Genomic DNA, 144,179 nt, shown 5'->3' on the forward strand with positions numbered 1-144,179 from the left:
TTTGAGGCGAAGATATGGACAGAAACGAGATTCTAGCGAAGCTTCACAAGCGATTCCCTTCACTTCCTCAGAATGACCTCCTTAGAATCTATAAAGCCCGGTCCGAACGCATGCGATTGCTCATGAGGAATAACATACCTGCTGACATCCGTTGGTTGATCGAGGCTAAAGTACGATTGGCAGGTGAGTTACCTCCAAAATTTATTGCATACATGCCTGGTTGTGGTAAGGAAATTATGCAAGAAAACGACGAGCCCGAAGAATTTCTATTGCTTGTCATAAGTGTGCCAGAATGAGTTGTGATAAAAAACCATGTTCTTTAGGAATGATGTCTAATAACAGAGAAGATAAGATTCAATTCATTAGGGATGGCTTGAATAAGGAGTCATTGGATGATATCATTCTGTCTCTTGAAACGCATCCCAGTGGATATGTACAAAGAGCGATTCTCCAGTTATAGCCATTATTCCAAAAAGAGCATTCACGATATAGTCTCGAGAATCTGACTATAAAGGACCCTGTTTGCCAGTTTATAAGAAAACTGGATGGAAAACCCATCCTCGACCCATAGAGGGAGTTCAAGCCGTTTCTGGACGTAAAACCGGAGGAAGATGTGAGCCACAGTCGCAACAACCTGTAAATATCCTTTTACTTCACTATTATTTTATTTCACTGTTATTTTATCTTTTGCATTATTATCTTTAATAATTTTATTTTATCATTATTTCTTTTTCTTTTTACTATTTCCTTTTTGACTCGCGAGCCATGTGCTTTACACGTTATTAGACAGTGACATGCCACGTCATACACAGTTGTGACCCACTGTCACTAAAATTCTTAAATATGACTTTTTGTTAAGCACTCACAAATTATTTTTGAGAAATATTCCAATCGCAGCTACTCCCAATAGACAATTTAAGAACATTTGTGTACTTTCTGGATTTAACTATGGCAAACATAAAGAGTTCATTGAGGCAGCCATAGATCTTGGCCGAAGCACAGCAGAGAGAAAATTACACTTGGTGTATAGAGGAGGTAACCGAGGGTTATCAAAATTGGTCTCAAAAGCTACTTTTGTCAGAGGAAGCCAAGTATTAGGCATCATCCCAATAGCCCTAAAACCTTTGGGCGGTTTGTCTGACCCACCGACTGGAGAAGAGTTAGTCGTCACAGGTATGCAAGAAAGAATAACTAAAATGCTTAATCATGCTGATGCTTTTATTTTCCTTCCAGGAGATCTTGCAACACTAGAGGCACTTATCACACTAGCATTTTGGCCTCATCTGCACATTCACCAGAAACCCATCGGTTTGTTAAATGTCAATAATTTTTATGATGGCTTTATTGCATTTCTTAACCATGCAATAAAAAACTATTTCGTTCCTTCCAATGCCAAAAAGCTTTTTATTTGTGCTCACACTGCTAATGAGCTACTTGATCTGTTACAAGCTTATAGACCGGAGCTAGACCCCTAGACCTTTGTGTTGGAGCGTCCAAATAATGACGATAACAGTAGCTGTAGTAAGAAGTACAAATTAGATTTAACTCTCCGCCTATAAATATTTTCTTCTGTGTTGCACCACCCAGGTGATGTCTTCTAAACTCTACTTCTTTCCTTTCAAACATTGAGGACAATGTTTCGTTCTGGTTGGGGGGAGGGAATAGTCGACAATTGTGGAATCTTGGTTAAGTTTTTACTAATTTTTTGTTGTAGAAACTAACTGTTGCTAACTTTTTGTATTGAAGATGGCTGAATATGGAATGTAGTGACTCTAGAAACGCATCTTCATTGTTTGAAAAAAAAATTCAAAAAATTCAGACATTTTCTTTTTCTTTATTAAGTTTTGATGTTCATTTTTCTTCTTCTTTTTAATTTCTCCTTTATAAATATACATTTTTAAATATCTGAGTCGAAGATGGCTGAATATGGAGTGTAGTGCCTCTAGAAACGCATCTTCTTAGTTAAAAATTTAAAAAAAACATTTCTTTTTCTATCATTTTAAGTGTAACTTTTCTAATTAATTTTTATGCATCATTTTCACATTTCTGCATACATATTTTCCTTTCATGTTTAGAATAGGTTGGGGGGTAGGATGTTGTTTAAAAAAAAATTGTGTGATTTGTTTTAACATTGGATGACATGATTAATATCAAATTTTAGTATTTGTATTATCTTTGGTCTTCAGTGATGTTACACTATGTTTGCTACTCTACATGTCGATGTCGGAGACAAATATGAGTTGCTTGAAGGAATGAACATATCATAATAAGTACCAAGTGAGTTTTTGAGCCTATCATTTTTCTTGGAGAGTAACCCTTTTGCCCATTTTTTATACAGCTTAGCAGTTTATTATTGTATACACGATCTCTAGATTTCTTTTGAGTTAACCCTTAAAAAAAATTGTAAAAAAAAAAAAGAAAAAAAATGTGTGTTGCTACATATGGAGGCCCATCTAACTAGTACATATGGAAGATTATTTAGAGCCCTAAAAGATGATGGAAAGGCCATCTTTGATCCGTTTGAGCCTTTCTAGCCATCCCTTTTGTGAAATATCCATAGTTAACCCTTTTGAGCCTTAAAAAAAAAACTTTTCTTTGTCAAACTTATCATCTTGACCCACTCAGATTTGGAATATTACCCAATATCTTACAAGTTCCATCACCTATTTATGTTTGAGAAAAATGTAAATAAATATTTGGCATAGTGAAGTTATGCCCAACAAAAGCAAAAAAAAAAATTGTTGTTTCAAAAAAAGAAAAAAGAAAAAAATAATAACAATAATAGGTGAAATCCACACAACTTCCAAAAAAAAAATTCCTCTGCATTTTTCTCAAATATATACTTTATTTTCCTTATTTCCCTTCTTTGTTAACCATGTCCCTAGCCTACGTTACGTCCTAATAAAAGTCCTTCTTGATTTTAGGGAACTATAGTGTGAAGTAGAAGCTAGTTATATGGGCTAAAAAGATGTAGTAATAAAAGTCCTTCTTGATTTTAGGGAACTATAGTGTGAAGTAGAAGCTAGTTATATGGGCTAAAAAGATGTAGTGGTGCATAAAAAAAATAAATAAATTGGGTTTACTAGCATTTTTATTTGACTTGAGATCGTATTATTTCTAAGCTGAGGGCATATTTCTTTCATCTTGGTGAGAGCATGTGATATCATTTTTTTATTATTTTCTCTCAATTACCATTCATTGGAGTGACTATTTTTATTTGGTTTAATTTCTTTGTCAGAGTGTCACTACTTCCAGTGAGATTTTGGGGTTTAACATGTCATTCTTGAAGGTAGCTATGACAAAGTCTACTAGGCTGATTCATGTGGATGGTTGATGTGGGTGTGATGTTTCTTTAGACTGGAGATAATGCTTATACTTTCATTTGATTACTATCATTAGTCTGATTGAATAAAATGATTGTTTAAAAAAGAAAAAAAATCATTTTGGATTTGAATTTTATTTTCGCTTTATTTGCTAGGGACTAGCAATAAGCTGGTTGGGCGGTGTGTTGAGTGTTAGAAAATGCATATTTATAAAGGATAAAATCGTCATTTTACACTTCAAGTTTTACTAAGATTCCTACTTTTATGTATTTAAATTTCTTATCATTTAATTATGTATGTTGTATTATAATTAAATATTTGATGTATTTTAGGGGCATCATGGTCATTTCAAAATAAACGAGAGATCAGACGGCAAAGCAGACATCACTTTTGAACTCAGGACGGTTGAAAACTTTAGGAGGAGCATAAAAAGAAAAATGGCACTGTTCACATGTACGGTACTATTCACGTGTACGGTACTGTCTACGTTACTGTTCACGACCCTATTCACATAGACGGATCGATGATGTGGCATTGACCGGTGATGTGGCATTGACTGATGAGGTGTCACGATCCTGTTGGACTAAAATTCTTATGTACTATTGATGGTGACGTGGCAGCATATCAGTGGACTAAAAATCTCCCGTACGATACATGCATCACACAGGATTATTTTTAACCAAACCGCGTCACTATTCAACCCTGGTCAAACTGTGTTACTGTTCATCCGCGTGGTCAAACCGCGTACTCTTGACTGATGACGTGGCACAATCTTGAGTGTCCAAACTGTTTTTAATCCGATGGCCACGATTTACTCAATGTATCTATAAAAAGGGGGCCTCCCCCCCTAATTTGATAGCTCTGAATCCATTTTTGGACTCCATTTTCTATAATTCCTTCTCCATCTTGTATTTTCTATGTATTTTAATAAATTCCCATTTTTTCCCTTGTTCAATTATGAGTAGCTAATTTTCTTTCAAGCTTGGGTTGAAGGTGAAGTCTCAACATGTGTCATGGGCTTTATTTGGTAAATTTAGTTTATCTTCCCCTCTAATTTTTGTGGATGTTTTGACTTCTCGTCGACAAATAATAATAAGCTTTTCTAGATACCGCCCTAGTTACACCGGCTCCCTAGTACAAGGTTATTATTATTTGGCACGATAAGCCCTTAGCACCATATTGATTAGAGGGTGGTTCATGAGGTGTGGATTCCCCCCCTCATGATTTAATTGGTATTAATAAGGAATATTTAGCCCATGGTGCATGTTGATACGGATCCGGATACCCAAGTACGTCATCTCAATAGAATTCTCTTCAAATTATTCTCGCCATTTCAATTCCAATTTTAGGATAATCCAAATCATTTTCACCACAAATCCAACCACACATTTAGAAAATTAATTCTACACACAATTAAAATTTACCTCCTCGTGGGATCGACACTCGTCATCATTGATCTATACTACAATAGATTCGTGCACTTGCGAGTTCAATAAAATTTGCACAACAACTTACACATCCAATTTTTCAATAGTATTTTATCAATTGATTAAATGGTAATTATAATTTTTTTATTTTTAAAAATTTTGTAGGATAAAATAGTTTGTTAATTCGTTTAAGGGTAAAATGATTATTTTATTTAAACTCTAATTGTCAAAATTGTTTATTGATATAAATTTAAAAATAAAGGTGGTGTCAAGAACATATTAAACTTTTGTGGTGGTTAGATGTACATATGATAAAATAGGGGCAGTGCAGAGATCATTTTCCATGAGAAAAAGAAGTTTGTCCAAGCGAATGTGATTGTCTAAGAGCAACTATACAATTATCAACATGCAAAAACACTGAGGAAAAAAAAATGAAAAACAAACGTGTGTAGCGTAGAAAAATAAAATAAAAAGTGTACAATGTAAAATTATGAAGAAGACTAGAAGAGAGAATGGAGCCGGTATTTATTTGGCCGAGAACAAAGGTGCATGTGGATTTGACTAATCCACACATTATCTTTACCGTCCTTTCCTTGGACTATTTGACGCAGTAAGTAGTGGCAACCAAAAGTACAATCCCATGAAAATTGCTGCTTGCAAGGGAGAATAAAATGAAGGATCATCCAACTTATACAGTTGTTGTATATTACATAGTCGCTTTACAACTTGAACAGCTGGTGATTTTGGTGTTTTCTAAATAATTTTTGACAATTTATTTTTAATGCTGAAAAATAAGAAAATTTGTAAATAACTAACATAAAAATATTTGAATGAGAAAAATATTATAATTAAAATGATATTAAAAAACTATAAAATAATCATATCCAACTCTTTTAGTTAAATACCAATATATTAATTGGATGTTACAATTTGATTTCGCACATCTCTAATTTTATTTAACCTTTTTCACTTACTAATTTATTCGTTTTCACTTCTCAATCCACTAGCTTTGTCTTTGATGTTCCTATTAAATTCCTTAAATACTAATATATTGGGTTAGAATGTAAGTAAATTCATTTCCTATTGGATAAGTTCACATTTTCGTTATATTTTCTACCATTTAGGCTCAATAATTTCAACTAATTATTCTATCATTTTTGTGTTGAGTATTTCCATTAACTTTGTAAGATTCCAATTATATAGGTTAGATACTAAATTTTTATTTTTTATAAATTTAGTTTTGTTAGATTAGTAACTTATTTTGGTTAAACTTATAGGTTCGTATATTCACTTTTAAGTTCACTATTTTCGTGTTTTATATTCCTACTAATGTCGTTAAATACCAATATTTTGAGTTAGATTTTAAAAACTTTCATTTCTATGAGATGAGTTCATAATTTTAGTTAAACTTCATTTCATGTGGGTTTATATATTTCAACTATTATTCCACTAATTTTTGTATTGTGTATTCTCATTAATTTAGTAAGATTTCAATTACTTGGGTTAAATATAACAAATATATTTTCTTAGACTGGTCGTTGATTTTGCTTAAGCTTTTTCACTTATGGGTTCCCACGTTTCAAGTTATTAGTCCATCAATTTTGTATTTGATATTCATACCAAATTCGATACCAATATTTTAAGTTATATTCCAACTTTCATTTTTCATTTAAAGATTTCCTAATTTTGCTTAAATTTCCTCTCTTACGAGTTCTTGTCTCAACTAATTATTTCATTTGTGTTGAATATTCATAGTAACTTAGTACAATTTCAATTATTTGAAATAAATACTAGCTTTAATTTTTATAATTTTATTTTTGTTAGAATAGGCTCTAACTTTGGTTAAACTTTCTCATTTATTGGTTTACATATTTCAACATATTAGTCCTCTAGTTTTGTGTTTGATGTTCTTACTATATTCATTCAATACCAATATTTTGGTTAGATTCCAAGTTAAATTTATTTCTGGTGGATGAGTTCCAAATTTTACTTGAACTTTCTGTCTTATGGGTTCCAGTTTCAACTACTAATTTCCATATTTTTGTGTTGAATACTTCTATTAACTTAATAAGATTCTAATTATTAAGGGTAAGCACCAAATTTATTTTTTATAATTTTATTTTTGGTTAAACTGGTCTCTAATTTTGGTTAAATTTTTTCACTTATAGGTCCACATACTTCAACTTAATTAGTAGTTTACTAGTTTTATGTTTTATATTCCTACTACGTTCATTTAATACCAATTTTGGGTTAGATTCCAAATAATATTTATTCCCATTGGATAAGTTCCTAATTTTGCTTAAATTTTCTCCCTTCTAGGTTCATATGGTTCAACTAATTATTCCACTATTTTTTTGTCGAATATTCCTACTAATTAGGTAAGGTTGCAATTATTTAGGTTAAATACCAATTGGACTTTTTTATTTTTTTTATTCCTTCATTTTGGTTCAACCTTCTTACTTTTAGGTTTACATATTTCTAACTTATAAATCTACCAGCTATGCGTTTAATGTTCATATTAAGTTCATTAAATACCAATACTTTTTGTTAAATTCTAAGTAAATTCATTTCTTATTGGATGAGTTTTAAAATTAGAATTTGGTTAATATTTTATCCCTTTTTAACTTATGTGTTTCAACTGTTATTTCAATGCTTTTGTTTGAGTATTTCCAATAACTTGGTAAAATTTTAACTATTTGGGTTTAATGCCAAATTTACTTTCTATTGTTTAACTTTTTGTAAAATTAGCCCCTAATTTTAGTTAAACATGCTCAATTATAGGTTAACTTGTTTTAACTTGTTAACTACTTGTTTCTATTTAATATTTCTATTGAAATCCTTAACTACCAATACTTTGAGTTAAATTTCAAGTTGATATTATAAAATTCCAAGTGAACATTTATTACCACAAACAGTGATTTTAATAATGTAAATTTCATTTTACTTGCGGAAGCTAATTTTACATAGGGTTAAAATAAGCTAAACAAATGACACAACAATTCAATCTAATATTATTTAATTACTGCCAAAGTAACAAAATCATTTGATTCAAATTATTCTCAAGGATATTATACTAGCAAAATTAATATGTAAAGATATAATTAGGCAATTTGTTCTGCACATGTTATATAACTGATTTCAAGTTCTTTTACAAGTATTTTGCCTCTCACAATGTGCATATCCAACTCAATATGTTTAGCTCTTGAGTGATAGATTGGATTCTTGGATACTTCAGTGGCACTTGCATTATCACACCAAATTGATGGAACTAATGTACATTGTATTCTGATTTCACTGAATAATGATTGCAACCAAGTTAATTCTGCAAGTGCTCTATATTCACTTTCTGCACTGGACCTTGCTACCATAGATTGCTTTTTTGATGACCATGTATTAAATTGTTTCCCAAGTATACGTAGTAAACTCCAATGAATTTTTTGTCATCCAAATCACATGCCTACTTTGTATCTGTGAATCCAATTAGTTTCATCCATATCTTCTAGTTCCTTTAAGTACCTTAACACTCGTTTACAAGCCATTAGATATTGAAGTGTAGGAGCAGCCATATACTAATTTAGCTTATACATTGTAAATGATATCTCTGGTGTGGTTAAGATGAGATATTGTTGGCCATTAACTATGCTTTTGTAGGTAGATACATCTTCAATATATGGACCAAATGGTCCTATTACTTCTAATAAAATACAAAGTGAAGTTTACTACTCTAACGTATCTAGAGTGATATTCAATATATTCCCTAAGAATGACTTTGCTATTCTTCCTATTTGCTAGTGACTTTGCCCGTGTTGTGTTTTAATAAATTTTAATCCAACATTTAGAAGTATGAACTATGTATGTGTGATCCATTTCTTCTTTTTATTAAAACGCAGCTTCAATTTCACTGCAATTGATCGGTAATGCAAAAAACTCTCATACAAGATACACTTTCTTTTTCACGTACTTATAATATTGTAAACTGATTTTTTAATGAAAAATTCAAGATTCCCAAATCAAAAAATTATTCCTAAGTAGGTGATTGGTTATGTATGTTTACATAGAATGACAGTGACTTGCTTCTATTTAATTAGTGGTGGATTGAGGAATAAACTTTCCAAAACATGCGCTCTATCATTTTATTTAAGTATTTCATTTTATGTTTATTTGTGTGTTTAATTCTTTTTATATAATATGTGCTTGTTGGTAGCCAAATATTGAATTTCAATATAATGTTAATACATCAGCAGTCTGATGTATTACTTTAAATTTCATTATTTTTCCATAATCTAGGCATCTGACCATATTCTTATGCATTTGGCAGTAATCGACAATCTACTTGTGCTCCAAAAAGGGGATCAAAAAAAGTAAAATTCTATATGAAGTTAAAGTACATAAGCAATGAGGGCAATGGCCACCCCGGTAGTGCCTTAAAAGTGAAGACCCCAATTAAGTTGAAGGCGCCCTCATACTGGCTGACTTAAAATTTACATATTCTCTCCGTATCATTATCACCTTGTAAAGATTGTTGTAAATGATCTGATTCCAAAGTCCTATGAACTTCAAGCTATAAAATGGTAAAGTTTGGGAATATATGTTGAAAATTATTGCTAATAATTGACATAAAACAATCCATAGTGTATGAAAAAATATACCAGTTGAGTTCTTAGAAAAGACTAAAAGGGTCACAAATGGCCTTACTTAAATCTAGATTTTTCAGGCATTACTTTTACTTTAGAATCTTTCTAAGAGTGCCTAAGTTTACTAGTAAGCTAGCTACACACTTGTCATGAGTTTATTGAAACAAAATTTTTTAATAACCTTAATATATTACAATAGTATGAAGTGAAATTATCTCTGCACCACCACTGTTTTGTCATACATATATCTAACTACCACAAATTTTTAACTTGTTCTTTCACCACTTTGTTTCTAAAGTTCTTTCAGTGAACTACTTTCACACTAAGAAATGAAAATAAAATGACCATTTTATTCTTGAATGAAATGAAAGACTATTTGATCCTACAAAATTTTTGAAAATAAAAAAAAAATTATAGTTATGAGAATACCTTTGATTTTAATAGAAAAAAACTCAAAATCTGCGATGTTAATTTTTATAATTATAATTTTTACTCGATACATTTTCCAATTTATAATTTTTATTATTCAAAATTGGTTCAAACTATTGTTATTTTGCGAACTTCAAACTAGTGTTGGAACTCCATCACGTGAAGTCTAAGATAAAAAGATTTTAGTTGAGAGAGGCGAGCAAAAAAATTACTTAGATTTTGGTGTGTTTTTAAAATGAAATTGGTGAAGGGCATTTACATCCAGAAAATGAAACACTAACTCTTAAATTTATTTTTAGAATTTAATTTCAAAATAAAATCTGTAACTTTTATTCACTTGTAACAACCTTTTAACTGTATTTTGTTCGGTGCCTTTTATGTTGAGTGTTCTATTTGCTACTACTTCTCTATTCAGTCCACACAGTTGTGTTGAATCCCCTACTTCTTTCAAAGACATTAGGCATTGTTTCAAGTCTTTTTGGTCACCAAACTTGAAATTTTTTTTCCTCTGTTTATGATGCTCCCTATATGATAAGAGTGCATAATTGGGAACATATATTTGTTTAATTCATAACATCTCAAGAGCATTACCGAAGAAAGAAAAAACAAGGAAAGCTGAAACCATACATCATTTATTAAGATTTCGTGTACCAACTTATTAGCATGTCCATAGTTTGCATCATTATATGATTAATCTTAATTCTTATTGTTGCTTGCATTATTTTCTTATAAAAAAAATTCTTACCTTCCAAGCCGCGAAAAATTAACATATTAATGCATAAACATTTTTAAGTGATCAATTAAATATAAATATTATATTACTCAGCTAAATAACAAAAATAAAGAAGTATCTATATTTCAATTACAAAAACATATGTTAAATTAAAGTCAAACGAATTATCTCAAATAAACTAAAAGAATACATCTTTGCATTTAAAAACAAACTTCAATTCGTTCCCTCCTAATAACTATCTTTAATTTACCCTCCAAAAGCATGAAAATCTCAATCCACCCTATTTGTTCTTCAAAAGATGAGCATAAATGAGGTGCACATTGATGAACTTTTAAATCATATTCTTAGCAATAAATGTAGGTAAGTCTGGACATTTTCAGGGGTTAAATTAAAGTTTAACAGTAAATTAAATCGGATAGCTTAGTAATATAGGATTTAGATAATGAGGGTTTATTTTATTATTTTTCTTAGGAATCAATAATCTCACCCTAAAAGTAGATAGACTTAAAATTTAAATATTACAAATGGTACCAACATAGTAATGTTGATTGGTTGATAATTGCTATTATTTAAAGAAACTGATTTCTCGAAGATTGATTCGACGATGCAACTATAACAAAGCAGTAGGAGATACACACACCAAAAACATATGACATAATATTACCTATGCATAATGGATTAATGTTTTATTTTATTAAAAACACGAATTCAATTTCACTGTAATTGATCGTTATTGCAAAAGCACTCCTACAAGGTAAAAGAAATAACTTATTAACAATATCATTTGCACCCCCCCTCAGGGCAGGGGTATCGATAGTCTACAAGTGCTTTCTTAATCATCTCGATCAAACACTCTTCACTTGTGAGCCCTGAGCAATCAACAATGTCAGGTGATGCTGTAGGGTTAATAGAAAATAAAGCCTCTGGCTTAGATCTTTGGCCAGTTCTACTGGCTAAAATAAGCATGTTTTTAGTGTTTGCCACTACAAGCAAAGCCAAAATGATGAAAGTCAGACTCTTCGACATTTTTTAATTTCTTAAGAGAATTGCAAACGGCTTAATTAGAATTGAAAGAGATGTGGAAGAATCAGAAAGGCATGAGCCTCTATTTATCTGAGTGAATATTGAAAAACGACTTGCAATGGCTTTAATGGAGTTGAAAGAGTCCATAAATAAGTATTAAATAAATTACGCTTAATTTATTAGCGTTAACCATTGATTTTAATATCTTGTTGCATTATAAAGGTAATTTCAATGTACATTTAATTAAATTTATTGTTTTTGGAATTATTTTTTGTTTAGTTTATTATTAGATTTCTTTTTCTTTTCCTTTGAGTCATGTCCTTCAATGAAATTAACCACACTATATTTTAAGCAAGCCATTTTTTTTCTTAATAAAAAACCATGACTAATTAATCTTCCTTTTTTATGTGTACAAGTGAAGCCCCTCATATACATTTGCTAGCTAGCTCAATGTAACAAAATGTCAAAATTTCTTCCCACTTCACCTTTGTAGTTAAGCAGCCTTTGGATATTCATTGATCAAAACACTTCAAAAAAATTTGAAATGAATCTTGAATCATCCTTCTTTTCTACCTTCAAAAGTGCATCATCTATTCTCTTCCTCTTAATTTCATGTCTTGTTTTAAAGTTACTGCAATGTTTTAAGTAGTTTTTTTGTTGCTCATCATTTGCCCAGTGGCAGCAACATCAATACGATCAGAGAGACTTTGGCTACGGGGCTTGATTTCGCAAAAGAGACAACAAAAAATACGTAGTGGCAAAAAGCATTGCTCAAGCCATTGATACTTACAAGTCACCAACTTGTTTCTGCGTTGTGATTTGGCGGATGATTCGTCGATAGAAACTACTAGTCCTCAATCAAAGCTTGTTGGTCGTGCTCAAGGGCTTTACGGGTCAGCTTGTCAGCATCAACTAGCTATCATCAGGTCCATGAGCTTTGTATTGGTTGATGGTCCTAATAATGGCAGCTGTATCAGCCTCCTTGGCAACAACAGGTCGATTGTTCCTGTCCGTAAGATGCCCATCGTCGGCGACACTGGCGAGTTTCTATTGACTGATGGATATGCAATTGCTCAGATGCATCGAGCGGATTTTAAATCTGGTGACGCCATTGTTGGATGCAATGTTATAGTTGTTTACTAAACCATGTAGGTGGAGTTAGATTCTAGCTGGTGATCTGATTTACAATGTTATAAACTTTTTTTTACACGTACCTATAATATTGTAAATTGATTTTTTGTCATGAAAAGTTCAAGATTCCTATATTGAAAAATTATTCCTATGTAGGTGGTTTTGTTATGTTTGTTTACATAGAATGACAGTGGCTTGCTTCTGTTTAATTGATGGTCTATTGAAGAATAAACTTTTTTCAAAACTCGTGCTTTATCATTTAGTTTTTGTATTTCATTTTATGTTAGTTCACGCATTTAATCATATTTACCATTGTCACTAACTCATACATTCTCTATGAAATCTCCCAGATTTCTCATGCAAACTCAATGTCTCCCATTGAAACTGGTACCTTATCGTTGACCACCATTAGCACTACAGAGACTTCCGGGCTGGACAACCAAACATCTTTCTCTTGTAGGCCCGATAACATTAATGCAGTCGATCATTCTGGCTCTCCCAACCTATTCCATGCAGACCTTCATGCTACCTCTAAGCATTCGTAATAAAATTGATCAGATTTGCAAGCATTTTATCTAGAACGAGATTGACGAGACTCATCGCATACACCTTATTAAGTGGGATAGAGTACAACTCCTTAATTTATGTGGGGGCCTTGGCCTTAAAGATCTTAATCTCATGAATAAAGCCTTGCTAATGAAAATTGGTTGGGGTCATATTGAATCACCCCACAGCTTCTAGATTCAAGTATTGATGTTTAAATATGGCGTTGATAAAGAAAACCTTCCTCTAAAACGTCCTACTTGATATAGTTCTCCTTTATGAAAATTCGTGGGAAACGTATGGAATGGGGTTCTCTAAGGGACTCGCTGGGGTATTGGGAATGGGAAGTTGGCTAGATTTTGGAAAGATTATTTGCTGGAGGATGGGCGTTGGTTGCAATCTTATACTTTTGGTACAATCATTGAAAACATATTAAATGAGTGTGTAGCTAATTTTATCGATAATAATGGTGCTTGGAATTGGGACTGTTTTGCTTCTTTTCTACCCCACCATATAATTCTCAAAATAGCAGGCACTATGCCCCCTTCTGTTAGCGATGAAGTTGACTGTTGTTATTGGGGTCCATCGCGGTCTGGTTCGTTTAGCATGAGGTCAGCTTATTTATCCCTCTTTAGACCGATGCTAAATGAAAATAATTCCCTTTGGGTTTTGATTTGGATATGGAGAGGCCCCCAAAGCATTCAGTGCTTTCTTTGGCTGCTGATGCATAATAGATTGAAAAATAATGCTAAATTATCGCGAAGACATGTGCTTAATGATAGTACTTGCATGCAGTGTGGGCATATCATAGACGATGCTCTCCATGTAGTCGGGGATTATGTTGACTCTAAACGCATTTGGTTAACCCTTATTTCGAAACACACAAGTCATACCTGTTTTACATTGGATGTTCGTGCATGGATTGTTTATAATATGAAAAACCACTTGAGGATCACTAATGAGAAGGATAGGTCAATGTTATTTGGAGTCATGTCTGGCACATGTGGTATTGGCATAATGAGTTCGTTTATGCTCACAAATCAAGCAGCCTTTACAACGTAATTGTGGATGTGAACAATCACACGAAAAAAAGCATCGCTGCTTATAAAGTCTTTAGATAGTCAGAGAGTTCCAGAAACTAAAAGATTGATCTATTGGCAGCCCCCAAAGTGGTCGTTCTTCAAGCTCAATACTGATGGGGCTTTGAAGAGATTGGGATTGGCTAATGCTGGTGGCTTGGTGAGGAATTATTGTAGGGAATGGGTTTGTGGTTTTAGCATGAATTTGGGTAGTTGTTCCATTATGGAAGCTGAACTATGGGGACTTTACCAAAGTCTCTTAACTTTTTTTTCAACATACCATTCACTAATTCTATTTCGAGCAAATCTGATCCTATTTCTTAGGGTATCAATTTATTCCTTGTTATATTCTAACATAATCGTTTTCCCCCATGGATCTGGTATCTTTATAAAATATTGATCATTATAATAGCATATGGTATTTTCAACTTTATCAAATTCACATTTATAATGTAATTCTTCAAAGCTACATGTGTATTCTTCTAGATAAGAGCTGGTAATATGGACTAAAAGATGTGGTGATGAGTAAAAATAAAAATAAATTTTGCTAGTAATTCATTGGACTTGAGATCATTTTATTTCTAAGTTGTGGGCATTATTTTTTATCTTGGTGAGAGCGTGTGATATTGTTTTATTATTCTCTCAAATTTACCATTTTTTTAGAGTGACAAATTAATTTCGGGTATATCTTCTTTTGAGAGAGTCACTCTTAATCGTGAGATTTTGGGGTTTGATGTATCATTCTTAAAAGTGGCTTGATTAATGTAGCTATGATGATTGATCATTTTACAGGATTTTACTGAACTGTTTTGAGTCGGTGTGATTTTCTTTAGGCTGAAGATAATGCTTATACTTTTATTTGATTGTTGTCATTAATATGATGGAAGAAGTAAACACAATTTTTTTAAAAAAATGATTTTCAATTTGAGTTTGAAATTTTACTAAACTTTTATCACTTAAATTGCTAGGGCCCAACAATAAGCTGGTTGGGGGTGTGATTGACACTAAAAAGTGTACATTTAATAAGGATAAAATTATTAGTTTTTCACTTATTATGTCGATTAATGCATTCATTATTTCTAAATTATTTTAATATTTCCCAAATATATTTTATGTTAAATTAATTCGTAATTTGTTAATTTTTATCTTGTAAATATTTTTCAGGAATAAAGATGAACTTGGTATTGAAAGCGGAAACAAAGAAGAACTACTAGAACAAAATTGAAGAGATGTAATAATAAATAATCAATAAAAAAAAGAAAAAAAGAACAAAAGAACAAAAGAACAAAAACATGTTGGTGATGGTCAGGAGGCTATTACGCCTCCTGACCATCACACATTTCCACACACTTATATATTTTAAAATAATAATAAAATAATAAATAAATAATAAAATAAAGAAAATTAAAGGCAATTGTTGTGAAATTTTAATATACTCGCAAGCGCACGAATCTAGAGATAGAATAGTGGTAACAAGGTCGATTCCACAGGGATTGTTATAAATTGAAAAGTCTAATTTAAATCTAAAATTAATATTAATTCTAACCTAATTGACCAAAATTGAGTTTCTAAGAAAATTAAACCAATTAAACTAAGGAAGCAATTAAAATAAAGGAGAATTCAATAAGATAAGAATTACCAATGTTTCAGAATCCACCACTATTCAACTAGTAATTATCTAAATATTCATTAATCCCCAATTTTAGAGTGACAACTCGAAATCAATCTATGTCATCTCATAGATATAACAATTAAGCCCAAATAAAATTAATCTTATGTAGGTTCTTTTTCTACTTAATAGTATGACATCTAAGAATCTCATGTAAACATATTGAATAACAAAGAGTCAAAGTTTTCCTAAGTATTCTATGTAAACAATTTAATGAAAGACATAAAATCAAAGACAATCATGTATAAACTTTATAGATCCAAGCATAGATTTAATCAAATATTAATCCTAACAATCAATAATGCATGACAGAATTGATGAAAAGATTTTAAATGGGCCCCACCTCTTAAATCCTAAAGCCAAAAGGCTTGCCCTTTTATTTGCTTTAGCTCTCACACGTGATCACCCTTAGAATTGCTTTTGGATTCCTTTTCCAATTATGAAAGCCAAGTGCGGGTCCCATTTAAATTGCTTTCCACTTTTGCAATGCCATGCATGTGCAACTCAATTGGAGAATTGAAATTCAATGCAAATTGCTCTTGACTCTTAACTCTGTCACGGCTTCAACTAATATTCTTTTAAATTGTTATTCTTTTTGTACTTTTTATTTCCAATCTCCAATTAATTCCCTATACAATAAAATAATTCAATTAATTAAAAATAACTAATAAAAATAACTAGTAATTAGATAATAAACGGTAAAATATGTATACAAATTATGCTCATCAAATACCCTCAAACTTAGATTTTGCTAGTCCTCGAGCAAAACTAACACTTAAAACAAAAATAAAAATAACAACACAAAAAGTATATCCTAATTAAACCACTTTCGCAGGTAATCGCGATTGCATTTAGTGTATGCAACAAGCCTTTAAACCCCTAGGCGGCCCTAGTGGACGAGTTGTAGTCTCGTGAGGGCTTCAATGATGATACCCACAAACATCATTTTTCAAAGAATTAAAATAAAAATAAAATGAAAAGAACAACAAGCTTTAAACAAAACATGAAGATAGCCTCAAAGATTACATAAATTATATAGCTCAAAGAAAATTTCAAATATTGGCAAAATTCTAACTTTAATTCAATAATCAATCTCATCTCTCTTTCGATTCTTGTAGTGTGTGTGTAAAATCAATTCAATCAAATCCATTCCCAAAATCCTTAATATCAACAGCCTTCGCCTCAAACAAAGAAAAGAGTAGGTCAAACTAATCTTATCATCTTAATCTCCAATTTGTTTTTCATAGGCTTTTATGTGCATTTTTTTTATTGATTTTTTTTAGCAGATGCACTTGATTTTTTTTCTTTTCCTTTTTTCTTTTTTTTTTTCTTTTTTTTTCTTAACCATAGTCAGGAGCTTTCACTCTACCCCTTAAGGTAGCCTTCTTCTCATGGTAGATTATCCTCTACATACTTGTGGTACATAGGACCAAATTACTCAAGGGTAGCTTCACTCTTAAGGGTTATAGGTAGCTATTTCTGACTTTGGCACCTCTGTATACTATTTTGTATTGTGGAGATAAGAATCAAGACAAACAGTCATTTACTCTTTCTAAAATTCTCAACTCAAGCTGCGTCAATCTCAAATTTCAAGTCAAAATTATGAAAGAATTGACATTAGTGCTTATATTTTAAAGAATCTCCATCAAGAGGAACTAACACAAGAATCAAGTATAAACTAAGACAATATTCAACCATTTCTAAAAATCATATTCATTGTCAATCAAATTCTTATCATTGGCTTTTCACATAAAAACAAAAAAAAAACACAATTTTTTTTTAACAAACAAAAAAAAAAATTTTAACAAACAAAGCACACACTATTCCCACCCCCAAACTTATTCGGAATATTGTCCTCAATGTTTCACAAACAAAAGATATACAAATGAGAGAAGAAAAAATAATAACAAAACATAAATAATAAAAAGAAAGTTGGAGAGAACACACCTGGATGGGCTGTGAAAGCTTAAAAAAATGATAACTAAAAGAAAACGTTAGAAGAAATATAAATAATAAAAATAAAAAATAAAAAAATCCTAATAACTAACTAATTAATGTAAACAACAAATCAACCAGGATCAATAAGAATTTGGTGAAAAGCAAAGCAATTATATAGAAAATGCCAGAAAACATAATTGACTAAGCACTGGAGTATTTTATCTATAAAAAGATGATGGTAATGAAACTCCTCAATATCACACTGCCTTGATCTCTTCTGTTCCATGCTTTCCTGAGAGTTATCTGAAGTAGTATAAAAATCTAATAATTTAAGCACTTTAGATCTTACCACCTTTTTCATGTCAGAATGTGACCTATGTTTCACTTTTTTAGGAAGTAACTCCAACTTGAATAGTTCAATTTTCTCTTCAGGAGGAAGTGGCTCAATCTTTTCTTTCCACTTAATTAGATCTATGATAAGAGTCGAATCAAGTAAAGCATTAACTTCTTCAATACCACTATCAACATGAACAGAGAAATCAGAGTCAGTTGTGCATGGTATTAATGGATTGTCACAGTGGTTAGAAATAAGTGAGTCATCAATTGATGCTTCTATCATATCTACTTCAACGACTTCATCATCTTCTTGTGCCTGCTTGGGAATATTAAAAATGTTTAATTCCATGGTCATGTTACCAAAAGAAAATTGCATGTTTCCAGTCCTGCAACTAATATGAGTATCAGTTGTAGCTAAGAAAAGACGACCTAGAATAATTGGGGTGTGTTTCTTCGGATCCGGTACACGTTGAGTATCAATAACAATAAAATCAACAGGATAATAAAATTTATCAATCTGTATCAACACATCCTCTATAATACCACGAGGTATTTTCATTGACCTATCAGCAAGTTGCAAAATAATAGGAGTTGATTTTAACTCACCTAGTCCAAGCTGCATGTAAACGGAATAAGGCAAGAGATTAACACTAGCGCCTAAATCCAATAATGCTTTATCAAAACATTGGTTCCCTATAACACATGAGATAGTAGGCGAACCAGGATCCTTAAATTTTGGTGGCATTTTACATTGAAGTAAATTGTTAGTTTGTTCAGTTAAAAATGCCTTTTTAGTGACATGCAAATTTCTCTTTTTAGTGCATAAATCTTTCAAAATTTTGGCATAGGAAGGAACTTGCTTAATAGCATCGGGTAAAGAGATGTTTATACTTACCTGCTTGAAGATTTCTATAATCTCACCTGTTGAAGTCCCTTTCTTTACCTTTGTTAACCTGAAGAAAAGGAGCCTTGGGAATGTAAGCTGGTGGGTCACTCTCTTCTGGATCATTTGGTGATGAGTCTTGTGATGGAACTGGATTTGAAGAAGTAGACTTATATGTTTTTCTTGTTTGAACCTCCACCTTGTTGTCAAATAACTTTCCTCTTCTCAAGGTCATAACAGATTTTGCTTCTTCATGCTGATGGCTTGAACTCGATTCAACTTCATGCACTCCTTTAAGATTGGGAATTGGTTGACTTGGAAATTTTCCTTTTTCTCTCTCCGCTATAGTAGTTGCTAATTGACCCAATTGATGTTCAAGCTTCAGAATAGCTTGAGTATTTGACTGAAAAGCTTGTTGGGTTGACTAAATGAAACTTTGAAGTGTATCCTCTAAAGAAGGCTTTCTTTGTTGGGGTGCAACAAATTGAGACATAGGTTGTTGGGCAGGAGGATATACTTGGTTAGGAGGGACAAATTGTTGATTGGGCATGTTAAATTGTTGATTGGGCATGTTAAATTGTTGCCCTCCTTGGTTTGACAAAGGTTGATTTTGTTTCTAAGAAAAATTAGGGTGATTCCTCCAATTAGGATTATATGTGGATGAATATGGACTATTGGAGGTTTTCTCATATGATTGTAAGGCATGTACCTGCTCAGAATAAGCCTCTGGATAGACTGGTAATGATGGACAATTCTGTGCTGTATGAGACAAGTTAGAACAAATAGCACAAACCTCATTAGCTACACTAGGATGATAATTTATGGATTGGTTCATAACTAAGGCATCTACTTTCCTAGAAGGTGTAGCTAGATTGGATTTCATATCTAAATCATCCTTAACTTCATATAACCCCTTTCTAGAAACTTGAGATGATTTTTCCCTTTGATTTGAAAAATCCCACTGTTGAGAAATTTCAGAAAGTGAATTAAAGAAATCCCATGCGGCCCATTCATGTAAGTTCAAAAATCTCCCACCATTCATAGACTCTACCATATGACGATTTGACATGGTTAAACCGTTATAAAAGTATTGTATAAGTCTCCATTTTTCAAAACCATGGTGGGGACACTTAAGGAGTAAATCATTGAATCTTTCCCAACACTCGTAAAATTGCTCACCCTCTCTTTGATAAAAATCACTTATCTCTCTCCTAAGGGCATTTGTTCTAGACATAGGAAAAAACTTGGTGAGAAACTTATTACTCAATTTATCCCATGTACTAATGGACCCAGCAGGAAGTGAATTCAACCAAGCTTTTGCTTTGTCTTTTAATGAGAAAGGGAACATACGAAGCCTAATTGACTCATCATTAAAATTTTGAAAACGGAATGTAGAGCATATGTCAAGAAATTCCTTAATGTGAAAATATGGGTCCTCTCTCTCTAACCTATGGAAGGATGGCAAAAGTTGAATGACAGAGGGCTTAAATTCAAAGTGTGTTGCTGTAGTTTGTGGCAACACAATACAAGATGGTTGGTTGGCTGCAAGTGGTGAAAAATATTCTCTAAGGGTTTTCTCTGCTTGCACTGGTGGAAGTATTGGCAATAATCTATTGGGGTCATCCATCACTTCCGAAGAACTATCTCGACTACTATCAATTTTCGACTCTTTTTTTACCAAACGATTTGTTGAATCGCGTTCCCAAACACTCATAAACTAACTAGACAAAGAAGAAAAATAAAACAACAATAATAAAAATAAACAAAATTAAATAAAAGAAAGCAAACAACTAAACAATAAATTCAAAATAAAATTAAATTAAAATTAAATTTTTTTTTGTTTTTTTTAATAAAAATTGAATAAATAAAATAAAAGACAACCTAAATTATAACTAGTGGAAGAATCAAATTAACCTAGATTAAACTGACTTTCTAGTACAATCTCCGACAACGGCGTCAAAAACTTGTTATGAAAATTTTAATATACTCGCAAGCGCACAAATCTAGAGATATAATAGTGGTAACGAGGTTGATCCCACAGGGATTGTTATAAATTGAAAAGTCTAATTTAAATCTAAAATTAACATTAATTCTAACCTAGTTGACCAAAATTGAGTTTCTAAGAAAATTAAACCAATTAAACAAGGAAGCAATTAAAATAAAGGAGAATTCAATAAGATAAGAATTACCAAGGTTTCAGAATCCACCACTATTCAACTAGTAATTATCTAAATATTCATTAATCCCCAATTTTAGAGTGACAACTCGAAATCAATCTATGTCATCTTATAGATATAACAATTAAGCCCAAATAAAATTAATCTTATGTAGGTTCTTTTTCTGCTTAATAGTATGACATCTAAGAATTTCATGTAAACATATTGAATAACAAAGAGTCAAAGTTTCCCTAAGCATTCTATGTGAACAATTTAATGAAAGACATAAAATCAAAGACAATCATGTATAAACTTTATAGATCCAAGCATAGATTTAATCAAATATTAATCCTAACAATCAATAATGCATGACAGAATTGATGAAAAGATTTTATTTACATCCAATTAATCATGTGAAATAAAAACCATAATCATCAAAGAACATATATAAGGAATTAATTAAATACAAAGATAATTATTTCATTAAATAGGGTTTCATCCTTAACCTCAGTATAAGAAAATTAGCTAGACATACTTGAATTGAGAGTAACACAAGAAATAAAATCAGCCATGGAAGCCGAACTGCTGCTTCTGCCGAATACTCTCTCCCAACCTTGCGTATGCACCCTTTTGTTTCCGTCCAATGGCTGCCTCCTTCTCCAAAAGCCAAAACTCCCTTTTATAATCTTTGAAATGGGCCCCACCTCTTAAATCCTAAAGCCAAAAGGCTTGCCCTTTTATTTGCTTTAGCTCTCACACATGATCACCCTTAGAATTGCTTTTGGATTCCTTTTCCAATTATGAAAGCCAAGTGCGGGTCCTATTTAAATTGCTTTCCACTTTTGCAATGCCATGCACGTGCAACCCAGTTGGAGAATTGAAATTCAATGCAAATTGCTCTTGACTCTTAACTCTGTCACGGCTTCAACTAATATTCTTTTAAATTGTTATTCTTTTTGTACTTTTTATTTCCAATCTCCAATTAATTCCCCATGCAATAAAATAATTCAATTAATTAAAAATAACTAATAAAAATAACTAGTAATTAGATAATAAACGGTAAAATATGTATACAAATTATGCTCATCAGCAATTGTTGCCTATAAAAAGGGAGGAGAAATTGAAGAGCGGGGGGAAGCTGGAGAGCAAAATTTGAGAGATGAAGCCGAGACTGAAGATTTTCTTTCTTTCGTTGTTTCTTTTCTTTTCTTATTTCCGTTTGTATCAATTTTCTTTGTAATATATTTCAAAAAGTTTATCAAATAAAAAGAGTGTTGTGTTTTCTTTCAATATGAGTAGCTAATTTTATTAAGCTGAGGTGAAGAGTGAAGCTCAATGTTTCAAACTATTAATTATTATTATTTTCTCAAATGAGTTTTTTTAATTCTTTTCTAATTATTTTTATATCATGTTAATTTATAAATCTCACTGGATTTTATGGTATTTTGTCATAATATCGACACATTAATATAGTGTGGCACATTAGGTACTTTATTCTATATTTATCCACACACATAGAATTAAATTATATAATAATTAATTGGTAAAAGTGAGGTAAAATATAAATGAGAGAGTATTAAAATTATAGTTTGAATACAGAGAGTGGATCCTAAACCTTAGCTTATTTTTAAATTGATTTCAAATAATTCCTTTTCCCCACAATTAATTTTCTTAGTTTTATTAGATTTAAAACTCTATGTGGTTCGACCCCGGTCTCACCGGGGTATATTATAACTAGACACTCTTATACTTGAGAGTAACACACTTTTGAGTTGTGTCATGTTTTTGGCGCCATTGCCCGGGAGTTTTCTAAATTTGGTATTCGTTTGTCTTTACTTTATTTTTATTTTATTTTATTTTATTTTTGTTTGTTTTGCCGTTACTATCTTTCCGTGATTCTATTTTATTCTCTTTTTGTAAAACTTCAGTTAGCACCCCTCTTCTTTTCAAACCTTAACATTATCCATAAAATTTGTGAGAAACTTCATCTTAGCCCAAAAACCTTTGCAAATCAGTTCCCAAATCAAATTTATTTATTTAAATTTCTGTAATTTACTTTCCGCATTTATTTTCAATGGTCGGTTCTACCGCTTGACTGTTATTTAAATTTTGTTAATTTATGTATTTTTATTTATATGGTCGGTTCTACCACCTAGCATTTTAATTTCAGTTTATTTATTTTTGTGCATTAATTAATTTAATTTTATGTTTTATTATATGGCTGGTTTTAAAATACCGCCTAAACTGTTTCTTTTAATGGCTGGTTTCACTGCCTAATTTATTTATTTATTTTTCAGTTCGTTTATTTTTATTTCGTATTTTTTTTTGCTTATTTAATTTCGAGTTTATTTTTATTTATGTAATTTTCATTTAGCTTTTTTGCATCATTAGTTTAGCACACATCATTAGCGTTGCATGCGTCGTTGGTCTCGTACAAATAGTGGTAGATTAATTAGAAAATCACCTTCACCACCCTTAAATATGGCTGACATAGGAGCTGAAAATTTTTCGGAGCACGAAAATGACCAAGCCTTGCAAAATCTTCATGACCAACCTAGGACCCTTAGAGATTTCATGCATCCTACTAGAACAGGGTAACCATCATGCATAATTTTCCCTCATGATGCATCACGTTTTAATTTCAAACCTGATATCATTCAATTTCTTCCTACTTTTCATGGTTTTGAGTCTGAAAATCCATATTTGCATTTAAGGGAATTTGAGGAAGTCTGTAACATCTGTACTGATCAAAATTGTAGCATGAATATAATCAGGCTTAAGTTTTTTCCTTCCTCACTAAAGGATAAAGCTAAAACTTGGCTACAAAATCTTAGGTTAGAATCCATCAGAACTTGGGATGAAATGCAAGCACAATTTTTGAAAAAATTCTTCCCACCCCATAGAAAAAATTCTTTCAAAAGACAAATTTGTTAGCCTATATGGCTATAAATATTGATTTTGATGATAACAAACCACATGTATTGATGAAGCAAAGATTTAGGAATTGTGCTTTTATAATAAGAAAATGATGTTATGGAATTAAAGTATTTTGGACTAAAATGAAAGTATTTTAAAATCTTTAATAATGTTTTAAATTTCAGATTTGGACCTATTTGAAACTATTTAAATATTTTTAGGTCATTCTAAAATTTCACATAGTTTGGGCGAAATCATAATTTCAAAAAGTTTTGGGATTGACAAAGCATTATTTAAAATTCTAAAATTGGACCAATTTGTAAACTTTCATAACATTTTGGGCCATAATATAGTTTTATAAAGTTTTGGGTTAAACTATAAATTTGGAAAATATTTCACTGTAGCAAGCGGCTTACCGGATATGGTAAATGGCAAACTGGATTTTGGGCAGTAAGCTTCTGGAGCATAAACGGCTTACCGAATTTCACAAGCGACAATCCAGATTTCAAAAGCGGCTTGCTGGATATGAAAAGCAGCAAGCCGGATATTCTGAAATTCAAATTTTTGCCTTAACGGTAACATAAAAGCAGCTTATCGGATTCATAAACGGCAAGCCGGTTAAGACCAAAATGTGCATAACAGCTAGTTTTTTTAGCTTAAACTATATAAACTCAAATCCAACTCATTTTCAAGCTCTCCACCAAGCATAAACAAAAAGCACACGAGATATCTTGAGCTTTCAATTTGTAAATCACAAAACATTGAATCATTTCTTGTTCTTCATTTTTGAATATCTACTCTTTGAGTGAGTTTTATTGTAACTTTCATTTCTTCATCTTAATTGTAAAAGTTTGAGTGTGTGAGACACTTGAGTGAAGAGATTGGGAGATAATCTCTTTGTTGTAAAGGTTCATTGACACCTTGAAGTCAATTGTAAACGGTTGAAGCCTTGGAAAGGCTCGGATAGTGAAATCCTCAAGCTTGGATCGCTTTGAGGCATGGACATAGGCGGGGATTGCCGAACCACGTAAAATTTCGTGTGTTTGTTTCTCTTCTCTCTTACTCATTTGTTCTTGTGCTTTTATTGAACTTATTGCTTTCAATTTTTATTAAGACATTAGATTGCTTGTTGTGTGGATTTGCTAGGATAATTTTTAAAATTCCAATTCACCCCTCCTCTTGGGTTGCACACTTATATTTCAAAATCACCACTTTCACTAAAAAGCTAGGAGAAACTCTCTACCAATGTTGGGATAGGTTTAAAGAAGTGCTTAACATTTGTCCACATCATGGTTTTGAAACATAGAGATTAGTGTCTTATTTCTACGAGGGATTAACATCCCAAGGTAGACAAGTCATTGAAATGATGTGTAATAGTGAGTTTAGGGATAAAAGTCCTGAAGATGCATTAGACTATCTTGACTATATAGCAGAAAATGCACAACACTGGAATACAGTTGGTTCTTATGAGTCATCAAGTAAACCCTAGTCATCTCTATCTGGTGGAGGCATGCATAACCTTAGGGAAGACCATGATTTTCAAGCCAAATTTGCATCATTAGCTAGAAAAGTCGAAGCATTAGAGTAAAAAAAGAATGATCATGTAAAGTCTGTTCAAAATATTTTATGTTATGTTTGCGATTCTACTGACCATTCTACGCAGGACTGTCCAACTTTACCAGCTCTAAGACAAAGTTTGCATGAACAAGTAAATGTCGTTGATAATTTCAAAAGGCCAAATCCAAATTCATACTCCCAAACTTACAACTCTGGTTAGAGAAACCACCCAAATTTTAGTTGGAGAAATGACAATCATGCACAACCTTTACAACCAGCCCCTCCACGTCAAAATTTCCAAAACTCCCAGAGCTACCCACCATATGTCCCACCACCAAGAAAAACTCTGAAAGACACATTGCATTCGTTTATTGAAAAACAAGAGTCAATCAATAACCAAAAGATGCAAATCTTAACCAATTTGACAGAAACTATCTCCAAACTTACATCTGCTCTGACCATACATGAAAAAGGAAAGTTTCCTGCTCAACCTGAACCAAACCCCAAGAGTCAACAACATCCTAAAATGGGAAATTCAGGAAACAAAAATATGAGTCAAGTCAAATCGGTTATAACCTTCGTGGTGGTAAAGTAATTGAAAAACACATTGTGGACCCTCGTGAAACTAGTAAAGATTCAATTTCAAAAAATAGGGAAGAGTTTGTCGAACCTTTAACCCATGAAGAAATAACCAATTCTCCTCTTGTACCCCAATTTCCTCAAGCACTGATCAAGCCAAAGAAATGAAACCACAGTCCAGAAATTTATGAAGTTTTTAAATAAGTAAAGGTCAACATTCCTCTGCTGGATGTCATTAAACAGGTGTCGTCCTATGCTAAATTTCTGAAAGATCTGTGCACGGTGAAAAGGAAACATAAGGTGCAAAAGAGAGCTTTTCTAGCAGAACATGTAAGTTCCATTCTCTCAACCAATAGTGCTTTGAAATACAAGGATCCTGATTGTCCAACTATTTCTTGCACTATTAGGGATCATAAAATTGGACATGATTTACTTGATCTTGGTGCCAGTGTTAATTTACTTCCTTACTCTGTGTACCAACAACTCAATCTCGGTGAGTTAAAACCAACTTCTACTACTTTTTTACTTGCTGATAGATCGATGAAGGTTCCAAAAGGAATAATTGAAGATGTATTAGTCCAAGTCGATAAATTCATATATCCTGTAGATTTTATTGTTTTGGAAACGGAACCAATTGCTAATGAATGCAAACAAATTTCTGTTATATTGGGTCGACCATTTTTATATTGGGTCGACCATTTTTAGCTACTACTAATGCTTTGATAAATTGCCGGAATGGATTAATGAATTTATCTTTTGGTAACATGACACTGGAACTCAATGTGTTCAACATGTGTAAACAACCTCACCACCAAGAAGATGATGATAATGATAATGATGAAATTGATCTCATCGAGCCAATCATTGAGGAACACATTCAGGATGAGAATTTTACAAACTCTGCGGAAATTTACTTTTTGCTGGTTCTATTGAATCAAGTAAGGAATTAGATTTTGATACTGCTAACATATGTCCTACACTTGATTCTATGCAGGTACCTATAGGTGATGATGACCAATCGAACTTTGAAGATACGGTACAACCTAAAGAAGCAAACGAAGAGGAAGCACCAGAGCTCGAATTAAAGCCGTTACTAGAAGAATTGAAGTATGCCTATCTTGGAGAGCAGCAGACATATCCGGTGGTAATTTCTTCTCAACTCACACATGATCAAGAGGGTAAGTTGTTATCTGTACTAAAAAGGCATAAAATTGCATTTGGTTGGACCTTAAAAGACATAAAAGACATTAATCCTTTAATTTGCACACACTGAATACACTTAGAGGAAAATGCCAAAACAACCCGTCAACCACAAAGAAGACTAAACCCTCATATGAAAGAAGTGGTAAAAAATGAGGTCCTTAAACTATTAGATGTAGGAATTATCTACCCTATCTCTAATAGTAAACGGGTAAGTCCAATACAAGTAGTACCAAAAAATTCTGGAATAACTGTTGTAAAAAATAAAAAAGGTGAATCAATCCCAACACGAATTCCATCTAGTTGGCGCATGTGCATTGATTACAGAAAATTAAATTATGCTACTAGAAAAGTTCATTTTCCCTTTCCATTTCTAGACCAAATTCTTGAAAGAGTAGCTGGACATCCTTACTACTGCTTTCTTGATGGCTGCTCTGGCTATTATCAAATCCCTAAAGCCTTAGAAGACCAGGAAAAGACCACATTCACGTGCCCATTTGGAACATTTGCATTTAGGAGAATGCCCTTTGGACTTTGTAATGCTCCTGCAACATTTCAAAGTTGCATGCTAAGCATTTTTAGTGACATAGTTAAAAATTGTCTAGAGGTTTTTATGGATGATTTAACTGTATTTGGTAATTCTTTTGATACATGTCTTGATAATCTAGAAAAAGTTTTGGAAAGGTGCAAAGAAAAAGGACTCGTTTTAAATTGGGAAAAATGTCATTTCATGACCACTTCTGGAATTGTCTTAGGCCATATTGTGTCTTCAAAAGGAATCGAAGTTGATAAAGCCAAAGTTGAAGTCATTTCAAAATTACCCTCACCAAAGACAATTAGAGAAGTCCCTTTTTTTAGGACATGCAGTATTTTATAGGAGGTTTATAAAAGATTTTAGTGCCTTATCTAGACCAATTTGTAACCTCCTAATAAAAGACACACAATTTGAATGGACTAAAGATTGTCAACAAGCTTTTGAAAAGATAATTAGTTTTTTGACATCAGCCCCAATAATGCAACCCCCTAATTGGTCTTTACCTTTTGAGCTAATGTGTGATGCTAATGATTATGCCGTTGGCGTTGTTCTGGGTCAAAGAAAGGAAGGTAAGCCCTTTGTCATCTATTATGCAAGTAGAACTTTAAATACTGCTCAAATGAATTACACTACAATTGAGAAAGAACTACTTGCTGTAATATTTGCATTGGATAAATTTCGTTCGTATTTAATTGGTTCATGTACTGTTGTTTATTCTGATCATGCTGCTGTGAGATATTTAATGTCAAAACAGGATGCCAAACCAAGGTTAATACGATGGATTTTGCTACTTCAAGAATTTAATTTGACAATCAAGGACAAAAAGGGCGCTGAAAATGTTGTTGCAGATCATCTTTCAAGACTTACAAATGAGTCTTCAATTGAAACAACACCCATCAATGATTCTTTCCCTGATGAATTTTTGTTTTCTATAAACAAAATGCCTTGGTATGCTAATATTGTTAATTATCCTACAACAAGTGAAATGCCATGTGACTGGAGTTCCCAAGACAAGAAGAAATTCTTAACTGAAGTAAAAAGCTTTTACTGGGATGAGCCATACCTGTTCAAGTACTGCTCCGATCAAATTTTTCGAAGAGGCATATCAGACGACGAGGTAAGTAGGGTCATTCAATTTTGTCATTCTGAAGCATTCGGTGGCAATTTTTCTTCAAAAAAGACAGCTGCAAAATATTGCAGTGTGGATTTTATTGGCCTACATTATTTAAAGATTCACATGCATTCTGTAAAATGTGTAAGAATTATCAAATGATAGGGTCTATTTCAAAGCGGAACATGAAGCCTTTAAACCCCATCATTGTCATTGAAATATTTGATTGTTGGGAAATTGATTTTATGGGTCTTTTCCCATCATCATTTGGATTTGTATACATTTTGATTGCTATTGATTATGTTTCAAAATAGATCGAGACGATTCCTTGTCGGCACAATGATCACAAGATTGTGATCCGCTTTTTAGAAGAAAATATTTTGAGCAGATTTTGAATACCTCAAGCCATTATCAGTGATGGAGGTAAGCATTTTTGTAATAAGCCATTTGAGTCTTTCATGAAGAAATATGGAATTACACATAAGGTTGCTACCCTTTATCACCCTCAAACAAGTGGTCAAGTTGAATTAGCAAATAGGGAGATAAAACAAATTTTAGAAAAAACAGTTAATCCAAACCGTATAGATTGGTCTCTTCGACTAATTTATGCACTTTGGGCATATCGTACTGCTTTTAAAACATCTTTAGGAATGTCACCCTATCGGCTTATTTATGGAAAATCTTACCACTTACCAGTAAAACTTGAACATAAATCATTTTGGGCCATTAAAGCTTTTAATTCAAATCTTGATGATGCTGGCAATGTGCGTAAATTGCAAATAAATGAACTTGAGGAATTAAGGAATGATGCATATGATAATTCCAGAATTATTAAGGCAAGAACCAAATTTTTTCATGACAAAAGAATTTTTCGGAAAACATTTGAAATTGGTCAAAAAGTGTTGCTTTATAATTCTCGTCTTCATTTATTTCCAGGGAAGTTAAAGTCAAAGTTGAATGGTCCATTTGTTGTAAAAAATGTGTATCCATATGGAGCCGTAGAAATTGAGAATCCAAAGGATGGTGTCACATTTAAAGTTAATGGCCAAAGATTGAAACCATATCTGGAATACCAACCACATAAAGCAGATGCCGAATTCCATTTGAGTGACCCACCAAAATTTTGATTAAGCCTTTTCATTTTAACGTTTTGTTTTGATTTACTGTTACTTTATCATTTGAATTATTTGATTTCTTTTTCTTTTTCCTTTTCCATATGTCTTGAATGGAGTGCATTGCATTGTTTTAATTGTGTGTTGTTTGACAATTGTGATTTAGCTCACCAAATTTTTATACTTGTCATGAGTACCTCCATGAGCAATTTCCTTTTCGATAATTTTAAAACGCTTTTTCATGTAAAATTTCACCTGAGGAAATTGCTCCGATTTTGTAAATTACATCCCATTTGGGATCTGCAACCACCAGAGTTAGTATCTCACGTGAAAGATCTAGAAAGACAACTCAAGGAAATAGATGATGGTATTTATAATCTGCAATTGGAACTGGATTCAATAAAAGGACGAAGGTGTGTTATATTCCTTGTGTGTTTTTGTTTTATTTTGTTGCTATTTTTCACTTTTGATTTGATTTTGCAGATTTGATTTGTTTTGTTTTGATTCACTCTCTCGTATAAATGACGGATAACGGTACTCCGTGACTTTTTAAGTCGGCATTCTCAGTTTCCCACAATAACTGAAACCTCAATGTCAAGCATGGAAGAAATACAACAAAATTTGCATCAACATTTTCCTTCTCTCCCTCAAAATGCTCTTAAGAAGAGTTACAAAGCTCGTTGTGAACAACTGTGTTTGTTAATGATCAATGGGATTCCTGCTGACATTCGATAGTTAATCGAAGCAAAGGTCCGATTGGAAGGTGAGTTTTCTGATCTATTCATTTCCTACATGCCTGGTTTTGGTAAAAGTACATTTGCTAAAAAAAGAAGAGCTAAGCGACTTGGCTCTGAATGTTCTCATTGTGTAAGACTTGCTTGCAAAAATCCACGTTGTAAAGCTTTAGGAATGATTTCTGTAAATCGTGAAGATAAAATCAAATTCGTTAAGGATAGCATGAGTAAAGAATCGTTGGATGATATCTTACGATCTCTTGAGATGCATCCGAGCATATATGTTCAACGTGAAATTCAAAATTTGTTGAAGCTGTTCCAAAAGGAAAGTGCACAGTTTAGTCTTGGGAATCTGACTCTAAAAGACCTTGTTTGCCAGTTTATAAGAAAACTGGATGGGAACCCTATCCTCGACCCATAGAGGGCGTTCAAGCCGTTACTGGATGTAAAATCAGAGGAAGATGTAAGCCACAATTACAACTACCAGTAAATATCCTTTTATTTTACTGTTCTTTTATATTTTGCATTATTATTATTATTGTTTTTTTTATCTAATCACAATTTACTTTTTCTTTTCACTGTTTGCATTTGAATTATTAAGCTAAAAGCTTCACACGTCATTTAACAAACACACCACCCCATTTACAAATGTACATCATTATGTCCGTCACCAAGATCCTTAAATAGGAACTCCTTTTCAAGCACTCACAAATTGTTTCTTTTTAGAATTTTTGTAATGGCAGCAACTTCAAGCAGTCAACTTAAAAACATTTGTGTGCTTTCTAGATTTCGCTATGGAAAGTTTAAGGAGTTCGTTTAAGTAGCCGTAGATCTTGGTCGTGCTATAGCAGAGAGGAAACTACATCTTGTATATGGAGGAGGTGACCGAGGGTTATCAAAGCTTGTCTCTGAAGCTGCTTTCGTTCGAGGAAGCCAAGTGCTAGGCATCATTTCAAAAGCCTTAAAACCTTTAGGATGGCTACCAGACTCACCAACTGGAGAAGAGTTAGTTGTCTCAAGTATGCAAGAAAGAATATCCGAAATGTTAAATCATGCTGACGTTTTTATTTTCTTGCCAGGAGACCTTGCAACTTTGGAGGCGCTAATTACATTTGCTTACTGGACCCATTTTAATATCCATAAAAAACCAATCGGTTTGTTAAATGTTAATAACTTTTATAATGGCTTAATAACATTTCTTAATCATGTAATAAAAAATTATTTCATTCCATCCTCAGCGAAAAAACTCTTCATTTGTGCTCATACTGCTAATGAGTTACTTGATCTTTTGCACTCTTTTGCAAGCTTACAAACCAAAGCCAGATCCCATGACTTTGGTGTTGGATTGGGCAATTGATAACGATGGCAGTAACTCTCGTAAAAAGTGTAAATTAGATTTAACTCTCCGTCTGTAAATATTTCCAGCAGTGACCAGGTGATATCGTCTAAACTCTACTCCTTTCTTTAGACATTGAGGACAATGTCTCCTTCAGGTTGGGGGGAGGGAATAGTTGATAATTATGGAATGTCTCATTCCTAGTGATGTTTTTACTAATTTTTGTTGTAAAGACTAACTTTGGATAAAAATTTGAGTCGAAGATGACAGAATATAGAATGTAATGTCTCTAGAAACGCATCTTCTTAATTTTTGTGATTTCTTCCAAAAAACAATGTTTCTAACTTGTTGTTTTCGGTCTTTTTCTTTTAATCATCTCCCTTAAGTTTCTACAATTAGTCCCAATTTTTTAGTGCTTTCTTAAAAAAAAATTATTTTCTTTTTTGATGTGATCTTTTAACATTGGATAACATGATGATTTTCAAATTTTGGTACTCATATTATCTTTGGCCTTGAGTTATATTACACTATGTTTTTCCCTTTGCATGTTGAAACGTAAATTGAGAAATTGAATGAGTGAAATTGATTAAGCCATTTGGATGAATGTACATGTTATAAAAAGACCAAGCGAGTTTTTGAGTTTGTTATCCTTGGAGAGTAACCTTGTTTGCCTATACAGCTTCACAATTTATTGTACAAGATCTCAATATTAAAAAAAAAAGTTTGTGCAGCCGCATATAATAGTCCATTGAACTAGTGGATATGAAAAATTATATAGAACCCTAAAAGATGACAGAAGGCCATCTTTGATCCGTTTGAGCCTTTCTATCCAACCCTATTATAAAGAATCCATAGTTAACCCCTTTGAACCTGAGAAAAAAAAAAAAGAGCACCTTATAATCTCCAAAAAGTCCCCTATTTTTCAAACATATATTTTTATTTTCCCTATCACCTTTTTTGTTAGCCATAACCATAGCCTACGTTACGTCCTAATAAAAGTCCTTCTCGATTTTTGGGAATTATAATCTGAAGTAAAAGCTGGTAATATGGACTAAAAGATGTGGTGATGAGTAAAAATAAAAATAAATTTTGCTAGTAATTCATTGGATTTGATATCATTTTATTTCTAAGTTGTGGGCATTAATTTTTATCTTGGTGAGAGCGTGTGATATTGTTTTATTATTCTCTCAAATTTACCATTTTTTTAGAGTGACAAATTAATTTGGGGTATATCTTCTTTTGAGATAGTCACTCTTAATCGTGAGATTTTGGGGTTTGATGTATCATTCTTAAAAGTGGCTTGATTAATGTAGCTCTGATAATTGATCATTTTACAAGATTTTACTGAACTATTTTGAGCGGGTGTGATTTTCTTCAGGCTGAAGATAATGCTTATACTTTTATTTGATTGTTGTCATTAATCTGATGAAAGAAGTAAACACAATTTTTTAAAAAAATGATTTTCAATTTGAGTTTGAAATTTTACTAAACTTTTATCGCTTAAATTGCTAGGGCCTAACAATAAGCTGGTTGGGGGGTGTGATTGACACTAAAAAGTGTACATTTAATAAGGATAAAATTATTAGTTTTTCACTTCTTGTGTCGATTAATGCGTTCATTATTTCTAAATTATTTTAATACTCCCCAAATATATTTTATGTTAAATTAATTCGTAATTTGTTAATTTTTATCTTGTAAATATTTTTCATGAATAAAGATGGAATTGAAATTAAAAGCGAGAACAAAGAAGAACTACTGGAACAAAATTGAAGAGATGTAATAATAAATAATCAATAAAATAAAAATAAAAAATAAAAAATAAAAGAACAAAAGAACAAAAACACGTTGGTGATGGTCAGGAGGCCATTATGCCTCCTGACCATCACACATTTCAACACACTTATATATTTTAAAATAATAAATAAATAATAAAATAAAGAAAGTTAAAATCAATTGTTGCCTATAAAAAGGGAGGAGAAATTGAAGAGCGGGGGGAAATTGGAGAGCAAAATTTGAGAGCTGAAGCCGAGACTGAAGATTTTCTTTCTTTCTTTGTTTTTTTTCTTTTCTTATTTCCGTTTGTATCAATTTTCTTTATAATATATTTCAAACATTTTATCAAATAAAAAGAGTGTTGTGTTTTCTATTAATATGAGTAGCTAATTTTATTAAGCTGAGGTGAAGAGTGAAGCTCAATGTTTCAAACTATTAATTATTATTATTTTCTCAAATGAGTTTTTTTAATTCTTTTTTAATTATTTTTATATCATGTTAATTTATAAATCTAACTGGATTTTATGGTATTTTGACATAATATCGACACATTAATATAGTGTGGCACATCAGGTACTTTATTCTATATTTATCCACACACATAGAATTAAATGATATAATAATTAATTGGTAAAAATGAGGCAAAATATAAATGAGAGAGTATTAAAATTATTGTTTGAATACAGAGAGTGGATCCTAAACCTTAGCTTATTTTTAAATTGATTTCAAATAATTTCTTTTCCCCGCAATTAGTTTTCTTACTTTTACTAGATTTAAAACTCCATGTGGTTCGACCCCGGTCTCACCAAGTTATATTATAACTAGACACTCTTATACTTGAGAGTAATACACTTTTGAGTCTTGTCACTTATTACCAAGTTGTTCAATGATTTTTCCAATTTTATGTAATTGATCTTCAATTGAATTTTTGTTCATGACATTAATGATTTCTTATTTCAATCTATCTTAATCTTCAATTTTGAAGTCTTTTATAATTGTTTGAGTGAATCAAATTCTTCACTCATTTGATCTTTTAACATTTTAACTTGTGTTATATTTTCAGTATTAAAGCTTTTAATTTCAAGTATTTCATTTGTACTTTCTTCTATATCATTTATGGTTAAATTAGGATTTCCAAATTTATTTAATAAATATAGAGAAATCTAGTTTAACTTATTACTTCCTTACATATCAAAATCATTTACCAAATCAAATGGTTGAAATCTTTCATAAGTAAATCCTCTATGCCTATAGCGAGAAGGTGGAAATTTATTGGTTTCTATATTTTTTGAAATTATCAATGGTTCTAGTAATATATTCATAATACCATATGTATAATATTTCATTATATTCTATCAAGTATTTGTGATATATAATATTTTTTATATCCTTAGAAATATTGTTTTCTTCTAATCCTTTATGTATATAACAAAGCTTATATATAATTAAATCTTTGTATCCTATTAGAATGTTGCTAGAAGGATAGTATTCACTTCTGATCCTTTATTTATTCCAATTGTATTCATCTCTTTGCTTAATAGTTAAAAATCTATTATAATCAATCACAAGTTCATCTATATAATCCTCAACATAATTAATATTCCATTATTTCTATGAAAAATTATTTCTATAAACCTCTCTCCTAACTGTGAATAGGAGAATAGGATCTATGTTGAAATTTCAATTCTTTATTATTATGAGTTCTCCAATTCTAATTTCATGAGCTCTCCGGAAAAATACAATTGTTCTAGTTGTTATCATCTAATATATTTTGTTCTGAATAATAATATTGTCTATATTTACTATCTATCATTAAATTATATCCTCCATTATTTACAAAATAAATAACTATTTCTTCCATTTTTATATTCTGAACAAAATTAGTGGAATAATAGTTGAAATATATAAACCCACATGAAATGAGGTTGAACTAAAATTATGAACTCATCTCATAGAAATGAAAGTTGTTTAAAATCTAACTCAAAATATTGGTATTTAACGACATTAGTAGGAATATAAAACACGAAAATAGTGAACTTAAAAGTGAATAAACGAACCTATAAGTTTAACCAAAATAAGTTACTAATCTAACAAAACTAAATTTATAAAAAATAAAAATTTAGTATCTAACCTATATAATTGGAATCTTACAAAGTTAATGGAAATGCTCAACACCAAAATGATGGAATAATTAATTGAAACTACTGAGCCCAAATAGTAGAAAATATAACGAAAATGTGAACTTATCCAATAGGAAATGAATTTACTTACATTCTAACCCAATATATTAGTATTTAAGGAATTCAATAGGAACATTGTGCATTCTCATTAATTTAGTAAGATTTCAATTATTTGGGTTAAATATAACAATTATATTTTCTTAGACTAGTCGTTAATTTTGCTTAAGCTTTTTCACTTATGGTTTCCCACGTTTCAAGTTATTAGTCCATCAATTTTGTATTTGATATTCGTACCAAATTCGATACCAATATTTTAAGTTATATTCCAACTTTCATTTTTCATTTAAAGATTTCCTAACTTTGCTTAAAATTTCTCTCTTACGAGTTCTTGTCTCAACTAATTATTTCATTTGTGTTGAATATTTATAGTAACTTAGTACAATTTCAATTATTTGAAATAAATAATAGCTTTAATTTTTATAATTTTTTTTTGTTAGAATAGGCTTTAACTTTGGTTAACTTTCTCATTTATTGGTTCACATATTTCAACATATTAGTCCTCTAGTTTTGTGTTTGATGTTCCTACTATATTCATTCAATACCAATATTTTGGTTAGATTCCAAGTTAAATTTATTTCTGGTGGATGAGTTCCAAATTTTACTTGAACTTTCTCTCTTATGGTTTCCAGTTTCAACTACTAATTTCCATAATTTTGGTATCGAATACTTCTATTAACTTAATAAGATTCTAATTATTGAGGGTAAGCACCAAATTTAATTTTTATAATTTTATTTTTGGTTAAACTGGTCTCTAATTTTGGTTAATTTTTCTCACTTATAGGTCCACAAGCTTCAACTTAATTAGTAGTTTACCAGTTTTGTGTTTTATATTCCTACTACGTTCATTTAATACCAATTTTGGGTTAGATTCCAAATAATGTTCATTCTCATTGGATAAGTTCCTAATTTTGCTTAAATTTTCTCCCTTCTAGGTTCATATGGTTCAACTAATTATTCCACTATTTTTTTGTTGAATATTCCTACTGATTAGGTAAGGTTGCAATTATTTAATTTAAATACCAATTGGAATTTTTTATATATTTTTTATGCCTTAATTTTGGTTAAACCTTCTTACTTCTAGGTTTACATATTTCTAACTTATAAATCTACCAGCTATGCGTTTAATGTTCATATTAAGTTTATTAAATACCAATACTTTTTGTTAAATTCTAATTAAATTCATTTCTTATTGGATGAGTTTTAAAATTAGAATTTGGTTAATATTTTATCCCTTTTTAACTTATGTGTTTCAACTATTATTTCAATACTTTTGTTTGAGTATTTCCAATAACTTGGTAAAATTTTAACTATTTGGGTTAAATGCCAAATTTACTTTCTATTGTTTAACTTTTTGTTAAATTAGCCCCTAATTTTAGTTAAACATACTCAATTATAGGTTTACTTGTTTTAACTTGTTAACTACTTGTTTCTATTTAATATTTCTATTAAAATCCTTAACTACCAATACTTTGAGTTAAATTTCAAGTTGATATTATAAAATTCCAAGTGAACTTTTATTACCACAAACAATGATTTTAATAATGTAAATTTCATTTTACTTGCCGAAGCTAATTTTACATAGGGTTAAAATAAGCTAAACAAATGACACAGCAATTCAATCTAATATTATTTAATTACTACCAAAGTAACAAAATCATTTGATTCAAATTATTCTCAAGGATATTATACTAGCAAAATTAATATGTAAAGATATAATTGGGCAATTTGTTCTGCACATGTTATATAACTGATTAAAAGTTCTTTTACAAGTATTTTGCCTCTCACAATGTGCATATCCAACTCAATATGTTTAGTTCTTGAGTGATAGATTGGATTCTTGGATAATTCAGTGGCACTTGCATTACCACACCAAATTGATGGAACTAATGTACGTTGTATTTTGATTTCACTGAATAATGATTGCAACCAAGTTAATTCTGCAAGTGCTCTATATTCACTTTCTGCACTGGACCTTGCTACCATAGATTGCTTCTTTGATGACCATGTATTAAATTGTTTCCCAAGTATACGTAGTAAACTCCAATAGATTTTTTGTCATCCAAATCACATACCTACTCTGTATCTATGAATCCAATTAGTTTCATCCATATCTTCCAGTTCCTTTAAGTACCTTAACACTCGTTTACAAGCCATTAGATTTTGAAGTGTAGGAGCAGCCATATACTAATTTAGCTTATGCATTGTAAATGATGTCTCTGGTGTGGTTAAGATGAGATATTGTTGGCCATTAACTATGCTTTTGTAGGTAGATACATCTTCAATATATGGACCAAATGGTCCTATTACTTCTAATAAAATGGAGTGAAGTTTACTACTGTAACATATCTAGAGTGATATTCAATATATTCCCGAAGAATGACTTTGCTATTCTTTGCTATTTGCTAGTGACTTCGCCCGTGTTGTGTTTTAATAAATTTTAATCCAACATTTAGAAGTATGAACTATGTATGTGTGATCCTTTTCTTCTTTTTATTAAAACGCAGCTTTGATTTCACTGCAATTGATCGGTAATGCAAAAAACCCTCGTACACGATCACTTTCTTTTTCACGTACTTATAATATTGTAAACTAATTTTTTAATGAAAAATTCAAGATTCCCAAATCAAAAAATTATTCCTAAGTACGTGATTGTTTATGTATGTTTACATAGAATGACAGTGACTTGCTTCTATTTAATTAGTGGTGGATTGAGGAATAAACTTTTCCAAAACATGCGCTCTATCATTCTATTTAAGTATTTCACTTTATGCTTATTTGCTTGTTTAATTCTTTTTATATAATATGTGCTTGTTGGTAGCCAAATATTAAATTTCAATATAATGTTAATACATCAGCAGTCTGATGTATTACTTTAAATTTCGTTATTTTTCTATAATCTAGGCATCTGACCATATTCTTATGCGTTTGGCATTAATCGACAATCTACTTATGCTCCAAAAAGGGGATCGAAAAAAGTAAAAATCTATATGAAGTTAAGGTACATAAGCAATGAGGGCAATGACCACCCCGGTAGTGCCTTAAAAGTGAAGACCCCAATTAAGTTGAAGGCGCCCTCATACTGATTGACTTAAAATTTACATATGCTCTCCGTATCATTATCACCTTGTAAAGATTGTTGTAAATGATCTGATTCCAAAGTCCTATGAACTTCAAGCTATATAATGGTAAAGTTTGGGAATATATGTTGAAAATTATTGCCAATAAATGACATAAAACAATCCATAGTGTATGAAAAAATATACCAGTTGAGTTCTTAGAAAAGACTAAAAGGGTCACAAATGGCCTTACTTAAATCTAGATTTTTCAGGCATTACTTTTGCTTTAGAATCTTTCTAAGAGTGCCTAAGTTTACTAGTAAGCTAGCTACACACTTGTCAATAGTATTAAGGGAAATTATCTCTGCACCACCACTGTTTTGTCATACATATATCTAACTACCACAAATTTTTAACTTGTTCTTTCACCACTTTGTTTCTAAAGTTCTTTCAGTGAACTACTTTCACACTAAGAAATGAAATAAAATGACCATTTTATTCTTGAATGAAATGAAAGACTATTTTATCCTACAAAAGTTTTGAAAAAAAAAATTATAGTCATGAGAATACCTTTGATTTAATAGAAAAAAATCTCAAAATCTGCGATGTTAATTTTTATAATTATAATTTTTACTCGATACATTTTCCAATTTATAATTTTTATTATTCAAAATTGGTTCAAACTATTGTTATTTTGGTGATTAATTTAAAAAATGAAAATTGTTTGATAATTGTGACTGTAAGATTGATAAAAAAAAAGGAAAATATTTAAGATGAGAATTACACATTTGTTTGGTCAAAAGAATTGAAAAAATCAATAATATTTTATCCATTAATTAAATAGTACTCGCAGGTTGATTTTTCAATAATATTTTATCAATTAATTAAATGGTAATCATATTTTTTTAATTAAAAATTTCGTGGGATAAAATGGTCTTTTAGATCACTTAGGGGTAAAATGGTCATTTTATTTTAATTATTATTGTCAAATTAGTCGATTAATACAAGTTCAGAAATGATGGTGGTGCAAAGAACATGTTAAAATTTTGTGGTGTCTGGATGTACATATGATAAAACAGAGTTAGTGTAGAGATAATTTCTCTAGTATAGATCAATAAGAAAGAGAAGAACATAAATTAAACTGAGGCATGTGCAGTTACAATGTCCTTAAAAAGGATTTGTCATTTTCTCAGTAGTACTTAGGTTATATTAGCAACTGTCCCTTAGGATATTACAAAGTCAAATGGTCTCGGCAACATAATCTCACTACTCTTGCGAACTTCAAACTAGTGTTGGAACTCCATCACGTGAAGTCTAAGATAGAAAGATTTTAGTTGAGAGAGGTGAGCAAAAAAATTACTTGGATTTTGGTGTGTTTTTAAAATGAAATTGGTGAAGGGCATTTACATCCAGAAAATGAAACACTAACTCTTGAATTTATTTTTAGAATTTAATTTCAAAATAAAATCTGTAACTTTTATTCACTTGTAACAACCTTTTAACTGTATTTTGTTTGGTGCCTTTTATGTTGAGTGTTCTATTTGCTACTACTTCTCTATTCAGTCCACACAGTTGTGTTGAATCCCCTACTTCTTTCAAAGACATTAGGCATTGTTTCAAGTCTTTTTGGTCACCAAACTTGAAATTTTTTTTTCCTCTGTTTATGATGCTCCCTATATGATAAGAGTGCATAATTGGGAACATATGTTTATTTAATTCATAACATCTCAAGAGCATTACCGAAGAAAGAAAAAACAAGGAAAGCTGAAACCGGACATCATTGATTAAGATTCCGTGTACCAACTAATTAGCATGTCCATAGTTTGCATCATTATATGATTAATCTTAATTCTTATTGTTGCTTGCATTATTTTCTTATAAAAAAAAAATTCTTACCTTCCAAGCAGCGAAAAATTAACATATTAATGCATAAACATTTTTTAAGTGATCAATTAAATATAAATATTATATTACTTAGCTGAATAACAAAAATAAAGAAGTATCTATATTTCAATTACAAAAACATATGTTAAATTAAAGTCAAACGAACTATCTCAAATAAACGAAAAGAATACATCTTTGCATTTAAAAACAAACTTCAATTTGTTCCCTCCTAATAACTATCTTTAATTTACCCTCCAAAAGCATGAAAATCTCAATCCACCCTATTTGTTCTTCAAAAGATGAGCATAAATGAGGTGCACATTAATGAACTTTTAAATCATATTCTTAGCAATAAATGTAGGTAAGTCTGGACATTTTCAGGGGTTAAATTAAAGTTTAACATTAAATTAAATCAGACAGCTTAGTAATATAGGATTTCGATAATGAGGGTTTATTTTATTATTTTTCTTAGGAATCAATAATCTCACCCTAAAAGTAGATAGACTTAAAATTTAAATATTACAAATGGTACCAACATAGTAATGTTGATTGGTTGATAATTTCTATTATTTAAAGAAACTGATTTCTGGAAGATTGATTCGACGATGCATCTATAACAAAGCAGTAGGAGATACACACACCAAAAACATATGACATAATATTACCTATGCATAATGGATTAATGTTTTATTTTATTAAAAACACGAATTCAATTTCACTGTAATTGATCGTTATTGCAAAAGCACTCCTACAAGGTAAAAGAAATAACTTATTAACAATATCATTTGCACCCCCCCTCAGGGCAGGGGTATCGATAGTCTACAAGTGCTTTCTTAATCAACTCGATCAAACACTCTTCACTTGTGAGCCCTGAGCAATCAACAATGTCAGGTGATGCTATAGGGTTAATAGAAAATAAAGCCTCTGGCTTAGATCCTTGGCTAGTTCTACTGGCTGAAATAAGCATGTTTTTAGTGTTTGCCACTACAAGCAAAGCCAAAATGATGAAAGTAAGACTCTTCGACATTTTTTAATTTCTTAAGAGAATTGCAAACGGCTTAATTAGAATTGAAAGAGATGTGGAAGAATCAGAAAGGCATGAGCCTCTATTTATCTCAGTGAATATTAAAAAACGACTTGCAGTGGCTTTAATGGAATTGAAAGAGTCCATAAATAAGTATTAAATAAATTATGCTTCATTTATTAGCATTAACTATTGATTTTAATATCTTGTTGCATTATAAAGGTAATTTCACTGTACATTTAATTAAATTTATTGTTTTTGGCATTATTTTTTGTTTAGTTGATTATTAGATTTATTTTTCTTTTCCTTTGAATCATGTCCTTCAATGAAATTAACCACACTCTATATTTTAAGCAAGCCATTTTTTTTCTGAATAAAAAACCACGAGTAATTAATCTTCCTTTTTTATGTGTACAAGTGAAGCCCCTCATAGACATTCGCTGGCTAGCTCAATGTAACAAAATGTCAAAATTTCTTCCCACTTCACCTTTGTAGTTAAGCAGCCTTTGGATATTCACTAATCAAAACACTTCAAAAAAATTTGAAATGAATCTTGAATCATCCTTCTTTTCTACCTTCAAAAGTGCATCATCTATTCTCTTCCTTTTAATTTCATGCCTTGTTTTAAAGTTACTGCAATGTTTTAAGCAGTTTTTTTGTTGCTCATCATTTGCCCGGTGGCAGCAACATCAATACTATCAGAGAGACTTTGGCTACGGGGCTTGATTTCACAAAAGAGACAACAACAAAAAACGTAGTGGCAAAAAGCATTGCTCAAGCCACTAATACAATGTTATAAACTTTATTTTTCACGTACCTCTAATATTGTAAACTGATTTTTTTTCATGAAAAGTTCAAGATTCCTATATTGAAAAATTATTCCTATGTAGGTGGTTTTGTTATGTTTGTTTACTTAGAATGACAGTGGCTTGCTTCTGTTTAATTGATGGTGGATTGAAGAATAAATGTTATTCAAAACTCGTGCTTTATCATTTAGTTTTTGTATTTCATTTTATGTTAGTTCACGCGTTTAATCATGTTTACCATTGTCACTAACTCATACATTCTCTATGAAATCTCCCAGATTTCTCATGCAAACTCAATGTCTCCCACTGAAACTGGTACCTTATCCTTGACCACCATTAGCACTACAGAGACTTCCGGGCTGGACAACCAAACATCTTTCTCTTGTAGGTCCGATAACATTAATGCAGTCGATCATTCTGGCTCTCCCAACTTATTCCATGTAGACCTTCATGCTACCTCTAAGTATTCGTAATAAAATTGATCAGATTTGCAAGCATTTTATCTAGAACGAGATTGACGAGACTCATCGCATACACCTTATTAAGTGGGATAGAGTACAACTCCTTAATTTATGTGGGGGCCTTGGCCTTAAAGATCTTAATCTCATGAATAAAGCCTTACTAATGAAAATTGGTTGGGGTCATATTGAATCACCCTACAGCTTCTAGATTCAAGTATTGATATTTAAATATGGCGTTGATAAAGAAAACCTTCCTCTAAAACGTCCTACTTGATATAGTTCTCCTTTATGAAAATTCGTGGGAAACGTATGGAATGAGGTTCTCTAAGGGACTCGCTGGGCTATTAGGAATAGGAAGTTGGCTAGATTTTGGAAAGATTATGGGCTGGAGGATGGGCGTTGGTTGCAATCTTATACTTTCGGTACAATCACTGAAAACATATTAAATGAGTGTGTAGCTAATTTTATCGATAATAATGGTGCTTGCAACTGGGACTGTTTTGCTTTTTTTCTACCCCACCATATAATTCTCAAAATAGCAGGCACTATGCCCCCTTCTGTTAGCGATGAAGTTGACTGTTGTTATTGGGGTCCATCGCGGTCTGGTTCGTTTAGCGTGAGGTCAGCTTATTTATCCCTCTTTAGACCGATGCTAAATGAAAATAATTCCCTTTGGGTTTTGATTTGGATATGGAGAGGCCCCCAAAGCATTCAGTGCTTTCTTTGGCTGCTGATGCATAATAGATTGAAAAATAATGCTAAATTATCGCGAAGACATGTGCTTAATGATAGTACTTGCATGCGGTGTGGGCATATCATAGAGGATGCTCTCCATGCAGTCGGGGATTATGTTGACTCTAAACGCATTTGGTTAGCCCTTATTTCGAAACACACAAGTCATACCTTTTTTACATTGGATGTTCGTGCATGGATTGTTTATAATATGAAAAACCACTTGAGGATCACTAATGAGAAGGATAGGTCAATGTTATTTGGCGTCATGTCTGGCGCATGTGGTATTGGCACAATGAGTTCGTTTATGCGCACAAATCAAGCAGCCTTCACAATGTAATTGTGAATGTGAACAATCGCACGGAAAAAAGCATCGCTGCTTATAAAGTCTTTAGATAGTCAGAGAGTTCCAAAAACTAAAAGATGGATCTATTGGCAGCCCCCAAAGTGGTCATTCTTCAAGCTCAATACTGATGAGGCTTTGAAGAGATCGGGATTGGCTAATGGTGGTGGCTTGGTGAGGAATTATTGTAGGGAATGGGTTTGCGGGTTTAGCATGAATTTGGGTAGTTATTCCATTATGGAAGCTGAACTATGGGGACTTTACCAAAGTCTCTTAACTCTTTTTTCAACATACGGTTCACTATTTCTATTTCGAGCAAATCTGATCCTATTTCTTAGGGTATCAATTTATTCCTTGTTATATTCTAACATAATCGTTTTCCCCCATGGATCTGGTATCTTTATAAAATATTGATCATTATAATAGCATATGGTATTTTCAACTTTATCAAATTCACATTTAATTTGATGGAAGAAGTAAACACAATTTAAAAAAAAATGATTTTCAATTTGAGTTTGAAATTTTACTAAACGTTTATCGCTTAAATTGCTAGGGCCTAATAATAAGCTGGTTGGGGGTGTGATTGACACTAAAACGTGTACATTTAATAAGGATAAAATTATTAGCTTTTCACTTATTGTGTCGATTAATGCGTTCATTATTTCTAAATTATTTTAATATTCCCCAAATATATTTTATGTTAAATTAATTCGTAATTTGTTAATTTTTATCTTGTAAATATTTTTCAGGAATAAAGATGGACTTGGAATTGAAAGCAGAAACAGAGAAGAACTACTGGAACAAAATTGAAGAGATGTAATAATAAATAATCAATAAAAAAAAGAACAAAAGAACAAAAACATGTTGGTGATGGTCAGGAGGCCATTACGCCTCCTGACCATCACATATTTCAACACACTTATATAATTTCAAAATAATGATAAAATAATAAATAAATAATAAAATAAAGAAAGTTAAAGGCAATTGTTGCCTATAAAAAGGGAGGAGAAATTGAAGAGCGAGGGGAAGCTGGAGAGCAAAATTTGAGAGCTGAAGCCGAGACTGAAGATTTTCTTTCTTTCTTTGTTTCTTTTCTTATTTCCGTTTGTATCAATTTTCTTTGTAATATATTTCAAACGTTTATCAAATAAAAAAATTGTTGTGTTTTCTTTCAATATGAGCAGCTAATTTTATTAAGCTGAGGTGAAGAGTGAAGCTCAATGTTTCAAACTATTAATTATTATTATTTTCTCAAATGAGTTTTTTTTTAATTCTTTTCTAATTATTTTTATATCATGTTAATTTATAAATCTCACTGGATTTTATGGTATTTTGACATAATGTCGACACATTAATATAGTGTGGCACATTAGGTACTTTATTCTATATTTATCCACACACATAGAATTAAATGATATAATAATTAATTGGTAAAAGTGAGGCAAAATATAAATAAGAGAGTATTAAAATTATAGTTTGAATACAAAGAGTGGATCCTAAACCTTAACTTATTTTTAAATTGATTTCAAATAATTTCTTTTCCCCACAATTAATTTTCTTAGTTTTACTAGATTTAAAACTCCATGTGGTTCGACCCCGGTCTCACCGGGTTATATTATAACTAGACACTCTTATACTTGAGAGTAACACACTTTTGAGTAGTGTCAAGTTTTTGGCGCCATTGCCGGGGAGTTTTCTAAATTTGGTATTCGTTTGTCTTTACTTTATTTTTATTTTATTTTAATTTATTTTTGTTTGTTTTGTCGTTACCATCTTTCCGTGATTCTATTTGATTCTCTTTTTGTAAAACTTTAGTTAGCACCCCTCTTCTTTTCAAACCTTAACATTATCCATAAAATTTGTGAAAAACTTCATCTTAGCCCAAAAACCTTTGCAAATCAGTCCTCAAATCAAATTTATTTATTTAAATTTCTGTAATTTACTTTCCGCATTTATTTTAAATGGTCAGTTCTACCGCTTGACTGTTATTTAAATTTTGTTAATTTATGTATTTGTATTTATATGGTCGGTTCTACCGCCTAGCATTTTAATTTCAGTTTATTTATTTTTGTGCATTAATTTATTTAATTTTATGTTTTATTATATGGCTGGTTTTAAAATACCGCCTAAACTGTTTCTTTTAATGGTTGGTTTCACCGCCTAATTTATTTATTTATTTTTCAGTGTTTATTTTTATTCGTATTTTTTTTGCTTATTTAATTTCCAGTTTACTTTTATTTCTGCAATTTTCATTTAGCGTTTTTGCATCATTAGTTTAGCACACATCATTAGCATTGCATGCGTCGTTGGTCTCGTACAAATAGTGGTAGATTAATTAGAAAATCACCTTCACCACCCTTAAATATGACCAAGCCTTGCAAGATCTTCATGACCAACCTAGGACCCTTAGAGATTTCATGCATCCTACTAGAACAGGGTCACCATCATGCATAGTTTTCCCTCCTGATGCATCACGTTTTAATTTCAAACCTGGTATCATTCAATTTCTTCCTACTTTTCGTGGTTTTGAGTCTGAAAATTCATATTTGCATTTAAGGGAATTTGTGGAAGTCTATAACATCTGTACTGATCAAAATTGTAGCATGAATATAATCAGGCTTAAGTTTTTTCCTTTCTCACTAAAGGATAAAGCTAAAACTTGGCTACAAAATCTTAGGTTAGAATCCATCAGAACTTGGGATGAAATGCAAGCACAATTTTTGAAAAAATTCTTCCCATCCCACAGAACAAATTCTTTCAAAAGACAAATCTGTTAGCCTATATGCCTATAAAGATTGATTTTGATGATAACAAACCACATGTATTGATGAAGCAAAGATTTAGGAATTGTGCTTTTATAATAAGAAAATGATGTTATGGAATTAAAGTATTTTGGACTAAAATGAAAGTATTTTAAAATCTTTGATAATGTTTTAAATTTCAGATTTGGACCTATTTGAAACTATTTAAATATTTTGGGTCATTCTATAATTTCACATAGTTTGGACAAAATCATAATTTCATAAAGTTTTGGGATTGACAAAGTATTATTTAAAATTATGAAATTAGACCTATTTATAAACTTTCATAACATTTTGGGCCATAATATAATTTTATAAAGTTTAGGTTAAGCTGTAAATTTAAGAAATATTTCACTGTAGCAGTCACTGTAGCAAGCGGTTTACCGGATATGGTAAATGACAAACCAAATTTTGAGCAGTAAGCTTCTGGAGCATAAACGGCTTACCGGATTTCGCAAGCGGCAATCCAGATTTCAAAAGCGGCTTGCCGGATATGAAAAGCGGCAAGCCGGATATTCTGAAATTCAAATTTTTGCCTTAACGGTAACATAAAAGCAGCTTACCAGATTTCTAAACGGCAAGCCGGTTACGACCAAAATGTGCATAACGGCTAGCTTTTTAGCTTAAACTATATAAACTCAAATCCAACTCATTTTCAAGCTCTCCACCAAGCATAAACAAAAAGCACACGAAATATCTTGAGCTTTCAATTTGCAAATCACAAAACATTGAATCATTTCTTGTTCTTCATTTTTGAATATCTACTTTTTGAGTGAGTTTTATTGTAACTTTCATTTCTTCATCTTAATTGTAAAAGTTTGAGTGTGTGAGACACTTGAGTGAAGAGATTGAGAGATAATCTCTTTGTTGTAAAGGTTCATTGACACCTTGAAGTCAATTGTAAACGGTTGAAGCCTTGGAAAGGCTCGGATAGTGAAATCCTCAAGCTTGGATCGCTTGGAGGCGTGGACGTAGGCGGGGATTGCCGAACCACGTAAAATTTCGTGTGTTTGTTTCTCTTCTCTCTTACTCATTCGTTCTTGTGCTTTTATTGAACTTATTGCTTTCAATTTTTATTAAGACATTAGATTGCTTGTTGTGTAGATTTGCTAGGATAATTTTTAAAATTCTAATTCACCCCCCCTCTTGGGTTGCACACTTTTATTTCAAAATCACCACTTTCACTCAAAAACCATGAGAAACTCTCTACCAATGTTAGGATAGGTTTAAAGAACTGCTTAACATTTGTCCACATCACGGTTTTGAAACATGGAGATTAATGTCTTATTTCTACGAGGGATTAACATCCTAAGGTAAACAAGTCATTGAAATGATGTGTAATGGTGAGTTTAGGGATAAAAGTCCTGAAGATGCATTAGACTATCTTGACTATATAGCAGAAAATGCAAAACACTGGGATACGGTTGGTTCTTATGAGTCATCAAGCAAACCCTAGTCATCTCCATCTGGTGGAGGCATGCATAACCTTAGGGAAGACCATGATTTTCAAGCCAAATTTGCATCATTAGCTAGAAAAGTCGAAGCATTAGAGTTGAAAAAGAATGATCATGTAAAGTCTGTTCAAAATATTTCATGTTATGTTTGCGATTCTACTGACCATTCTACGCAGGACTGTCCAACTTTACCAGCTCTGAGAGAAAGTCTGCATGAACAAGTAGATGTCGTTGATAATTTCAAAAAGTCAAATCCAAATTCATACTCCCAAACTTACAACTCTAGTTGGAGAAACCACCCAAATTTCAGTTGGAGAAATGACAATCATGCACAACCTTCACAACCAGCCCCTCCACGTCAAAATTTCCAAAACTCCCAGAGTTACCCACCATATGTCCCACCACCAAGAAAAACTCTGAAAGACACATTGCATTCGTTTATTGAAAAAAAAGAGTCAATCAATAACCAAAAGATGCAAATCTTAACCAATTTGACAGAAACTATTTCCAAACTTACATCTGCTCTGACCATACATGAAAAAGGAAAGTTTCCTACTCAACCTGAACCAAACCCCAAGAGTCAACAACATCCTAAAATGGGAAATTCAGGAAACCAAAATATGAGTCAAGTCAAATCGGTTATAACCCTTCGTGGTGGTAAAGTAGTTGAAAAACACATTGTGGACCATCGTGAAACTAGTAAAGATTCAATTTTAGAAAATATGGAAGAGTTTATCGAACCTTTAACCCATGAAGAAGTAACCAACTCTCTTCTTGTACCCCAATTTCCTCAAGCACTGATCAAGCCAAAGAAATGAAACCACAGTCTAGAAATTTATGAAATTTTTAAACAAGTAAAGGTCAACATTCCTCTGCTGGATGTCATTAAATAGGTGCCATCCTATGCTAAATTTCTGAAAGATCTGTGCACGGTGAAAAAGAAATATAAGGTGCAAAAGAGAGCTTTTCTAACAGAACAGGTAAGTTCCATTCTCTCAACCAATAGTGCTTTGAAATACAAGGATCCTGATTGTCCAACTATTTCTTGCACTATTGGGGATCATAAAATTGGACATGATTTACTTGATCTTGGTGCTAGTGTTAATTTACTTCCTTACTCAGTGTACCAACAACTCAATCTTGGTGAGTTAAAACCAACTTCTACCACTCTTTTACTTGCTGATAGATCGATGAAGGTTCCAAAAGGAATAATTGAAGATGTATTAGTCCAAGTCGATAAATTCATATATCCTGTGGATTTTATTGTTTTGGAAACGGAACCAATTGCTAATGAATGCAAACAAATTCCTGTTATATTGGGTCGACCATTTTTAGCTATTGCTAATGCTTTGATAAATTGCAGGAATGGATTAATGAATTTATCTTTTGGCGACATGACACTGGAACTGAATGTGTTTAACATGTGTAAACAACCTCACCACCAAGAAGATGATGATAATAAGAATGATGAAATTTATCTTATTGAGCCAATCATTGAGGAACACATTCAGGATGAGAATTTTACAAACTCTGCGGAAATTTGTTTTGTTGGTTCTGTTGAATCAAGTAAGGAATTAGATTTTGATACTGCTAACATATGTCCTACACTTGATTCTATGCAGGTACCTATAGGTGATGATGACCAATCGAACTTTGAAGATACGGTACAACCTGAAGAAGCAAACGAAGAGGAAGCACCAGAGCTCGAATTAAAGCCCTTACCAGAAGAATTGAAGTATGTCTATCTTGGAGAGCAGCAGACATATCCGGTGGTAATTTCTTCTCAACTCACACATGATCAAGAGGGTAAGTTGTTATATGTACTAAAAAGGCATAAAATTGCATTTGGTTGGACCTTAAAAGACATAAAAGGCATTAATCCTTTAATTTGCACACACCGAATACAGTTAGAGGAAAATTCCAAAACAACCCATCAACCACAAAGAAGACTAAACCCTCATATGAAAGAAGTGGTAAAAAATGAGGTCCTTAAACTATTAGATGTAGGAATTATCTACCCTATCTCTAATAGTAAATTGGTAAGTCCAACACAAGTAGTACTAAAAAAATCTAGAATAACTGTTGTAAAAAATAAAAAAGGTGAATCAATCCCAACACGAATTCCATCTAGTTGGCGCATGTGCATTGATTATAGAAAATTAAATTATGCCACTAGAAAAGTTCATTTTCCCCTTCCATTTCTAGACCAAATTCTCAAAAGAGTAGCTGGACATCCTTACTACTGCTTTCTTGATGGCTACTCTGGCTATTATCAAATCCCTATAGCCTTAGAAGACCAGGAAAATACCACATTCACATGCCCATTTGGAACATTTTCATTTAGGAGAATGCCCTTTGGACTTTGTAATGCTCCTGCAACATTTCAAAGGTGCATGCTAAGCATTTTTAGTGACATGGCTGAAAATTGTCTAGAGGTTTTTATGGATGATTTAACTGTATTTGGTAATTCTTTTGATACATGTCTTGATAATCTATAAAATGTTTTGGAAAGGTGCAAAGAAAAAGGACTTGTTTTAAATTGGGAAAAATGTCATTTCATGATCACTTCTGGAATTGTCTTAGGCCTTATTGTGTCTTCAAAAGGAATCGAAGTTGATAAAGCTAAAGTTGAAGTCATTTCAAAATTACCCTCACCAAAGACAATAAGAGAAGTCCGTTCTTTATTAGGACATTCAGGATTTTATAGGAGGTTTATAAAAGATTTTAGTGCCTTATCTAGACCAATTTGTAACCTTTTAATAAAAGACACACAATTTGAATGGACTAAAGATTGTCAACAAGCTTTTGAAAAGATAATTAGTCTTTTGACATCAGCCCCAATAATGCAACCCCCTGATTGGTCTTTACCTTTTGAGCTAATGTGTAATGCTAGTGATTATGCCATTGGCGCTGTTCTGGGTCAAAAAAAGGAAGGTAAGCCCTTTGTCATCTATTATGCAAGTAGAACTTTGAATACTGCTCAAATGAATTACACAACAACTGAGAAAGAACTACTTGCTGTAATATTTGCATTGGATAAATTTCGTTCGTATTTAATTGGTTCATCTACTGTTGTTTATTTTGATCATGCTGCTGTGAGATATTTAATGTCAAAACAGGATGCCAAACCAAGGTTGATACGATGGATTTTGCTACTTCAAGAATTTAATTTGACAATCAAGGACAAAAAGGGCGCTGAAAATGTTATTGCAGATTATCTTTCAAGACTTACAAATGAGTCTTCAATTGAAACAACACCCATCAATGATTCTTTCCCTGATGAATTTTTGTTTTCTATAAACAAAATGCCTTAGTATGCTAATATTATTAATTATCTTGCAACAGGTGAAATGCCATGTGACTGGAGTTCCCAAGACAAGAAGAAATTCTTAACAGAAGTAAAAAGCTTTTACTGGGATGAGCCATATCTATTCAAGTACTGCTCCGATCAAATTTTTCGAAGATGCATACCAGACGACGAGGTAAGTAGGGTCATTTAATTTTGTCATTCTGAAGCATACGGTGGCCATTTTTCTTCAAAAAAGACAACTGTAAAATATTGCAGTGTGGATTTTATTGGCCTACATTATTTAAAGATTCACATGCATTCTGTAAAATGTGTAAGAATTGTCAAATGATAGGGTCTATTTCAAAGCGGAAGATGATGCCTTTAAACCCCATCATTGTCATTGAAATATTTGATTGTTGGGGAATTGATTTACTGTTACTTTATCGTTTGAATTATTTGATTTCTTTTTCTTTTTCGTTTTCCCTATGTCTTGAATGGAGTGCATTGCATTGTTTTAATTTTATGTTGTTTGACAATTGTGATTTAGCTCACCCAATTTTTATACTTGTCATGAGTACCTCTATGAGCAATTTCCTATTCGATTATTTTAAAATGCTTTTTCATGTAAAATTTCACCTGAGGAAATTGCTCTGATTTTGTAAATTACATCCCATTTGGGATCTGTAACCACCAGAGTTAGTATCTCACGTGAAAGATCTAGAAAGACAACTCAAGGAAATAGATGATGGTATTTATAATTTGTAATTGGAACTAGATTCAATAAAAGGACGAAGGTGTGTTATAATCCTTGTGTGTTTTTGTTTTATTTTGTTGTTATTTTTCACTTTTGATTTGATTTTGCATATTTGATTTGTTTTGTTTTGATTCACTCTCTCGTATAAATGGCGGATAACGGTACTCCGTGACTTTTTAAGTCGGTATTCTCAGTTTCCCACAATAACTGAAACCTCAATGTCAAGCATGGAAGAAATAGAACAAAATTTGCATCAACCTTTTCCTTCTCTCCCTCAAAATGCTCTTAAGAAGAGTTACAAAGCTCGTTGTGAACAACTGCGTTTGTTAATGATCAATGGGATTCCTGCTGACATTCGCTGGTTAATTGAAGCAAAGGTCCAAGTGAGTTTTTTTATCAATTTATTTCCTACATGCCTGGTTTTTGTAAAAGTACATTTGCTAAGAAAAGAAGAGCTAAGCGACTTAGCTCTGAATGTTCTCATTGTGTAAGACTTGCTTGCAAAAATCCACGTTGTAAAGCTTTAGGAATGGTTTTTGTAAATTGTGAAGATAAAATCAAATTCGTTAAGGATAGCATGAGTAAAGAATCGTTGGATGGTATCTTACGATCTCTTGAGACACATCCGAGCGGATATGTTCAACGTGAAATTCAAAATTTGTGGAAGCTGTTCCAAAAGAAAAGTGCACAGTTTAGTCTTGGGAATCTGACTCTAAAAGACCTTGTTTGCCAGTTTATAAGAAAACTGGATGGGAACCCTATCCTCGACCTATAGAGGGCGTTCAAGCCGTTACTGGATGTAAAACTAGAGGAAGATGTGAGCCACAATTACAACTACCAGTAAATATCCTTTTATTTTACTGTTCTTTTATCTTTTGCATTATTATTATTTTTATTTTTTATTTTATCTAATCACCGTTATTTTATCTTTTGAATAGACTAATGGTGACGAGTGTCGATCCCCACGAGAAGGTGGATTTTAATAGTGTGTAGAATTAATTTTGTAAATGGGTGGTTGGATTTGTGGTGAAAATAATTTGGATTATCCTAAAATTGGAATTGAAATAGCGAGAATAAATTGAAGAGAAATCTATTGAGATGACGTACTTGGGTATCTGAATCTGTATCAACATGTATCATGGGCTAAATAATCCTTATTAATGCCAATTAAATCATGAGGGGGGAATCCACACCTCATGAACCACGCTCTAATCAATATGGTGCTAAGGGCTTATCATGCCAAATAATAATAACCTTGTACTAGAGAGCCGATGAAACCAAGGCAGTATCTAGACAAGATTAGTATTATTTGTCGACGAGAAGTCAAAACATCCACAAAAATTAGAGGGGAAAAGAAAATAAATTTACCAAATAAAGCCCATGACACATATTGAGACTTCATCTTCAACCCAAGCTTGAAAGAAAATTAGCTACTCATAATTGAACTAGGGGCAAAATGAAAATTTATTAAAATACCTAGAAAATACAAGATGGAGAAGGAATTACAGAAAATGGAGTCCAAAAATGAATTCAGAGCTATCAAATTAGGGGGGAGCCCCATTTTTTATAGATACATTGAGTAAATCATGGCCATCGGATTAAAAACAGTTTGGACGCTCAGGATTGCGCCACGTCATTAGTCAATAGTACGCAGTTTGACCACGCGGGTGAACAGTTACATGGTTTGACCCGGCTTGAACAGTAATGCGATTTGGTTGAAAATAATCCTGTGTAATGTGTATACCGTACGCGCAAGTTTTGGTCCACTAATATGCTGCCACGTCACCATCAATAGTTCATCAGAATTTTAGACCAACAGGATCATGACACCTCATCAGTCAATGCCACATCATCGGTCAATGCCACGTCATCGATCCGTCTATATGAACAGTGTCGTGAACAGTAACGTAGACAGTACCGTACATGTGAACAGTGCCATTTTTCCTTTTATGCTCCTCCTAAGGTTTTTGACCGTCCTGAGTTCAAAAGTGATGTCCGTTTTGTCGTTTGATCTCTCGTTTATTGTGAAATGACTATGATACCCCTAAAATACATAAAATACTTAATTAAAATAAAACACACGGAATTAAATCAAAAGAAGGTTAAATACATAAAGTAAAGGTGTTAGTAAAACTTGAAGTGTAAAATGATGATTTTCTCCTTTATAAATATACATTTTCTAACACTCAATAGTTAGTTGTCTCAGGTATGCAAGAAAGAATATCTGAAATGTTAAATCATGCTGACGTTTTTATTTTCTTGCCAGGAGACCTTGCAACTTTGGAGGCGCTAATTACATTTGCTTCATGGGCCCATTTGAATATCCATAAAAAACCAATCGGTTTGTTAAATGTTAATAACTTTTATGATGGCTTAATAACATTGCTTAATCATGCAATAAAAAATTATTTCATTCCATCCTCAGCGAAAAAACTCTTCATTTGTGCTCATACTGCTAATGAGTTACTTGATCTTTTGCAAGCTTACAAACCAAAGCCAGATCCCATGACTTTGGCGTTGGATTGGGCAACTGATAACAATGGCAGTAACTCTCGTAAAAAGTATAAATTAGATTTAACTCTCCGTCTGTAAATATTTCCAGCAATGGCCGGGTGATATCTTCTAAACTCTACTCCTTTCTTTAGACATTGAGGACAATGTCTCCTTCAGGTTGGGGGGAGGGAATAGTTAATAATTGGGAATGTCTCATTCCTAGTGATGTTTGCACTAATTTTTGTTGTAAAGACTAACTTTGGATAAAAATTTGAGTCGAAGATGACAGAATATAGAATGTAGTGTCTCTAGAAACGCATTTTCTTAATTTTTTTTGTTTTCTTCCAAAACAAAATGTTTTTTACTTTTTGTTTTCGGTCTTTTTCTCTTAATCATCTCCCTTAAGTTTCTGCAATTAGCCCCAATTTTTTAGTGCTTTCTTAAAAAAAAATTATTTTCTTTTTTGGTGTGATCTTTTAACATTGGATAACATGATGATTTTCAAATTTTGGTATTCGTATTATCTTTGGCCTTGAGTTATGTTACACTATGTTTTTCCCTTTGCATCTTGAAACGTAAATTGAGAAATTGAATGAGTGAAATTGATTAAGCCATTTGGATGAATGTACATGTTATAAAAAGACCAAGCGAGTTTTTGAGTCTGTTATCCTTGGAGAGTAACCTTGTTTGCCTATGCAGCTTCACAATTTATTGTACAAGATCTCAATATTAAAAAAAAAAAAAGTTTGTGCAGCCGCATATAAAGGTCCACTGAACTAGTGGATATGAAAGATTATATAGAACCCTAAAAGATGATAGAAGACCATCTTTGATCCGTTTGAGCCTTTCTAGTCAACCCTATTATAAAGAATCCATAGTTAACCCCTTTGAACCTTTGAAAAAAAAAAAGAACCTTATAATCTCCAAAAAGTCCCCTATTTTTCAAACATATATTTTTATTTTCCCTATTACCTTTTTTGTTAGCCATAACCATAGCCTACGCTACATCCTAATAAAAGTCCTTCTTGATTTTTGGGAACTATAATCTGAAGTAAAAGCTGGTAATATGGACTAAAAGATGTGGTGATGAGTAAAAATAAAAATAAATTTTGCTAGTAATTCATTGGATTTGATATTATTTTATTTCTAAGTTGTGGGCATTAATTTTTATCTTGGTGTGAGCGTGTGATATTGTTTTATTATTCTCTCAAATTTACCATTTTTTTAGAGTGACAAATTAATTTGGGGTATATCTTCTTTTGAGATAGTCACTCCTAATCGTGAGATTTTGGGGTTTGATGTATCATTCTTAAAAGTGCCTTGATTAATGTAGCTCTGAGGATTGATCATTTTACAGGATTTTACTGAACTGTTTTGAGCGGGTGTGATTTTCTTTAGGCTGAAGATAATGCTTATACTTTTATTTGATTGTTGTCATTAATCTGATGGAAGAAGTAAACACAATTTTTTTAAAAAAATGATTTTCAATTTGAGTTTGAAATTTTACTAAACTTTTATCGCTTAAATTGCTAGGGCCTAACAATAAGCTGGTTGGGGGGTGTGATTGACACTAAAAAGTGTACATTTAATAAGGATAAAATTATTAGTTTTTCACTTATTGTGTCGATTAATGCGTTCATTATTTCTAAATTATTTTAATACTCCCCAAATATATTTTATGTTAAATTAATTTGTAATTTGTTAATTTTTATCTTGTAAATATTTTTCAAGAATAAAGATGGAATTGAAATTGAAAGCGGGAACAAAGAAGAACTATTGGAACAAAATTGAAGAGATGTAATAATAAATAATCAATAAAATAAAAAAAATAAAAAATAAAAGAACAAAAGAACAAAAACACGTTGGTGATGGTCAGGAGGCCATTACGCCTCCTGACCATCACACATTTCAACACACTTATATATTTTAAAATAATAAATAAATAATAAAATAAAGAAAGTTAAAGGCAATTGTTGCCTATAAAAAGGGAGGAGAAATTGAAGAGCGGGGGGAAGTTGGAGAGCAAAATTTGAGAGCTGAAGCTGAGACTGAAGATTTTCTTTCTTTGTTTGTTTCTTTTCTTTTCTTATTTCCGTTTGTATCAATTTTCTTTGTAATATATTTCAAAAATTTTATCAAATAAAAAGAGTGTTGTGTTTTCTTTCAATATGAGTAGCTAATTTTATTAAGCTGAGGTGAAGAGTGAAGCTCAATGTTTCAAACTATTAATTATTATTATTTTCTCAAATGAGTTTTTTTTAATTCTTTTCTAATTATTTTTATATCATGTTAATTTATAAATCTCACTAGATTTTATGGTATTTTGACATAATATCGACACATTAATATAGTGTGGCACATTAGGTACTTTATTCTATATTTATCCACACACATAGAATTAAATGATATAATAATTAATTGGTAAAAGTGAGGCAAAATATAAATGAGAGAGTATTAAAATTATAGTTTGAATACAGAGAGTGGATCATAAACCTTAACTTATTTTTAAATTGATTTTAAATAATTTCTTTTCCCCACAATTAATTTTCTTTGTTTTACTAGATTTAAACTTCATGTGGTTCGACCTCGGTGTCACCGGGTTATATTATAACTAGACACTCTTATACTACAGAGTAATACACTTTTGAAGTATAACAAAAATATTATATTACTTAGCTGAATAACAAAAATAAAGAAGTATCTATATTTCAATTACAAAAACATATGTTAAATTAAAGTCAAACGAACTATCTCAAATAAACTAAAAGAATACATCTTTGCATTTAAAAACAAACTTCAATTCGTTCCCTCCTAATAACTATCTTTAATTTACCCTCCAAAAGCATGAAAATCTCAATCCACCCTATTTGTTCTTCAAAAGATGAGCATAAATGAGGTGCACATTGATGAAATTTTAAATCATATTCTTAGCAATAAATGTAGGTAAGTCTGGACATTTTCAGGGGTTAAATTAAAGTTTAACATTAAATTAAATCGGACAGCTTAGTAATATAGGATTTTGATAATGAGGGTTTATTTTATTATTTTTCTTGGGAATCAATAATCTCACCCTAAAAGTAAATAAACTTAAAATTTAAATATTACAAATGGCACCAACATAGTAATGTTGATTGGTTGATAATTGCTATTATTTAAAGAAACTGATTTCTCGAAGATTGATTCGACGATGCATCTATAACAAAGCAGTAAGAGATACACACACCAAAAACATATGACATAATATTACCTATGCATAATGGATTAATGTTTTATTTTATTAAGAACACAAATTCAATTTCACTGTAATTGATCGTTATTGCAAAAGCACTCCTACAAGGTAAAAGAAATAACTTATTAACAATATCATTTGCACCCCCCCTCAGAGCAGGGGTATCGATAGTCTACAAGTGCTTTCTTAATCATCTCGATCAAACACTCTTCACTTGTGAGCCCTGAGTAATCAACAATGTCAGGTGATGCTGTAGGGTTAATAGCAAATAAAGCCTCTGGCTTAGATCCTTGGCCAGTTCTACTAGCTGAAATAAGCATGTTTTTAGTGTTTGCCACTACAAGCAAAGCCAAAATGATGAAGGTAAGACTCTTCGACATTTTTTAATTTCTTAAGGGAATTGCAAACGGCTTAATTAGAATTGAAAGAGATGTGGAAGAATCAGAAAGATATGAGCCTCTATTTATCTGAGTTAATATTGAAAAACGTCTTGCAGTGGCTTTAATGGAATTGAAAGAGTCCATAAATAAGTATTAAATAAATTACGCTTAATTTATTAGCGTTAACTATTGAATTTAATATCTTGTTGCATTATAAAGGTAATTTCACTGTACATTTAATTAAATTTATTGTTTTTGGCATTATTTTTTGTTTATTATATTATTAGATTTCTTTTTCTTTTCCTTTGAGTCATCTCCTTCAATGAAATTAACCACACTCTATATTTTAAGCAAGCTATTTTTTTTCTTAATAAAAAACCACGAGTAATTAATCTTCCTTTTTTATGTGTACAAGTGAAGCCCCTCATATACATTCACTGGCTAGCTCAATATAACAAAATGTCAAAATTTCTTCCCACTTCACCTTTGTAGTTACGCAGCCTTTGGATATTCACTTATCAAAACACTTCAAAAAAATTTGAAATGAATCTTGAATCATCCTTCTTTTCTACCTTCAAAAGTGCATCATCTATTCTCGGTGACACTGGCGATAATGTTTTAAGCAATTTTTTTGTTTCTCATCATTTGCCCGGTGGCAGCAACATCAATACGATCAGAGAGACTTTGGCTCCGGGGCTTGATTTCGCAAAAGTGACAACAAAAAAAACGTAGTGGAAAAAAGCATTGCTCAAGCCACTGATGCTTACAAGTCACCAACTCGTTTCCGCGTTGTGATTTGGCGAATGATTCGTCGATAGAAACTACTAGTCCTCAATCAAAGCTTGTTGGTCGTGCTCAAGGGCTTTACGGGTCGGCTTGTCAGCATCAACTAGCTATCATCATGTCCATGAGCTTTGTGTTCGTTGATGGTCCTAATAATGGTAGCTATATCAGCCTCCTTGGCAACAACAGGTCGATTGTTCCTGTCCGTAAGATGCCCATCATCGGTGACATTGGCGAGTTCCTATTGAGTGGTGGATATGCAATTGCTCAGATGCATCGAGCGGATTTTAAATCTGGTGACGCCATTGTTGGATGCAATGTTATAGTTGTTTACTAAGCCATGTAGGTGGAGTTAGATTCTAGTTGGTGATCTGATTTACAATGTTATAAACTTTATTTTTCACGTACCTATAATATTGTAAACTGATTTTTTTTCATCAAAAGTTCAAGATTCCTATATTGAAAAATTATTCTTATGTAGGTGGTTTTGTTATGTTTGTTTACTTAAAATGACAGTGGTTTGCTTCTGTTTAATTGATGGTGGATTGAAGAATAAACTTTTTTCAAAACTCGTGCTCTATCATTTAGTTTTTGTATTTCATTTTATGTTAGTTCACGCATTTAATCATGTTTACCATTGTCACTAACTCATACATTCTTTATGAAATCTCCCAGATTTCTCATGCAAACTCAATGTATCCCACTGAAACTGGTACCTTATCCTTGACCACCATTAGCACTACAGAGACTTACGGGTTGGACAACCAAACATCTTTCTCTTGTAGGTTCGATAACATTAACGCAGTCGATCATTCTGGCTCTCCCAACCTATTCCATGCAGACCTTCATGCTACCTCTAAGTATTCGTAATAAAATTGATCAGATTTGCAAGCATTTTATCTAGAAATAGATTGACGAGACTCATCGTATACACCTTATTAAGTAGGATAGAGTACAACTCCTTAATTTATGTGGGGGCCTTGGCCTTAAAGATCTTAATCTCATGAATAAAGCCTTGCTAATGAAAATTGGTTGGGGTCATATTGAATCACCCCACAGCTTCTAGATTCAAGTATTGATGTTTAAATATGCGTTGATAAAAAAAACCTTCCTCTAAAACGTCCTACTTGATATAGTTCTCCTTTATGAAAATTCGTGGGAAATGTATGGAATGAGGTTCTCTAAGGGACTCGCTGGGCTATTGGGAATGAGAAGTTGGCTAGATTTTGGAAAGATTATTGGCTGGAGGATGGGCGTTGATTGCAATCTTATACTTTCGGTACAATCACTGAAAATATTAAATGAGTATGTAGCTAATTTTATCGATAATAATGGTGCTTGGAACTGGGACTATTTTGCTTCTTTTCTACCCCACCATATAATTCTCAAAATAGCAGGCACTATGCCCCATTCTATTAGCGATGAAGTTGACTGTTGTTATTGCGGTCCATCGCGGTCTGGTTTGTTTAGCGTGAGGTCAGCTTATTTATCCCTCTTTAGACCGATGCTAAATGAAAATAATTCCCTTTGGGTTTTGATTTGGAGATGGAGAGGCCCCCAAAGCATTCAGTGCTTTCTTTGGCTGCTGATGCATAATAGATTGAAAAATAATGCTAAATTATTGCGAAGACATGTGCTTAATGATAGTACTTGCATGCGGTGTGGGCATATCATAGAGGATGCTCTCCATGCAGTCGGGGATTATGTTGACTCTAAACGCATTTGGTTAGCCCTTTTTTCGAAACACACAAGTCATACCTGTTTTACATTGGATGTTCGTGCATGGATTGTTTATAATATGAAAAACCACTTGAGGATCACTAATGAGAAGGATAGGTCAATGTTATTTGGCGTCATGTCTGGCGCATGTGGTATTGGCACAATGAGTTCGTTTATGCTCACAAATCAAGCAGCCCTTCACAACGTAATTGTGGATGTGAACAACTGCACGGAAAAAATCATCGCTGCTTATAAGTCTTTAGATAGTCAGAGAATTACAAAAACTAAAAGATGGATCTATTGGCAGCCCCCAAAGTGGTTGTTCTTAAAGCTCAATACTAATGGGGCTTTGAAGAGATCGGGATTGGCTAATGCTGGTGGCTTGGTGAGGAATTATTGTAGGGAATGGGTTTGCGGTTTTAGCATGAATTTGGGTAGTTGTTCCATTATGGAAGCTGAACTATGGGGACTTTACCAAAGTCTCTTAACTCTTTTTTCAACATACTGTTCACTAATTCTATTTCGAGCAAATCTGATCCTATTTCTTAGGGTATCAATTTATTCCTTGTTATATTCTAACATAATCATTTTCCCCCATGGATTTGGTATCTTTATAAAATATTGATCATTATAATAGCATATGGTATTTTCAACTTTATCAAATTCACATTTATAATGTAATTCTTCAAAGCTACATGTGTATTCTTCTAGATAAAATATATTACATATTTCAAGTGTTTTTAGCTTCATTACGTTTTCCATCCGTTTCCTCTTTATTTCCTGTTGAAAATCAATTTCCCAATCTTCTCGTAAGAATTCTTTTCTTATTTTATTTTCAAATTTATTTAAGACTTGATCCAAGCTTTCGTTTTAATTATTATTTTCGCTATATAATATTTTATTTTTGTCGGTATCTTTCAATCCCATAAACCAATATGACACTATTCGTATAAATGAAGTTTTAAGGAACTCTATACCATTGTTTCTATCTATTTTGTTAAATGCAAATGCAATTTTCATAGATTTAACCTAAGTGGTAATAAGTTTATCACTATTTTTGACACAGTCTAAATCTAACCATACTACATCATGGTTGATTAGTCTTTCTCTATATTCTCCTAGAGTTTTATATTTTTTTTTAGGTTTGTTAACCCTAAAATATTGACCTTGTAGTCTTTCATGAGGTGGTATTTGTTCCCTAGCATAAGAAGCTCTATTACTAAATTCTCCTTGTTCAAAGTCTCTTGGCTTTGATTCATTCATTTTAGAAGTTCTAGTTTATTTTCAATATCTTATAAATTAATAAATACATCTTCTTCCTCTTCATATTCTTCCTCCAATATTTCTGGATTAGATAATTCTTCCATTGTCTACATTTTTGCTTAGCATCCTTAAACTTACTAATTTTTTTATCTTCATTTACTTTGTTAAATATTGATCATGATATTGCTAGCATTTCTTTATTTTTCTTTTCATTGTACTAGGTTATGGATTCTAGTAAAACTTTATTTTGTTCTTGAATTACCATTGAGTAATTCTTCCATATTGTTACTAATCTTTTGTTCTTCAATCCTTTTTTAATTTTCCATTTATACTTATTCAAACTTATTACCAAGTTGTTCAACGATTTTTCTAATTTTATGTAATTGAATTTCTATCTTATTTAATTTATCTTCAATTGAATTTTTGTTCATGACATTAATGATTTCTTATTCCAATCTATCTTAATCTTCAATTTTGAAGTCTTTTATAATTGTTTGAGTGAATCAAATTCTTCACTCATTTGATCTTTTAACATTTTAACTTGTGTTATATTTTCAGTATTAAAGCTTTTAATTTCAAGTATTTCATTTGCACTTTCTTCTATATCATTTATGGTTAAATTAGGATTTCCAAATTTATTTAATAAATATAGAGAAATCTAGTTTAACTTATTACTTCCTTACATATCAAAATCATTTACCAAATCAAATGGTTGAAATCTTTCATAAGTAAATCCTCTATGCCTATAGCGAGAAGGTGGAAATTTATTGGTTTCTATATTTTGTGAAATTATCAATGGTTCTAGTAATATATTCATAATACCATCTGTATAATATTTCATTATATTCTATCAAGTATTTGTGATATATAATATTTTTTATATCCTTAGAAATATTGTTTTCTTCTAATCCTTTATGTATATAACAAAGCTTATATATAATTAAATCTTTGTATCCTATCAGAATGTTGCTAGAAGGATAGTATTCACTTCTGATCCTTTATTTATTCCAATTGTATTCATCTCTTTGGTTAATAGTTAAAAATCTATTATAATCAATCACAAGTTCATCTATATAATCCTCATTATTCCATTATTTCCAAGAAAAATTATTTCTATAAACTTCTCTCGTAACTGTGAATATGAGAGAAGGATCTATGTTGAAATTTCTATTCTTTATTATTATGAGTTCTCCAATTCTAATTTCATGAGCTCTCCGGATAAATACAATTGTTCTAGTTGTTATCATCTAATATATTTTGTTCTGAACAATAATATTGTCTATATTTAGTTATGTTATCCTTAATTGTATTACTATCTATCATTAAATTATATCCTCTATTATTTACAAAATAAACAACTATTTCTTCCATTTTTATATTCTGAGCCTAAAACTTGGCTCTGATACCATTTTTGCCGACATTTTTCAACCAAAGAATCAAAATAGGGATGTAAATGATTAATCTTTAAAATTTTATGAATGTTTTACAATTTTGTTTTATTAAAACACACAATTTTATACAAAGTGTTGCGCAATCTTTTGTAAGAATGTCTTTTTCCAAAAATATAATATACAATATTGTACCACATTCAATTCAAATTTTCATACATCCATAATAAAGAAATAATGAAATATATGGCACTAGGTATGTAGTCTCACACTGCTCAAGCCCTCAATTATAAGTGTTCAAAAAACACAGTAGAATTTTATTAAATTAATATTTGATAAAATAATAACTTCGAATAAATAATAATTTTTGTTGATTTTGATCTGGGGGTCATTGTGGTAACTGAATAGTTCGATAAATTAATAAAAAAGTAAGATTTGGAAAAAATAATCTTATTTTTCTATAGGACACAAATTAATAATTAACTAATTTGAAATTAAATACATATAATATGTTTACTATTTTCTTTGTTGTACTAATGCAATGTTGTAAGCCTTTCGTTTAGTTAAAGAATTATCAAGTGATTGGTTCACTTAATTAAGATCATATCAAAATCGTTTCACATAATTTGAAGAATTAATATATTCTCTAATTATACAATCTCTATACTTCATAAAAAAGAAAAATTTTACTATGAACGTGATGCATCTTGGTGAATTAATAATTATTAATTTTTTTATTAATTTATCATTAAATTATTACTCGCTAAATTAATAAATTTCATAGTCTCAATGCTAATAATTTATCAAAATTCTACTATATAAGAAATCTAAGTTGTGCATAAGTGTTTATTTATAGAGTCCCAATATATTTTGGATTACAAAATATATTTATAGAATTTAATATTTCGAAAAGAAATCTGGTGATATAGCCCATGATTTTTGACACGACTCAAAAGTGTATTACTCTCAAGTATAAGAGTGTCTAGTTATAATATAACCCGGTGAGACCGGGGTCGAACCACAATAAGTTTTAAATTTAGTAAAACTAAGAAAATTAATTGTGGGGAAAATAAATTATTTGAAATCAATTTAAAAAATAAGATAAGGTTTAGGATCCACTCTCTGTATTCAAACTATAATTTTAATACTCTCATTTATATCCAACCAAATGCAGTTTTATGCCTTTTTAGTACAGATAACAACTTACCTTCTTGATTATGCGTGAGCTAAGAAGAAATTACCACCGGATATGTCTGCTGCTCTCCAAGATAGGCATACTTCAATTCGTCTGGTAAGGGCTTTAATTCGAGCTCTAATGCTTCCTCTTCGTTTGCTTATTCAGGTTGTACCGTATCTTCAAAGTTCGATTGGTCATCGTCACCTATAGGTACCTGCATAGAATCAAATGTAGGGCATATGCTAGCAGTATCGAAATCTAATTCCTTACTTGATTCAACAAAACTAGCAAAACAAATTTCTGCAGAGTTTCTAAAATTCTCATCCTGAATGTGTTCCTCAATGATTGGCTCGATGAGATCAATTTCCTCATTCTCATTATCATCATCTTCCTGGTGGTGAGGTTGTTTACACATGTTGAACACATTGAGTTCCAGTGCCATGTTGCCGAAAGATAAGTTCATTAATCCATTCCTGCAATTTATCAAAGCATTAGCAGTAGCTAAAAATGGTCGATCCAATATAACAGGAATTTATTTGCATTCATTAGCAATTGGTTCCGTTTCCAGAACAATAAAATCCAGAGGATATATGAATTTATCGACTTGAACTAATTCATCTTCAATTATTCCTCTTGGAACCTTAATCGATCTATCAGCAAGTAAAAGAGTGGTAGAAGTTGGTTTTAACTCACCGAGATTGAGTTGTTAGTACACTGAGTAAGGAAGCAAATTAACATTAGCACCAAGATCAAGTAAAGCATGTCCAATTTTATAATCCTCAATAGTGCAAGAAATAGTTGGACAACTAGGATCCTTATATTTCAAAGCACTATTGGTTGAGAGAATGGAACTTACTTGTTCTGCAAGAAAAACTCTCTTTTGCACCTTATGTTTCCTTTTCACTATGCACAGATCTTTCAGAAATTTAGCATAAGAAGGCACCTGTTTAATGACATCCAGTAGAGAAATGTTGACCTTAACTTGTTTAAAAACTTCATAAATTTATGGACTGTGGTTTGATTTCTTTGGCTTGATCAGTGCTTGAGAAAATGAGGGTACAAGAGGAGAGTTGGTTATTTCTTCATGGTTTAAAGGTTCGAAAGACTCTTCCTTATTTTCTGAAATTGAATCTTTACTAGTTTCACGAGGGTCCACAATGTGTTTTTCGACTACTTTACCACCACGAAGGGTTATAACCGATTTGATTTGACTCATATTTTGATTTCCTGAATTTCCCATTTGAGGATGTTGTTGACTCTTGGGGTTTGGTTCAGGTTGAGCGGAAAACTTTCCTTTTTCATGTATGGTCAGAGCATATGTAAGTTTGGCGATAGTTTCTGTCAAATTGGTTAAGGTTTGCATCGTTTGGTTATTTATCGACTCTTGTTTTTCAATAAATGAATGCAATGTGTCTTCCAGAGGTTTTCTTGGTGGTGGGACATATGGTGGGTAACTCTGAGAGTTTTGAAAATTTTGGCGTGGAGGAACTGGTTGTGAAGATTGTGCATGATTATCATTTCTCCAACTGAAAGTTGGGTGGTTTCTCCAACCAAAGTTGTAAGTTTGGGAGTATGGATTTAGATTTGGCCTTTTGAAATTGTCAACGACATTTACTTGTTCATGCAGACTTTCTCTCAGGGCTGGTAAAGTTGGACAGTCCTGCGTAGAATGGTCAGTAGAATCACAAACATAACATGAAATATTTTGAACAGACTTTACATGATCATTCTTTTTCGACTCTAATGCTTCGAATTTTCTAGCTAACGATGCAAATTTGGCTTGAAAATCATGGTCTTCCCTAAGGTTATGCATGCCTCCACCAGATGGAGATGATTGGGGTTTACTTGATCACTCATAAGAACCAACTATATCCTAGTGTTGTGCATTTTCTGCTATATAGTCCAGATAGTCTAATGCATCTTTAGGACTTTTATCCCTAAACTCACCATTACACATCATTTCAACGACTTGTCTACCTTAGGATGTTAATCCCTCATAGAAATAAGACACTAATCTTCATGTTTCAAAACCGTGATGTGGGCAAATGTTAAGTAGTTCTTTAAACCTATCCCAACATTGGTAGAGAGTTTCTCCTGGTTTTTGAGTGAAAGTGGTAATTTGTCTTTTGAAAGAATTTGTTCTGTGGGGTGGGAAGAATTTTTTCAAAAATTGTGCTTGCATTTCATCCCATGTTCTGATGGATTCTGATCTAAGATTTTGTAGCCAAGTTTTAGTTTTATCCTTTAGTGAGAAAGGAAAAAACTTAAGTCTAATAATATTCATGCTACAATTTTGATCAGTACAGGTGTTATAGACTTCCTCAAATTCCCTTAAATGCAAATATGGATTTTGAGACTCAAAACCATAAAAGGTAGGCAAAAGTTGAATGATACCAGGCTTGAAATTAAAACGTGATGCATCAGGAGGGAAAAATATGCATGATGGTGACATGTTCTAGTAGGATGCATGAAGTCTCTAAGGGTCCTAGGTTGTTCATGAAGATTTTGCAAGGCTTGGTCATTTTCGTGCTCCGAAATATTTTCAGCTCCTATGTCAGCCATATTTAAGGGTGGTGAAGGTGATTTTCTAATCAATCTACCACTATTTGCACGAGACCAACGACGCATGCAATGCTAATGATGTGTGCTAAACTAATGATGCAAAAATGCTAAAATAAAAATATTTGAATGAGAAAAATATTATAATTAAAATGATATTAAAAATTATAAAATAATCATATCCAACTCTTTTAGTTAAATACATATATATTAATTGGATGTTACAATTCACATATTTCAACATATTAGTCCTCAAGTTTTGTGTTTGATGTTCCTACTATATTCATTCAATACCAATATTTTGGTTAGATTCCAAGTTAAATTTATTTCTGGTGGATGAGTTCCAAATTTTACTTGAACTTTCTCTCTTATGGGTTCCAGTTTCAACTACTAATTTCCATATTTTTGTGTTGAATACTTCTATTAACTTAATAAGATTCTAATTATTGAGGGTAAGCACCAAATTTATTTTTTATAATTTTATTTTTGGTTAAACTAGTCTCTAATTTTGGTTAAATTTTCTCACTTATAGGTCCACATACTTCAACTTAATTAGTAGTTTACTAGTTTTATGTTTTATATTCCTACTACGTTCATTTAATACCAATTTTGGGTTAGATTCCAAATAATATTTATTCCCATTGGATAAGTTCCTAATTTTGCTTAAATTTTCTCCCTTCTAGGTTCATATGGTTCAACTAATTATTCCACTATCTTTTTGTCGAATATTCCTACTGATTAGGTAAGGTTGCAATTATTTAGGTTAAATACCAATTGGACTTTTTTATTTTTTTTATTCCTTAATTTTGGTTAAACCTTCTTACTTCTAGGTTTACATATTTCTAACTTATAAATCTACCAGCTATGCGTTTAATGTTCATATTAAGTTCATTAAATACCAATACTTTTTGTTAAATTCTAAGTAAATTCATTTCTTATTGGATGAGTTTTAAAATTAGAATTTGGTTAATATTTTATCCCTTTTTAACTTATGTGTTTCAACTATTATTTCAATGCTTTTGTTTGACTATTTCCAATAACTTGGTAAAATTTTAACTATTTGGGTTTAATGCCAAATTTACTTTCTATTGTTTAACTTTTTGTAAAATTAGCCCCTAAGTTTAGTTAAACATACTCAATTATAGGTTAACTTGGTTTAACTTGTTAACTACTTGTTTCTATTTAATATTTCTATTGAAATCCTTAACTACCAATACTTTGAGTTAAATTTCAAGTTGATATTATAAAATTCCAAGTGAACTTTTATTACCACAAACAAAGATTTTAATAGTGTAAATTTCATTTTACTTGCCGAAGCTAATTTTACATAGGGTTAAAATAAGCTAAACAAATGACACAACAATTCAATCTAATATTATTTAATTATTGCCAAAGTAACAAAATCATTTGATTCAAATTATTCTCAAGGATATTATACTAGCAAAATTAATATGTAAAGATATAATTGGGCAATTTGTTCTACACATGTTATATAACTGATTTCAAGTTCTTTTACAAGTATTTTGCCTCTCACAATGTGCATTGTTGTGCAAATTTTAATGTACTCGCAAGCGCACGAATCTATTGTAGTGTAGATCAATGGTGACGAGTGTCGATCCCACGAGGAGGTGGATTTTAATTATATGTAGAATTAATTTTGTAAATGGGTGGTTGGAATTGTGGTGGAAGTGATTTAAATTATTCTAAAATTGGAATTGAAATGGCGATAATAAATTCTAAAATTTGACTTGCAATGGCAAGAATAGATTGAAGATAATTCTATTGAAATGACGTACTTGGGTATTCGGATCCGCATCAACATGCATCATGGGCTAAATATTCCTTATTAATGCCAATTAAATCATGAGGGGGGAATCCACACCTCATGAACCACGCTCTAATCAATATGGTGCTAAGGGCTTATCGTGCCAAATAATAATAACCTTATACTAGAGGGCCGGTGAAACCAAGGCAGTACTAGACAAGATTAGTATTATTTGTCGACGAGAAGTCAAAACATCCACAAAAACTAGAGGGGAAGAGAAAATAAATTTACCAAATTAAGCCCATGACACATGTTGAGACTTCACCTTCAACCCAAGCTTGAAAGAAAATTAGCCACTCATAATTGAACTAGGGGCAAAATAGAAATTTATTAAAATATGAAGAAAATACAAGATGGAGAGGGAATTACAGAAAACAGAGTCCAAAAATGGATTCAGAGATATCAAATTAGGGGGGGGAGGCCCCCTTTTTATAGATACATGGAGTAAATCATGGCCATCGGATTAAAAACAGTTTGGACGCTCAGGATTGCGCCACGTCATCAGTCAACAGTCCACGGTTTGACCACGCGGATGAACAGTAACACGGTTTGACCCGGATGAACAGTAACGCGGTTTGGTTGAAAATAATCCTGTGTGATGCATGCACCGTACGCGAGATTTTTCGTCCACTGATATGCTGCCACGTCACCATCAACAGTACATAAGAATTTTAGTCCAACAGGATCGTGACACCTCATCAGTCAATGCCACATCATCGGTCAATGCCACGTCATCATCCGTCTATGTGAACAGTGTCGTGAACAGTAACGTATACAGTACCGTACACGTGAATAGTACCGTACATGTGAATAATGCCATTTTTCCTTTTATGCTCCTCCTAAGGTTTTCGACCGTCCTGAGTTCAAAAGTGATGTCCGTTTTGCCGTCTGATCTCTCCTTTATTGTGAAATGACTATAATGCCCCTAAAATACATAAAATACTTAATTAAAATAAAACACATGTAATTAAATCACAAGAAGGTTAAATATATAAAAGTAAGGGTTGTTAGTAAGACTTAAAATGTAAAATGACGGTTTTCTCCTTTATAAATATGCATTTTCTAACACTCAACACACCCTCCAACCAGCTTATTGCTAGTCCCTAGCAAATAAAGCGAAAACAAAATTCAAATTCAAAATAATTTTTTTTTTGTTTTAATAGAAACACTCGTATTTATTCCATCAGATTAATGATAGCAATCAAATAAAAGTATAAGCATTATCTCCAGTCTAAAGCAACATCACACCCACATCAACCATCCACATGAATTAGCCCAGTAGACTTTGTTTTAGCTACTCTCAAGAATGACATGTCAAACCCCAAAATCTCACTGGAAGTAGTGACACTCTCACAAATAAATTAATCCCAATAAAAATAGTCACTCTAATGAATGGTAATTGAGAGAGAAAATAATAAAGAAGTGATATCACATGCTCTCACCAAGATGAAATAAATATGCCCTCAGCTTAGAAATAATACGATCTCAAGTCAAATAAAATGTTAGTCAACCCACTTTATTTATCTTTCTTTTTTTTTTAATTATGCATCACTACATCTTTTTAGCCCATATAACTAGCTTCTACTTCAGATTATAGTTCCCTAAAATCAGGAAGGACTTTTATTAGGATGTAACGTAGGCTAGGGACATGGTTAACAAAGAAAGGAATTAAGAAAAACAAAGTGTATGTTTGAGAAAAATGCAAAGAATTTTTTTTTTTTGAAAGTTGCAAGGTGGATTTCACCTATTATTGTTATTTTTATTTTTATTCTTTTGAAACAACAACTTTTGTTTTGTTGTTTTTTTTTTTTTGCTTTTTTTTGTTTTGCTTTTTTTTTTTGGCATAACTTCACTGAACAACATAATTATTTACATTTTCTCAAACATAAATAGGTGATGGAACTTATAAGACATCGGGTAATACTCCAAATCGAAGTGGGTCAAGATGATAAGTTGACAAAGAAAAGGTTTTTTTTTTTTTTTTTAAAGGCTCAAAAGGGGTAACTATGGATATTTAATAAAAGGGATGGCTAGAAAGGCTCAAACGGATCAAAGATGGCCTTTCCATCGTCTTTTAGGGCTCTAAATAATTATCCATGTCTACTAGTTAGATGGGCCTCCTAATGTAGCAACACATTTTTTTTTCTTTTTCTCTTTTTTTTTTATTTTACAACAATTTTTTTTTTTTTTTAGGGTTAACTCAAAAGAAATCTAGAGATCGTGTATAAAATAATAAACTGCTAAGCTGTATAGAGAATGGGCAAAAGGGTTACTCTCCAAGAAAACGATAGGCTCAACAACTCACTTGGCATTTATTTATGACATGTTCATTCCTTCAAGCAACTCATATTTGTCTCCGACATCAACATGTAGAGTAGCAAACATAATGTAACATCACTTAAGATCAAAGATAATACAAATACTAAAATTTAAATTAATCATGTCACCCAATGTTAAAACAAATCAAAAATTTTTTTTTTTTTAAACAACATTCTACCCCCCAACCTATTCTAAACATAAAAAAAAAAAAAAATATGCATGCAGAAATGTGAAAATGATGTAGAAAAATTAATTTAGAAAAGTTACATTTAAAATGATAGAAAAGAAAATAATTTTTTTATTATTTTTTTTTTAAAGAAGATGCGTTTCTAGAGGAACTACACTCCATATTCAGCCATCTTCGACTCAAAAGTTGGAAAATGCATTTTTATAGAGGATAAATTAAAAAGAAGAAAAATAAACATAAACACATAATAAAGAAAAAAGAAAATGTCTTAATTTTTTTTTTTAAGTTTTTTTTTTAATTTTTTTTTAAACGATGAAGATGCGTTTCTAGAGTCACTACACTCCATATTCAGCCATCTTCAACACAAAAAGTTAGCAACAGTTAGTTTCTACAACAAAAAATTAGTAAAAACTTAACCAAAATTTCATAATTGTCGACTATTCCCTCCCCCCAACTAGAACGAAACATTGTCCTCAATGTTTGAAATGAAAGAAGTAGAGTTTAGAAGACATCACCTGGGTGGTGCAACACAGAAGAAAATATTTACAGGCGGAGAGTTAAATCTAATTTGTACTTCTTACTGCTGCTACTGTTACCATCATTATTTGGACGCTCCAACACAAAGGTCCAGGGGTCTGGCTCCGGTCTATAAGCTTGTAATAGATCCAGTAGCTCATTAGCAGTGTGAGCACAAATAAAGAGTTTTTTCACATTAGCGGGAATGAAATAGTTTTTTATTGCATGGTTAAGAAATGCGATAAAGCCATCATAAAAGTTATTGACATTTAACAAACCGATGGGTTTCTGGTGGATGTGCAGATGGGCCCAAGATGCTAGTGTGATAAGTGCCTCTAGTGTTGCAAGATCTCCTGGAAGGAAAATAAAAGCGTCAGCATGATTAAGCATTGCAGTGATTCTTTCTTGCATACCTGAGACGACTAACTCTTCTCCAGTTGATGAGTCAGACGAACTGCCCAATGGTTTTAGGACTCTTGGGATGATGCCTAACACTTGACTTCCTCTGATAAAAGCTGCTTCTGAGACCATTTTTGATAACCCTCGGTTACCTCCTCCATACACCAAGTGTAATTTTCTCGCTTCTATGCTTCGACCAAGATCTATGGCTGCCTCAACGAACTCTTTATGTTTGCCATATGTAAATCCAGAAAGCACACAAATGTTCTTGAATTGTCTATTGGGAGTAGCTGACATTGTGATACTTCTCAAAAATAATTTGTGAGTGCTTGACAAAAAAGAAATCACATTTAAGAGTCTCGGTGATAGTGGGTCATGGTCGTGTATGAGGTAATATGTTAGTGTCAAATAACGCGTAAAGCACGTGGCTTGCAAGTCAAAAAGAAAACAGTAAAAAGGAAAAAGCAAACAGTAATAAAATTATTAAAGACAATAATACAAACAATAAGACAATAGTGAAATAAAATAACAATAAAGTAAAAGGATATTTACATGTAGTTGCGACTGTGGCTCACATCTTCCTCTGGTTTTACGTCCAGAAACGGCTTGAACGCCCTCTATGGGTCGAGGATAGGCTTCCTATCCAGTTTTCTTATAAACTGGCAAACAGGGTCGTTTATAGTCAGATTCCCGAGACTATATCGTGCATGCTCTTTCTGGAATAATGGCCATAACTGGAGAATCGCTCCTTGCACATATCCACTGGGATGCGTTTCAAGAGACAAAAGGATATCATCCAATGACTCCTTATTCAAGCCATCCCTAATGAATTGAATCTTATCTTCCCTGTTATCAGACATCATGCCTAAAGAACATGGGTTTTTATTGCAACTCATTCTGGCACACTTATGACAAGCAACAGAAATTCTTCGAGCTCGTCGTTTTCTTGCATAATTTCCTTTACCACAACCAGGCATGTATGCAATAAATTTTGGAGGTAACTCACCTGCCGATCGTACTTTAGCCTCGATTAACCAACGGATGTCAGCAGGTATGTTATTCCTCATGAATAATCGCATGCGTTCGGACCGAGCTTTATAGATCGTAAGGAGGGCATTCTGAGGAAGTGAAGGGAATCGCTTGTGAAGCTTTGCTAGAATCTCATTTCTGTCCATACCTTCGCCTCAGAATATCAGTTATTATGGGAAACTGAAGTAACCGACTTGATTGTCACGGAGTACCGTTATCCGCCACTTCACCGGGGTAACAAACTAAAGCACACAAATAGAAAAACAAATTAAAACACACAAAGAAAATTAAAATCGTCCTCTTATTGAATTTACCTCAAGCTCCAACTGGATGTCGTAAACACTTCTCTCAATGTCTCTGAGTTGGTGTTCTAAACCCTCAACATAGGCTACTAACTCTGGTGGTTGTAGAGCCCAAATGCGATGTGTTTTACAAAATTGAATCTGTCTTTTGAGATGAGTTTTGACACGTTGAAGTGGTTTAAGAATGTTCAGGAGGAACGGTCTAAGTATGAGACTCATGATTAAAAATGATAAGAGAAAACTTAATGGTAAAATAAACACACTTATGCAAAAACAATTTCAATTAGCAAAAGAATAATAATAAAAAGAAAGAAAGAAAAATCAAATCAACGAAAAGAAAAAAAAAATCAATTCAAATCTGGTGGGTCACTCAAATTTATTTCGGTGTCTTCTCCATGTGGTTGGTACTCTAGATATGGCTTTAATCTTTGACCATTAACTTTAAACGTGACACCGTTCTTTGGGTCCTTAATTTCAATTGCCCCATGTGGAAAAACAGTATGAACAATAAAGGGACCAGACCAACGAGAGCGTAACTTACCTGGGAATAGGTGCAAGCGAGAATTGAACAAAAGCACTTTCTGACCTGGAGTGAACGATTTTCTCATAATTTGCTTATCATGGAAGACTTTCATTCGTTGCTTGTAAATCTTGGCATTTTCGTATGCATCATTGCGAATTTCTTCAAGTTCTGCCAGCTGTAATCTTCTTTCTGAGCTGGCTTGCTGCATGTCAAAATTGAATTTCTTGATGGCCCAATATGCACGATGCTCGAGTTCCACAGGTAGGTGGCAAGCTTTTCCATATACTAGCCTGTAGGGTGACATCCCAATCGGGGTCTTGAAAGCCGTTCTATATGCCCATAATGCATCATCAAGTCTTAATGACCAATCTTTTCTGTCCGGCCTCACCGTCTTTTCTAATATGTGCTTTATTTCTCGATTGGAGATCTCAACTTGGCCACTAGTTTGCGGATGATACGGGGTCGCCACTTTGTGTGTGATTGAATACTTTGTCAAAAGAGCTTTGAATGCTTTGTTACAAAAGTGGGCACCACCATCACTGATTATTGCTCGAGGGAATCCAAAGCGCGAGACAATGTTGCTTTTCAAAAATCCTATCACCACCTTGTGATCATTGGTCCTACATGGAATTGCTTCTACCCATTTCGATACGTAGTCAACAGCAACCAATATGTATTGATGACCAAAAGACGGGGGAAAGGGTCCCATGAAGTCGATACCCCATACGTCAAAAATCTCAACCCCTAAAATTGGATTTAGTGGCATCATGTTCCTTCGCGTAATGCTCCCCATTCGTTGACACCTATCACATGAAGAACAGAAAGTGTAAGCATCTCGAAATATAGTTGGCCAATAAAAACCACATTGTAAAACTTTAGTCGCGGTTTTCTTAGCACTGAAATGGCCTCCACAAGCTTGTTCATGGCAGAATGAAAGGAGATTCTGAATTTCACTTTCTGGGACACATCGTCTAACAATTTGGTCTGCACAATACTTGAACAAATACGGGTCATCCCAAAAGAAATTCTTTATCTCTGCAAAGAATTTAGCCTTGTCTTGCTTGGTCCAATGCTCTGGAAGTTTACCTGTAACAAGATAATTAACTATATCAGCATACCAAGGTAATACTTCCACATTCATTAATTGTTCATCTGGAAATGACTCATTCAATGGTAATGATTCTGTAATTGTGTCAAAATGGAGACGAGAGAGCTGGTCCGCCACAACATTTTCTGTCCCTTTCTTATTTTTGAATTCCAAGTCAAACTCCTGCAAAAGTAACACCCAACGAATTAGTCTGGCTTTTGCATCTTTCTTTGTAAGAAGATATTTAAGAGCAGCATGATCTGTGAATATAATTATTTTACAACCAATGAGATAAGATCGAAATTTTTCTAATGCAAACACTACTGCTAGCATTTCTTTTTCAGTAGTTGAATAGTTCAACTGTGCATCATTTAATGTCATACTAGCATAGTAAATAACATGGGGAATTCGATCAACTCTTTGTCCTAATACTGCTCCTACTGCATAATCAGATGCATCACACATTAGCTCAAATGGTAAGCTCCAGTTTGGGGCCTGAATGATGGGTGATGATGTCAACAACCGTTTTAATTTTTCAAACGCCATAAGACATGAATCATTAAAGATAAAAGGTACATCCTTAGCAAGTAAATTGCATAAGGGTCTAGAAACTTTGATAAAATCTTTAATGAAACGTCTATAGAAACCAGCATGCCCAAGGAAAGATCTTACTTCTCTGACTGTTTTAGGTGGAGGAAGATTAGAAATGAGATCCACCTTGGCTTTGTCAACCTCAATACCTTTGCTCGAAATGATGTGACCGAGAACAATACCTTGTTTTACCATAAAATGACATTTCTCCCAATTTAAGACCAAGTTCTTCTCGATACATCTCTGCAGAACTAGTGTTAGATGATGTAAACATTGATCAAATGAATCACCAAAGACAGAAAAGTCATCCATAAAGACTTCAAGAAATCGTTCAACCATATCAGAAAAAATGCTTAGCATGCATCGTTGAAATGTAGCAGGTGCATTACATAATCCAAATGGCATTCTCCTATATGCAAATGTGCCAAAAGGGCAAGTGAAAGTAGTTTTCTCTTGATCTTTTGGTGCTATGGGAATCTGATTATATCCTGAGTAGCCATCTAGAAAGCAATAAAATTCATGGCCTGCTAATCTATCAAGCATTTGATCAATAAATGGTAAAGGAAAATGGTCTTTACGTGTGACAGAATTCAACTTTCTATAATCAATGCATACACGCCATCCTGTAGTTACTCTAGTGGGTATCAATTCATTATCAGCATTCGTAACTACTGTGACTCCTGACGTTTTGGGGACAACTTGTACAGGACTGACCCATGAACTATCAGAAATTGGATAAATGATACCTGCATCTAATAGCTTAAGGACTTCAGTTCTAACAACTTCTTTCATGTTAGGATTTAACCGACGTTGCATCTCCCTAGTAGTTTTAGCATTTTCATCAAGGTGAATGTAATGCATGCAGTCTACTGGGTTTATACCTTTAATGTCTGCTATGGTCCATCCTAATGCCCCTTTGTGCTCTTTCAAAACATCCAACAACTTACCTTTTTGTTCGTCATTGAGGGATGCTGAGATGATTACCGGTAGAGTACTTTCTTCTCCCAAAAATGCATATTCCAAAGTGTTGGGCAATGGTTTGAGCTCGAGTTTCGGTGGTGATTCTGATGATGGAATGAGTTGCTTCTCTGATGGTGCTAGTTGCTCAACTCTTGACTTCCATTTATTAGTGTCCATAGATGGTGTTGAGTCAAGCAGGGCATTGACCTCATCGACCGATCTGTCAATATCAAAATCCAAACCAAAGTGAGTTAAACATGTTTGTAAAGGATCACTAAGGTTTGAAACAAAAGTATCATCAACTAATGCTTCAATTAAATCCACATCAACAATTCCATCATCTACACTGTAAGGTTGTTTGGCAATGTTGAAAATGTTTAGCTCCATAGTCATGTTGCCGAAGGACAACTGCATATTTCCAGTCCTGCATTGAATGTGAGCATCCGCAGTTGCCAAGAAAGGTCGGCCTAGAATAATGGGGATGTGCTTCCTTGAATCCTGTATTGGTTGAGTGTCAATTACAATGAAATCAACAGGAAAATAAAACTTGTCTACCTGGATAAGCACGTCCTCCACAATACCACGAGGTATTTTCGTGGACCGATCTGCAAGCTGTAACACCACTGGAGTTGGGTGTAATTCTCCCAGTCCAAGTTTCACGAATACAGAGTAAGGCAAAAGATTTACACTAGCTCCTAAATCCAACAAAGCATTCTCAATTGTGTGGTTCCCTATACTACATGAGATAGTGGGGGAGCCTGGGTCTTTGCATTTTAAAGGAATTTTATGTTGGAGTATAGAACTAACGTTTTCTGTTAAAAATGCCTTCTTTTGAACATGCATATTTCTCTTTTTAGTACAAAGGTCTTTAAGAAACTTGGCATAAGATGGAACTTGTTTAATAGCATCAAGCAAAGGGATGTTAACACTTACCTGTTTGAAGATTTCAAGAATCTCACCTGTGGATTTTCCCTTTTTTCCTTTAGCTAACCTCTGAGGAAATGGAGCTTTCGGAACATATTCTCGTGGGTTAGTTTCTTCTTTCTCCTCCGGTGATGAGTCCTCAACATTCACAGGTACAATTTGATTTTCTTTTGTCACCGGCATCTCCACTTTGTTGTCGACTTCCTTTCCTTTTCGCAAGGTCATTACTGCTTTGACCTCTCCATGCTGCTGTGGTGAACTGGTACTTGCTTCATGTACTCCTTTAGGGTTAGGCACTGGTTGACTTGGAAACTTACCTTTCTCAACGGTCATTGCCAAGGTCTGAACTGAAGAAGCAAGTTGTCCCACCATCTTCTCGAGGCTTGAAACTGATTGGGCTTGTGAATTGAAGCCTGCTCTCAACTCATTTCGTAGTCCATCAATGGTGCGGTTCTGTTGCTCAATCGTGGAGTGAGTAACATTCCTAAAATTCTGGAATGCATCCTCCCATGGTCTAGGTTGAGAGTGGTTCTGGTTCTGATTGTATGGTCTAAATGGTGGCTGAGAGGCTTGAGGATTTTGTGGAATTGGTGGAGCTGGAGCTGTTGGTCCATTCTGTTGGAATCCTTGAGACCATGAAAAATTGGGGTGGTCTCTCCATCCAGGGTTATATGTGTTGGAGTATGGGTTGTAATTTGATAGCTTTCTCATTACACCTATGGCATTGGCTTGATCTGAGTATGAGTCATGGTCATGTGGCTCTGTTGATTTAGCAGTCGATAATGATGCTATTTGTCGAGAGAGACCTTCAATTATCGCTTTGACTTCTTTAATTTCTGAACTTGATTCGCCAATTTGAACCTCATTCACTCCTTTAATTCTTCTAGTAGTCTTGAGTGATCGACTCCGTTGTTGGGAATTATCTGCTTGTCGCTGGAAGAATTCCCAAATCTCTGATGCACTTTTTGACATTAGCTCTCCTCCACTCGTTGCCATTAGCCATTCTTGCACATTCGGCAATAATCCTTCCAAAAAGTATTGGCATTGGTGCCATTTCTCGTACTCATGATGTGGACACTTCAAGAGTAGCCCATTGAATCGCTCCCATGTTTCGAAAAATTGCTCGTCATCTTTCTGGGTAAACTCCGAGATTTCCCTGCGAATAGCATTGGTTTTATGCACTGGGAAATATTTATTTAAAAATTTTGTAACCATTTGTTCCCATGATGCAATTCTATTAGCAGGCAATGTATTAAGCCATGAACGAGCTCTATCTTTTAAAGAAAATGGGAATAGTCTAAGTTTAACATCATCATCTGAAAAATTCTCATATTTGAATGTTTGACAAATGGCATGAAAATCATTCAAATGATTATATGGATCCTCATTTTCTAGGCCATAAAATGTAGGGAGACAATTTAACACACTAGGTTTTAATTCAAAACTCCTAGCAGCTACATTTGGGTATCTTATGCATGACGTGCTCAAATTAGCTAAGGGACTAAAATAGTCCTTAAATGGCCTCTCCTGTGGTGCTTGTAAATCCATTTTATTTTTAACGTGTTTGTGTGTGCGAAGTGTTTTTTCTAATTCAAGGTCTATAGGTTCAAGATTAGGTAATAATGACCTACGACCATGCATGCAAAATAAATAAAATAAAAATAAAGATGCAAACAAAACAAAAAATAAAGATGGGAACAAAACAAATAAAAATAAAGAAGAGGGAGAAATTACGATACTAACCTTATTGCGCTATTACAACCTTTCTATAAAAATACACAAAAATAAATACGTGAAAGAAATTAACTAAAAATTAAATTAATAAGATAAAAAAAAATTACAAAGAAAAATAAATGGAAAATTAAATTACAAAATTTTAAAGAAGAGAAAAAGAAAAGAAATACTAACCTTTAAATGTAGATTCACTTTTTTTTTCTTTTTTTTTTAATAATAAAAAAAATACAAGAAAACAAATAAAAGAAATTATTCACAAAAATTAATTCTATGAATTAAAATTACTTACCTCCCCGGCAACGGCGCCAAAAACTTGTTGTGCAAATTTTAATGTACTCGCAAGCGCACGAATCTATTGTAGTGTAGATCAATGGTGACGAGTGTCGATCCCACGAGGAGGTGGATTTTAATTATATGTAGAATTAATTTTGTAAATGGGTGGTTGGAATTGTGGTGGAAGTGATTTAAATTATTCTAAAATTGGAATTGAAATGGCGATAATAAATTCTAAAATTTGACTTGCAATGGCAAGAATAGATTGAAGATAATTCTATTGAAATGACGTACTTGGGTATTCGGATCCGCATCAACATGCATCATGGGCTAAATATTCCTTATTAATGCCAATTAAATCATGAGGGGGGAATCCACACCTCATGAACCACGCTCTAATCAATATGGTGCTAAGGGCTTATCGTGCCAAATAATAATAACCTTATACTAGAGGGCCGGTGAAACCAAGGCGGTACTAGACAAGATTAGTATTATTTGTCGACGAGAAGTCAAAACATCCACAAAAACTAGAGGGGAAGAGAAAATAAATTTACCAAATTAAGCCCATGACACATGTTGAGACTTCACCTTCAACCCAAGCTTGAAAGAAAATTAGCCACTCATAATTGAACTAGGGGCAAAATAGGAATTTATTAAAATACGAAGAAAATACAAGATGGAGAGGGAATTACAGAAAACAGAGTCCAAAAATGGATTCAGAGATATCAAATTAGGGGGGGGAGGCCCCCTTTTTATAGATACATGGAGTAAATCATGGCCATCGGATTAAAAACAGTTTAGACGCTCAGGATTGCGCCACGTCATCAGTCAACAGTCCACAGTTTGACCACGTGGATGAACAGTAACACGGTTTGACCCGGATGAACAGTAACGCGGTTTGGTTGAAAATAATCCTGTGTGATGCATGCACCGTACGCGAGATTTTTCGTCCACTGATATGCTGCCACGTCACCATCAACAGTACATAAGAATTTTAGTCCAACAGGATCGTGACACCTCATTAGTCAATGCCACATCATCGGTCAATGCCACGTCATCATCCGTCTATGTGAACAGTGTCGTGAACAGTAACGTATACAGTACCGTACACGTGAATAGTACCGTACATGTGAATAATGCCATTTTTCCTTTTATGCTCCTCCTAAGGTTTTCGACCGTCCTGAGTTCAAAAGTGATGTCCGTTTTGCCGTCTGATCTCTCCTTTATTGTGAAATGACTATAATGCCCCTAAAATACATAAAATACTTAATTAAAATAAAACACATGTAATTAAATCACAAGAAGGTTAAATATATAAAAGTAAGGGTTGTTAGTAAGACTTAAAATGTAAAATGACGGTTTTCTCCTTTATAAATATGCATTTTCTAACACTCAACATGCATATCCAACTCAACATGCATATCCAACTCAATATGTTTAGTTCTTGAGTGATAGATTGGATTCTTGGATAATTCAGTGGCACTTGCATTATCACACCAAATTGATGGAACTAATGTACATTGTATTCCGATTTCACTGAATAATGATTGCAACCAAGTTAATTCTGTAAGTGCTCTATATTCACTTTCTGCACTGGACCTTGCTACCATAGATTGCTTTTTTGATGACCATGTATTAAATTGTTTCCCAAGTATATGTAGTAAACTCCAATCGATTTTTTGTCATCCAAATCACATGCCTACTTTGTATCTGTGAATCCAATTAGTTTCATCCATATCTTCCAGTTCCTTTAAGTACCTTAACACTCGTTTACAAGCCATTAGTTGTTGAAGTGTAGGAGCAGCCATATACTAATTTAGCTTATACATTGTAAATGATATCTCTGGTGTGGTTAAGATGAGATATTGTTGGCCATTAACTATGCTTTTGTAGGTAGATACATCTTCAATATATGGACCAAATGGTCCTATTACTTCTAATAAAATACAGAGTGAAGTTTACTACTCTAACATATCTAGAGTGATATTCAATATATTCCCTAAGAATGACTTTGCTATTCTTTCTTATTTGCTAGTGACTTTGCCCGTGTTGTGTTTTAATAAATTTTAATCCAACATTTAGAAGTATGAACTATGTATGTGTGATCCATTTCTTCTTTTTATTAAAACGCAGCTTCGATTTCATTGCAATTGATCGGTAATGCAAAAAACTCTCATACAAGATACACTTTCTTTTTCATGTACTTATAATATTGTAAACTGATTTTTTAATGAAAAATTCAAGATTCCCAAATCAAAATATTATTCCTAAGTAGGCGATTAGTTATGTATGTTTACATAGAATGACAGTGACTTGCTTCTATTTAATTAGTGGTGGATTGAGGAATAAACTTTTCCAAAACATGCACTCTATCATTTTATTTAAGTATTTCATTTTATGTTTATTTGTGTGTTTAATTCTTTATATATAATATGTGCTTGTTGGTAGCCAAATATTGAATTTCAATATAATGTTAATACATCAGCAGTCTGGTGTATTACTTTAAATTTCATTATTTTTCCCTAATCTAGGCATTTGACCACATTCTTGTGCGTTTGGCATTAATCGACAATCTACTTGTGCTCCAAAAAAGGGATCGAAAAAAAGTAAAAATCTATATGAAGTTAAGGTACATAAGCAATGAGGGCAATGGCCACCCTGGTAGTGCCTTAAAAGTGAAGACCCCAATTAAGTTGAAGGCGCCCTCATACTGGCTGACTTAAAATTTACATATTCTCTCCGTATCATTATCACCTTGTAAAGATTTTTGTAAATGATCTAATTCCAAAGCCCTATGAACTTCAAGCTATAAAATGGTAAAGTTTGGGAATATATGTTGAAAATTATTGCTAATAAATGACATAAAACAATCCATAGTGTATGAAAAAATATACCAGTTGAGTTCTTAGAAAAGACTAAAAGGGTCACAAATGGCCTTACTTAAATCTAGATTTTTCAGGCATTACTTTTGCTTTAGAATCTTTCTAAGAGTGCCTAAGTTTACTAGTAAGCTAGCTACACACTTGTCATGAGTTTATTGAAACAAAATTTTTTAATAACCTTGTATGAAGGGAAATTATCTCTGCACCACCACTGTTTTGTCATACATATATCTAACTACCACAAATTTTTAACTTGTTCTTTCACCACTTTGTTTCTAAAGTTTTTTCAGTGAACTACTTTCACACTAAGAAATGAAATAAAATGACCATTTTATTCTTGAATGAAATGAAAGACTATTTTATCCTACAAAATTTTTGAAAAAAAAAATTATAGTTATGAGATTACCTTTGATTTTAATAAAAAAAATCTCAAAATCTGCGATGTTAATTTTTATAATTATAATTTTTACTCGATACATTTTCCAATTTATAATTTTTATTATTCAAAATTGATTCAAACTATTGTTATTTTGGTGATTAATTTAAAAAATGAAAATTGTCTTATAATTGTGACTGTACAATTGATAAAAAAAAAAGGAAAATATTTAAGATGGGAATTACACATTTTTTAGGTCAAAAGAATTGAAAAAATCAATAATATTTTATCCATTAGTTAAATAGTACGCGCAGGTTGATTTTTCAATAATATTTTATCAATTAGTTAAATGGTAATCATAGTTTTTTAATTAAAAATTTCGTGGGATAAAATGGTCTTTTAGATCACTTAGGGGTAAAATGGTCATTTTATTTTAATTATTATTGTCAAATTAGTCGATTAATACAAGTTCAGAAATGATGGTAGTGCAAAGAACATGTTAAAATTTTGTAGTATCTAGATGTACATATGATAAAACAGAGTTGGTGTAGAGATAATTTCTCTAGTACAGATCAATAAGAAAGAGAAGAACATAAATTAAATTGAGGCATGTGCAGTTACAATGTCCTTAAAAAGGATTTGTCATTTTCTCAGTAGTACTTAGGTTATATTAGCAAATGTCCCTTAGGATATTATAAAGTCAAATGTTCTCGGCAACATAACCTCACTACTCTTGCGAACTTCAAACTAGTGTTGGAACTCCATCACGTGAAGTCTAAGATAGAAAGATTTTAGTTGAGAGAGGAGAGCAAAAAAATTACTTGGATTTTGGTATGTTTTTAAAATGAAATTGGAGAAGGGCATTTACATCCATAAAATGAAACACTAACTCTTAAATTTATTTTTAGAATTTAATTTCAAAATAAAATCTGTAACTTTTATTCACTTGTAACAGCCTTTTAACTGTATTTTGTTCGGTGCCTTTTATGTTGAGTGTTCTATTTGCTACTACTTCTCTATTCAGTCCACACAGTTATGTTGAATCCCCTACTTCTTTCAAAGACATTAGGCATTGTTTCAAGTCTTTTTGGTCACCAAACTTGAAATTGTTTTTCCTCTGTTTATGATGCTCCTTATATGATAAGAGTGCATAATTGGGAACATATATTTGTTTAATTCATAACATCTTAAGAGCATTACCGAAGAAAGAAAAAACAAGGAAAGCTGAAACCAGACATCATTGATTAAGATTCCGTGTACCAACTTATTAGTATGTCCATAGTTTGCATCATTATATGATTAATCTTAATTCTTACTGTTGCTTGCATTATTTTTTTATAAAAAAAAATTATTACCTTCCAAGGCGCGAAAAATTAACATATTAATGCATAAACATTTTTTAAGTGATCAATTAAATATAAATATTATATTACTCAGCTTAAAAACAAAAATAAAGAAGTATCTATATTTCAATTACAAAAACATATGTTAAATTAAAGTCAAACGAACTATCTCAAATAAACTAAAAGAATACATCTTTGCATTTAAAAACAAACTTCAATTCGTTCCCTCCTAATAACTATCTTTAATTTACCCTCCAAAAGCATGAAAATCTCAATCCACCCTATTTGTTCTTCAAAAGATGAGCATAAATGAGGTGCACATTGATGAACTTTTAAATCATATTCTTAGCAATAAATGTAGGTAAGTCTAGACATTTTCAGGGGTTAAATTAAAGTTTAACATTAAATTAAATCGGACAGCTTAGTAATATAGGATTTCGATAATGAGGGTTTATTTTATTATTTTTCTTAGGAATCAATAATCTCACCCTAAAAGTAGATAGACTTAAAATTTAAATATTACAAATGGTACCAACATAGTAATGTTGATTGGTTGATAATTGCTATTATTTAAAGAAACTGATTTCTCGAAGATTGATTCGACGATGCATCTATAACAAAGCAGTAGGAGATACACACACCAAAAACATATGACATAATATTACCTATGCATAATGGATTAATGTTTTATTTTATTAAAAACACAAATTCAAATTCACTGTAATTGATCATTATTGCAAAAGCACTCTTACAAGGTAAAAGAAATAACTTATTAACAATGTCATTTGCACCCCCCCTCAGGGCAGGGGTATCGATAGTCTACAAGTGCTTTCTTAATCAACTCGATCAAACACTCTTCACTTGTGAGCCCTGAGCAATCAACAATGTCAGGTGATGCTATAGGGTTAATAGAAAATAAAGCCTCTGGCTTAGATCCTTGGCTAGTTCTACTGGCTGAAATAAGCATGTTTTTAGTGTTTGCCACTACAAGCAAAGCCAAAATGATGAAAGTAAGACTCTTCGACATTTTTGAATTTCTTAAGAGAATTGCAAACGGGTTAATTAGAATTGAAAGAGATGTGGAAGAATCAGAAAGGCATGAGCCTCTATTTATCTGAGTGAATATTGAAAAACGACTTGCAGTGGCTTTAATGGAATTGAAAGAGTCCATAAATAAGTATTAAATAAATTACGCTTCATTTATTAGCGTAAACTATTGATTTTAATATCTTGTTGCATTATAAAGGTAATTTCAATGTACATTTAATTAAATATATTGTTTTTGCCATTATTTTTTGTTTAGTTTATTATTAGATTTCTTTTTCTTTTCCTTTGAATCATGTCCTTCAATGAAATTAACCACACTCTATATTTTAAGCAAGCCATTTTTTTCTTAATAAAAAACCACGAGTAATTAATCTTCCTTTTTTATGTGTACAAGTGAAGCCCCTCATATACATTCGCTGCCTAGCTCAATGTAACAAAATGTCAAAATTTCTTCCCACTTCACCTTTGTAGTTAAGCAACCTTTGGATATTCACTGATCAAAACACTTCAAAAAATTTTGAAATGAATCTTGAATCATCCTTCTTTTCTACCTTCAAAAGTGCATCATCTATTCTCTTCCTTTTAATTTCATGCCTTGTTTTAAAGTTACTGTAATGTTTTAAGTAGTTTTTTTGTTGCTCATCATTTGCCCGGTGGCAGCAACATCAATACGATCAGAGAGACTTTGGCTACGGGGCTTGATTTCGCAAAAGAGACAACAAAAAAAACGTAGTGGCAAAAAGCATTGCTCAAGCCACTGATACTTACAAGTCACCAACTCGTTTCTGCGTTGTGATTTGGCAAATGATTCGTCGATAGAAACTACTAGTCCTCAATCAAAGTTTGTTGGTCGTGCTCAAGGGCTTTACGGGTCGGCTTGTCAGCATCAACTAGCTATCATCATGTCCATGAGCTTTGTGTTCGTTGATGGTCCTAATAATGGTAGCTATATCAGCCTCCTTGGCAACAACAGGTCGATTGTTCCTGTCCGTAAGATGCCCATCGTCGGCGACACTGGCAAGTTCCTATTGATTGGTGGATATGCAATTGCTCAAATGCATCGAGCGGATTTTAAATCTGGTGACGCCATTGTTGGATGCAATGTTATAGTTGTTTACTAAACCATGTAGGTGGAGTTAGATTCTAGCTGGTGATCTGATTTACAATGTTATAAACTTTATTTTTCACGTACCTATAATATTGTAAACTGATTTTTTTCATGAAAAGTTCAAGATTCCTATATTGAAAAATTATTCCTATATAGGTGGTTTTGTTATGTTTTTTTACTTAGAATGACAGTGGCTTGCTTCTGTTTAATTGATGGTGGATTGAAGAATAAACTTTTTTCAAAACTCGTGCTTTATCATTTAGTTTTTGTATTTCATTTTATGTTAGTTCACGCGTTTAATCATGTTTACCATTGTTACTAACTCATACATTCTCTATGAAATCTCCCAGATTTCTCATGCAAACTCAATGTCTCCCACTGAAACTGGTACCTTATCCTTGACCACCATTAGCACTACAGAGACTTCCAGGTTGGACAACCAAACATCTTTCTCTTGTAGGTCCGATAACATTAACGGTCGATCATTATGGCTCTCCCAACCTATTCCATGCACACCTTCATGCTACCTCTAAGTATTCGTAGTAAAATTGATCAGATTTGCAAGCATTTTATCTAGAACGAGATTGATGAGACTCATCGCATACACCTTATTAAGGGGATAGAGTACAACTCCTTAATTTATGTGGGGGCCTTGGCCTTAAAGATCTTAATCTCATGAATAAAGCCTTGCTAATGAAAATTGGTTAGGGTCATATTGAATCACCCCACAGCTTCTAGATTCAAGTATTGATGTTTAAATATGGCGTTGATAAAAAAAACCTTCCTCTAAAACGTCCTACTTGATATAGTTCTCCTTTATGAAAATTCGTGGGAAACGTATGGAATGAGGTTCTCTAAGTGACTCGCTGGGCTATTGGGAATGGGAAGTTGGCTAGATTTTGGAAAGATTATTGGCTGGAGGATGGGCGTTGGTTGCAATCTTGTACTTTCGGTACAATCACTGAAAACATATTAAATGAGTGTGTAGCTAATTTTATCGATAATAATGGTGCTTGGAACTGGGATTGTTTTGCTTCTTTTCTACCCCACCATATAATTCTCAAAATAGCAAGCATTATGCCCCCTTCTGTTAGCGATGAAGTTGACTGTTGTTATTGGGGTCCATCGCGGTCTGGTTCGTTTAGCATGAGGTCAGCTTATTTATCCCTCTTTAGACCGATGCTAAATGAAAATAATTCCCTTTGGGTTTTGATTTGGAGATGGAGAGGCCCCTAAAGCATTCAGTGCTTTCTTTGGCTGCTGATGCATAATAGATTGAAAAATAATGCTAAATTATCGCGAAGACATGTGCTTAATGATAGTACTTGCATGCGGCGTGGGCATATCATAGAGGATGTTCTCCATGCAGTTGGGGATTATGTTGACTCTATGTGCATTTGGTTAGCCCTTATTTCGAAACACACAAGTCATACCTGTTTTACATTGGATGTTCATGCATGGATTGTTTATAATATGAAAAACCACTTGAGGATCTCTAATGAGAAGGATAGGTCAATGTTATTTGACGTCATGTCTGGCGCATGTGATATTGGCACAATGAGTTCGTTTATGCTCACAAATCAAGCAGCCTTCACAACGCAATTGTGGATGTGAACAATTGCACGGAAAAAAGCATCGCTGCTTATAAAGTCTTTAGATAGTCAGAGAGTTCCAAAAACTAAAAGATGGATCTATTGGCTGCCCCCAAAGTGGTCGTTCTTCAAGCTCAATACTGATGGGGCTTTAAAGAGATCGGGATTGGCTAATGCTGGTGGCTTGGTGAGGAATTATTGTAGGGAATGGGTTTGCGGTTTTAACATGAATTTGGGTAGTTGTTCCATTATGGAAGCTGAACTATGGGGACTTTACCAAAGTCTCTTAACTCTTATTTCAACATACCGTTCACTAATTCTATTTCGAGCAAATCTGATCCTATTTCTTAGGGTATCAATTTATTCATTGTTATATTCTAACATAATCGTTTTCCCCCATGGATCTGGTATCTTTATAAAATATTGATCATTATAATAGCATATGGTATTTTCAACTTTATCAAATTCACATTTATAATGTAATTCTTCAAAGCTACATGTGTATTCTTCTAGATAAAAGCTGGTAATATGGACTAAAAGATGTGGTGATGAGTAAAAATAAAAATAAATTTTGCTAGTAATTTATTGGACTTGAGATCATTTTATTTCTAAGTTGTGGGCATTATTTTTTATCTTGGTGAGAGCGTGTGATATTGTTTTATTATTCTCTCAAATTTACCATTTTTTTAGAGTGACAAATTAATTTGGGGTATATCTTCTTTTGAGAGAGTCACTCTTAATCGTGAGATTTTGGGGTTTGATGTATCATTCTTAAAATTGGCTTGATTAATGTAGCTCTGATGATTGATCATTTTACAGGATTTTACTGAACTGTTTTGAGAGGGTGTGATTTTCAATTTGAGTTTGAAATTTTACTAAACTTTTATTGCTTAAATTGCTAGGACCTAACAATAAGCTGGTTGGGGGTGTGATTGACAATAAAAAGTTATTAGTTTTTCACTTATTGTGTCGATTAATGCGTTCATTATTTCTAAATTATTTTAATACTCTCCAAATATATTTTATGTTAAATTAATTCGTAATTTGTTAATTTTTATCTTGTAAATATTTTTCAAGAATAAAGATGGACTTGGAATTGAAAGCGGGAACAAAGAAGAGCTACTGGAACAAAATTGAAGAGATGTAATAATAAATAATCAATAAAAAAAAGAACAAAAGAACAAAAACATGTTGGTGATGGTCAGGAGGCCATTACACCTCCTGACCATCACACATTTCAACACACTTATATATTTTAAAATAATAATAAAATAATAAATAAATAATAAAATAAAGAAAGTTAAAGGCAATTGTTGCCTATAAAAAAAGAGGAGAAATTTAAGAGCGGGGGGAAGCTGGAGAGCAAAATTTGAGAGCTGAAGCCGAGACTGAAGATTTTCTTTCTTTCTTTGTTTCTTTTCTTTTCTTTTCTTATTTCCGTTTGTATCAATTTTCTTTGTAATATATTTCAAAAAGTTTATCAAATAAAAAGAGTGTTGTGTTTTCTTTCAATATGAGCAGCTAATTTTATTAAGTTGAGGTGAAGAGTGAAGCTTAATGTTTCAAACTATTAATTATTATTATTTTCTCAAATGAGTTTTTTTTAATTCTTTTCTAATTATTTTTATATCATGTTAATTTATAAATCTCACTGGATTTTATGGTATTTTGACATAATATCGACACATTAATATAGTGTGGCACATTAGGTACTTTATTCTATAATTATCCACACACATAGAATTAAATGATATAATAATTAATTGGTAAAAGTGAGGCAAAATATAAATGAGAGAGTATTAAAATTATAGTTTGAATACAGAGAGTAGATCCTAAACCTTAGCTTATTTTTAAATTGATTTCAAATAATTTCTTTTCCCCACAATTAATTTTCTTAGTTTTACTAGATTTAAAACTCCCTGTGGTTTGACCCTGGTCTCACCGGGTTATATTATTACTAGACGCTCTTATACTTGAGAGTAACATACTTTTGAGTCGTGTCAAGTTTTTGGCGCCGTTGCCGGAGAGTTTTCTAAATTTGGTATTTGTTTGTCTTTACTTTATTTTTATTTTATTTTAATTTATTTTTGTTTGTTTTGTCGTTACAATCTTTTTGTGATTCTATTTTATTCTCTTTTTGTAAAACTTCAGTTAGCACCCCTCTTCTTTTCAAACCTTATCATTATCTATAAAATTTGTGAGAAACTTCATCTTAGCCCAAAAACCTTTGCAAATCAGTCCCCAAATTAAATTTATTTATTTAAATTTCTTTAATTTACTTTTCGCATTTATTTTAAATGGTTGGTTCTGCCGCTTGATTGTTATTTAAATTTTGTTAATTTATGTATTTTTATTTATATGGTCGGTTCCACCGCCTAGCATTTTAATTTCAGTTTATTTATTTTTGTGCATTAATTTATTTAATTTTATGTTTTATCATATGGCTGGTTTTAAAATACCGCCTAAACTGTTTCTTTTAATGGCTGGTTTCACCGCCTAATTTATTTATTTATTTTTCAGTTTGTTTATTTTTATTTCGTATTTTTTTTGCTTATTTAATTTCCAGTTTATTTTTATTTCTGCAATTTTCATTTAGCGTTTTTGCATCATTAGTTTAGCACACATCATTAGCATTGCATGCGTCATTGGTCTCGTACAAATAGTGGTAGATTAATTAGAAAATCACCATCACCACCCTTAAATATGGCTGACATAGGAGCTGAAAATTTTTCGGAGCACGAAAATGACCAAGCCTTGCAAAATCTTCATGACCAACCTAGGACCCTTAGAGATTTCATGCATCCTACTAGAACAGGGTCACCATCATGCATAGTTTTCCCTCCTGATGCATCATGTTTTAATTTCAAACCTGGTATCATTTAATTTCTTCCTACTTTTCATGGTTTTGAGTTTGAAAATCCATATTTGCATATAAGGGACTTTGAGGAAGTCTGTAACATCTGTACTGATCAAAATTGTAGCATGAATATAATCAAGCTTAAGTTTTTTCCTTTCTCACTAAAGGATAAAGCTAAAACTTGGCTACAAAATCTTAGGTCAAAATCCATCAGAACTTGGGATGAAATGCAAGCACAATTTTTGAAAAAATTCTTCCCACCCCACAGAACAAATTCTTTCAAAAGACAAATCTGTTAGCCTATATGGCTATAAATATTCATTTTGATGATAACAAACCACATGTATTGATGAAGCAAAGATTTAGGAATTGTGCTTTTATAATAAGAAAATGATGTTATGGAATTAAAGTATTTTGGACTAAAATGAAAGTATTTTAAAATCTTTGATAATGTTTTAAATGTTAGATTTGGACCTATTTGAAACTATTTAAATATTTTTGGGTCATTCTATAATTTTACATAGTTTGGGCGAAATCATAATTTCATAAAGTTTTGGGATTGACAAAGCATTATTTAAAATTATGAAATTGGACCTATTTGTAAACTTTCATAACATTTTGGGCCATAATATAGTTTTATAAAATTTTAGGTTAAACTGTAAATTTGGAAAATATTTCATTGTAGTAGTCACTGTAGCAAGCGGCTTACCGGATATGGTAAATGGCAAACCAGATTTTTGGCAGTAAGCTTCTGGAGCATAAATGGCTTATCGAATTTCACTAGCGGCAATTCGGATTTCAAAAGCAGCTTGCCGGATATGAAAAGCGGCAAGCCGGATATTCTGAAATTCAAATTTTTGCCTTAACAGTAACATAAAAGTAGCTTACCGGATTCCTAAATGGCAAGCAAGCCGGTTACGACCAAAATATGCATAACGGCTAGTTTTTTAGCTTAAACTATATAAACTCAAATCCAACTCATTTTCAAGCTCTCCACCAAGCATAAACAAAAAGCACACGAGATATCTTGAGCTTTCAATTTGTAAATCACAAAACATTGAATCATTTCTTGTTCTTCATTTTTGAATATCTACTCTTTGAGTGAGTTTTATTGTAACTTCCATTTCTTCATCTTAATTGTAAAAGTTTGAGTGTGTAAGACACTTGAGTGAAGAGATTGGGAGATAATCTCTTTGTTGTAAAGGTTCATTGACGCCTTGAAGTCAATTGTAAACGGTTGAAGCCTTGGAAAGGCTCGGATAGTGAAATCCTCAAGATTGGATCGCTTGGAGGCATGGACGTAGGTGGGGATTGCCGAACCATGTAAAATTTCGTGTGTTTGTTTCTCTTCTCTCTTACTCATTTGTTCTTGTACTTTTATTTAATTTATTGCTTTCAATTTTTATTAACACTGGGATACAGTTGGTTCTTATGAGTCATCAAGTAAACCCCAGTCATCTCCATCTGGTGGAGGCATGCATAACCTTAGGGAAGACCATGATTTTCAAGCCAAATTTGCACCATTAGCTAGAAAAGTCGAAGCATTATAGTCGAAAAAGAATGATCATGTAAAGTCTGTTCAAAATATTTCATGTTATGTTTGCGATTCTACTGACCATTCTACGCAGAACTGTCCAACTTTACCAGCCCTGAGAGAAAGTCTGCATGAACAAGTAAATGTCGTTGACAATTTCAAAAGGCCAAATCCAAATTCATACTCCCAAACTTACAACTCTAGTTGGAGAAACCACCCAAATTTCAGTTGGAGAAATGACAATCATGCACAACCTTCACAACCAGCCCCTCCATGTCAAAATTTCCAAAACTCCCAAAGTTACCCACCATATGTCCCACCACCAAGAAAAACTCTGAAAGACACATTGTATTTGTTTATTAAAAAACAAGAGTCAATCAATAACCAAAAGATGCAAACCTTAAGCAATTTGACAGAAATTATCTCCAAACTTACATCTGCTCTGACCATACATGAAAAAGGAAAGTTTCCTACTCAACCTAAACCAAACCCCAAAAGTCAACAACATCCTAAAATGGGAAATTCAGGAAACCAAAATATGAGTCAAGTCAAATCGGTTATAACCCTTCGTGGCGGTAAAGTAGTTGAAAAACACATTGTGGACCCTCGTGAAACTAGTAAAGATTCAATTTCAGAAAATAGAGAAGAGGTTGTCGAACCTTTAACCCATGAAGAAATAATCAACTCTCCTCTTGTAACCCAATTTCCTCAAGCACTGATCAAGCCAAAGAAATGAAACCGAAATTTATAAAGTTTTTAAACAACTAAAGGTCAACATTCCTCTGCTGGATGTCATTAACCAGGTGCCGTCCTATGCTAAATTTCTGAAAGATCTGTGCACGGTGAAAAGGAAACATAAGGTGCAAAAGAGAGCTTTTCTAGCAGAACAGGTAAGTTCCATTCTCTCAACCAATAGTGCTTTGAAATACAAGGATCCTGGTTGTCCAACTATTTCTTGCACTATTGGGGATCATAAAATTGGACATGATTTACTTTATCTTGGTGCCAGTGTTAATTTACTTCCTTACTCAGTGTACCAACAACTCAATCTCGGTAAGTTAAAACCAACTTCTATCACTCTTTTACTTGCTGATAAATTCATATATCCTGTGGATTTTATTATTTTGGAAATTGAACCAATTGCTAATGAATGCAAACAAATTCCTGTTATATTGGGTCGACCATTTTTAGCTACTGCTAATGCTTTGATAAATTGCAGGAATGGATTAATGAATTTATCTTTTGGCCACATGACACTGGAACTCAATGTGTTCAACATGTGTAAACAACCTCACCACCAAGAAGATGATGATAATGAGAATGATGAAATTGATCTCATCGACCCAATCATTGAGGAACACATTCAGGATGAGAATTTTACAAACTCTGCGGAAATTTTTTTTTGCTGGTTCGGTTGAATCAAGTAAGGAATTAGATTTTGATACTGCTAACATATGTCCTACACTTGATTCTATGCAGGTACCTATAGGTGACGATGACCAATCGAACTTTGAAGATACAATACAACATAAAGAAGCAAACGAAGAGGAAGCACCAGAGCTCGAATTAAAGCTCTTACCAGAAGAATTGAAGTATGCCTATCTAGAAGAGCAGCAGACATATCCGGTGGTAATTTCTTCTCAACTCACACATGATCAAGAGGGTAAGTTATCTGTACTAAAAAGGCATAAAATTGCACTTGGTTGGACCTTAAAAGACATAAAAGGCATTAATCCTTTAATTTGCACACACCGAATACACTTAGAGGAAAATGCCAAAACAACCCGTCAACCACAGAGAAGACTAAACCCTCATATGAAAGAAGTGGTAAAAAATGAGGTCCTTAAACTACTAGATGTAGGAATTATCTACCCTATCTCTAATAGTAAATCAATAAGTCCAACACAAGTAGTACTAAAACAATCTGGACTAACTGTTGTAAAAAATGAAAAAGGTGAATCAATCCCAACACGAATTCCATCTAGTTGGCGCATGTGCATTGATTACAGAAAATTAAATGATGCCACTAGAAAAGTTCATTTTCCTCTTCTATTTCTAGACCAAATTCTCGAAAGAGTAGCTGGACATCCTTACTACTGCTTTCTTGATGGCTACTCTGGCTATTATCAAATCCCTATAGCCTTAGAAGACCAGGAAAAGACCACATCCACATGCCCATTTTGAACATTTGCATTTAGGAGAATGCCCTTTGGACTTTGTAATGCTCCTGCAACATTTCAAAGGTGCATGCTAAGCATTTTTAGTGACATGGTTAAAAATTGTCTAGAGGTTTTTATGGATGATTTAACTGTATTTGGTAATTCTTTTGATACATGTCTTGATAATCTAGAAAAAGTTTTGGAAAGGTGCAAAGAAAAAGGACTCGTTTTAAATTGGGAAAAATGTCATTTCATGACCACTTCTGGAATTGTCTTAGGCCATATTGTGTCTTTAAAAGGAATCGAAGTTGATAAAGCCAAAGTTGAAGTCATTTCAAAATTACCCTCACCAAAGACAATTAGAGAAGTCCCTTTTTTTTAGGACATGCAGTATTTTATAGGAGGTATATAAAAGATTTTAGTGCCTTATCTAGACCAATTTGTAACCTCCTAATAAAAGACACACAATTTGAATGGACTAAAGATTGTCAATAAGCTTTTGAAAAGATAATTAGTTTTTTGACATCAGCCCCAATAATGCAACCCCCTGATTGGTCTTTACCTTTTGAGCTAATGTGTGATGCTAGTGATTATGCCATTGGCGTTGTTCTGGGTCAAAGAAAGGAAGGTAAGCCCTTTGTCATCTATTATGCAAGTAGAACTTTGAATACTGCTCAAATGAATTACACTACAACTGAGAAAGAACTACTTGCTGTAATATTTGCATTGGATAAATTTCGTTCGTATTTAATTGGTTCATGTACTGTTGTTTATTCTGATCATGCTGCTGTGAGATATTTAATGTCAAAACAGGATGCCAAACCAAGGTTAATACGATGGATTTTGCTACTTCAAGAATTTAATTTGACAATCAAAGACAAAAAGGGCGCTGAAAATGTTGTTGCAGATCATCTTTCAAGACTTACAAATGAGTCTTCAATTGAAACAACACCCATCAATGATTCTTTCCCTGATGAATTTTTGTTTTCTATAAACAAAATGCCTTGGTATGCTAATATTGTTAATTATCCTACAACAAGTGAAATGCCATGTGACTGGAGTTCCCAAGACAAGAAGAAATTCTTAACTGAAGTAAAAAGCTTTTACTGGGATGAGCCATACCTGTTCAAGTACTGCTTCGATCAAATTTTTTAAAGATGCATACCAGACGACGAGGTAAGTAGGGTCATTCAATTTTGTCATTCTGAAGCATGCGGTGGCAATTTTTCTTCAAAAAAGATAGCTGCAAAATATTGCAGTGTGGATTTTATTGGCCTACATTATTTAAAGATTCACATGCATTCTGTAAAATGTGTAAGAATTATCAAATGATAGGGTCTATTTCAAAGCGGAACATGATGCCTTTAAACCCCATCATTGTCATTGAAATATTTAATTGTTGAGGAATTGATTTTATGGGTCTTTTCCCATCATCATTTGGATTTGTATACATTTTGGTTGCTGTTGATTATGTTTCAAAATAGATCGAGACGATTCCTTGTCGGCACAATGATCACAAGATTGTGATCCGCTTTTTAGAAGAAAATATTTTGAGCAGATTTTGAATACCTCAAGCCATTATCAGTGATGGAGGTAAGCATTTTTGTAATAAGCCATTTGAGTCTTTAATGAAGAAATATGGAATTACACATAAGGTTGCTACCCTTTATCACCCTCAAACAAGTGGTCAAGTTGAATTAGCAAATAGGGAGATAAAACAAATTTTAGAAAAAACAGTTAATCCAAACTGTATAGATTGGTCTCTTCGACTAATTGATGCACTTTGGGCATAGAGTACTGCTTTTAAAACATCTTTAGGAATGTCATCCTATCGGCTTGTTTATGGAAAATCTTGCCACTTACCAGTAGAACTTGAACATAAATCATTTTGGGCCATTAAAGCTTTTAATTCAAATCTTGATGATGTTGGCAATGTGCGTAAATTGCAAATAAATGAACTTGAGGAATTAAGGAATGATGCATATGATAATTCCAAAATTATTAAGGCAAGAACCAAAATTTTTCATGACAAAAGAATTTTTCAGAAAACATTTGAAATTGGTCAAAAAGTGTTGCTTCATAATTCTCGTCTTCATTTCTTTCTAGGGAAGTTAAAGTCAAAGTTGAATGGTTCATTTGTTGTAAAAAATGTGTATCCATATGGAGCCGTAGAAATTGAGAATCCAAAGGATGGTGTCACATTTAAAGTTAATGGCCAAATATTGAAACCATATCTGGAATACCAACCACATAAAGCAGATACCGAATTCCATTTGAGTGACCCACCAAAATTTTGATTAAGCCTGTTCATTTTAACGTTTTGTGAATTTGATTTACTGTTACTTTATCGTTTGAATTATTTGATTTCTTTTTCTTTTCCCTTTTCCCTATGTCTTGAATGGAGTGCATTGCATTGTTTTAATTGTGTGTTGTTTGACAATTGTGATTTAGCTCACCAAATTTTTATACTTATCATGAGTACCTCCATGAGAAATTTCATTTTCGATCATTTTAAAACGCTTTTTCATGTAAAATTTCACCTAAGGAAATTGCTCTGATTTTGTAAATTACATCTCATTCGGGATCTGCAACCACCAGAGTTAGTATCTGACGTGAAAGATCTAGAAAGACAACTCAAGAAAATAGATGATGGTATTTATAATCTGCAATTAGAACTGGATTCAATAAAAGGACGAAGGTGAGTTATATTCCTTGTGTGTTTTTGTTTTATTTTGTTGTTATTTTTCACTTTTGATTTGATTTTGCAGATTTGATTTGTTTTGTTTTGATTCACTCTCCTGTATAAATGGCGGATAATAGTACTCCGTGACTTTTTAAGTCGGTATTCTCAGTTTACCACAATAACTAAAACCTCAATGTCAAACATGGAAGAAATACAACAAAATTTGCATCAACGTTTTCCTTCTCTCCCTCAAAATACTCTTAAGAAGAGTTATAAAGCTCGTTGTGAATGACTGCGTTTGTTAATGATCAATGGGATTCCTGCTGACATTCGGTGGTTAATCGAAGCAAAGGTCCGATTGGCAGGTGAGTTTCCTGATCCATTCAGTTCCTACATGCCTGGTTTTGGTAAAAGTACATTTGCTAAAAAAAGAAGAGCTAAGCGACTTGGCTCTGAATGTTCTCATTGTGTAAGACTTGCTTGCAAAAATCCACGTTGTAAAGCTTTAGGAATGGTTTCTATAAATCGTGAAGATAAAATCAAATTCGTTAAGGATAGCATGAGTAAAGAATCGTTGGATGATATCTTACGATCTCTTGAGACGCATCCGAGCATATATGTTTAACGTGAAATTCAAAATTTGTGGAAGTTGTTCCAAAAGGAAAGTGCACAGTTTAGTCTTGGGAATCTGGCTCTAAAAGACCTTATTTGCCAATTTATAAGAAAACTGGATGGGAATCCTATTCTCGACCCATAGAGGGCGTTCAAGCCGTTACTGGACGTAAAACCAGAGGAAGATGTGAGCCACAATCACAACTACCAGTAAATATCCTTTTATTTTACTGTTCTTTTATCTTTTTCATTATTATTATTATTGTTTTTTTTATTTTATCTAATCATTGTTTGCTTTTTTTTTTCACTGTTTGCATTTGAATTATTAAGCTAAAAGCTTCACGCGTCATTTGACAAACACACCACCCCATTTACAAATGTACATCATTATGTCCGTCACCAAGATCCTTAAATAGGAACTCCTTTTTAAGCACTCACAAATTGTTTCTCTTTAGAATTTTTGTAATGGCAGCAACTTCAAGCAGTCAACTTAAAAATATTTGTGTGCTTTCTGGATTTCGCTATGGAAAGTATAAGGAGTTCGTTTAAGTAGCTGTAGATCTTGGTCGTGCTATAGCAGAGAGGAAACTACATCTTGTATATGGAGGAGGTGACCGAGGATTATCAAAGCTTGTCTCTGAAGCTGCTTTCGTTCGAGGAAGCCAAGTGCTAGGCATCATTCCAAAAGCCTTAAAACCTTTAGGATGGCTACCAGACTCACCAACTGGAGAAGAGTTAGTTGTCTCAGGTATGCAAGAAAGAATATCCGAAATGTTAAATCATGCTGACGCTTTTATTTTCTTGCCAGCAAACCTTGCAACTTTGGAGGCGCTAATTACATTTGCTTCCTGGGCCCATTTGAATATCCATAAAAAACCAATCGGTTTGTTAAATATTAATAACTTTTATGATGGCTTAATAACATTTCTTAATCATACAATAAAAAATTATTTCATTCCATCCTCAGCAAAAAAAACTCGTCATTTGTGCTCATACTGCTAATGAGTTGCTTGAATTTTTGCAAGCTTACAAACCAAAGCTAGATCCCATAACTTTGGCATTGGATTGGGCAACTGATAACGATGGCAGTAACTCTCGTAAAAAGTGTAAATTAGATTTAACTCTCCATTTGTAAATATTTCCAGCAATGGCCAGGTGATATCTTCTAAACTCTACTCCTTTCTTTAGGCATTGAGGACAATGTCTCCTTCAGGTTGGAGAGAGGGAATAGTTGATAATTGTGGAATGTCTCATTCCTAGTGATGTTTTTACTAATTTTTGTTGTAAAGACTAACTTTGGATAAAAATTTGAGTTGAAGATGATAGAATATAGAATGTAGTGTCTCTAGAATCGCATCTTCTTAATTTTTGTGTTTTCTTCCAAAAAAAAAATTTTCTAACTTTTTGTTTTCGGTCTTTTTCTCTTAATCATCTCCCTTAAGTTTCTGCAATTAGTCCTAATTTTTTAGTGCTTTCTTAAAAAAATTTATTTTATTTTTTGGTATGATCTTTCAATATTGGATAACATTATGATTTTCAAATTTTAGTATTCGTATTATCTTTGGCCTTGAGTTATGTTACACTATATTTTTCCCTTTGCATGTTAAAACGTAAATTGAGAAATTGAATGAGTGAAATTGATTAAGCCATTTGGATGAATGTACATGTTATAAAAAGACCAAGCGAGTTTTTGAGCCTGTTATCCTTAGAGAGTAACCTTGTTTGCCTATACAGCTTCACAATTTATTGTACAAGATATCAATATTTAAAAAAAAAAAGTTTGTGCAACCACATATAAAAGTCCATTGAACTAGTGGATATGAAAGATTATATAGAACCCTAAAAGATGACAGAAGGCCATCTTTGATCCGTTTGAGCCTTTCTAGCCAACCCTATTATAAAGAATCCATAGTTAACCCCTTTGAGCCTTTGAAAAAAAAAAAAGAGCACCTTATAATCTCCAAAAAGTCCCCTATTTTTCAAAGATTTATTTTTATTTTCCCTATTACCTTTTTTGTTAGCCATAACCCTAGCCTACGTTACGTCCTAATAAAAGTCCTTCTCGATTTTTGAGAACTATAATCTGAAGTAAAAACTGGTAATATGGACTAAAAGATGTGGTGATAAGTAAAAATAAAAATAAATTTTGCTAGTAATTCATTGGATTTGATATCATTTTATTTCTAAGTTTTGGGCATTAATTTTTATCTTGGTGAGAGCGTGTGATATTATTTTATTATTCTCTCAAATTTACCATTTTTTTAGAGTGACAAATTAATTTGGAGTATATCTTCTTTTGAGATAGTCACTCCTAATTGTGAGATTTTGGGGTTTAATGTATCATTCTTAAAAGTGGCTTGTTACTGAACTGTTTTGAGCGGGTGTTATTTTCTTTAGGCTGAAGATAATGCTTATACTTTTATTTGATTGTTGTCATTAATCTGATGGAAAAAGTAAACATAATTTTAAAAAAAAATGATTTTCAATTTGAGTTTGAAATTTTACTAAACTTTTATCGCTTAAATTGCTAGGGCCTAACAATAAGCTGGTTGGGGGGTGTGATTGACACTAAAAAGTGTACATTTAATAAGGATAAAATTATTAGTTTTTCACTTATTGTGTCGATTAATGCGTTCATTATTTCTAAATTATTTTAATACTTCCCAAATATATTTTATGTTAAATTAATTCGTAATTTGTTAATTTTTATCTTGTAAATATTTTTTAGGAATAAAGATGGAATTGAAATTGAAAGCGGGAACAAAATTGAAGAGATGTAATAATAAATAATCAATAAAATAAAAAAAAATAAAGAACAAAAACACGTTGTGAAGATTGTGCATGATTATCATTTCTCCAACTGAAATTTGGGTGGTTTCTCCAACCAGAGTTGTAAGTTTGGGAGTATAGATTTGGATTTGGCCTTTTGAAATTGTCAACAACATTTACTTGTTCATGCAAACTTTCTCTTAGGGCTGGTAAAGTTGGGCAGTCCTGCGTAAAATGGTCAGTAGAATCGCAAACATAACATTAAATATTTTTAACAGACTTTACATGATCATTTTTTTTCGACTCTAATGCTTCGACTTTTCTAGCTAACGATGCAAATTTGGCTTGAAAATCATGGTCTTCCCTAAGATTATGCATGCCTCCACCAGATGGAGATGACCGGGGTTTACTTGATCACTCATAAAAACCAATTGTATCTCAGTGTTGTGCATTTTCTGCTATATAGTCCAGATAGTCTAATGCATCTTCAGGACTTTTATCTCTAAACTCACCATTACACATCATTTCAATGACTTGCCTACCTTAGGATGTTAATCTCTCGTAGAAATAAGACACTAATCTCCATGTTTAAAAACCGTGATGTGGGCAAATGTTAAGTAGTTCTTTAAACCTATCCCAACACTGGTAGAGAGTTTCTCCTAGTTTTTGAGTGAAAGTGGTGATTTATCTTTTGAAAGAATTTGTTCTATGGGGTGGGAAGAATTTTTTCAAAAATTGTGCTTGCATTTCATCCTATATTCTGATGGATTCTGACCTAAGATTTTGTAGCAAGTTTTAGTTTTATCCTTTAGTGAGAAAGGAAAAAACTTAAGTCTAATTATATTCATGCTACAATTTTGATCAGTACAGGTGTTACAGACTTCCTCAAATTCCCTTAAATGCAAATATGGATTTTGAGACTCAAAACCATGAAAGGTAGGCAAAAGTTGAATTATACCAGGCTTGAAATTAAAACGTGATGCATCAGGAGGGAAAAATATACATGATGGTGACCCTGTTCTAGTAGGATGCATGAAGTCTCTAAGGGTCCTAGGTTGTTCATGAAGATTTTGTAAGGCTTGGTCATTTTCGTGCTCCGAAAAATTTTCAGCTCCTATGTCAGCCATATTTAAGGGTGGTGAAGGTGATTTTCTAATCAATCTACCACTATTTGTACAAGACCAACAACGCATACAATGCTAATGATGTGTGCTAAACTAATGATGCAAAAACGCTAAATGAAAATTGCAGAAATAAAAATAAACTGGAAATCAAATAAGCAAAAAAAAATATGAAATAAAAATAAACAAACTAAAAAATAAATAAATAAATTAGGCGGTGAAACCAGCCATTAAAAGAAACAGTTTAGGCGGTATTTTAAAACCAGCCATATAATAAAACATAAAATTAAATTAATTAATGCACAAAAATAAATAAACTGAAATTAAAATGCTAGGCGGTAGAACCAACCATATAAATAAAAATACATAAATTAACAAAATTTAAATAACAGTCAGGAGGTAGAACCGACCATTTAAAATAAATGCAGAAAGTAAATTGCAGAAATTTAAAGAAATAAATTTGATTTGGGAACTGATTTGCAAAGGTTTCTAGGCTAAGATGAAGTTTGTCAAAAATTTTATGAATAATGTTAAGGTTTGAAAAGAAGAGGGGCGCCTGAAGTTTTACAAAAAGAGAATAAAATAGAATTACGGAAAGATGGTAACGACAAAACAAAAAATATATTAAAATAAAAGTAAAGACAAACTAATACCAAATTTAGAAAACTCTCCGGTAACGGCGTCAAAAACTTGACACGACTCAAAAGTGTATTACTCTCAAGTATAAGAGTGTCTAGTTATAATATAACTTGGTGAGACCGGGGTCAAACCACAGGAAATTTTAAATCTAGTAAAACTAAGAAAATTAATTGTGGGGAAAAGAAATTATTTGAAATCAATTTAAAAATAAGATAAGGTTTAGGATCCACTCTCTGTATTCAAACTATAATTTTAATACTCTCTCATTTATATTTTGCCTCACTTTTATCAATTAATTATTATATCATTTAATTCTATGTATGTGGATAAATATAGAATAAAGTACCTAATGTGCCACACTATATTAATGTGTCAACATTATGTCAAAATACCATAAAATCCAGTGAGATTTATAAATTACATAATATAAAAATAATTAGAAAAGAATTAAAAAAACTCATTTGAGAAAATAATAATAATTAATAGTTTGAAATATTGAGCTTCACCCTTCACATCAGCTTAATAAAATTAGCTACTCATATTGAAAGAAAACACAACACTCTTCTTATTTAATAAACTTTTTGAAATATATTACAAAGAAAATTGATACAAAAACAAGAAAAGAAAAGAACCAAAGAAAGAAAGAAAATCTTCAGTCTCAGCTTTAGCTCTCAAATTAGCTCTCTCCACTTTTGAAAAATCAGCTCCAGCTTCTATTCTCTCGCCTGCATCCCCTTGCCTTTTATAGGCAAGGGGATCCTCTTCTTTTCTTTTATTTTATTTTTATATTATATATATATATATATATTGAATTGTGTGATGGTCAGGAGGAGTGAACATGTTTTTGTTCTTTTGTTCTTTCTTTTTCTTTTTTATTTTATTTTATTTATTATTTTATTATTACATCTCTTCAATTTTGTTCCAGTAGTTCTTCTTTGTTCCCGCTTTCAATTCCAATTCCATCTTTATTCTTGAAAAATATTTACAAGATAAAAATTAACAAATTACGAATTAATTTAACATAAAATATATTTGGGGAGTATTAAAATAATTTAGAAATAATGAATGCATTAATCGACACAATAAGTGAAAAACTAATAATTTTATCCTTATTAAATGTACACTTTTTAGTGTCAATCAATTTTACAGAAAAGAAAAAAGAAGAACAAATCGGCTAACACCATCAAATAGGTGATGTAACATATGTTATCAACATGAGACATGAAAAATAATAATAATAATAATAATAATAATAATAATAAGAGGGAAATTATCTCTGGACCGCCTCTATTTTGTTATATGTATATTTAACTACCATAAAAGTTTTACATGTTCTTTATACCACCTTTGTTTCTAAACTTATATTAATAACCCACTTAACACTAAGAATTTAAATACAATAACCATTTTACCCCTAAATAAATTAAAAGATCATTTTATCATACAAAAGTTTTAAAAATAAAAAAATTATATTTACAAAAATACCTCTAAATTTAATAAAACAAATAAATCTAAAAATTAAAGATGTTAGTTTTTATTAAAAAAAAATTGAAACGATAATTTTTGTAATTATATTTTTTTATTATTCAAAATTAGTTTAGACTATTATGATCCTGGTGATTAATTTAAATAATGAAAATTGTTTGATAATTGTGATTGTATGTTTGATGGGAAAAAAAAAGAAAAATATTTGAGATGAGTATTGCATGTTCTTTAGGTTAAAAGGATTAAAAAAATCAATAATATTTTATCATTTAATTAAATAGTACTCACACATCCAATTTTTCAATAGTATTTTATCAATTGATTAAATGGTAATTATAATTTTTTTATTTTTAAAAATTTTGTAGGATAAAATAGTTTGTTAATTCGTTTAAGGGTAAAATGATTATTTCATTTAAACTCTAATTGTCAAAATTGTTTATTGATACAAATTTAAAAATAAAGGTGGTGTCAAGAACATATTAAACTTTTGTGGTGGTTAGATGTACATATGATAAAATAGGAGCAGTGTAGAGATCATTTTCCATGATAAAAAGAAGTTTGTCCAAGCGAATGTGATTGTCTAAGAGCAACTATACAATTATCAACATGCAAAAACACTGAGGAAAAAAAAAGAAAAAAAAACGTGTGTAGCGTAGAAAAATAAAATAAAAAGTGTACAACGTAAAATTATGAAGAAGACTAGAAGAGAGAATGGAGCCGATATTTATTTGGCCGAGAACAAAGGTGCATGTGGATTTGACTAATCCACACACTATCTTTACCATCCTTTCCTTGGACTATTTGACACAGTAAGTAGTGGCAACCAAAAGTAAAATCCCATGAAAATTGCTGCTTGCAAGGGAGAATAAAATGAAGGATCATCCAACTTATCTAGTTGTTGTCTATTACATAGTCGCTTTACAGCTTGAACAGCTGGTGATTTTGGTGTTTTCTAAATAATTTTTGACAATTTATTTTTAATGCTGAAAAATAAGAAAATTTATAAATAACTAACATAAAAATATTTGAATGAGAAAAATATTATAATTAAAATGATATTAAAAATCTATAAAATAATCATATCCAACTCTTTTAGTTAAATACCGATATATTAATTGGATGTTACAATTTGATTTCGCACATCTCTAATTTCATTTAACCTTTTTCACTTACTAATTTATTCGTTTTCACTTCTCAATCCACTAGCTTTGTCTTTGATGTTCCTATTAAATTCCTTAAATACTAATATATTGGGTTAGAATATAAGTAAATTCATTTCCTATTGGATAAGCACATTTTCGTTATATTTTCTACTATTTAGGCTCAGTAATTTCAACTAATTATTCTATCATTTTTGTATTGAGTATTTCCATTAACTTTGTAAGATTCCAATTATATAGGTTAGATACTAAATTTTTAGTTTTTATAAATTTAGTTTTGTTAGATTAGTAACTTATTTTGGTTAAACTTATAGGTTCGTATATTCACTTTTAAGTTCACTATTTTCATGTTTTATATTCCTACTAATGTCGTTAAATACCAATATTTTGAGTTAGATTTTAAACAACTTTCATTTCTATGAGATGAGCTCATAATTTTAGTTAAACTTCATTTCATGTGGGTTTATATATTTCAACTATTATTCCACTAATTTTGTATTGTGTATTCTCATTAATTTAGTAAGATTTCAATTACTGTGGTTAAATATAACAATTATATTTTCTTAGACTAGTCGTTAATTTTGCTTAAGCTTTTTCACTTATGGGTTCCCACGTTTCAAGTTATTAGTCCATCAATTTTGTATTTGATATTCGTACCAAATTCGATACCAATATTTAAGTTATATTCCAACTTTTATTTTTCATTTAAAGATTTCCTAATTTTGCTTAAATTTTCTCTCTTACGAGTTCTTGTCTCAACTAATTATTTCATTTGTGTTGAATATTCATAGTAACTTAGTACAATTTCAATTATTTGAAATAAATACTAGCTTTAATTTTTATAATTTTGTTTTTGTTAGAATAGGCTCTAACTTTGGTTAAACTTTCTCATTTCTTGGTTCACATATTTCAACATATTAGTCCTCAAGTTTTGTGTTTGATGTTCCTACTATATTCATTCAATACCAATATTTTGGTTAGATTCCAAGTTAAATTTATTTCTGGTGGATGAGTTCCAAATTTTACTTGAACTTTCTCTCTTATGGGTTCCAGTTTCAACTACTAATTTCCATATTTTTGTGTTGAATACTTCTATTAACTTAATAAGATTCTAATTATTGAGGGTAAGCACCAAATTTATTTTTTATAATTTTATTTTTGGTTAAACTAGTCTCTAATTTTGGTTAAATTTTCTCACTTATAGGTCCACATACTTCAACTTAATTAGTAGTTTACTAGTTTTATGTTTTATATTCCTACTACGTTCATTTAATACCAATTTTGGGTTAGATTCCAAATAATATTTATTCCCATTGGATAAGTTCCTAATTTTGCTTAAATTTTCTCCCTTCTAGGTTCATATGGTTCAATTAATTATTCCACTATCTTTTTGTCGAATATTCCTACTGATTAGGTAAGGTTGCAATTATTTAGGTTAAATACCAATTGGACTTTTTTATTTTTTTTATTCCTTAATTTTGGTTAAACCTTCTTACTTCTAGGTTTACATATTTCTAACTTATAAATCTACCAGCTATGCGTTTAATGTTCATATTAAGTTCATTAAATACCAATACTTTTTGTTAAATTCTAAGTAAATTCATTTCTTATTGGATGAGTTTTAAAATTAGAATTTGGTTAATATTTTATCCCTTTTTAACTTATGTGTTTCAACTATTATTTCAATGCTTTTGTTTGACTATTTCCAATAACTTGGTAAAATTTTAACTATTTGGGTTTAATGCCAAATTTACTTTCTATTGTTTAACTTTTTGTAAAATTAGCCCCTAAGTTTAGTTAAACATACTCAATTATAGGTTAACTTGTTTTAACTTGTTAACTACTTGTTTCTATTTAATATTTCTATTGAAATCCTTAACTACCAATACTTTGAGTTAAATTTCAAGTTGATATTATAAAATTCCAAGTGAACTTTTATTACCACAAACAAAGATTTTAATAATGTAAATTTCATTTTACTTGCCGAAGCTAATTTTACATAGGGTTAAAATAAGCTAAACGAATGACACAACAATTCAATCTAATATTATTTAATTATTGCCAAAGTAACAAAATCATTTGATTCAAATTATTCTCAAGGATATTATACTAGCAAAATTAATATGTAAAGATATAATTGGGCAATTTGTTCTGCACATGTTATATAACTGATTTCAAGTTCTTTTACAAGTATTTTGCCTCTCACAATGTGCATATCCAACTCAATATGTTTAGTTCTTGAGTGATAGATTGGATTCTTGGATAATTCAGTGGCACTTGCATTATCACACCAAATTGATGGAACTAATGTACATTGTATTCCGATTTCACTGAATAATGATTGCAACCAAGTTAATTCTGCAAGTGCTCTATATTCACTTTCTGCACTGGACCTTGCTACCATAGATTGCTTTTTTGATGACCATGTATTAAATTGTTTCCCAAGTATATGTAGTAAACTCCAATGGATTTTTTGTCATCCAAATCACATGCCTACTTTGTATCTGTGAATCCAATTAGTTTCATCCATATCTTCCAGTTCCTTTAAGTACCTTAACACTCGTTTACAAGCCATTAGATGTTGAAGTGTAGGAGCAGCCATATACTAATTTAGCTTATACATTGTAAATGATATCTCTGGTGTGGTTAAGATGAGATATTGTTGGCCATTAACTATGCTTTTGTAGGTAGATACATCTTCAATATATGGACCAAATGGTCCTATTACTTCTAATAAAATACAGAGTGAAGTTTACTACTCTAACATATCTAGAGTGATATTCAATATATTCCCTAAGAATGACTTTGCTATTCTTTCTTATTTGCTAGTGACTTTGCCCGTGTTGTGTTTTAATAAATTTGAATCCAACATTTAGAAGTATGAACTATGTATGTGTGATCCATTTCTTCTTTTTATTAAAACGCAGCTTCGATTTCATTACAATTGATCGGTAATGCAAAAAACTCTCATACAAGATACACTTTCTTTTTCACGTACTTATAATATTGTAAACTGATTTTTTAATGAAAAATTCAAGATTCCCAAATCAAAATATTATTCCTAAGTAGGCGATTAGTTATGTATGTTTACATAGAATGACAGTGACTTGCTTCTATTTAATTAGTGGTGGATTGAGGAATAAACTTTTCCAAAACATGCGCTCTATCATTTTATTTAAGTATTTCATTTTATGTTTATTTGCGTGTTTAATTCTTTATATATAATATGTGCTTGTTGGTAGCCAAATATTGAATTTCAATATAATGTTAATACATCAGCAGTCTGGTGTATTACTTTAAATTTCATTATTTTTCCCTAATCTAGGCATCTGACCACATTCTTGTGCGTTTGGCATTAATCGACAATCTACTTGTGCTCCAAAAAAGGGATCGAAAAAAAGTAAAAATCTATATGAAGTTAAGGTACATAAGCAATGAGGGCAATGGCCACCCCGGTAGTGCCTTAAAAGTGAAGACCCCAGTTAAGTTGAATTAGTCGATTAATACAAGTTCAGAAATGATGGTAGTGCAAAGAACATGTTACAATTTTGTGGTATCTGGATGTACATATGATAAAATAGAGTTGGTGTAGAGATAATTTCTCTAGTATAGATCAATAAGAAAGAGAAGAACATAAACTAAACTGAGGCATGTGCAGTTACAATGTCCTTAAAAAGGATTTGTCATTTTCTCAGTAGTACTTAGGTTATATTAGCAAATGTCCCTTAGGATATTGCAAAGTCAAATGGTCTCGGCAACATAACCTCACTACTCTTGCGAACTTCAAACTAGTGTTGGAACTCCATCACGTGAAGTCTAAGATAGAAAGATTTTAGTTGAGAGAGGAGAGCAAAAAAATTACTTGGATTTTGGTGTGTTTTTAAAATGAAATTGGTGAAGGGCATTTACATCCAGAAAATGAAACACTAACTCTTAAATTTATTTTTAGAATTTAATTTCAAAATAAAATCTATAACTTTTATTCACTTGTAACAACCTTTTAATGCATAAACATTTTTTAAGTGATCAATTAAATATAATATTATATTACTTAGCTAAATAACAAAAATAACGAAGTATCTATATTTCAATTACAAAAACATATGTTAAATTAAAGTCAAACGAACTATCTCATATAAACTAAAAGAAAACATCTTTGCATTTAAAAACAAACTTCAATTCGTTCCCTCCTAATAACTATCTTTAATTTACCCTCCAAAAGCATGAAAATCTCAATCCACCCTATTTGTTCTTCAAAAGATGAGCATAAATGAGGTGCACATTGATGAACTTTTAAATCATATCTTAGCAATAAATGTAGGTAAGTCTGGACATTTTCAGGGGTTAAATTAAAGTTTAACATTAAATTAAATCAGACAGCTTAGTAATATAGGATTTCGATAATGAGGGTTTATTTTATTATTTTTCTTAGGAATCAATAATCTCACCCTAAAAGTAGATAGACTTAAAATTTAAATATTACAAATGGTACCAACATAGTAATGTTGATTGGTTGATAATTGCTATTATTTAAAGAAATTGATTTTTTGAAGATTGATTCGACGATGCATCTATAACAAAGCAGTAGGAGATACACACACCAAAAACATATGACATAATATTACCTATGCATAATGGATTAATGTTTTATTTTATTAAAAACACGAATTCAATTTCACTGTAATTGATCGTTATTGCAAAAGCACTCCTACAAGGTAAAAGAAATAACTTATTAACAATATCATTTGCACCCCCCCTCAGGGCAGGGGTATCGATAGTCTACAAGTGCTTTCTTAATCATCTCGATCAAACACTCTTCACTTGTGAGCCCTGAGCAATCAACAATGTCAGGTGATGCTGTAGGGTTAATAGAAAATAAAACCTCTGGCTTAGATCCTTGGCCAGTTCTACTGGCTGAAATAAGCATGTTTTTAGTGTTTGCCACTACAAGCAAAGCCAAAATGATGAAAGTAAGACTCTTCGACATTTTTTAATTTCTTAAGAGAATTACAAACGGGTTAATTAGAATTGAAAGAGATGTGGAAGAATCAGAAAGGCATGAGCCTCTATTTATCTAAGTGAATATTGAAAAACAACTTGCAGTGGCTTTAATGGAATTGAAAGAGTCCATAAATAAGTATTAAATAAATTACGCTTCATTTTTTAGAGTTAACTATTGATTTTAATATCTTGTTGCATTATAAAGGTAATTTCAATGTACATTTAATTAAATTTATTGTTTTGGGCATTATTTTTTGTTTAGTTTATTATTAGATTTCTTTTTCTTTTCCTTTGAGTCATGTCCTTCAATGAAATTAACCACACTCTATATTTTAAGCAAGCCATTTTTTTTTCTTAATAAAAAACCACGAGTAATTAATCTTCCTTTTTTATGTGTACATGTAAAGCCCCTCATATACATTCGCTGGCTACCTTCAAAAGTGCATCATTTATTCTCTTCCTTTTAATTTCATGCCTTGTTTTAAAGTTACTACAATGTTTTAAGCAGTTTTTTTATTGCTCATCATTTGCCCGGTGGCAGCAACAGCAATACGATCAGAGAGACTTTGGCTACGGGGCTTGATTTTGCAAAAGAGACAACAAAAAAAAAACATAGTGGCAAAAAGCATTGCTCAAGCCACTGATACTTACAAGTCACCAACTTGTTTCTGCGTTGTGATTTGGTGGATGATTCGTCGATAGAAATTACTAGTCCTCAATCAAAGCTTGTTGGTCGTGCTCAAGGGCTTTACGGGTCGGCTTGTCAGCATCAACTAGCTATCATCATGTCCATGAGCTTTGTGTTCATTGATGGTCCTAATAATGGCAGCTGTATCAGCCTCCTTGGCAACAACAGGTCGATTATTCCTGTCCGTAAGATGCCCATCGATTGCAACACTAGCGAGTTCCTATTGACTGGTGGATATGCAATTGCTCAAATGCATCGACCAGATTTTAAATCTGGTGACGCCATTGTTGGATGCAATGTTATAGTTGATTACTAAACCATGTAGGTGGAGTCAGATTCTGGCTGGTGATCTGATTTACAATGTTATAAACTTTATTTTTCACATACCTATAAAATTGTAAACTGATTTTTTTTACTGAAAAGTTCAAGATTCCCATATTGAAAAATTATTCCTATGTATGTGATGTTGTTATATTTTTTTACTTAGAATGACAGTGGCTTGCTTCTGTTTAATTGATGGTGGATTGAAGAATAAACTTTTTTCAAAAATTGTGCTCTATCATTTAGTTTTTGTATTTCATTTTATGTTAGTTCGCGCGTTTAATCATGTTTACCATTGTCACTAACTCATACATTCTCTATGAAATCTCCCATATTTCTCATGTAAACTCAATGTCTCCCACTGAAACTGGTACCTTATCCTTGACCACCATTAGCACTACAAAGACTTCCAGGCTGGACAACCAATTATCTTTCTCTTGTAGGTCAAATAACATTAACGCAATCGATCATTATGGCTCTCCCAACCTATTCCATGCAGACCTGCATGCTACCTGTAAGTATTCATAGTAAAATTGATCAGATTTACAAGCATTTTATCTAGAACGAGATTAACGAGACTCATCGCACACACCTTATTAAGTGGGATAGAGCACAACTCCTTAATTTCTGTAGGGGCCTTGGCCTTAAAGATCTTAATCTCATGAATAAAGCCTTGCTAATGAAAATTGGTTGGGGTCATATGGAATCACCCCACAGCTTCTAAATTCAAGTATTGATGTTTAAATATGGCGTTGATAAAGAAAACCTTCCTCTAAAACGTCCTACTTGATATAGTTCTCCTTTATGAAAATTCGCGGGAAACTTATGGAATGAGGTTCTCTAAGGGACTCGCTGGGCAATTGGGAATGGGAAGTTGACTAGATTTTAGAAAGATTATTGGCTGGAGGATGGGCATTGGTTGCAATCTTATACTTCCGGTACAATCACTGAAAACATATTAAATGAGTGTGTAGCTAATTTTGTCGATAATAATGGTGCTTGGAACTGGGATTGTTTTGCTTCTTTTCTACCCCACCATATAATTCTCAAAATAGCAAGCACTATGCCCCCTTCTGTTAGCAATGAAGTTGACTGTTGTTATTGGGCTCCATCGCGGTCTGGTTTGTTTAGCGTGAGGTCAGATTATTTATCCCTCTTTAGACCGATGCTAAATGAAAATAATTCCCTTTGGGTTTTGATTTGGAGATTGAGAGGCCCCCAAAGCATTCAGTGCTTTCTTTGGCTATTGATGCATAATAGATTGAAAAATAATACTAAATTATCACGAAGAGAAGTGCTTAATGATAGTACTTGCATGCAGTGTGGGCATATCATAGAGGATGCTATCCATGCAGTCGGGGATTATGTTGACTATAAACGCATTTGGTTAGCCCTTATTTCGAAACACACAAGTCATACCTGTTTTACATTGGATGTTCGTGCATGGATTGTTTATAATATGAAAAACCACTTGAGGATCACTAATGAGAAGGATAGGTCAATGTTATTTGGCGTCATGTGGTATTGGCACAATCAGTTCGTTTATGCTCACAAATCAAGCAACCTTCACAATGTAATTGTGGATGTGAACAATTATTTCTATAAACCTCTCTCCTAACTGTGAATAGGAGATTAGGATCTATGTTGAAATTTATATTCTTTATTATTATGAGTTCTCCAATTCTAATTTCATGAGCTCTCTGGATAAATACAATTGTTCTAGTTGCTATCATCTAATATATTTTGTTCTAAATAATAATATTGTCTATATTTAGTTATGTTATCCTTAATTGTATTACTATCTATCATTAAATTATATCCTCCATTAATTACAAAATAAACAACTATTTCTTCTACTTTTATATTCTGAACCTAAAACTTGGCTCTGATACCATTTTTGTTGACATTTATCAACCCAAGAATCAAAATAGGGATGTAAATGATTAATGTTTAAAATTTTATGAATGTTTTACAATTTTGTTTTATTAAAACACACAATTTTATACAAAGTGTTGTGAAATCTTTTGTAAGAATGTCTTTTTCCAAAAATATAATATACAATATTGTACTGCATTCAATTCAAATTTTCATACATCCATAGTAAAGAAGTAATGAAATATATGGCACTAGGTGTGTAGTCTCACACTGCTCAAGCCCTCAATTATAAGTGTTCAAGAAACACAGTAGAGTTTTATTAAATTAACAATTGATAAAATAATAACTTTGAGTAAATAATATTTTTTGTTGATTTTGATCTGGGGGTCATTGTGGTAACTGAATAGTTCGATAAATTAATAAAAAGTAAGCTTTGGAAAAAAAATCTTATTTTTCTATAGGACAGAAATTAATAATTAACTAAATTGAAATTCAATACATATAATATGTTTACGATTTTCTTTTTTGTACTGATGCAATGTTGTAAGCCTTCCATTTAGTTAAAGAATTATCAAGTGATTGGTTCACTTATGATGTGAATCCCACAATGAAACCTTGAAACCCACATTTAATTTGTAGTTTTAACTTCCCAAGAAAGTTCTAAACAGATTTATGACAAACAAAACCTTGACCCAATGCTTAAAAAAACATGAACCAAAGGTATAGAAAATGATATTGACGCCACACTCAAGAAATAGATGAGAAGGTGAGTGATAAGTCTAAATTTAGAACGCCACAAGAATGCAAATTCTTGATAAGTTCACTAGTTCTCAAAAGAACCAAAGAAAGAATAATCTTTCAAATTCAAATAACATTAATCTCTAATATTCTTACATACAAGGTTGTTGAATTTAAATAGGCTAAAAGAAACCCAAGATCCTAAAAATACAAATGAAAACATTGGAACAACCCTCCAAGTAGGTTTGTCAAAGGATGTTTCAAAAGTCTTCACCAACCCACCATAATTAATGTTATTTTTGACAAATTTAATGCTAACCTACTATAATTAATGCTATCATTGAAAAACTTAATGTTAGCCCATCATCATTGATGGTAGACTTACCTTACACATTGACAAACTTGAAACAAAACAAACAAATGAAGTTGAAAAACAAAGGAGTCGTTGAAAATCCTAAGTCCGAACAAGCTGTAATGAATTGGTCATAATGCCTTCTAGATAACTCCAAATCTAGCTCTGTAAAATTTATTGGAAAGCTAACTTAATTATCTTTCCAACGATATATAGGTTTCACATTACTTCTAGCTCAATCAATACAGTTTTTATTTCGAATTTGACCTTTTTGCATTTGATACAAATTGTGTATTTGGCTGCCCAATAACTTGAATAATGCCCACAATGCCTTGTCTTCTCTTCAAGCCCAATTCATGATGTCTTGCATCTTGAATTGCATTTTCAATCCATATTTTCTCAATTAATCCATTTAAAGCAGCTTGCATCTTTTTGGATTTTGCTCTTGTAATTGGGCCTCCATGAATGTGCAAAGGATCCATTGAAGTTTTAATGGTATTCCCTTGATGGTTCTCATCAACTTAATTAAGATCATATCAAAATCGTTCCACATAATTTGAAGAATCACTGTATTCTCTAATTATACCATCTCTATACTTCATAAAAAAGAAAAATTTTATTGTGAACGTGATGCTATCTTGGTGAATTAATAATTATTAATTTGTTTATTAATTTATCATTAAATTATTACTCGCTAAATTAATAAATTTCATAGTCTCAATGCTAATAATTTATCAAAATTCTATGATATAAGAAATCTAAGTTGTGCATAAGTGTTTATTTATAGGGTCCCAATATATTTTGGATTACAAAATATATTTATAGAATTTAATATTTCAAAAAGAAATCTTGTGATATATCCCATGATTTTACATAAAAGAAAAAAGAAGAATAAATCGGCTAACACCATCAAATAGGTGATGTAACATATGTTATCAACATGAGACATGAAAAATAATAATAATAATAATAAGAGGAAAATTATCTCTGCACCACCACTATTTTGTTATATGTACATTTAACTACCATAAAATTTTTACATGTTCTTTATACCACCTTTGTTTATAAACTTATATCAATCAACCACTTAACACTAAGAATTTAAATACAATAATCATTTTACCCCTAAATAAATTAAAAGATCATTTTATCATACAAAATTTTTAAAAATAAAAAATTATATTTACAAAAATACCTCTAAATTTAATAAAACAAATAAATCTAAAAATTAAAGATGTTAGTTTTTATAAAAAAAATTAAACGATAATTTTTGTAATTATATTTTTTTATTATTCAAAATTAGTTTAGACTATTATGATCCTGGTGATTAATTTAAATGATCAAAATTGTTTGATAATTGTGATTGTGCGTTTGATGGGGAAAAAAAAAGAAAAATATTTGAGATGAGTATTGCATGTTCTTTAGGTTAAAAGGATTTAAAAAATCAATAATATTTTATCATTTAATTAAATAGTACTCACACATCCAATTTTTCAATAGTATTTTATCAATTGATTAAATGGTAATTATAATTTTTTTATTTTTAAAAATTTTGTAGGATAAAATAGTTTGTTAATTCGTTTAAGGGTAAAATGATTATTTTATTTAAACTCTAATGGTCAAAATTGTTTATTGATACAAATTTAAAAACAAAGGTGGTGTCAAGAACATATTAAACTTTTATGGTGGTTAGATGTATGTTGTGCAAATTTTAATGTACTCGCAAGCGCACGAATCTGTTGTAGTATAGATTAATGGTGACGAGTGTCGATCCCACGAGGAGGTGGATTTTAATTGTGTAGAATTAATTTTTGTGAATGGGTGATTGGATTTGTGGTGGAAATGATTGGAATATGCTAAAACTTAAATTAAAATGGCGAGAATAAATTCTAAAATTGGTTTTGAAATGGTGAGAATAAATTGAAAAGAATTCTATTGAAATGACGTACTTGGGTATCTGGATCCGTATCAACATGCATCATGGGCTAAATAATCCGTATTAATGCCAATTAAATCATGAGGGGGGAATCCACACCTCATGAACCACGCTCTAATCAATATGGTGCTAAGGGCTTATCGTGCCAAATAATAATAACCTTGTACTAGAGGGCCGGTGTAACCAAGGCAGTATTAGACAAGATTAGTATTATTTGTCGACGAGAAGTCAAAACATCCACAAAAACTAGAGGGGAAGAGAAAATAAATTTACCAAATTAAGCCCATGACACATGTTGAGACTTCACCTTCAACCCAAGCTTGAAAGAAAATTAGCCACTCATAATTGAACTAGGGGCAAAATGGAAATTTATTAAAATACGAAGAAAATACAAGATGGAGAGGGAATTACAGAAAATGGATCCCAAAAATGGATTCAGAGATATCCATTTAGGGGGGAGAGGCCCCCTTTTTATAGATACATGGAGTAAATCATGGCCATCGGATTAAAAACAGTTTGAACGCTCAGGATTGCGCCACGTCATCAGTCAACAGTCCACGGTTTGACCACGCGGATGAACAGTAACACGGTTTGACCCGACTTTGAACAGTAACGCGGTTTGACCCGGATGAACAGTAACGCGGTTTGGTTGAAAATAATCCTGTGTGATGCATACACCGTACGCGAGATTTTTCGTCCACTGATATGCTGCCACGTCACCATCAACAGTACATAAGAATTTTAGTCCAACAGGATCGTGACACCTCATCAGTCAATGCCACATCATCGGTCAATGCCACGTCATCGATCCGTCTATGTGAACAGTGCCGTGAACAGTAACGTATACAGTCCCGTATACGTGAATAGTACCGTACATGTGAATAGTGTCATTTTTCCTTTTATGCTCCTCCTAAGGTTTTCGACCGTCCTGAGTTCAAAAGTGATGTCCGTTTTGCTGTCTGATCTCTCCTTTATTGTGAAATAACTATAATGCCCCTAAAATACATAAATTACTTAATTAAAATAAAACACACGTAATTAAATCACAAGAATGTTAAATACATAAAAGTAAGGGTTGTTAGTAAGACTTGAAATGTAAAATGACGGTTTTCTCCTTTATAAATATGCATTTTCTAACACTCAACACACCCCCCAACCAGCTTATTGCTAGTCCCTAGCAAATAAAGCGAAAACAAAATTCAAATTCAAAATGATTTTTTTTTTTTTTAGAAACACTTGTGTTTATTCAATCAGATTAATGATAGCAATCAAATAAAAGTATAAGCATTATCTCTAGTCTAAAGCAACATCACACCCACATCAACCATCCACATGAATCAGCCCAGTAGACTTTGTTATAACTACTTTCAAGAATGACATGTCAAACCCCAAAATCTCACTGGAAGTAGTGACACTCTTACAAATAAATTAAACCCAATAAAAATAGTCACTCCAATGAATGGTAATTGAGAGAAAATAATGAAGAAGTGATATCACATGCTCTCACCAAGATGAAATAAATATGCCCTCAGCTTAAAAATAATACGATCTCAAGTCAAATAAAAACTGTTAGTCAACCCAATTTATTTATTTATTTTTTTTATATGCACCACTACATCTTTTTAGCCCATATAACTAGCTTCTACTTCAGATTATAGTTCCCTAAAATCATGAAGGACTTTTATTAGGATGTAACGTAGGCTAGGGACATGGTTAACAAAGAAAGGAAATAAGGAAAACAAAGTGTATGTTTGAGAAAAATGCAAAGAATTTTTTTATTTTTTTATTTTTTGGAAGTTGCAAGGTGGATTTCACCTATTATTTTTATTTTTATTCTTTTGAAACAACAACTTTTGTTTTGTTGTTTTTTTTTTTGTATACTTCACTGAACAACATAATTATTTACATTTTCTCAAACATAAATAGGTTATGGAACTTATAAAATATCGGATAATACTCCAAATCGGAGTGGGTCAAGATAATAAGTTGACAAAAAAAATGTTTTTTTTTTAAAGGCTCAAAAGGGTTAACTATGGATATTTAATAAAAGGGATGGCTAGAAAGGCTCAAACGGATCAAAGATGGCCTTTCCATCGTCTTTTAGGGCTCTAAATAACCTTCCATATCTACTAGTTAGATGGGCCTCCAAATGTAGCAACACACTTTTTTTTTCTTTTTTTTTTATTAAGGGTTAACTCAAAAGAAATCTAGAGATCGTGTATACAATAATAAACTGTTAAGCTGTATAAAGAATGGGCAAAAGGGTTACTCTCCAAGAAAAATGATAGGCTCAAAAACTCACTTGGTACTTATTATGACATGTTCATTCCTTCAAGCAACGCATATTTGTCTCCGACATCAACATGTAGAGTAGCAAACATAATGTAACATCACTTAAGACCAAAGATAATACAAATACTAAAATTTGAAATTAATCATGTCATCTAATGTTAAAACAAATCACATAATTTTTTTTTTTAAACAACATTCTCCCCCCCAACCTATTCTAAACATGAAAGGAAAATATGTATGCAGAGATATGAAAATGATGCATAAAAACTAATTAGAAAAGTTATACTTAAAATGATAGAAAACGAAAAATGGTTTTTTTTTTTTTTTTTTTACTAAGAAGATGCGTTTCTAGAGGCACTACACTCCATATTCAGCCATCTTCGACTCAAAAGTTGGAAAATGTATATTCATAGAGGAGAAATTAAAAAGAAGAAAAATAAACATCAAAACTTAATAAAGAAAAAGAAAATGTCTAATTGTTTTTTTTTTGAATTTTTTTTTTGAATATTTTTTTTTTCAAACAATGAAGATGCGTTTCTAGAGTAACTACACTCCATATTCAGCCATCTTCAACACAAAAAGTTAGCAACAGTTAGTTTCTACAACAAAAAATTAGTAAAAACTTAACCAAAATTCCACAATTGTCGACTATTCCCTCCCCCCAACCAGAACGAAACATTGTCCTCAATGTTTGAAATGAAAGAAGTAGAGTTTAGAAGACATCACCTGGGTGGTGCAACACAGAAGAAAATATTTACAGGCGGAGAGTTAAATCTAATTTGTACTTCTTACTGCGGCTACTGTTACCATCATTATTTGGTCGCTCCAACACAAAGGTCCAGGGGTTTGGCTCCGGTTTATAAGCTTGTAACATATCAAGTAGCTCAGTAGCAGAGTGAGCACAAATAAAGAGTTTTTTCACATTAGAAGGAATGAAATAGTTTTTTATTGCATGGTTAAGAAATGCGATAAAACCATCATAAAAGTTATTGACATTTAACAAACCGATGGGTTTCTGGTGAATGTGTAAATGGGCCCAAGATGCTAGTGTCATAAGTGCCTCCAGTGTTGCAAGATCTCCTGGAAGGAAAATAAAAGCATCAGCATAATTAAGCATTTCAGTTATTCTTTCTTGCATACCTGAGACGACTAACTCTTCTCCAGTTGATGAGTCAGACGAACTGCCCAATGGTTTTAGGACTCTTGGGATGATGCCTAACACTTGACTTCCTCTGATAAAAGCTGCTTCTGATACCATTTTTGATAACCCTCGATTACCTCCTCCATACACCAAGTGTAATTTTCTCGCTGCTATGCTTCGACCAAGATCTATGGCTGCCTCAACGAACTCTTTATGTTTGCCATAGGTAAATCCAGAAAGTACACAAATGTTCTTAAATTGTCTATTGGGAGTAGCTGCCATTGTGATACTTCTCGAAAACAATTTGTGAGTGCTTGACAAAAAAGAAATCACATTTAAGAGTCTTGGTGATAGTGGGTCATGGTTGTGTATGAGGTAATATATCAGTGTCAAATAACGCGTAAAGCACGTGGCTCGCAAGTCAAAAAGAAAACAGTAAAAAGGAAAAAGCAAACAGTAATAAAATTATTAAAGACAATAATGCAAACAATAAGACAATAGTGAAATAAAATAACAATAAAGTAAAAGGATATTTACAGGTAGTTGCGACTGTGGCTCACATCTTCCTCTGATTTTACGTCCAGAAACGGCTTGAACGCCCTCTATGGGTCGAGGATAGGCTTCCTATCCAGTTTTCTTATAAACTGGCAAACAGGGTCGTTTATAGTCAGATTCCCGAGACTATATCGTGCATGCTCTTTCTGGAATAATGGCCATAGCTGGAGAATTGCTCCTTGCACATATCCACTGGGATGCGTTTCAAGAGACAAAAGGATATCATCCAATGACTCCTTATTCAAGCCATCCCTAATGAATTGAATCTTATCTTTCCTGTTGTCAGACACCATTCCTAAAGAACATGGGTTTTTATTGCAACTCATTCTAGCACACTTATGACAAGCAACAGAAATTCTTCGAGCTCGTCGTTTTCTTGCATAATTTCCTTTACCACAACCAGGCATGAATGCAATAAATTTTGGAGGTAACTCACCTGTCGATCGTACTTTCGCCTCAATTAACCAACGGATATCAGCAGGTATGTTATTCCTCATGAGCAATCGCATGCGTTCGGACCGAGCTTTATAGATCGTAAGGAGGGCATTCTAAGGAAGTGAAGGGAATCGCTTGTGAAGCTTTGCTAGAATCTCATTTCTGTCCATACCTTCGCCTCAGAATATCAGTTATTATGGGAAACTGAAGTAACCGACTTGATTGTCACGGAGTACCGTTATCCGCCACTTCACCGGGGTAACAAACTAAAGCACACAAACAGAAAAACAAATTAAAACACACAAAGAAAATTAAAATCGTCCTCTTATTGAATTTACCTCAAGCTCCAACTGGATGTCGTAAACACTTCTCTCAATGTCTCTGAGTTGGCGTTCTAAACCCTCAACATAGGCTACTAACTCTGGTGGTTGTAGAGCCCAAATGCGTTGTGTTTTACAAAATTGAATCTGCCTTTTGAGATGAGTTTTGACACGTTGAAGTGGTTTAAGAATGTTCAGGAGGAACGGTCTAAGTATGAGACTCATGATTAAAAATGATAAGAGAAAACTTAATGGTAAAATAAACACACTTATGCAAAAACAATTTCAATTAGCAAAAGAATAATAATAAAAAGAAAGAAAGAAAAATCAAATCAACGAAAAGAAAAAAAAATCAATTCAAATTTGGTGGGTCACTCAAATTTATTTCGGTGTCTTCGTTATGTGGTTGGTACTCTAGATATGGCTTTAATCTTTGACCATTAACTTTAAACGTGACACCGTTCTTTGGGTCCTTAATTTCAATTACCCCATGTGGAAAAACAGTATGAACAATAAAGGGACCAGACCAACGAGAGCGTAACTTACCTGGGAATAGGTGCAAGCGAGAATTGAATAAAAGCACTTTCTGACCTGGAGTGAACGATTTCCTCATAATTTGCTTATCATGGAAGACTTTCATTCGTTGCTTGTAAATCTTGGCATTTTCGTATGCATCATTGCGAATTTCTTCAAGTTCTGCCAGCTGTAATCTTCTTTCTGAGCTGGCTTGCTGCATGTCAAAATTGAATTTCTTGATGGCCCAATATGCACGATGCTCGAGTTCCACAGGTAGGTGGCAAGCTTTTCCATACACTAGCCTGTAGGGTGACATCCCAATCGGGGTCTTGAAAGCCGTTCTATATGCCCATAAGGCATCATCAAGTCTTAATGACCAATCTTTTCTGTCTGGCCTCACTGTCTTTTCTAATATGTGCTTTATTTCTCGATTGGAGATCTCAACTTGGCCACTGGTTTGCGGATGATACGGGGTCGCCACTTTGTGTGTGATTGAATACTTTGTCAAAAGAGCTTTGAATGCTTTGTTACAAAAGTGGGCACCACCATCACTGATTATTGCTCGAGGGAATCCAAAGCGCAAGACAATGTTGCTTTTCAAAAATCCTATCACCACCTTGTGATCATTGGTCCTACATGGAATTGCTTCTACCCATTTTGATACATAGTCAACAGCAACCAATATGTATTGATGGCCAAAAGAAGGGGGAAAGGGTCCCATGAAGTCGATACCCCATACGTCAAAAATCTCAACCACTAAAATTGGATTTAGTGGCATCATATTCCTTCGTGTAATGCTTCCCATTCGTTGACACCTATCACATGAAGAACAGAAAGTGTAAGCATCTCGAAATATAGATGGCCAATAGAAACCACATTGTAAAACTTTAGTCGCTGTTTTCTTAGCACTGAAATGGCCTCCACAAGCTTGTTCATGGCAAAATGAAAGGATATTCTGAATTTCACTTTCTGGGACACATCGTCTAACAATTTGATCCGCACAATACTTGAACAAATACGGGTCATCCCAAAAGAAATTCTTTATCTCTGCAAAGAATTTTGCCTTGTCTTGCTTGGTCCAATGCTCAGGAAGTTTACCTGTAACAAGATAATTAACTATATCAGCATACCAAGGTAATACTTCCACACTCATTAATTGTTCATCTGGAAATGACTCATTCAATATTAATGGCTCTGTAATTGTGTCAAGATGGAGACGAGAGAGGTGGTCCGCCACAACATTTTCTGTCCCTTTTTTATCTTTGAATTCCAAGTCAAATTCCTGCAAAAGTAACACCCAACGAATTAGTCTAGCTTTTGCATCTTTCTTTGTGAGAAGATATTTAAGAGCAGCATGATCTGTGAATATAGTTATTTTACAACCAATGAGATAAGATCGAAATTTCTCTAATGCAAACACTACTGCTAGCATTTCTTTTTCAGTAGTTGAATAGTTCAACTGTGCATCATTCAATGTCAGACTAGCATAGTAAATAACGTGGGGAATTCGATCAACTCTTTGTCCTAATACTGCTCCTACTGCATAATCAGATGCATCACACATGAGTTCAAATGGTAAACTCTAGTTCGGGGACTGAATGATGGGTGATGATGTCAACAAATGCTTTAATTTTTCAAACGCAACAAGACATGAATCATCAAAGACAAAAGGTACATCCTTAGCAAGTAAATTGCATAAGGGTCTAGAAGCTTTGCTAAAATCTTTAATGAAACGTCTATAGAACCCAGCATGCCCAAGGAAAGATCTTACTTCTCTGACTGTTTTGGGTGGAGGAAGATTAGAAATGAGATCCACCTTGGCTTTGTCAACCTCAATACCTTTGCTCGAAATGATGTGACCGAGAACAATACCTTGTTTTACCATAAAATGGCATTTCTCCCAATTTAAGATCAAGTTCTTCTCGATACATCTCTGCAGAACTAGTGTTAGATGATGTAAACATTGATCAAACGAGTCACCAAAGACAGAAAAGTCATCCATAAAGACTTCAAGGAATCGTTCAACCATATCAGAAAAAATGCTCAACATGTATCGTTGAAATGTAGCAGGTGCATTACATAATCCAAATGGCATTCTCCTATATGCAAATGTGCCAAAAGGGCAAGTGAAAGTAGTTTTCTCTTGATCTTTTGGTGCTATGGGAATCTAATTATATCCTGAGTAGCCATCTAGAAAGCAATAAAATTCATGGCCTGCTAATCTATCAAGCATTTGATCAATAAATGGTAAAGGAAAATGGTCTTTACGTGTGACAGAATTCAACTTTCTATAATCAATGCATACACGCCATCCTGTAGTTACTCTAGTGGGTATCAATTCATTATCAGAAATGGGGTAAATGATACCAGCATCTAATAGCTTAAGGACTTCTGTTCTAACAACTTCTTTCATATTAGGATTTAACCGACGTTGCATTTTCCTAGTAGATTTAGCATTTTCATCAAGGTGAATGTAATGCATGCAGTCTACTGGGTTTATACCTTTAATGTCTGCTATGGTCCATCCTAATGCTCCTTTGTGCTCTTTTAAAACATCCAACAACTTACCTTTTTGTTCGTCATTTAGGGATGATGAGATGATTACCGGCAGAGTACTTTCTTCTCCCAAAAATGCATATTCCAATGTGTTGGGCAATGGTTTGAGCTCGAGTTTCGGTGGTGATTCTGATGATGGGATGAGTTTCTTCTCTGATGGTGCTAGTTGTTCAACTCTTGACTTCCATTTATTAGTGTCCATGGATGGTGCTGAGTCAAGCAGGGCGTTGACCTCATCAACCGATCTGTCAATATCAAAATCCAAACCAAAGTGAGTTAAACATGTTTGTAAAGGATCATCACTAAGGTTTGAAACAAAAGTATCATCAACTAATGCTTCAATTAAATCCACATCAACAATTCCATCATCTGCACTGTGAGGTTGTTTGGCAATGTTGAAGATGTTCAGCTCCATAGTCATGTTGCCGAAGGACAACTGCATATTTCCAGTCCTGCATTGAATGTGAGCATCCGCAGTTGCCAAAAAAGGTCGGCCTAGAATAATGGGGATGTGCTTCCTTGAATCCTGTATTGGTTGAGTGTCAATTACAATAAAATCAACAGGAAAATAAAACTTGTCTACCTGGATAAGCACGTCCTCCACAATACCACGAGGTATTTTCGTGGACCGATCTGCAAGCTGTAACACCACTGGAGTTGGGTGTAATTCTCCAAATCCAAGTTTCACAAATACTGAATAAGGCAACAAATTTACACTAGCTCCTAAATCCAACAAAGCATTCTCAATTGTGTGGTTCCCTATACTACATGAGATAGTGGGGGAGCCTGGGTCTTTGCATTTTAAAGGAATTTTATGTTGGAGTATAGAACTAACGTTTTCTGTTAAAAATGCCTTCTTTTGAGCATGCATATTTCTCTTTTTAGTACAAAGGTCTTTAAGAAACTTGGCATAAGATGGAACTTGTTTAATAGCATCAAGCAAAGGGATGTTAACACTTACCTGTTTGAAGATTTCAAGAATCTCACCTGTGGATTTTCCCTTTTTTCCTTTAGCTAACCTCTGAGGAAATGGAGCTTTGGGAACATATTCCCGTGGGTTGGTTTCTTCTTTTTCCTCCGGTGGTGAGTCCTCAACATTCACAGGCACGATTTGATTTTCTTTTGTCACCGGCATCTCCACTTTGTTGTCGACTTCTTTTCCTTTTCGCAAGGTCATTACTGCTTTGACCTCTCCATGCTGCTGTGGTGAACTGGTACTTGCTTCATGTACTCCTTTAGGATTAGGCACTGGTTGACTTGGAAATTTGCCTTTCTCAACGGTCATTGCCAAGGTCTGAACTGAAGAAGCAAGTTGTCCCACCATCTTCTCGAGGCTTGAAACCGATTGAGCTTGTGAGTTGAAGCCTACTCTCAACTCATTTCGTAGTCCATCAATGGTGCGGTTCTGTTGCTCAATCGTGGAGTGAGTAACATTCCTGAAATTCTGGAATGCATCCTCCCATGGTCTAGGTTGAGAGTGGTTCTGGTTCTGATTGTATGGTCTAAATGGTGGCTGAGAGGCTTGAGGAACTTGAGAAATTTGTTGCATTGGTGGAGCTGGAGCTGCTGGTCCATTCTGTTGGAATCCTTGAGACAAATGGCATGAAAATTTCTGATGCACTTTTTGACATTAGCTCTCCTCCACTTGTTGCCATTAGCCATTCTTGCACATTTGGTAGTAATCCCTCCAAAAAGTATTGGCATTGGTGCCATTTCTCGTACCCATGATGTGGACACTTCAAGAGTAGCCCATTGAATCGCTCCCATGTTTCGAAAAATTGCTCGTCCTCTCTCTGGGTAAACTCTGAGATTTCCCTGCGAATAGCATTGGTTTTATGCACTGGGAAATATTTATTCAAAAATTTCGTTACCATTTGTTCCCATGATGAAATGCTATTAGCAGGTAAAGTATTTAACCATGAACGAGCTCTATCTTTTAAAGAAAATGGGAATAGTCTAAGTTTAACATCATCATCTGAAAAATTCTCATATTTGAATGTTTGACAAATGGCATGAAAATCATTCAAATGATTATATGGATCCTCATTTTCTAGGCCATAAAATGTAGGGAGACAATTTAACACACTAGGTTTTAATTCAAAACTCCTAGCAGCTACATTTGGGTATCTTATGCATGACGTGCTCAAATTAGCTAAGGGACTAAAATAGTCCTTAAATGGCCTCTCCTGTGGTGCTTGTAAATCCATTTTATTTTTAACGTGTTTGTGTGTGCGAAGTGTTTTTTCTAATTCAAGGTCTATAGGTTCAAGATTAGGTAATAATGACCTACGACCATGCATGCAAAATAAATAAAATAAAAATAAAGATGCAAACAAAACAAAAAATAAAGATGAGAACAAAACAAATAAAAATAAAGAAGAGGGAGAAATTACGATACTAACCTTATTGCGCTATTACAACCTTTCTATAAAAATACACAAAAATAAATACGTGAAAGAAATTAACTAAAAATTAAATTAATAAGATAAAAAAAAAATTACAAAGAAAAATAAATGGAAAATTAAATTACAGAATTTTAAAGAAGAGAAAAAGAAAAGAAATACTAACCTTTAAATGTAGATTCACTTTTTTTTTCTTTTTTTTAATTTAAAAAAAATACAAGAAAACAAATAAAAGAAATTATTCAAAAAAATTAATTCTATGAATTAAAATTACTTACCTCCCCGGCAACGGCGCCAAAAACTTGTTGTGCAAATTTTAATGTACTCGCAAGCGCACGAATATGTTGTAGTATAGATTAATGGTGACGAGTGTCGATCCCACGAGGAGGTGGATTTTAATTGTGTAGAATTAATTTTTGTGAATGGGTGATTGGATTTGTGGTGGAAATGATTGGAATATGCTAAAACTTAAATTAAAATGGCGAGAATAAATTCTAAAATTGGTATTGAAATGGTGAGAATAAATTGAAGAGAATTCTATTGAAATGACGTACTTGGGTATCTGGATCCGTATCAACATGCATCATGGGCTAAATAATCCGTATTAATGCCAATTAAATCATGAGGGGGGAATCCACACCTCATGAACCACGCTCTAATCAATATGGTGCTAAGGGCTTATCGTGCCAAATAATAATAACCTTGTACTAGAGGGCCGGTGTAACCAAGGCAGTACTAGACAAGATTAGTATTATTTTTCGACGAGAAGTCAAAACATCCACAAAAACTAGAGGGGAAGAGAAAATAAATTTACCAAATTAAGCCCATGACACATGTTGAGACTTCACCTTCAACCCAAGCTTGAAAGAAAATTAGCCACTCATAATTGAACTAGGGGCAAAATGGAAATTTATTAAAATACGAAGAAAATACAAGATGGAGAGGGAATTACAGAAAATGGATCCCAAAAATGGATTCAGAGATATCCATTTAGGGGGGAGAGGCCCCCTTTTTATAGATACATGGAGTAAATCATGGCCATCGGATTAAAAACAGTTTGAACGCTCAGGATTGCGCCACGTCATCAGTCAACAGTCCACGGTTTGACCACGCGGATGAACAGTAACACGGTTTGACCCGACTTTGAACAGTAACGCGGTTTGACCCGGATGAACAGTAACGCGGTTTGGTTGAAAATAATCCTGTGTGATGCATACACCGTACGCGAGATTTTTCGTCCACTGATATGCTACCACGTCACCATCAACAGTACATAAGAATTTTAGTCCAACAGGATCGTGACACCTCATCAGTCAATGCCACATCATCGGTCAATGCCACGTCATCGATCCGTCTATGTGAACAGTGCCGTGAACAGTAACGTATACAGTCCCGTATACGTGAATAGTACCGTACATGTGAATAGTGTCATTTTTCCTTTTATGCTCCTCCTAAGGTTTTCGACCGTCCTGAGTTCAAAAGTGATGTCCGTTTTGCTGTCTGATCTCTCCTTTATTATGAAATAACTATAATGCCCCTAAAATACATAAATTACTTAATTAAAATAAAACACACGTAATTAAATCACAAGAATGTTAAATACATAAAAGTAAGGGTTGTTAGTAAGACTTGAAATGTAAAATGACGGTTTTCTCCTTATAAATATGCATTTTCTAACACTCAACAATGTACATATGATAAAATAGGGATTGTGCAAAGATCATTTTCCATGATAAAAAGAAGTTTATCCAAGCGAATGTGATTGTCTAAGAGCAACTATACAATTATCAACATGCAAAAACACTGAGGAAAAAAAAAAGAAAAAATGAAAAAACAAACATGTGTAGCGTAGAAAAAGAAAATAAAAAGTGTACAACGTAAAATTATGAAGAAGACTAGAAGAGAGAATGGAGCCGGTATTTAATTGGCCGCGGACAGAGGTGCATTACAACTTGAACAGCTGGTGATTTTGGTGTTTTCTAAATAATTTTTGACAATTTATTTTTAATGCTGAAAAATAAGAAAATTTGTAAATAACTAACATAAAAATATTTGAATGAGAAAAATATTATAATTTAAATGATATTAAAAAACTATAAAATAATCATATGCAACTCTTTTAGTTAAATACCAATATATTAATTGGATGTTGCAATTTGATTTCACACAACTCTAATTTTTTTTAACCTTTTTCACTTACTAATTTATTTGTTTTCACTTCTCAATCCACTAGCTTTGTCTTTGATGTTCCTATTAAATTCCTTAAATACTAATATATTGGGTTAGAATGTAAGTAAATTCATTTCCTATTGGATAAGTTCACATTTTCGTTATATTTTCTACTATTTAGGCTCAGTAATTTCAACTAATTATTCCATCATTTTTGTGTTGAGTATTTCCATTAACTTTGTAAGATTCCAATTATATAGGTTAGATACTAAATTTTTATTTTTTATAAATTTAGTTTTGTTAGATTAGTAACTTATTTTGGTTAAACTTATAGGTTTCATATATTCACTTTTTAGTTCACTATTTTCATGTTTTATATTCCTACTAATGTCGTTAAATACCAATATTTTGAGTTAGATTCTAAACAACTTTCATTTCTATGAGACGAGTTCATAATTTTAGTTAAACTTCATTTCATGTGGGTTTATATATTTCAACTATTATTCCACTAATTTTGTATTGTGTATTCTCATTAATTTAGTAAGATTTCAATTATTTGGGTTAAATATAAGAATTATATTTCTTAGACTAGTCGTTAATTTTGCTTAAGCTTTTTCACTTATGGGTTCCCACGTTTCAAGTTATTAGTCCATCAATTTTGTATTTGATATTCGTACCAAATTCGATACCAATATTTTAAGTTATATTCCAACTTTCATTTTTCATTTAAAGATTTCCTAATTTTGCTTAAATTTTCTCTCTTACGAGTTCTTGTCTGAACTAATTATTTCATTTGTGTTGAATATTCATAGTAACTTAGCACAATTTCAATTATTTGAAATAATTACTAGCTTTAATTTTTATAATTTTGTTTTTGTTAGAATAGGCTCTAACTTTGGTTAAACTTTCTCATTTATTGGTTCACATATTTCAACATATTAGTCCTCTAGTTTTGTGTTTGATGTTCCTACTATATTCATTCAATACCAATATTTTTTTTATTTGAAATGTGAATAGATTTAAATCAATTTGAATTTTAAATAGATTTGAATATGTGAATCTAAAAAGCATATTTGTTTATTTTGTTTGAATCTTTGAAAATAAATATCAAGTTTGTTGTTCTTTCAACTTTAAAAATTGAAAATATGCAGTTTTACATTTGTACCATTATTTAATTTGAATGTTAAATAAATAATATATATCTAAACAACATTAATATCATAGTATTTTATCATAGTCTAAATCATGTTCAAGTAAATATGTTATGATTCTGGAATTATAATAAATAGAATACCTTAAGATTCATATTTTATCATTAATTCACAATAATAATGTATAGTATAAGAAAAATTAATAAGATGCCTAAAATAGTTGATTTTCCATTTGATCTCAAAGTTATCACATGAAAATCTTGATCTTTAATGCTTGAAGAGTTGCTAGCATTAATTGTTTAATTTTATGGCAATTATCCACAGACCACTCGTTTTTTTTAGACTTTTTTCCAAAAATACTCAAATCCTTTTTTTTTGTCAGCATTCCACCTAAACTTTATGGAAGGGTGTCGATATTTACATCCCATTGTTTTTATAAACCCACCCCACCTCCATAAAATAATTACAATAAGTTCACTGTATTTTATAAAATTACAAATTAATAATAAGTTTGAACAATTAATTAATTAAATCATTTTTATAATTTTTTTTCTTTTCAAACTTAGTCTTTTAACAATCAATATGTAAAGTTGTTTTAAGATAAGTTTAATTTGAACATTTTACCTTTATAATATAAAATAACCAAATTACCCTAAGAAATATATGTTATTGTAACTAATTCTTTAGGCATTTAGTTTTATGTGTTATAATCTAATATGATTTACATAAATTTAATAATTTTTAATACTCCACATGTCTTAATTATATCTTTTTAGTTTAGTGGAATATTAATAATCATACTAATAAAATACTACTTATGCATCATTAAAATATTAAAAAAATTGAAAGTAAATTTTTAGATATTTTGATACTTTTACCTTGTGGGGGTAAAATAATCATATTAATTTATGTTAAAGCAACCTTATTGATCAAATATAATAAAAATATATAGTCTCATAAAAAATTGAATATGAATTTAATTGATTAAATATTTAAATTCTTCTTAATTTAAATTTTAAAAAAATAATGTGCATTTGTGGTAATGATTTTTTGAAAAGGGAGTGGGTTTATAAAATTTGTAGGGTGGAAATATCACCACCCTTTATAGAATGGATCACTCCTCCACTTTCACATTAAGAGCTTTCACGATAAGAGTTAACCGAATATTACTCAAATGACTTTTTTAACCCCAAAACATAAAATTTCTTTTTTATCATAAATAAATATTAAAGAACTATTTTACCCTTAAATATTAAATGACTAATTTACCCTATTTCGGTACCCAAAAAAAATCATAGTTCGTCGTCTTTCTTTCCTCTTTGCTGTTGGTTCTTTAATGCTTCTTTGTTCTTCTCTTCTTCTTCTTCTTCTTTTCTTGTTCTTCATTTTTCTTCTTTACTGTTGGTTCTTCAAAGTGAAAGTAGTGACAGTAAAGGCTTCAGTCCTACAACAGGTGGCAATAACATCAGCTGGATGCTGCCGTATTGAACCACTGCATCTACCGCTGCTTTTATTTTTTGAGGGTTTGGTCGTCTTCTTTTAAATTTTCATGGGTTATTTGAGTATTTTGTGTTTTCAAGTTTGATTGTTATAAACTTGAGAAGAAATTATTTTGTTTTATAAATTTGGGTTTATGTTTAATGCTTGTGATCTTATAGCCAAAAGTTAAATTTTGTGAAGAAGTTAAAAAATCAATTAGGATATAAGAGCAGAAATTAGGTCTTAGAAATTGAGAAGTTTGATAGCAAGAGCACAAATCGGGTATTAAAAAAAAGAATTGTGTATTTTTTAAAAAAATTTAAAAATGAGTGGTCCGTGGATAATTTCCCTTGATTTTAATTGTCATGGACAATAAAAAAAAATTGAACAAATAATGTTTCATTCACTAACATTTAAAAAATATATATATATTAGCACGCATGCCACTGATAAATTTTAAATGACCAAGACACAACTCAATTCATTATATAAACCAAAAATTCAATAATGACCCAACAAAAAATATGATCGAAAAGTAATGACACCAAATAAAACATTGACGCATGAATTAGGAAAAATCTCCATGCCATTGACAATCGAGAGCGCATCAAGGTGTAGTATCGGTACTTTTGGTTTCTGTGATTTGAATGACAAGGGTAATTCATCCAAATGAATGGCATTTGGCTAAGTTTGATAGAAAAAATAAAAAATGTATTTGTGGTTACTTTTATAATTTAATAATTTATTAGGGTTAGTTTCCTAAAATGAAAAGCACCATTCCCATGAATCGAAGATTTGCAATCCAATTAAAAAAAAAAAAAGGGTTCGTTGTGATTGCCACATCATTAGAAACTTGAATTGCAATCACAAAGCCTAAGGGTCGGCATGCTCAATTTTAATTTTGTCATGGGAAATGCAATAGCTAGCCTAAAAAATTTTAGATTTCTTAAAATTGGCCCTTCGAAATTTTTCTATTATAACTAACCAAATATCTAACTTTTAAATAAAAATATCCTCACTACTCTCAACAAATCACGATATCACTCTCTACAAATCTCCAAATCTCACTACTCTCAATAAATTGATGTCATTGTTGTTGTAAATATTATCTACTTTTTGTTGTAAATTGATGTGGGTTCATAAAATGCTTAGTTTGAGTTAATAGATTAGAACAAAAAAAAAAACAAATTTTGAGTAAAGACAAAGTAAAATACAAACCCATAAAATGTGCGACAAGTGCCTACAACACTTGAGCTTAGGTGATAGATGCTTGTGGCACTTGAGCTTCTATAAGCACTTTCACACATGTGATAAGTACCTGTTGCAGTTAAGCTTGAGAGACAAGTGCATGTCACATCAAAACACAAATTTCTCGGTCTGGATGGTTTATACTTGATCAGTTAATTCTTCGCCATTTATCTATGATGAATCACACAAAAGAAATGGTCAATAACATTTATAAAATTAACAAAACAATTAAAACTTTTAAAAAGAGACAAAAAACCAAAACACAGTTTGGGTGATAAGCATTTGTGGCACATAAAACACAACATAACATATAAACTGATTATTTATGTACAATTGTTTGTCACACTTGGTGCAACAGTGGCATTGCCCTAAAATACAACATAATTTGAATTGTGTTTTGGTGCAATAGGCATCAAAACAAAGGCACATATGGTGCCTATCACACCAAAACACACTCACAATATAACACCACTTAAGAAATGAGTGTTTTTCATTTCTTAAGTAAAACGTTATACATTGATCATATTTATACATACAGATGTTACAATTTTTTCAAAAATTAGATACGCATATTGTTGGTAAATTTTATAATCAAATGCTACTAATGCCAATGTGCAGGTATACAGTGATGAATATTCAAGATCATCTCCACAGGGATTGATGTTATTTGAAGTGCTATAGCGATCACAATAGTGCAAACTACTTAAGTGCGAAGTTAACAAACATAAAGTGGGTTCTATCGTAATTGATGATTGTGAGAGAATAAAGTAAAATAATACCGTAATGAAATAAACTAAATTAAATGTGTCTAAGATTCAATTTAGACTATGGTAGTTGAATGATCAAACTCTCCTTTTAGGCTGACTGCTTTTCATCAAGTTAACACCAGTTGTTACGGCAAGTGCTGCAGCACTGGGCAAAATTACTCTGCATCCTCAGCTGTCGCATATTGGAACTCTCATACCCTTAAATCTATTAATAATGACCAGTTGCTAATCTACTTATGGTATGGCTTTATGACCCTTTAGTCTCTCCACCCTACAAGGTGAGCACTTATGTCTAGTGTGTCACAAATCTTAACTTCAAGTGTAGCCCTTATGGGATTCAAGATAACTTAATCCAGGAAACTTAAATCAAGATCAAGTAATACTATAATAATATCCACTAAGACATGCCCTTTTGCGGCTCTATCTTAACTTGAATTGTTAAATGAGTGGTCAACCAAAATAACAATTATATTAATAATAACTACTAGAGTAAAATGCTATAGCAATGACATAACAACACATAAGAATAGTCAAGAACCCATTGGATCGTTTGTCACTCAACTACAAGCAAATCTAGTTCATATTCTAAATGAGAAAATCAAACATAAATATATTGTTCACAGGATACATCAGAAAGAAGAAAAGTAAAAGTTGAGAACGGTAAAAAGCAATCCAAATAACTCTGCTGGAAATCTCAATTCTACTAAAGTCGTCCCTCTTAATTCTGATCTTCTTCTCCTCTTTTCTCTAATGTCTTAATGATAATTCCCTTGCCGCCTTTTTATGTGGTGCGCGCGCCCCTTTTATACTGCAAACTAAGGTAAATGAAAGTTTGTGGGCATGCATGAGTTAAATTAGGAAACATGTAGATCGCGATTCTGCAGCTGGCCCGTGCCTAAGTTTTCTCCCTTATTGCTCCCAGATTGCTACAGCACATGTTGCTCTAACAACAACTACAACACTGCACTGTTCTCAATTGTGTTTTACTTTTTTTGCGGCCATCTTCTTTCCTCCTCTTGCTAATCTAATGTCTTAGCATCCCTTCATGAATTAAGACTTTCTGAAAACCTACAATTATGCACCTGTTTTGAACACAAATTAGTTTGATTCAAGCAAAACTTATTAAGACTTAACTAAAATGAATGTTTATGCAAAATATAACCAAAATGTAATAAAAACACCCTATTTGCTCTCTAAGTAATCTTGATTTAAGTCTAGAATTGATGTAATAACTCTCATTTCATAGAATTATCACATATTATGGAAGGATCTTCACCAACCGTGCCGTTGCCGTTTAGTGTGAATCGTGTCTTTGACAACTTCCATGCAACGCTGTTTTATTTGATATTCTCAACACTCCCCCTCAAGTTGGTGCATAGATGTCTTGCTTACCCATCTTGTCTAGGAATTTTATAAATGCTCTACTAGAAATGGCCTTCGTTAAAATATCTGCAAGTTAATCTTCTGATCGAATTTTCGGCAGTTCTAAGATTTTTTTTCATCCTTGATGAAAAATCTATCTACCTCGACGTGTTTTGTTCGATCGTGCTGAACTGGGTTTTGAGCAATATCTCATACAACTGTCTTGTGACGATATAGTTGTATTGGTTGTTGTGATTGATAGCCAAAATCTTTTAAGATAAAGCTTAACCCTAGCCCTTCACATACCCCAAAGACCATGCCTTGATATTCTGCTTCAGGACTCGAACGAGCAACGACATGCTGTTTCTTGCTTTTCCATGTGACAAGGTTGCTTCTCATAAAGGTAAAGTCGCCTAAGGTAAAGCATCTATCACTAGCTAACCCTGCCCAATCTACAACAGTATAAACTTCTATGTTGTTGTAATCTTCATTTTTGGAAAATAAGATTCTTTTTCCAGGATTTGACTTTAGGTACCTCAGGATCCACATTACTGCTTTCATATGTTGTTCTCCAGGATTATACATGAACTGACTTATAACATTCAATGCATAAGCAAGATCTAGCCTTGTGTGGGACAAGTACCTTGTCATTTTTTAATGAACAATGTGTGATCTGAATTGCTTTGGTTATAGCCAAAAAAACTCATAGCCTTTATGAATTTCCCGAACTATGCTCTTGGGAATTGCTTCAACCCGTATAATGATTTCTTTAATTTGCATACTTATTGATTGAGTCGTTCTGATCCACTGCATCCTGGTGGCAGATCCATATAAATTTCTTTAGACAGGTCTCCATGGAGGAAAGCATTTTTTACATCAAACTGTTGCACTAGTCTATCAAAGTTTGCTGCTAATGATAATAAAATACGAATAATATTAATTTTTTATACTGGTTCAAACGTATTAGTATAATCTATCCCGTAGGTTTGGGTGTAACCCTTAGTTACGAGCCTTATTTTATATCGTTCAATAGAGCCATCTGCCTTGTATTTTATAATTTAGATCCATCGGCTGATTTTTTTAAAGAGATCTCATTTCGTCATTCATAGCTGCTTTCCACTTTGGATCTTTTAAAGCTTCCTGCACACTGTTAGGAATAGATATAGTAGATAATTGATTCATAAATGACTGATTTGATTCTGACAAGCGGTGGTTAGACACAAAATGGCTTATAAGGTATTTGACTCTACTAGAGAGGTTAGACTCATATGTGGGTTTAGGGATACCTCTATTTTGACGCTAGGGAAGTATTTTTCTGATTAGACTGGGATTTGTGGTAGGAACATCCTCTGTAGATTATTGGTTAGGTATTTCTTCATGTGGTTCTTCATGGGACTCATTCTTGATTGTGGTTATGTCTGAGTTATTTTGCTCCCCAAATGTGTCTTCACTTGTTTCAGTCTAAGAATCATCGCCATTTTCTTTCCAGTATCTTGAAGGTTTACTACCTTAATGGAAAATTGATCTTCTTCAAGTGGGAGATATGTAATAGTATGAATTTCCTCTTCATTATACTCCCCTCGAAATTCAGGCTCCGATGGGTAGTACCTAATATCTTCATGAAAGACAACGTCCGTGGTGATATATATTTTTTAAAGACAACGTCCGTGGTGATATATATTTTTCTTGATGGAGGATGATAGCATCGGTACCCCTTTTGATGTAAGGCATACCCTACAAACACACAACGTAGTGCTCGAGGAGATAATTTGTCTTGTCATAGTAATAGAACGAAAACAACACAACCAAACACGTGTGGGGCTAAATTCAGCACATTTGGTGAAAAAATTGCTTCATTTAGAACTTAGAAAGGAGTCTAGAATCCAAGGGAGCTTGAAGGTGTTCAATTGATTAAGTACGTTGCGGATGCCAGTGCTTCTCCACAATAAGATAGTGGCATGCGGGCTTGGATTAGTGATGCTCGAACAACTTCTAGTAAATTTTTTTTTTCATTCAGCAACGCTATTTTGTTGAGGTGTCCCCACACAAGTGGTTTGGTGGACAATTCCTTGTGATTGCAGAAACTATTGAATTACTGTGCTCATACACTCACCTCCATTATCAGTATGTAAAACTCGAATTTGTGTCTGAAATTGAGTCGTTGCCATTTTATGAAAGCTTTGAAATAAAGAGTTTACTTTGTCTTTTGATTTTATAAAAAGAAATCCATGTCATTCTGCTACAATCATCAATAAATATAACAAACCAAACTTTAGATGGTCCCCATACATCAGAATGTACTACCATGAAATGAACTGGATTCTTATTTAAAGACAATGTAAATGTAGTTCGATGGCTTTTTGAAAGTTCACAAACATCACATTTAAAGTTACAAACATCAAATTTCAGAAACAAACTAGGAAACAATATTTTTAAGTAAACAAATGACACATGCCCTAAATATTTATACCGTGACCAAATTTCTGATTTCTTTTTCTTCATGGAACTGTCTGCTACTAATGTGGGGCTTAACTTTTTAGTGCTTGTTAATGTCATCTCCAGGTAATACAAGTTGCCTTGTCTAATACCATAACCAATCATTTGCTTCGTTTGGATGTCCTTAAACACGCAATGATCAAACCAAAAAATTACAACACATGATAAGGAAGTGGTTATTTAAGACACAAAAAAAAAGATTATAATTTAAAGATAGAACAATTAACACAGGGCTTAAATTTAATTTATTTGTGAGTCGTAAAGATCCTTCCTCAATAACTGAGGTTGTGGTTCCGTTTGCAGTGGAAACATGTTTTTGTGAAGATGGTTTCAATTAAGAAACTTATCAAGAATCAAAAGTCATATGATCAGTTGCACCAAAATCAATTATCCATGTACTATTAATAACAGATGTAAGAGTTTAAGGGACTAACCTTGATTGACAGAGGTTGCAATTTGCATTGAATATTCTTTTTTAAGATTTCTAGTGGATGTAGATTCAACTACTGTCATTTTTATCCCTACTTGGTGTTCTTCCTTCGAGTATCCCACCCGTCAAGATATCCAACGATTTCAAAAAATTATTCTCTCGTATAACCCTTCTTCCTACAATGAGTGCAATAGAGTGATGACTTGTCAACAAGCTTCTTTTGAGGTTGTTGACGTGCTATCACAACAAACATTTCTGAGTTGTCCACCTTGTTTAGTGTGCTTTGTCGTACATCTTCTCTTCGGATAAGAGAATATCATTCTTCTAAGTTTGAGATAGCATCTTTTTGTAGAATTTCTCCACGAACTTGATCAAATTCTTCATCTAGCCCAGCAAGAAAAATGTGCACTCTCAATCTTTCAACAGACTTTTTGTATATTACAACATCTTCTAGATTCTTTATGACCACTTTATCTCGGTGATCAAGTTCTCGAAATATTTCGATCAATTCTCCGTATAATTTAGAGAGTGGTCGTCCATTTTGCTTGGTAGAGAACGCCTTCTAGTTTAGAGTGAAAACTTATAATTATTGCTTCCATCATAAAAAGGCTTTTGATAATGCATTCCAGATTTCATAAGCTGTAGGAATTCATAAATATCGTTTTATGATCTCAGGAGACATGGATATGAGTAACCATCTTTTTACTTTTTGGTTCTCACTATACCATTTCTCATATTCCTTTGAAGATTCGTCAAATGGCTTTGTGCTGCTACGAATATATGTAGAGTTTTTCTCTTTCTGTGAGATGCATCTCCATTATTTAAGACCAAACATTGTAGTTTGTCTGGGTAAGGATAATTCTGGCATTACATGCTCCATCAGACTAAACGGATTGAATGATAACATGAGTAGATTCAGTTAGAGTTTTCTCTATTTTTTTTTTCTTTTTCTTTTCTTTTCTTTTGGGGGGGGGGGGGGAACATGTTTAGAAAGAAAAAATGTTGTATAGCTTCAAACGGGGGAAAAATATTTTTAGGGTAAAAATAACAAGTCGTTTTGTTTCTCCTTAAGAAAACGACATGTCATTTCTGACGGAATAAAATGACAAGTCATTTTGTTTCTCCTTAAGAAAATGACACGTCATTTTTTGTCTTCTTCAACCTCTGGAGCGCGTGAGGGCGAGTTGGTGGTGAAGGATTCCGGAAGGTACGTGTGGCTGTGTTTGAATGCGAAATTTTTACAGTTTGCTTACTGGAAGCTGAGAAAATTGATGGTATTCTTTGTTTTTGAAGATCACTCTCTGGGAAAATTTATGGGACTGTTGATAGATTTGTAAACCTAAGTTTTTATTTATGGGTGGCTTATTTTTTTATTGGCATGGGTTTCTGTAATGCTAGGAATGATTTTAAAGAAGAAAAATGGTTGTGGGAAGAATTTGGTTCTCTCTGTTTTTGTTACAAATAGAGCAGCAAATTGGGCTCTGATACCATGAATAAATGAGTGTTTTTCATTTCTCAAGTAAAACGTTATACATTGATCATATTTATACATGCAGAGGTTGTAATTTTTTCAAAAATTAGATACGAATATTATGGAAGCTTCTTCACCAACTGTGTCGTTGCCGTTCGGTGTGGATCGTGTCTTTGACAATTTCCATTCAATGCCATTTTATTTGACATTCTCAACAACCATAAATCATCATCATCATAATCTCGATGGTTAGTCACTATCATTCTCATTCTCATACTATACAACACTGCAAACACCACACATCATTTCAAACACTCAAATAATCAAATAATAATCTCAAGCACATTTCATCAAACACTTTATGTGCAACAAGTAACCTTATAATATATTTAGCAAATTGTTACCAATATAAACCTAATACACTATTTTTTTTACCACTAATTTCTATAAAATAGTGTAATTTAATTTTAAATCAACAACAAATCAGATTTTACTCACCAAATTAAACATGCTTTCTGGTAATTAGAGAAGTTGCCCTCAAATGAAGTTTATGGGAAATGGAAAATTGAAGCCGCCGTCACCACTACTAACATGTTGTTGTTGTGTTGCCGATGATTGCAAGACTTTAGGATTTTGTCGTTCATTGGGAGCTTGAGCAAGATGAGAACGAGGGTAAATGTGTTGAAAAAATTTATATTTGGCCAATTATGATAAAAAAAATTAGAGGGGGCAATTTTGAAAAACTAGAAAACTTTTAGGCTAACTATGTAAATTTCCCACCGTAAAAAGGAAAAGAATATATTTGATGAATTCTGGGCTCATACATATATGGTAAGACATAGGGGTGTTCATAATCCAATTCGATCCGCTCAATCCCTCTGATCTGTGAAAATCTGATCCGTATAAATCCGATCCATGGATTCGTGGATTGGCTATAGATTGAAAATTTAAAAATCCGCAGTTGATGGATTGGATATGGATTTACTTCTGTAAATCCGTAAAAATCCGTGAATCCGCAAAATATATATATAGTTAAAAATTATTATAAATTTAATTAAAGAATATTATAAATGTGGCATTACATAGTTAAATAAGCACTATAACATATCTTAGCCATTACCCAATAATAATATAAAATAAAAAAATAATTAAATAATCAAATATACAAATATAACTTGTAGAAATTGTAAAAATAAAAATAAAAGCAAACTCACACGCACTAGCAAAAGCAAAGTAACATAACGTCAAGTTACCAACAATTTGCAAAGTCACCCAAAATCAAAGTAACATAACGCCAAGTCACCAATAATTTGCAAACAAAAAACCTGAAGCTTCCCCACCATCACATTCACTAGCAACACCCAATACTGATTCAATACACTCTCGACACCGATTTGAAGGACGTCGACTGCACGATTCCAATGAGAGCAAGTCATCTTCTTCCCCGAGTCCATCGAGTCACTTCACAATCACTGGTTCCAACCAAACAATTGCACTATCACAACCTTCAAGATCGCCACCTGTACTTCTCCTGGTTCCCATCGTTGACGGCTCTGTAATCACCACTTTTCGACAAGTACAACAGCCCTAGTGAAGGATTAGACTATGTTTGGTTTCAGAAACTTCGCTATTTCAATTAATTGTGGCTTTATTTGAACAATTAACTTTGGTGTTATATTAATGTATTATTGTAACTTTATTTGAACAATTAATCTTATTGTGTTATATTTTGAAACTTTAAACGTATTATTGTAGCCTTATTTGAACAATTAATCTCAATGTGCTATATTTTGAAACTTTGAATGTATTATTTTAGTTTTATTTAACAATTAATTTGTTTTAATTTTATTCAATTTTAAATTTAATTGGTAGTGAAAATTGTTTATATTAGATTTTTTGTTTATTTCATTAGTTCATGGATTGGGGAGAACTAAAAATGTTTTATTCGGAAACTAATGCGTAAAATGGTGGATTGGATATGGATTAAGTTAAATCCGCATCAGATCCGCAGACGTATGGATTGGATATGGATTGAGTCAAATCCGCATCCGATCCGCAGATATATGAATTGGATTTGAGTTGAGTTTAATCAATCCGTGGATTGGATTGGATTGAAAAATTATAATCCACAAAATTATGGATCGGATATGAACTGATATCCAATCTGTAAAATTCGATCCGCGAACACCCCTAGTAAGACATTACGGTTCTAGCAATAAAAATGATGGAAAGAGTAAAAACAAAATTTGATCTCTTTTATCTTTTCTCATTGAAAAGAACGTTTTGTTTACTAATTTTTAAATGTAGAGGTATGGGTAATTCAAATCCATCTTTTATTCTCTACTCCTTTTATTAGTCAAATAATAATGATTGAAAATCAGTGAACCAAATCCCTTGATAAAACAATAACAATAAAAAATTAAAACACTAATCCTAATGGTACTCTTAACACCGTAAAAAATTTACATATATTCTTGTAAATATGGGTGGGGATTCCCCCAACCTCTGAATATTTTGTTCGGTAACAACGCCCCATTATTTATTTTGCTCATTTAGGAAAGGAAAAAAGTGGCAAAGCGGCTGTGGAAGAAGATGCAAACGGCAGGGCATGGAAGTATCAAATTCTACAAGGGTAATTTGGAGATTCAGAGAGTTTTGTTTATAAAATAAGACATCTTCATAAATTTTAATGGACTTTAAATATAGTGCTGAGCTGACTTCTACTCAGTTCTTTATAATATTCTACCACAGATTTTAATATGATTTAAATTTAATATTGAGCTGACCTGTATTCAACTCTTCATAATTTTCTGACACATAAACATGTATAATAATATATAACTAATAGTTAATTAGTTTTATATTTTTATCCAATAATTATTAATTGTATCTTTGTAAAAGGTTAGTAAAAAGGGCAGCTCAGCATTCAAATCTATTTTAATGAGGTATATTTACAGTGGACTTGTCATTACAAAAAGAAAATGGGGTGAAAATATCAACACCTGCGATTAATATAAAATATTTTTGGAACCCTAAATAAAATGTTAATCCCCCAATGATTATTATTATTATTATTTGGTCTTTGAACTGAATAAGAGACCCTAGGACAAAACAATCTTTTATTTTATGTAAATAGGCTATCAGAAGTTGCCCGAATAAAATGATCGGGTTCGTTATTGGTCTTAGCCGGAATAAACCAAAATTTCAAGTTGGATTTACTTTAGTTTTTAATTCAGTTAATATTTTGTCTGAAAATATCAAAGAAATTGGTTTAAATTTTGTTCAGCTCTTGAAAAATCAAACTGAAATCAAGAAGAAATACAAAGAAAATCAAAGAACCGAATCTCATTAAAAAAACTTCGAAGTTTTCTCAGTCTAGATCTTGCTGAATCAATCAGATTTCGAAAAAGCTAAACAGAACCCATAACCATCCCATCACACAAGCACACAATTTTCTTCTACATATTTGTTATTTTTGCCGCTTGAAAATGAATTCATCTTTGCATTCGACATTCTTAATATTTCATCAATATTGTTTGTTGCCAAATTGCTTTTGTTCGAGGAATATGGAATCCACTCATTTGTGTAAGCTTGCCAGCCGTTGCTAAATTGCTACGATTTACTCCTTACTTTATTGTCTAGCTTTGACGCAAAATGTTACGGACTCAAATTTGCTATAACAAGAAGCGTAAGAAAATAAAAAGAACAAAATAAAATTAGGTTAGAGAAAATTTAGGCCTTCAAAATATTGTTCGGTTTCAACATCTAATATACTTTAAAATGCGCCAATATTACTTGACGTCATTTATTGATTAATTTTTTTATTTAATTTAAACAAAGTGGCTAGAATTTTTAAATCTCCTCCTCAGAAATTGAGCAATTTTGGACCCTAAACCTCTTGTTTTAGTTAGAAGATGGAGCTAGCAAAAGTTGTCATAAACTGCATACCGAGCAAGACCCTGCAGAATTTCAAATAGGTCCCTATTTTTACTTTATTAAAAATACAATTACATAAAAAAAAATTTCTAGTCTCAATGTCTGTTTATTAAACAAATATATACTTATAACGTTATATCTAAAAATTAAACATTAAATTACTTGAAAATTAAATTACTTTTCTTTATTTATCCCTAATGAGTAATTAAACGTTTTATCAATGAAGATTAGGTAATACTTATTTTGTACTTTAAGAATTAAAAAGACAAACTATTCATTACAAGACACGTCTTTATTTATTATTGTTCAATATTCATTCAGAAATTAACAAGATGGTTCTAAATACTTTCAAATTTAGTTATAATTATTGTTTTAACCAGATTTTTGCTAGGATCCGATTTAAACCATTAAGCAGTAGTTCCCACCTAATCTTGTTCAAATCTTATTAAAACAAATAAAATTTATACTTTAGGGGAGATTAGGGTATGTTTGGATTTAGGTGTGTATTTCTATT

General features: G+C 32.3%; 3 non-coding genes and 1 pseudogene across 3 annotated transcripts; all 4 read left to right on the top strand.

Moving 5' to 3' along the window:
- Nucleotides 1–20,260: 20,260 nt before the first annotated feature.
- On the top strand, nucleotides 20,261–20,367 carry LOC127902883 (small nucleolar RNA R71). The gene has a single exon (XR_008055519.1). It is a non-coding gene; the product is annotated as a small nucleolar RNA R71 (small nucleolar RNA).
- A 5,813-nt stretch (nucleotides 20,368–26,180) lies between these two features.
- LOC127902266 (uncharacterized) lies at nucleotides 26,181–112,033 on the top strand (annotated as a pseudogene).
- Nucleotides 79,716–79,818, top strand: LOC127902819 (small nucleolar RNA R71). Its single transcript, XR_008055457.1, has one exon. It is a non-coding gene; the product is annotated as a small nucleolar RNA R71 (small nucleolar RNA).
- Nucleotides 112,034–126,473: 14,440 nt separating the features above from the next.
- LOC127902879 (small nucleolar RNA R71) lies at nucleotides 126,474–126,577 on the top strand. Its single transcript, XR_008055515.1, has one exon. It is a non-coding gene; the product is annotated as a small nucleolar RNA R71 (small nucleolar RNA).
- Nucleotides 126,578–144,179: the final 17,602 nt, after the last annotated feature.

This window comes from Citrus sinensis, chromosome 5, assembly GCF_022201045.2.
Source record: "Citrus sinensis cultivar Valencia sweet orange chromosome 5, DVS_A1.0, whole genome shotgun sequence".
NCBI lineage: Eukaryota > Viridiplantae > Streptophyta > Magnoliopsida > Sapindales > Rutaceae > Citrus > Citrus sinensis.